At 41.1% G+C, this 117,146-nt stretch overlaps 5 protein-coding genes and 1 long non-coding RNA gene across 6 annotated transcripts; 2 read left to right on the top strand and 4 right to left on the bottom strand.

The window, feature by feature from the left end:
- The first annotated feature begins 4,693 nt into the window (after positions 1 to 4,693).
- Positions 4,694 to 8,103, top strand: LOC124645111. Its single transcript, XM_047184857.1, has 2 exons — positions 4,694 to 5,789; positions 8,000 to 8,103. The coding sequence occupies exons 1-2, from the start codon at positions 4,694 to 4,696 to the stop codon at positions 8,101 to 8,103; spliced, it is 1,200 nt and encodes a 399-aa protein (XP_047040813.1).
- A 9,135-nt stretch (positions 8,104 to 17,238) lies between these two features.
- On the bottom strand, positions 17,239 to 34,822 carry LOC124645356 (sodium-dependent nutrient amino acid transporter 1-like). The gene is made up of 10 exons (XM_047185162.1): positions 34,627 to 34,822; positions 32,947 to 33,187; positions 32,245 to 32,387; positions 30,711 to 30,751; positions 26,157 to 26,249; positions 25,277 to 25,537; positions 24,845 to 25,049; positions 23,301 to 23,517; positions 21,999 to 22,255; positions 17,239 to 17,770 (listed from the first exon to the last, which is right to left on the bottom strand). The coding sequence occupies exons 1-10, from the start codon at positions 34,648 to 34,650 to the stop codon at positions 17,330 to 17,332; spliced, it is 1,923 nt and encodes a 640-aa protein (XP_047041118.1). The 5' UTR covers positions 34,651 to 34,822; the 3' UTR covers positions 17,239 to 17,329.
- Positions 34,823 to 37,915: 3,093 nt separating this feature from the next.
- LOC124645113 (E3 ubiquitin-protein ligase MYCBP2) lies at positions 37,916 to 84,382 on the bottom strand. The gene is given in 38 exon segments (XM_047184860.1): positions 37,916 to 40,401; positions 45,414 to 45,572; positions 45,643 to 45,837; positions 46,546 to 46,653; positions 48,208 to 48,396; positions 48,467 to 48,727; positions 48,796 to 48,973; positions 49,051 to 49,223; positions 49,959 to 50,166; positions 52,261 to 52,463; positions 52,540 to 52,824; positions 53,286 to 53,473; positions 53,549 to 53,663; positions 53,737 to 53,964; positions 54,114 to 54,201; positions 54,757 to 54,965; positions 55,398 to 55,532; positions 56,259 to 56,494; positions 57,632 to 57,634; positions 59,335 to 59,452; positions 59,818 to 60,056; positions 60,195 to 60,398; positions 60,475 to 60,663; positions 60,936 to 61,039; positions 61,556 to 61,664; positions 62,401 to 62,541; positions 62,846 to 62,992; positions 64,713 to 64,872; positions 65,031 to 65,127; positions 66,852 to 66,943; positions 67,749 to 67,795; positions 68,520 to 68,589; positions 69,474 to 69,584; positions 71,497 to 71,667; positions 72,131 to 72,556; positions 73,709 to 73,843; positions 81,405 to 81,633; positions 84,363 to 84,382. Coding segments are annotated over 38 exon segments (6,201 nt in total). The 3' UTR covers positions 37,916 to 40,170.
- Positions 46,982 to 48,161, bottom strand: LOC124645061 (trypsin-3-like). Its single transcript, XM_047184802.1, has one exon. The coding sequence runs from the start codon at positions 47,906 to 47,908 to the stop codon at positions 46,991 to 46,993; it is 918 nt and encodes a 305-aa protein (XP_047040758.1). The 5' UTR covers positions 47,909 to 48,161; the 3' UTR covers positions 46,982 to 46,990.
- LOC124645063 lies at positions 64,808 to 68,600 on the bottom strand. The gene is made up of 5 exons (XR_006986147.1): positions 68,520 to 68,600; positions 67,749 to 67,795; positions 66,852 to 66,943; positions 66,620 to 66,716; positions 64,808 to 64,872 (listed from the first exon to the last, which is right to left on the bottom strand). It is a non-coding gene; the product is annotated as an uncharacterized LOC124645063 (long non-coding RNA).
- Positions 84,383 to 85,055: 673 nt separating the features above from the next.
- Positions 85,056 to 114,039, top strand: LOC124645059. The gene is made up of 5 exons (XM_047184798.1): positions 85,056 to 85,250; positions 99,349 to 99,601; positions 110,209 to 110,381; positions 110,517 to 110,809; positions 110,941 to 114,039. The coding sequence occupies exons 1-5, from the start codon at positions 85,095 to 85,097 to the stop codon at positions 112,538 to 112,540; spliced, it is 2,475 nt and encodes an 824-aa protein (XP_047040754.1). The 5' UTR covers positions 85,056 to 85,094; the 3' UTR covers positions 112,541 to 114,039.
- The last annotated feature ends 3,107 nt before the right edge of the window (positions 114,040 to 117,146 follow it).

Raw genomic sequence — 117,146 nt, forward strand, 5'->3', positions numbered from 1 at the left:
AGCTCTTCTTTTTGTGTTCTTGATGTGATAGCATTTAAATGCGTTGAGAGTCATTGAATTTTTGTGACACCAGTCTCGAATTATCGGATATAGAATTTACTTCTCGATATATCTTTAGATCATCTGCGTATAGGGACAAAGACCCTCTTATTATAAAAACTGCCGCAAGTAGTGGTTTAAACCCGACTGAAGACGTCTTGGTTTGTTACGGTACTTACGATAGTCTTCACATCCTTATTACAAAACGTAGACTAAGAGAAGACTGTTTAGTACTTCGATTTGTCTATGGTTCAAATAATATCCACAGATTATAAGCAACAAATATTTAAATCATTCGTTCAATCGTTCCGAATTCTATGCGCAGTTCCTTTTTACATTATTTTGTTAAGTCTATTTTGATGAAAAATAAATAACTATGATAATAAAAAAAATATCTCTGCAGTTGAAAATATTACTTTTTATTATTTAAAGGTAATTTTATATTTCTAGTATCTTTTAACGATATACATATGATCCAATTATTCTCTTTTAAACAACTATCGAGTTTGCGCGTATAACGGAACGTCAGCGCGCGTTTCCGAGTTATGTTTTGTTTTTAGGTTAGAAATAATTTGGATTATTTTCATCCCGATTTAAATGATTAAATAAGACGTTGTGCATCTAATTAGAACCTCTTCAAAATTAAGTGCACAATAACTTACACACAGAATATCGTGTGCATTAAATTACCAAAAGAAAATGAAACATTTGAAACAACATAAAAGTAGAAAATTATATTTTATTCCGATGTCTATTTATACAGTCAAATGCACTGATACATGTTGGACACTGTTCTTCATCACACAATCTTGTTCCCTTTCTCATCTAGGCATTTTTCTACATTTTAGCAAGCTTCCAGTCTTTTACAAACATTGCATATTACTGGCAGAGATACGGCGTGCAAAACGCCAAAATAGTCTTGAATCTGTAAATAAACAATAGACTGTATGATAATCTGATATATTTTCGGAGTTTCATCAAAATCTATGTGGTAGTTTATGCGTGGAACATAAACAAACATCCATAATAAAAACTTTGACTCTTATACAATTAATTAGGATGTTTTGGCAACCTACTTGCACTGTAAAGGCTACTTACTTTATGGCGAGCCCAGTTGAGCATCATAGGATCATCCTGGATTATCATCATGCATTCAATTGACTATTATTTCGAAAAACGTAAATCGATATTTATATCGAAAATTGTCGTCAGGTAATTTGAAGAGATTTTGACGATGACGCATTCTGTTGGGTCCCCGGACACTCTCAATAGTATTCTAACACATCCAAGTATTCCAAATCACACATATTTATATCCACTTTCGTTTTTTTCATCACAAAACAAATAACCTCAAAAGTAAATAATGTCGGAATTTGACGTTTGTCGACTAAGTACTGCAGTTAAACTAGGGGGCTCGATGGTTTATCTTTTGTACTACAGATAGTAATAGGACTTGCGATAAACTGCGTTTTGTAATAACGTTTTTTCAAGGTCGTACTTAAAGGTGGATTAAAGGTAGTACAAAAGCCGATACTTATTTGATACCGCGTTTTATAATAAGAGGGAGAGTGTTTAATTTGATTTGTGATATCATTGATAAAGACAATGAATAAAGTGGGTCCGAGATGAGAGTCCTGCGGCATACATAATCATTGGTCATTGTATACAATACCCAAATTGACTTGACAATGTGATAAATTAATCATTTTATCTGGATACTATTCATAATAGATGGTCAAAGTAATAAATATGGTACAACCAACTTACCACTGACTAATTCTTAAAAACGGTTGTTATTGTCGACTTTTTTATGATAAATCATTAAATGATTCATTCCTCCCGCTGTGGGTTAGCAGCGTGAAGGAGTGTCAGACTCTTAGTGACCTAAACCCAATCCCTCTTATTGTAAAAATTGCCGCAAGTAGTGGTTTAAACCAGACTGAAGACGTCTTGGTTTGTTACGGTACTTACGATAGTCTTTACATCCTTATTACAAAACGTAGACTAAGAGAAGACTGTTTGGTACTTCGTTTGTCTGTGGTTCAAATAATATCCACAGATTATAAGCAACAAACATTTAAATCATTCGTTCAATCGTTCCGAATTCTGTGCGCCGTTCCTTTTTACATTATTTTGTTAAGTCTATTTTGATGAAAAATTAATACCTATGTTTGAGCTTGCATGCATTCCTTATTCCTTTCATTTCCCTCTCCTAGTTCCAAAAACTGCCACTCACCAAGCGAGACGTGGCGCCACCGTCAATGCAAAAAACTTTCGCGCGAGTGCCAAAAAATACGACGCCGGCCGCCATAACGCGCCGCAAATTAAAATCAAAAACTGTGTCTAAACTTCTATAAACTTCTTAAACTAATCAAAAGCCCCTGCAGGGAGTTACTGGGCGCCCATCAAACCATAAATTACATGTGTACAAGTGATCTGTGCAGTAGCGTGAGTGGATCAAGTTGCAGCAACCGGCGGAACTTTGTAAGTACCTACTGATTCCTATTTCCCATCGGTCCTGTGTGCAGCTTTCCATAAACCTCTCACAGAAAATCTCGTCCAGCCTTACAACCTGGATAGATCTGTAAAAAACCCTAATGGTCTAGGGCTTACGGTCAACGAAGCGCCGTTCAAGTCACACCATTTTTAGTGGTCCTTCTAAGCCGCATAATATACCTAATTGTTGAGTGTGCTTGGTTCAAATCGTGTAACCTACGACTCAATTATTACGTAAAAGTACCATTTAGTTGTCCATTTTAAGTCATTGAATTCTAAACAATACAAAATGGATAGCAAAGAAACTAAACTCAAACTTCTCGTCACTCAACGTGAGTACGTATTTCGTGAGATTCAAATTTTATTCGATTTATCTCGTCAACTAACATCCGTTAAGTCCAAGTTAGGCTCATTTAAGAGTAGGTATAGACGTATTGACGACTTGCGTCATGAATACATAAATTTCACGAACGAAATAAACTCGTTAAAACTAGCTTTGAATCCTCAAGACAGTATAAACATGAAAACGGTTGATGCCTTTGACGACATGTACTACGCAGTCCACGAAGTCGCAGAAATCTACCTACAGTGTGATAAAAGTGAAGCCGCATTGCCGACATTGCCGTTCCGCGACGCCATCTCATCGGAGGCAAACGGAAACCGGAAACCATTTGCGCAACCACGTTTACCTAAAATCGAACTTATTAAATTTGACGGAAATATAGAATATTGGCAAACATTCTATGACACATTTGCATCTCTCGTGCACAATAACGAAAACATTTCTAATATCGAAAAGTTTCATTATTTACTTTCTTGCCTCACGGGTTCCGCTTTATCAATCGCCAAGGGCATTCCGGTCACATCAGACAATTATAAAATTGTTTACGATGCGCTAATAGATCGGTATCAAAATAAGCGAATCTTAGCAGTAAATTATTTGGAAAAAATCTTTAGTCATCCTACATTAAAATCTAGTAATCTTAACGATTTACGTAAAATCACTAGTTTATTACAGGAATCCGTAAACGCTTTAAAATCCATTAAAATCGAAAACCTTGGTGAATTTATTTTGTTTTATTTATCTTCTCGCATATTAGACTCTGATACACGAAAGCGATTCGAAAGTCAAAACAAAAGTCAGATACCTACTTTTATCGAATTATTAACATTCCTACAAAGTTATCTAAAAATATTAGAAGCTAGTGAGCCTTATAAATGTAATTCGAGCAATAGTTTGCCACCGATGGCACGTAGAAATAACAATAATTTTACGAAGTCAAAGTTATCATCATTTCCCGCGCATTTTAACGATAACGCGGCATCGATGTCGTTCGATGAGTGCACAGGGCCGTACTCAGATGCAGGGCCGCACTCAGGCGCGAGTTCTAACTTTAATAATACATCAAATGTGAATCTTGAGTCAATTTTAAATCAATGTAATTTGAATACAGGGTCGCATTTTATTGACAACAATTTAATGCAAAATAATAATTTAAATAATCCTGATGTTCATGCATACTCAGTGTCAGATAAAAAATTCGGGTGTGTATGCTGTGGATATTTTCATCACACTATTTATAAGTGTCCGGTGTTTAATTCAAAAAATGTAAATGAACGTGAATCTTTAGCCAAATCAAAGCGCTTATGTTTCAATTGCTTAAAGCCCAATCATGCGGCTGATATGTGTCTGTCCAAAGCTTGCTGTACCAAATGCAACGCGCGTCATCACACGCTACTTCATCGCGACCAGGGCCCCACGTCAGCGTGTCCTGTGACTTCTTGTGCTACTCCAGCGGTTCCAGCTTCTTCTGCTGACCCAGTAGTTACTCTTAATTCTATGAATACAAGTTGCAACTTGCAGCAACATCGCTCATTAGTGTTATTAGGAACATGTGTGGTTAGGGCGTATGGTCCTTGTGGTGTTACACATCTTCGAGCACTTATTGATAGCGGTGCACAGAGTTGTTTCTTAACAACTGCCTGCGCACTTCGATTAGGTTTACCCTTACGTAGTTGTGATTATTCTGTTGTTGGAATAGGACAGAATCCAGTGCTTGAAGTCAAAGGTGAAACATCATTTACGATTCAACCATTACACTCAGATCAACCAACTTTTACGGTACGAGCTATTGTCATGGAAGCTCTCACCCATAAAATGCCTTCAGTAGAAATACCTTCTTTTGTCAAAGCTAACCTCAAGCACTTGGTTCTAGCTGACAGTGACTTTGATAAACCCGGTGACATTGATCTTTTGTTAGGCGCAGATATTTTCCATAGCATTTATAATGGTCAACGACTTGAAGTAGGCCCGGGTCTACCGGTAGCCCTACATAGTGTATTCGGCTGGGTTATCACGGGCAGGCTCGACGCTGAGTGTTCGCCTCCAGCTGAAACGTCTACACTTTTGGCTTCCACAGCTGCCTTAGACAATGTGGTCAAGCGATTCTGGGAGGTAGAAGAGCCGCCTAAGCAAACGATTGTCAACCCGGAAAATGAAAAATGTGAACAGATTTACACAGACCTTGTTCGACGCAACGAAGATGGAAGATATGTAGTACCTATGCTACTAAAGGAAGAACATGAGCAGTTAGGAGACTCTCATCGCACGGCCTTATCCAGACTTCATAATTTGGAGAAACGGTTCCTTCATCACGAAGACCTGAAACACGATTATGGAGAATTCATGCAAGAGTATCAAGACTTACATCACATGCATCAAATTGAACCTTCTGACACAGATTTTAGATATTTGATTCCGCATCACTGCGTCATCAGACCTGCTAGCACGTCAACGAGACTGCGTGTAGTTTTTGACGCGAGCGCGAAGACATCTAGCGGCATATCTCTTAACGATATTGTCTACACAGGTCCAAAACTTCAAAACGATATCGTTGATATTATTACAAAATTTCGTTTACACAAAGTAGTCTTCACAGCCGACGTTTCCAAAATGTATAGAAATATCGAACTTCGTCCAGAGGACCGCAAGTATCAACATATCCTGTGGCGTAGCTCCACTTGTGATGAAGTCCGTGAATATGAACTTAAAACTGTGACCTACGGCGTGAGCAGTTCACCATTTTTAGCCATCCGTACGCTACACCAGCTAGCAAACGATCACGGTGCATCATGGCCTGAAGCTGCTTCCATTCTGCGTCATGACACGTTCATGGATGACGTCACCGCTGGCGCTCCTTCAGTTGAAGCTGCCTTAAATCTGAAAGACGGAATTATTAATTTGCTGAATTGTGGTAAATTCGAACTACGTAAATGGAGTAGTAACTCACCTGAGTTCCTTGCACAACTTCCTTCTGAACATTGTCAAGTTCCAAAATCATTTTGTGACGATCAAAACATACAAACTTTAAAAATATTAGGTCTGCAATGGGACCCGAATCTAGATCTTTTTACTTATTCTCAATCTGAATTCACTCCAAAGTTTACAAAGCGTTCCATTCTTTCTAATGTTGCTCGCATTTATGACCCATTGGGTTGGTTAACTCCCATGGTGCTTAAAGCTAAATTGATTCTTCAAGCCTTGTGGAAACTTCAATTAAATTGGGACGATCCTGTGCCAGACAGTATTGCTCATCAATGGACTGAGTTTGTCTCTGAGCTCAGTTACCTCAAACAAGTACACATTCCTCGTCATATTCTGCCCTCAGACGTAGTAGAATGCCAGCTCGTTGGTTTTTGTGATGGTTCATCCAAAGGTTACGGTTGTTGTATTTATTTAAGATCTGTCTGTAGAGGTAAAATTTCAGTTAAATTATTAATCGCGAAGTCGAGAGTAGCTCCCATAAAACCAGTTACGATTAATCGCCTCGAACTTCTTGGTGCAGTACTTCTAGCTCGGGTCTTGAAACATATGGCTGACTTGTTAAATCCACATCTGAAGCTCTCTCGAGTGATCGCCTTCACTGACAGTAGTACAGTTTTATCTTGGCTTAATACTGAACCTTATAAATTGAAAACCTTTGTTTCGCATCGTGTAGTTAGAATTACCGATCTCGTACAGATTCAAAATTGGTATCACGTATCGACCTCCGATAATCCAGCGGATCATAGCAGTCGTGGGTTGTCATGTTCACAGCTGATCGCTTCTGATACCTGGTGGTCAGGTCCATCTTGGCTTTCTCTAGAGACTTCAGTATGGCCAGTTTCACAGGACGTATACGTGCCACCTGGAGGTGTGCCTGAGGTGAAGAGCTTGCCTGTGATAACTCATTCCGTGGACTTAGTGCCTTTATATGAGGATCCGATTAAAAAATTATTAAGTCATTATTCTTCATTTTCACGTGTCCAAAGAGCATTAGCTTGGTTGTTGCGATTTAGTAAAGTCTTGAGAAAACTTACTTTCAATCGTAAAACCTTGACTGTGGAGGAATTAGAAAATTCATTATCCCTGCTTGTTCAACATGAGCAGACGGAACACTTTGCTATTGAGATAGAGTCAGTAAAATGTGAAAGGACTTGTTCACGTCCTATTCAAAAACTTAATCCCTTTCTCGATCACCGAGGACTCTTGCGAGTGGGGGGGCGTTTAGTAAATTCAAAACTTCCTCTCTCTGAAATTTACCCTTTGTTGTTACCAAAGAATTCACGACTGTCTGCACTTATAGTTGACTATTTTCATAAACTTCACCTTCATTGTGGACCTAGAATGTTGCAGTCTATTATAAGTCGTAGATTCTGGATTTTGGGTATTCGCAATTTAATACGATCGCGACTTTCCAAGTGTGTAACGTGCTTCAAAGTAAATCCCACATCAGTTTCACCTATAATGGGAAATCTACCGGCACCCCGAGTACAACCTTCACGATGTTTTTCAAAGATAGGGATAGATTTCGCAGGACCCTTCATCGTGAAAGAGAGTAAAAGGCGTAAGGCGCCTGTTTACAAGGTGTACGTCTGTGTGATGGTATGTCTCGCAGTAAAAGCGATCCATCTTGAGCTAGTTACAGACTTGTCGACAAGTGCGTTTATCGCAGCTTTGGACAGATTCGTATCACGCCGTGGTCTTTGTCAACTTATTATCTCTGATTGTGGTACAAATTTTGTCGGGGCCAAGCGCTACTTAAGCGAGGTCCACCAGTTTCTTTCCACTCAGGAGTCAGAACTTAATACTGAGTGTACAAAGCGTAATATCGTGTGGCAACATAATCCACCAACTGCTAGCCACTTTGGCGGTATTTTTGAAAGTGGTGTTAAGTCGATGAAGTACCACCTTAAACGAGTTGTTGGCTTACAAGTGCTGACGTTCGAAGAGATGTTGACTGTGCTGAATAAAGTAGAAGCCGTCCTCAACTCTCGACCGTTATGCGCTTTGTCTAGCGATCCCACTGAGGGAGATGTCTTGACACCGGGTCATTTCATCACTGGTGGTCCTTTGGTATCATTACCGGAGATCCCGCTTACGGATACGTATTTACCGCCTAAAGAGCGATGGCAATTGTTGCAGAAAATGACACAGAGTTTTTGGAAAATTTGGCAAAGAGATTACCTTCATACACTGCAGCAGAGATGCAAATGGTTCAAAGACCAAGTCAATGTGCAAGTGGGTGATATAGTTACAATTGTGGAACAAAATCTTCCCCCGTTGGAGTGGCGTTTCGGTCGTGTTGTCGAGCTTCATCCAGGCTCTGATGGTGTAGTGCGTGTCGTCACGCTACGTACGGCCAAAGGACTACTTCGACGGCCTGTAGTCAAGATTTGCCCTTTGCCTACTTCTAACTAAACTTTAACCTTTCCATTGTATTTTTTTTTAACCATAATTATTGTTAATGTAGCTTAAAATCAACCTACTTTTAACTTAAAATTATAAACTTAGAATCGTAATCACGTAACTTACTAGGTAATTCAGCACGATTTGAACTCAAGCACACATAACACACATCTTTTAGTCTTTTCGACTCTTATTTTGTGAAATCCCTGGACTGATTTCAAGTGGGGGGGAATGTTTGAGCTTGCATGCATTCCTTATTCCTTTCATTTCCCTCTCCTAGTTCCAAAAACTGCCACTCACCAAGCGAGACGTGGCGCCACCGTCAATGCAAAAAACTTTCGCGCGAGTGCCAAAAAATACGACGCCGGCCGCCATAACGCGCCGCAAATTAAAATCAAAAACTGTGTCTAAACTTCTATAAACTTCTTAAACTAATCAAAAGCCCCTGCAGGGAGTTACTGGGCGCCCATCAAACCATAAATTACATGTGTACAAGTGATCTGTGCAGTAGCGTGAGTGGATCAAGTTGCAGCAACCGGCGGAACTTTGTAAGTACCTACTGATTCCTATTTCCCATCGGTCCTGTGTGCAGCTTTCCATAAACCTCTCACAGAAAATCTCGTCCAGCCTTACAACCTGGATAGATCTGTAAAAAACCCTAATGGTCTAGGGCTTACGGTCAACGAAGCGCCGTTCAAGTCACACCAACCTATGATAAAAAAAAAAATATCTCTGCAGTTGAAAATATTACTTTTTATTATTTAAAGGTAATTTTATATTTCTAGTATCTTTTAACGATATACGTGATCCAATTATTCTCTTTTAAACAACTATCGAGTTTGCGCGTATAACGGAACGTCAGCGCGCGTATCCGCGTTATGTTTTGTTTTTAGGTTAGAAATAACTTGGATTATTTTTATCCCGATTTAAATGATTAAATAAGATGTTGTGCATCTAATTAGAACCTCTTCAAAATGAAGTGCACAATAACTTACACACAGAATATTGTGTGCATTAAATCAGCGGTTCCCGAATTCTTTTGGCTTCGGAACCCTTTTCGTCTCACCATTTTTCGGCGGAACTTTAGCTTAAGTAAGAAGTAAAGTAAAGACGTAAATACACTTAGGTACGGCTCGTGGCGCGTGGTAGCGCACCAAATGGTTATATGGTTAGAGACATATTCAGTATACTCAGGCGTAGCATGGCTATCTGCCACACGGGCCAGAAAACAATTTAGCCGCTCTTGACTTTGTGTATTATGTGAATAGTTTTCAGTTTGAAGACTTACAAAGTAAACGCAAAAAGAAATAGATTGGGATTGTACAGGTGCGAGGCGAGCGATCGCGATTTTTGTAACCAAAAGAAGAAGTTCCAAACACCCGCTAGCATTGAAAGACAGTCTGTGGTAGCCGGTACCGCGAGCGAAGCGAGCGCGAATTTTTTTTAGTTTAAGTACCTACACAAAATAAACAAAACCACTGTAAATTAATAAGGTCTCAAAAAGCAAATCCACACAAAAAAGCAAATGCAAATGAATAAGCAGCTAGCGAAGAAAGCGCTATTGCTTTTTCTGAACCAGAGGAATAAAATATAAACATCAAAGGAAAGCTTGACGGAAGAGCGCGAATTTTTTTCCGTGTTGGATACTTGAGCAATTAAACGAACATAAAAACATCATACGTAACATGGAGTCGCGAGCGAAGCGAGCGCAAAATTTTCGGATTCGCGGAGGTGCAAAAATTGGAAATAATGTCACACTTTGATTCATGGTAAAAATAGCCACTGAAAATACTCGTATGCCGTGTCATTTCACGTCCTGTCAAATGTATGAAAACGTATAATCCTGGCTGGATGAAATAAGCCCAAAAATGCGGTGATTTTTGGCCAACTCGCTACCTACTTTTGCCGATTGCCGAAGACCTGGAGGTATTAAGTTAATCTACAATTTGTAAAAGACGGAATTAAATTATCTGCTGCCGTGGCCTTCCCCCGCCACTCGTCGCGAAAGTACGAGACTTACACTCCCGAGTGGTGCCTAAATGGAATTTTGGAATGCAATATTTAAAACAATTTAATTGAAAATGAATAATAATTTAATATTGTCAAAAGTGAAACGATTTACCATATAGAAATCTTGAATTTTCCACGGAACCCCTGAGGGCCTGTCACGGAACCTCAGGGTTCCGCGGAACCCCATTTGGGAACAGCTGCATTAAATTACCAAAAAAAATGAAACAATATAAAAGTAGAAAATTATATTTTATTCCGATGTCTATTCATACAGTCAAACGCACTGATACATGTTGGACACTGTTGTTCATCACACAATCTTGTTCCCTTGCTCATCTTGGCATTTTTGTAAATTTTAGCAAGCTTCCAGTCTTACAAACATTGCATATTACTGGCAAAGATACGGCGTGCAAAACGCCAAAATAGTCTTGAATCTGTAAATAAACAGTAGACTGTATGATAATCTGATATATTTTCGGAGTTTCATCAAAATCCATGTGGTAGTTTATGCGTGGAACATAAACAAACATCCATAATAAAAACTTCGACTCTTATACAATTACATAATTAGGATGTTTTGGCAACCTACTTGCACTGTAAAGGCTGCTTACTTTATGGCGAGCCCAGTTGAGCATCATAGGATCATCCTGGATCGTCATGGATTATCATCATGCATTCAATTGACTATTATTTCGAAAAACGTAAATCGATATTGATATCGAAAATTGTTGTCAGGTAATTTGAAGAGATTTACTCGATGACGCACTCTGTTGGGTCCCCGGACACTCTCAATAGTATTCTAACACATCCAAGTATTCCAAATCACACATATTTATATCCACTTTCGTTTTTTTCATTACAAAACAAATAACCTCAAAAGTAAATAATGTCGGAATTTGACGTTTGTCGATTAAGTACTGCAGTTAAACTAGGGGGCTCGATGGTTTATCTTTTGTACTACAGATAGTAATAGGACTTGCGATAAACTGCGTTTTGTAATAACGTTTTTTCAAGGTCGTACTTAAAGCTGGATTAAAGGTAGTACAAAAGCCGATACTTATTTGATACCGCGTTTTATAACAAGAGGGAATGGGGTTTGCTGAATGTTTTCATGGAGCGCGTGGAAGAACGCCGAACGGCCGCCGAGACGGGCCCATGTCTTCTAAGAGACGAAAGGACGATGAGCCACCCAAAAGTCCACAGACCCACGCCTACGGTGGCCGGGAGACGTCACTCGACACCCGGGGCGCCCTGGTGTCTTCCACGTCCATGGCAGCAGCTGGGATGAGAGGTGTTAACTTCTCTAGCGTATGCATGAGACGACGGCATCCCATTACCTCTCACCCCATCGGACCATGGCTTGAACCAGGGCCGGGCACGGGAGGTCGCCGCTGCTTATTGCCTCGACGAGGACACGGCGGGGTGCCCTTCCCAGGCAGGGCACACCTGGACTGTGTGGTTCACCGTGTCCTCCGGGCCGTCCTTATAGTGGCCCGAGCCACACCTCAAAGAGGGGAGTTTTTGCTACTATTATGGCGTGCACCTGCACTGGGCTAACTAGCCCTTTAAACCGACTTCCCTAAAAGCGGAGGTTCTCAATTCGACCGTATTTTGTTTTTTTTTTTTTTTGTATGTTACGCAATTACTCAGCCAATTATTGATCGATTTTGATGATTCTTTTTTCGTTTGATAGTGTATACCTTCAAGGTGGTCCCATTATCATCAGGTCAGAAACTGATGATGGTAACCCTGACAAATCGAGGGCAACTTTCAAAAGTTGTAGGTATACGGTAAAAACATGACACTCAAGTGTTTGCTTGATAGCACTATTCAACAGTGAAGGTTTTGAGCTGACCTGATGATGGCGACCAGAGAAGGCCGAGGGAACTCGACAACTGAATGTGTAAACTACCCCGTGTTTGGGTTTATATTATTTGTATTGACGAGACCTTTGCAATAGTGAAGGTTTGGAGCTAAAGTTATTCGAGGTCAAATGTCCAAATTTTAGGTTTTTTGCTTTTTTTTTCGAAAATGGTAAGTTTTATCAAAAAAGACATCAGATCAAAGTTGTAGATCTTTAAATTTTCTACAAAAATGGCATTAACAGTTTTCTCCTAAATCTTACCATTCCTGAGATATCACGATTCAAAGAGTCACACTACACATGATATGCACATATAAGCCACGTATATACGACGGCTGCCTTTAAGTTGTATCGTTTGAAATAAGTATAGACAATCTAATAGGTTAATACTCCGCGATATTTAATGCACTTTTGCATGCATTAAACCCAGTTCTTGAAATATTTATTCCATTCTAAAGTGGGGGTAGTCAAATTGGCCGAATTGTATGAGTCAACAGCTTTTTCAGGTGTGCTGAAAGGTTTACCACGAAGACTACTTAATTTTGGGGAATGTAAAACAATCGTAATGCCCACGGATCCATGTCACGGTATGTTACATGTTGGTCTGCGAAGAAAGTTTTCTTTTTCTTCGCATCAAAAGTGGATCTTATCGATGAAATGTGGATCCGAAGGAAAAAAAAAAAATTAAATATCTTCATTGGAACTCACTCTACTTTTCTTACGGGAGTTGTGTTCCCTGAATCTTCAGAAATCCTTGTTGCGGGCTTCCGAAGCCTCTTCAGAGAGGTTTCCAATTGGTACGACCGCATTAATTTCAAGTAATGATATCAGTTCCATGAAGTAGCAGTTTGTACCAATTATACAAGGACACGTACCTTTCAGCAGTTTTGTATGCGTAATCTTTGAATATCAAAGTTATCACTTGCTTAAAATAGCAGCAACCAGTTCCGCATCGAGTCCTGTTATATCGGCAGTTTTCACTGGATCTTCAAAGAATTTTCTCGCTGTGTTACCGTCATTGGTCGTACCATGGCCTTGCTTCACTACATCAATTATTTTTATTGCGCTAGCTATAGACGCCAAGCTGGACTAAACTAAAACTTTTGATAATTAAAAAAAAGAAAAAAAGAGAGAGAGAGAAAGAAGAGAGTTTAAGAGTCGAGAAGTTGGAGCCGAGACACAATACAAATTTCAAATCGTTTGTGGTACGTGTGCCGACTCAGCATCTCGACATGTTCCAAGAACAGTTTTGGCCGAAAGGTGTCGTTTTCCGGCGATTCCGCGGGAGGCTACGCGACACCACGCAGTGCAACACGACACCGTCTATTCGTGTCAACAAATAGACTTGACGATTGTTTTTATTTTTGTATGTATTAGTTTATAATTATTTTAATGTTAATTGTTATTTGTGTATTATATTTTCTATGGGCCCTAGTTGCCTGAATTAAAGGAATAAATAAATAAAAAAAAAAAAAAAAAAAGTTTAATAATTAAAAAAAAAATGTTTCGCTCCTCTGGCCTTATAATGCAATATATCAAAAAAAAATCAAATAATTCAACGATTGACTCCCTGAAAAATAATTAGGGCCAATTGTGCGAGACCGGAGATATGTCTTTTTATTCTGTCAGCTTCATACAAATTTTTGAGTAAACATTTCTCAATGAGCCGTTTATGAGTCTATACTATAATTTTAAAGTATGTATGTGGTCTTCCGACAGATATTTAGGCATAAAAGTGTTTCGAGGTTACTAATCGGATGTCTATGAAACCCGAAATCCATCCCACAGTGCGCCGTGCGAAGCCGGAGCGGGTCGCTAGTTTCTAATAATTCGACAACCCAGGGCCGACTATCCTGGTGCCGCAGAACGAGGAAATGCTATCTCCAATAATGGAAATAGTATACGGTGGTAGAAGTAAAATTTTTTATGTTTTGTTTTGCTATTAAAACAATTATGCCTATTTAAGACCGATTTTTATAAACAATGAATTTTTCTACTATAGATTTTATTTTAACAAAAAAATGTTTGCAAAAAGTATAACTCTTTTGTGTCCGACTGTACTTAGTTCCGGTCGATTCTTGACATGAACTGTTTTATTTCAGTAACTGTAGGGTATAAGCAATAATATAATACTTATACATTAGAACTTTATTGCTTATCAGGCCATGATCCTTTTATCAATGTACGTTGATAAATAATACAGATATTTTTGTTGGAAGATCATTTTAGAGGTAAGTTTACAATTTTTTTGTATCGAGAAAACTTTTCGAAAACGAGTTTTGAAAAACAGGGTTCTCAGAAATACGTTCAAGATTAATATATTTCTTTTTCGCCGTCAAAAACTGTATAGATTTGGCCAAAAAATTGTTTGGGACAAGCCAATTTCGGCATTCAGCCCCTTAAATCCTATCACAATATATTTAATGATATTCTATGGTGAATTATAAAAAAAATAAACCTAATCTATTCAGTGGTTTAGCCACAAGAGTCATTTTTCGTTTTCATATTTTACAACATCATGAGTAAAGCTTTGGTTTCTTAGGAAAGCGGTGCCGTCATATATCGGCCGTAATATTACGGATGCAAATAGACGGCCGTCTTAAAGCTTTGGTTTCCTAGGAAAGCGGTGCCGTCATATATCGGCCGTAATAATACGGATGCAAATAGACGGCCGTCTTTACGGTGACGACATGTGGTAAGTTCCACGGCCGTTTTAACACACCGTCATTTACTTTTTCTATAATTTTTACTTTTTATATTGTTGTCAACTGAAATGCACTGCAGACTTTGCAGAGCCCAAAATAGAGCCCAGAGCGATTTTGACACCTGCGTCAGATGGATGTCTATAAAACGACAATTGTAAAATAGAAAATACATATCAAGGTATAAACTTACACATATTAACTATTCGACAGTCAAGTTAGTAAAATTACACGCTGTTCATGCTATTGCAACGCTTGTATGTAGGTACTTTTCATTTATAATTCAATTTGACAAATATACATTAATTTGTTTCCCGCCATCTTAAAATTATAGATTAAGAAAATCGTGCAGAAACAGATGTGCCATAAAACTGGTAGTAGGTAAAATATCAATGAAAACAGACTTCACTTTGTCATGGTATGTTCTTACTTTCAAGAAAAAATAATATGACGTCGTGTATTTCGCAGGTCCTCACCGGACACGGTTGTTTCGGGAGGTACCTGCATCGAATCGGTCGTGAGGAGGCGCCCGGGTGTCACCACTGTGCGGACAGCCCCGAGGACACGGTGGACCACACAGTCCAGGTGTGCCCCGCATGGGAAGGGCACCGCCGGGTCCTCGTCGAGGCTTTGGGCGGCGGCGACCTCTCGCGTCCGGCCCTGGTTCAGGCCATGGTCCGGGGCGAGAGGGAATGGGATGCCGTCGCCTCCTTCTGCGAAGCGGTCATGCTCGAGAAGGAGGAGGAGGAACGCCAGAGAGTTCGCATCTCTCATCCCGGCCGCCGCTCTGGACCAGGTAGACACCATGGGCGCCGGGTGTCGCGAGATGACTCCCGACCACTGTAGGCGTGGGTCTGTAGGCGGTGAGTTCGGGTGGCTCATCGTCTCTGTCTGCTTAGACGACAGACCCGTGTCGACGACGCGCGTTGTTCCACGCGCTCCTCAAAGAGATGTCAGCAAAACCAGCGGGGCCCAGTAGGGCTAAGGCCTGCCGGGGCTGCGGGTTGTTCGAAAGAGATACCGCGGCCCTGGTACATAAAAGGCCTATGACGGAACACGTCGGTTTTTAGTCAGTAAGAGTCTGACACTCCCTCACCGCTGCTAACCCACAGCGGGAGGGAGTGTCAGACAAAAGAAAAGGCTATATTTTATCCCGGTGCGGGCTTCCCCACATTCTTAAAAACTCTACATTATGTTGTTCTGACATATAAGCCATACCTCTCATAAACATCGATATCCACTCATTTCATCCAACAACAAACATGCATCACTCTGGAAGTGTATTTCATGTCTAAGATTTATTATTTTTAAGAAAAAAAAAAACATCGTAATTAATATTAAAAAATCCTTAAAAATAAGTTCCTGGTTTTGATATATTACATGATTTTGAATTTACTTAGATATAAACTTTTTGAGTAATGAAGAATGTAGGCAAAATACTAGCAAAAATAATAAGCCACTTCTACAATTAACGTCAATGGGGATGACTACATGTCACAATACTTCAACGAGACGTCAACAGACGACTTTTGCGGGTTTATTTGTATATGCTTGCCACTAACCAAGAATAGAATATAATAGACTGACTCTTATATGGTGCTCTAATTCTCGCACTTTAATTTTTTTACAATTCGCCATAGAATGTCATAAAGTATATGTGATAGGATTTAATGTGATTAGGTACGACACACCCGATGCATTATATTATGTGTATAACAACATTTATTGATGTGCTAGTAGTGAGTGCCCTCGGATGGCGCCTGGAGCGCTCCGAAGTAGGGTTGTAACGGATCTTCGCCTATGCTTCCGCCTCCGCACAATTTTTGCAGAGTTGTAACGGAGTTTTATTTTCGTAATCATACAGAATACCAAACAATACAAAGAAAACTAGACTCAAATTAAACGATGATCCATTATTGTGGTAGAGAAATAACAATAAATATAAAGCTTTTTCTACCATCGTTCGCACGTACTTATCGGCGCCGACAAGTCCAGTGCCATGCGAACAATTATTTAGTTCAGGTGGATTATGAACCCGATAGAAATCGTTTGGAAGGTGATAAAGCCCCAAAGGCCAAAACTATTGTTTGTCAAATTTAATTTACCTCTCCTTAATGTTGATTACAAAAAGTTACCTTTTGAATCTTAAAACTATTTTATTTCTCTATATCTTTCACCTTCGCCTCCGCCTCCGTTAACCTCTGCATCCGCGGAGGTGAAACTCATCGCCTTCGCATCCGCCTCCGCCTCCGTTACAACCCTACTCCGAAGCTATTTGCATGTTTTGTTATGGTTTTGAGAAAAGTATCAGTAGTAAGTTCTGGTAATCACAAACGAGGTATATGAAACACACATTTACATACCTACATATACCATAGAGTTTCTTTGAATGAAACTACTTTTAAAACGAATGTACATGATATTTATTTCTAAAAACATAAATAAATTGCTAACACATAACAGATTTCCAGCTAAAGTGAAAAACATTGACTACTTGAGTATCGTATTGCCTAGCCCTAGCGTAACGAGTGCGTCGCGATGCATCGACGGCAGCGGCTGCAGCGTGAGGCCGCCGTCCAGCGAGCGCGCGCGCGCGCGGGCCCCCGGCCCTCGGGCCCCCGACGCGCGGGTCCCCGGCACGCCGGGCACCTGCACGCGTGCCTGCTGCTTCCTGCACACTGTGTACAGGAGGTCGTCCGAGTTCGAGCGCACTTTCCCGACACTCACAGTTTCCTCTTCATTTTCTCGAGCAGAATTACTTAAGTTGAGGAAGCTGGGCCTGCCCGACAGCTGTCCCAGCTGGCGGCGCTGGTAGCGGGCGCGCGCGACGCCGCCGCGGTCGAGGTGGTCGCGCCGCGCCAGCCAGTAGTAGTGCGTGATGGGGTCCCGCGGCCCCCAGTGCCGCGACGGTTTGAATGATGACTTCAGTTTCTGTGGGACAACGAGTATTTCCTCTATGACAGGAACTACTGACAAATTTATTCTAAGAGCGTGGCGCTAGGCAAGGCCGCGACCTTACATTAAAGCAGGTTAAGCAGGCAGTAAAGTAGGTTTGGGCCGATCTCCAGAGGCAAGTTTTACCGTGTCGGGCCGGAGAAACCCATTTTTAAATCGAATATATTTTCATAATATTGTTAGTCATTATTTTACAATTTAAAACACATGGCAGAAGAAGTACATAATAACATAAAATAGCTCTTCATGTTTTTAAATAGTGTTGTATCTATACTAATATTATAAAGCTGAAGAGTTTGTTTGTTTGTTTGATTGATTGTTTGTTAGCTTGAAAATTTCATGTAGCGTTGGCCTAGTGGTGAAAGTGTTCTACTTTTGCCTATGAACTCTGTTCAACTGGTCGCGAGTTCGAACCCCAATCGCAACATTTACTTTTTTCACTTTTTAGGAATAAAATTGTAATTTTATAAAATGTCACCGACCGGCACAACAAGCATTGGCAATAGCAGCCGAAAAATAATATCGCTAGTAATCTATACTAATATTATAAAGCTGAAGAGTTTGTTTGTTTGTTTGAACGCGCACATATTCACTGACTGCGAAACCTCTGATGAGTCATACATAACTCCTAACAAATTATCAAGGAGTGTTGACAGAACTGTAAGTGATATGATAACTACTTCAGAGATGAAAGAGACAATCGACCAACTCACACTTAAACTGGAAAGTACGGAAAATGAATTAGAAAATGTATTGTTAGAAAACACGGATTTGAAAAAACATATCAACAAGTTATCCACGGAAATCAACACCTTAAAATCCTTGTGCCAATCTTCTTCCACTTTTAAAAACCCTGGTTCAAGTACAAAGAAAAAGAAGCAAACTACAGCAGCAACAACAACAACAACAACAGTCCTCCCCATTTACGTGCACATTGCAAGATCAGATCAGTGAATATGTACTTGGACTGGAACAAGAAATAGTTAAGCTTAGAAAGAACAGGAGATTGCATTACTAACAGAGCGCATTCGCTCCAGTACGGTTGTGGAACTGTATAACTGCGAAACTGCTGCACAAACGAGTTATTTTGTTCGTAAAAATATCGCAAGTGCAAAATACAAAAATAAACTTTATATTATCAGCAGCAGTTGCACAAGGGGGACTCCTGCCCTTAATCGAGGAAGTGTTCTCCCATCAGTTTGAATATTGCAATTATATAGTACCTAACATCACATCAAAAGATTTCTTAAGGACCATTCGATACAAATTAAAGGACTTCTCAATGAATGACTACTGCCTGATCTTCATTGGAGAAAAAGATCTACAAAATTGAACATTAATACATAATTATAAAGTGGAGTTTTTTCAATAACTTGCTTCTTACAGACAAAAAATAACGAATACCCATATTTCTTCGATTGTAATGCTACCCTATCGCATGAAATGTTTTCCTACAATTCCGGGAAAATAAATAAAAACGGATGGAGAAACATTTGAGCAGATCATGTCCAGGATAAAATTTGACTACAAAACATTCGGTTCTCAAGAACCAACCGCAAATATTGACACTTATTACAATTCTGTGTTAACAAATACTACTGAGTACATTCCAAATGAACAAGAGAGTATTAAAACAACGAGCGATCAGTTTTTTCTATTATATACCCATATAAATATTCTGCACCAAAACATCGCTGGACTTTTGAATAAATCTGATATGTTGACACTATACAGGAATGAATTTTAAGCAGTGCGCAAAAAAAAACTGGTGGTCCAGAATCGTTAACAGAACATATCTGCATCATCAGTAAAAAAAATTTTTTCATTCTTTTGTCCGCCCTAAAATCAGCAAAACATGGATACTAACTATTCTTATAGGTATTCTTTGTGAAGACCTGCTGCCTGTAGCTGTTCTGGTATCGCAAACACATTTTCATATTTTATTGTTATTGAAACGTCAATAGAAGATAACGATGCAATAGATGCTCGATTTCCCATCACTCGCTGGTAATATTGTAAATTCGAGACGTAGCTGTTCCATAGTATTCTATAATTACGTATAATAAAAAACAAGAATTTCGTTTTATAAGATGGTGATAGAAGGCCTATAAGATTATATTTTCGAGATATATTTTTATTATCGGAGTGTTTATCCAGGAAGACACGACATTGGACGTCTATATTTGATGCTAGAGCTTATTTTATATTATTTTAATCTCATTTTTTTTTCTCAAAATTCCAAGTGAACAATTTAATGCCAAAGTTTTAAAAAATAACATAGGTATAAAAAACCATCGTGCAAACAAAATTAAATAAAACCTATTTTCTTTACATATTTCTAAATTAGAAACAGTCAATCTTTATAAAAAAATATATTATTAGCTGCCAGTGGTAACATAGAGGCAGCAGAAATGAGCGACCATAGACAAACCACCATTCAGCCGTGTATCTCTGCTTGGAGGATTCTTTTTTCGAACGTGATTGTGACAAGACCATAGATGTAATATACTAAACAAGATTGCGCACTATCAAAATAATATTTGCGAAAATGAACTCTATTCGAACGCAATAAGGTACTAAATTGGTTGCATAATACACAGAGGCAAATCCGAGCTGAAAGGGATAGTTATAATGGAGGCCGCGAGTCTCGTTCTAACACCTTGCCAACATAAAAAAATGTTGTGATCAACAGTTCCGTACGTAGACGAATTATATTTTAACAATTTAAGTCAACAAATTAATAACAATCGCATTAATTTATTCGCATTTATTCTTAAACCATAAAGAACATAAATTTGTATTTTGCTTTTTTTTATTTTCTAGTGGTAACCCTGAACATTCTTGGCGCGTATTCAGAATTTAAAATTTTGTACATATTTTTTGTATTAAATCAATTTAAACTATTAAAATGGTGAAAAAGTGTACGTTTATACTTGTAAAAGTGAATCCTATGGTGGTTGCAATATATCGTTCCACAGGTTAGCTAATAATAATATTTTCGTAAATCAAACAACTAGGGTGCCCATGAATTATTCTTGTAATGAGTCAAAATATGGGTGATGAATTTGAAAACTGTTGTACTATTGTTATAGCTTCCCAAAAATGAAGAAAGGCGGCATAAATGGCTCAGCAGTCTATATGTGAAGCAAAAATACAGGAAAATCAGTCTTCATTTCGAATCTTCCTGCTTTTATACTGCTAATTACCCGCTGCCTCCGTACTAACTGTTTCACTCGGCTCGTTTTTTGGGTATAAGTGCGCAGTCCTGTTTACTATATTATATCAATGGACAAGACATGATACAGTTTGACAGAATATGATTTTGCCGCGTTTTTGACTTAGTTGATTTTCACTTATTCCTGAAAAACTTGACGACTTTATTTGTTTGCAGGGAACCTTGAGGGAAATGCCAGATAATTATGAAGCTCGTGTGGTATTCGGGAGATTATTTTTCCGTCCCAAATGTCGGCCACAACCTGTCAGTTTGACGTAGCAACGACCAGAGAAAATATTCAAAAAATTTTCAGTATAATACCATGTAGGTTGTACCACGTGACGTCGAATGGTGCAATTCTATTGGTCGATATTTGGGTCGGAAAAATAATCAGTATAATACCATGTAGGTTGTACCACGTGACGTCGAATGGTGCAATTCTATTGGTCGATATTTGGGTCGGAAAAATAATCATGTTAAAACGATTTCTTCCTATTTCCTCGCTAAACAAACCTGCTTCTGGTTCTTAAGAATATTTTATTTTCGTTATATTAATAATGCTTTTGCAACCATTTTAATTTATCAGCGTGACACGGCTATTTTATTGATTGCTCTTTGCTGAAAGCAAGCTCACAGTAGGTACAAGAACGTTCCTTATTAATGACTAGCAGTTGTCCTGCAGTCTCTCCCGCGTCCGGAAACCACTGCCCGTACTAAGATGGCCTATATTACTCTGGAGGAGAGTAGATGTCATTGCAGGTGTTTTGAAAAAAAAAAATCAAATCGGTTCAGTGATTTTGGAACCTATAGGATGAACAAACAAATAAACAAAAATATGTTTCCTCATTATTACATTAGAATAGTTAGATGAAAATGTTAATTTTCGCGATAAGAAGATAGTCGCAAGCAACAAAAAAATACAAATAAAAGATAGAGTCGCAGAGCAACGCAAGGCAAGCGTGTTCGTCAGCAAGTGATGGCAGGTCTTACCGCGCCGCAGTCGTACTGCACCTGGCGCGCCACGGCCACCGCCGCGCACGCCAGCAACACCAGCAGCGCCAGCGCCGCGGCGCCCAGCAGCGCCAGTGCGGGCCCGGGCCGCGCCGGCTCGCGCGCCAGTTCCACCGTCAGCCACCACGCGGTGAAGGGCGCGATGATGCCGGGCGCCGAGCACCAGCCCAGCACCCAGAACTTCGCTAATTCATTGCCCGTCAGGAACTCCACATCTTCAACGAGAACTTTCCAACCTGAGATAGAAAAATATCAATTTATGTGTGACATTCCTTACTGAAATATAGTCGTGGTGGCCCAGTGGCGGCCCAAAGGGTGGCAGGACCCTCCACGAAGGCTTAAATTGCTAGAATTGATATACTAAAATCAACTAAAGAACAATGTCAGACGTCCATAGTAACTTAGGCTCAATAAAAATATTTCATGTACAGTGAAAATTCTTACAGTTTTTTGTGTAGTTTAATGTCAGAAGCTTTTCTATGTTTTCCACTTTTGCATTGAACTTCTCAAAACCAAATTATTCCAAATTATTAAAACGAAAAACCTGAACTCGATAAACAAAATAATTACTTATTAAAATGATTTTTTTTTTTAAGTTCTAGATAGCAATTAAATATTTTATAAGAAGTTAGTATTTTATATTTAAATTGTTGTAGTAAAGAACTTTGTGTTCGTGAGAATTTAGTTTTAAAAGTTGATTGCGTGGGCCTAAACCTGACATTGTTCTTTGGTCGAGGTAAAGATAAATCATTCAACAATATTTTATCGATTACAGTTTATTGAGCAAGGAGCCGGGCGAAGAACTAGCGCTTCGTTCGTAGGCTAACGGCCAAGATACGTATGTCGACTACGTTTGGCTTGAGTCCCCTTTCATTTTCCATGTACACCTTCCAAATACAATATTTAATTAAAAATTTAATGGCGGCTGTTCTCATATCAGGAGATCAGCCAGCTGCGCAGGAGATATAATAGTGCACAAGCATTTACGCAGACACAAGTGCACTTACTATTCCTTCACTCTCATTAGCCCGATGGAACGGCAATCTGTCCGACACGACCGGAGAGACATCAGGCGCAGGACCGACATTAACATGCTCTCCGATGCATGGGTGAATCAATCATAATCTTCCATCGATGGGCTGCTTTGTGAAAGTTTTAGAAAACCCACAAAGCGATTTCGGCCCGACCCGGAAATCTAACCCGAGACCTCGGGCACACAGCCGCGCTTGAGACCGCTTGGCCAACGAGGCATTCACTTAAAAATTAAAAATGTATATTTACCATATATAAAAACGAAGGCGAGTATTTCAAGTAGCGTGGCTATGCTGACGAGCAGCGGCACGACGAAGTCAGCGAGCAGCGTGAGCGCGGGCAGCCGGCCCCACAGCACCGCCAGGCTGAGCAACGCGCCGGCCAGCGCGCCCGCGAACCCCAGCGCGCGCCACTTGGCGCCGCCCGCGCGCCGGCAGCGCTCGAACACCGGGTACAGCAGCGCCAGCTGCAACCCACTCCGATAAACTAATCCTAGTCCACCACTGCCACTACTATCCATTATTCAATTAATTTATGACGTGTAAAAATGAATAACGTGTAAAAGTGTTGAAATTTGGACTCCGTAAAATTTCCAGTGTAAGTTTACCGGCCTTTATTTCCTCGGTCCATGGCACTGAGAAATTGATCAGGAAAATATTACCCACCATCATCCTCCGAGCCTTTTCCCAATCATGTTGGGGTCGGCTTCCAGTCTAACCGGATTCAGCTGAGTACCAGTGCTTTACAAGAAGCGACTGTCTATCTGGCCTCCTCAACCCAGTTACCCGGGCAACCCGATAACCGTTGGTTAGACTGGTGTCAGACTTACTGGCTTCTGACTACCCGTAACGACTGCCAAGGATGTTCACTGACAGCCGGGACCTACAGCTTAACGTGCCATCCGAAACACAGTCAATGGTGTCTAAGATATACTTAGAAAGTACATACAAACTTAGAAAAGTTGCATTGGTACTTGCCTGACCTGGGATCGAACACGCGTCCTTTTTGGCCCGCCAGATGTTTGAAGGCGGGCCCTGTCACCGTAAGTGGCCATCAGCCAGCGGCCACAGTGAACTCAACTAGGAGAGGCGCGCGCAACACTACGCCACCGTCTCGAGGCCTGTTTCTGTTCGGACGACAGACGCCCCTAGTCTGTCGCCCGCAGGCCGCGCCCTATGGTGGCCGGAGATCGGCCACCCTGCGACGCCCACTACGTCTACTGCGGGCGGGGAGAGTGGTACTAGTTTCCCTCTCCCTTTCCGCCGTCTCCTTTGCGACCATCACATCCTCGCAAAAGGAGGCGACGGCGTTCCACCCTTCTTCGCTGCCGACCATGCAGGACACGACAGCCGGCTGCGAAAGACTTCCCCCAGCATCTACTGCTGCCGCTAGGTCGCGGCGCTGCGTTGCCCATGCTGGGCACTCCACCAACGTTGTTGAGCAAATGTTGTTTTGTGTTAAAACTATGTTTGTAAGCTTATTATGTTAAACATTTCTACAATAAAAGATATTATAGACCATTTTGATATATGTTTATGCGTGTCACAACCGCCCTTGGTATGTGGCCGGTTGTGACACTTTCCCATTTTTTTTTAAATTGATCTTATGAATTATACATTGTATTAAGGAACAATATAATAGTGTTTTTACGTACACAAATGTACAAATTGCGATACAAATTCCTTTTCTGCGAGCTAATTAGTCAAACAACAAAATTATTGGTGATCAAGCGAAAATTGGCACAACTGTACCCAGTTTACCCTATACAAAACATATTTATGATAATAAGTTACCATGGTAATAAATCCGGAGAGCAGCAGAGTGAGGAAGACGGTGAGCGGCCAGGCCAGGTCGGTGTCGACGTCGTCTCCGAGCTGGTAGGCTGCCACCAGCACGGCGAACACGCCGGCGTCGCGCTCGGCGCCGCTGAGCGCGTGCCAGAACACCACGCTGAGCCACGTGGACGCCACGTTGGCCGCCGTCACCGCCACGGCTGTCCTGTCGGATGCCGCACCTCACTTGCCAACGCTCCAAGTACGAACACAGGTACGCAATCTCGTCATTGCTAAAGTGGCCGTTATACATTAGACATTATCAATAGAACAGTCTGTTGTTATATTTATTGTTAGTATCAGGACTATCAGGTAAACGTGACCGGACGTTTTCACGACATAAGGTGTTCAATTAATGCTACGCTTAGTGCAGTAGAAAAATGACTTTGTTACCATTGTACATTGGTAGTGGAATAGACAGTGTCGCCTGCAGCTATAAGGAAGCCGCCGGCGATGTGCGTAGCCAGCAGCGCGTGCACGACGGCCGCGTGCCAGATGGCAGGCTCCAGGAAGCTGCGCCAGTGCTGCGGCGCCCCCATCGCGGCCAGGCTGGACGCGTCGCCCACGCACGCCAGCGTCACCACCATCAGCAGCAGCACCGCGGGTCCCAGCCCGTACAGTATCCGTTTCATGAGTTTTACTGGATTGTAAAAACTGAAATAAACTCAGTTCTAAAGTTGACCTAGTTAATAGATCCGTCAGGAGACATGAACAGATGTCATACACAGTACGTACAGCAGAGTAGCTCCACGCCTTCGTCGTGTGTGCGTAGCTACTTATAGATGCTGTGGCTGCCGGGCTGGTAGACAAACACGTTTACACTGAAGCATCAAGGGAGATGCTCTGGTTCTTTCGTTACACACTTACTATTTTCCAGTTTCCCGTAATGTTAAGTTTTAATGTGCTATCACATATATGTGATTGCTATCAACCAAAAAACTGATCAAATACGTGTTGGATTCGAGCACCGAGGGTTCCGCACATTGCGTACAAAATATTTCATTTACTGAACCTACTAACGGATAAATATTTGGCACACTTCGAAGGTAGGTATTGTATTTTGTAATTACATATAGATATTTGTGTAGGTTCACTAGCTTCCGCCCGCGGTTTCATCTCTCGGTATAACTGCTTCCCGTTGCCGGATGGTGACAAAATCCTATATCCTTATCTCCCCTCTAATTTACAACCTAATCGGTCCAGCTGTTCACGCATGATGGCGTGACCAAGGGATATAGGGATTCGTTTTTATATTTATAAATCGAATACTCACATAAAAGGAAAAACTATCCACAGCACAAGTATAATTAATGCTACAGCTAAATAATACTCGGGTCTTTCCTGAACAGGTCCCATGAATGTATCTCTGGAACAAAAGTAAATTACCTTATACCTATAACTCGTAACATACCTTAAGTAACTTTGTTCAATCTCTATTATTTAGGTACTGATAATGACAACATTGAGAAGAGACAACATTTTAAATGTTTTGTAATTAGGTACATGCTGTGACTGCCTCTTTGGTCTAGTGGTCGCAAGCGCGGCTGCTGTGATCGAGGTCTCGGGTCGGGCTAAAATCGCTTTGTGGGTTTTCTTAAAACTTTCACAAAGCAACCCGTAATCTGGAAGTTGGTGGTGATTGATTCACCCGTGCATCGGAGAGCACGTAATAAGCTGATCTTTTTCCGGTCGTGTCGGATTGCCGTCCCATCGGGTTATGAGAGTAAAGGAATAGGGAGTGCACCTGTGTCTGGAACAGCCACCGTGGCCGAAATCGGGCGTGGACGCATTAACATTAACATGCTGTGAAGGTATAATATGCTTGAGGCCTATGTTCAGCCGTGGACGTCCTATGGCTGAGATGATGATGATGTCTATATGCTATACCTACGTATATGTGGGAATGGGTTGTCTCCGAATATCTGATTGAGTGAAAGTGTTTTAGATGTGTATCTGAACGATGAGAGTGAGATGATGAACGAGAGAGCGAGAAAGAAAACGAATGGAAGGGGCATGAGGCTTTGATTACGACGACACGAAGGACGACGTTAAGATTTAAGGAAAATACTATACGATTGTGAATATTGTGATGTTTGTAAAAGCTACTTAAAATTAAAATTAAATCAAATCAAATAAATTAAATATTGTTTATTTCAGGTAACCCATACCATACACTAGATACTTAATTACTAAAAAGAAGATTTTCCGGGCCGTTTCGCTGTTTCCTACCCCTACAAGTTGTGGGTGCTCGTCCGGGATACAGCGAACGGCGGCGTGCCGGAGCACGTGCCCGACTTTGGGAAAAGAAGACCGGTTGCAGGATAGTGCGAGCGCGGCAGTGATGCTGTTTTCATGTAAGAACAACGATGTGCGCAGACACAGGCGTTCATTCACTATTCCTTCACTCTCAAAGCCCGATGGGGCGGTAATCCCACACGACCAGACATGATATTTCAAGTTTCTCCCATACAATTAAGTAAACTCTTTTTCTTTCGTCTTCAGCGCTCTCTCCCAAAAACCTTTGCCAGATAAACCATTGAAAGTTTTACATCTATATTCCTTACTAGCTTCTGCCAGCGACTTCGTCCGCGTTAGATTTGGACTTTGTGCAAAGAGAGGAAGAAATAATAATCACCAGCCTATCCAATTACCTAAATCTATGCGTACCTAGCCTATTGGGATGAGTGAGAGTGTTATAAACGTCAGAGTAGACAAATATAATCAGAAAGCTCTGAACTACTTAGCAATCGGAAGTTACACGTGTTATTGTGAGTCAACCATAAAAGATATACTGTCATGGGATGTTTTTTACATAATTTAAAGGAGAACATTTCCGTCATACGTGGTTTCTATATAGCTTTAACCATTAAGGCTGCACACGCACAGCTTAAAAAATGGAGTAACTTTTACCGTTTTCCCAACATTTCTCTACACTGCTCTGCTCCTATTAATCGTAGCGTGATGAAAAGTATCCTATAACCTGCCCAGGAGTATGAAGAATGTTTTTGCCAAGTTTCATTAGAATCCGTCGAGTAGTTTTTGTTTCTATAACGAACATACAGACAGACAGACAGAAAGACAGACAGACAGACAAAAATTTCATTTTCCTGACCGTGGACACGCCATATGCAGCATGATCTTTGTCGGACAAGCTTACCACAATATTGAAAGCAACTTTATTAAACATATTTCAAAAGATGAAACTTGTATGTACGAAGAGCCACAGTGAAGTCATATCGACATTTTTCGGATGGTGGACACTCCATACGCAGCATGATCTTTGTCGGACAAGTTCACTACAGTATTGCAAGTAACTTTATTAAACATATTTCAAAAAATGAAACTTGTATGTACGAAGAGCCATAGTGACGTCATATCGACAATTCCAGAAGTCAAGCATCCAAAAACGCAGCAGCGTCAAACATTGCGCATTAGAAAAGTTTGTCGGACTCATCATAAGGAAGCCACTCACAAAGTCTTAAATTTGAATGTATCAAAAAAAAAATTTGTTCGCCGGCCTGGGGACTAATATTTTGGAAATATATTTAATGTACAGAATGGGGGCTACCGTTTTTTGTTTCACCAGATGGCGCAACTGTACCGTGAGGTCCTAAACTATGGCAATCAAAGTTCGTATTATGAGCGCCAAAACTTTTATATACATTAGACCTTTAAACAATTTATTTACATAGTTTTATATACATAGATATTTACAACACAAAAAAAAACTGTCCTAGTAAAACAATAAAAAAATAGACTTTATCTAAAAAGCGTCGAAAAATTCATCCCCATCGCTGTCAAATGGGAGCGTACCCAAGAGGCTGGCAGCATTACCTCGTTGGATGGCCATGCTGGTCCTTTGTCCGAGGTAATAGCCAGCCTTTTGGTCACGAGAAGCGTCAACCAGCCGCCTAGACAGATCTTTAAATAGGGTGTGCGCATTCGGGCCCCACGACTCGAGGGTTTCAACCCCAAACGGTTCGAAAATATTGTTGCCGACAAGGCCACTATATTTCTGCCGCTTGAGCTTCTCCGCGGCCGCAGCGGCAGCAGCAGCACAGCACGCAGAACTTGGTAGATGGGATGGCGCAAGAGTATCGACGCAGGTTGCGTCCCATACTAAAGGCCTACCCATCTTCCAAGGGAATAAAGACATGCCGTCTGGACTCTTACCGTCGTCGCGCGTCAAGCCGTTTGGTTCCAGTACAGCTGGCACCCCGACGGCAACAAGAGCTCGACGTATAATGTCGTTGATATTTGCGTGCCACGCAATATGGCCCGCACTACGGCTGCACGACAGGCCGTGGTGTCCGAGGCTGGTGACAGCCTCACCACAGTGGCAGCGATGAGGGGAGTAGCACGGTGCTCCTAAACGTAAACAGGTAGCGAGGCGGAAAGTTGTGTGGTGTGTCGTCAAACATGGTGCCAATGTTTGACGACGGTAGTGCCTGCAGCCAAAGTCCCGACTTCGATGTACCCACAGCCAGTAGGCGCGCTCGCTCAGCAGGATTAATTGCCGTTTCTATTAAATTATTCCAGGTTACTCTGCAGAGCGGCTCATTCCACTGTCTCTGGGAAGACGGGTTGCTGGGTAGATTTTCATTCGGGCAAGTAATTTTCCATGCATCCATAGCCTCGGCTATGTGCGGCACCTCAAAATCAACCAGTGTTGAAGCAAGAATATTCCTGGCTAATTTCTCTGTGCCGTGAACCGAAGATATGAATGCCGGTAAACTAATACTGGTAATTTTGCGGACGCCGAGACCTCCCATCCGGATGGGTAATGTGGCTTGCTGCCAGGCTCGGTCGTCCAGGGCCACATTGAGAATGGAGCTGAGGGTATGGCGGATAATATTATCAATTGGGTCTAAAAGGTGGCTATGTTTAAAGAGTTGAGAAGAACGGAGGTAATATGTAAATTTAGGACCAAAACAGCAGTGTCGAATAATTGTGATGGCCGAATGCATTGTAATTTTCTGTAGGGGTTCCGAAATATCGTTGAAATTATCATTTTTTTTTCCGAAATAAATGTAGAAAAAGATTGGTTGGATTGGTCTAGGATGGGAGCCCCAAGGAGGCGGAGAGACTGTTTATCTATAATTTTAATCTGTGGTGCTAATGATTGAAATTTGGATATTGTCATTTGTCTGTCAGTCGTGTCAGTAATAAATAATTCACATTTTGATGCATTTTGTACAATTTAGTTCTAAACCAATGGAATGAAATTTATGTTTTAAATGAATGAAATCCTGAAATACGGTCTCTACATCGCCTCCCAGGGTCCCATCATCTAGATACCAAACGTTGAATTTGGAATTTAGCTCTCGAATGATCGGGTGAATGGCTAGACTGAAAATTAGATAGTAAATTAGATGATTATACAAAATCATATTTAATACAATAGAACTATAGTGTGAACATATTGGCGATGCCACAGTGTTGCGCAGTGCCGTTTTGCTCGAAAAACAAAGGCGGACATAAGTTTTCAAAAGATAAAAGTGTGCCAAAGCAGTGACATTTATAGATCCATAATCTGTATTTGCCATAATTAATCTAAAGTATTGTTAAATATTCGCAATATTAATTTAATCAGAAATATAAACCCGCGCGCGTAAAAAAACAGTGATATTTGACGTTTCGAAGACCTCACGCTACACAAGAGCCTCTAGCGGCGATTTTATATGCGGTAGCCCTCATTCACCTCTCTACAGATTTATTATAAGTATAGATGTAATTAAGTAAATTGCTTTCGACCCGGATATTATGAGTACCTAATTCCTTCGGGAAGTGGACGAAGCCGCGGGAAAAAACTTGTAAAAATACTTACTTGAGACATGTAGATGCATTTACTGCGTTGACATAATCTTCCTGAAAGAATGAATTGTTATTTATTTGAATAAATATCGTCAGATACCACGTACGGTAGGTACAAATGTCTGTTGTTACATCAGTTATTTTCACATTACTGGAACATTTGCCAGAAGATACGAGCGAATAAGGTCAGGCGGTAGGTGTTTGTACCGGTAACGAATTCACAAATATCGCTTGTATTTATACAAATTCAAATATGTGTACAAAAAAGTTTTTATTTATTTAACTTCGGTAATCCGACACGACCGGAGAGACATCAGGCAGGACTGCCATTTACATCCTCTCAGTAAAGTTGAACGGGTGTATCAATTACCAACTTCCAGACTAGGGGCTGCTTTGTGGAAGTTTTATAAAACCCACAAAGCGATTTCGGCCCGACCCGGGAATCGAACTCGAGACCTGGTGTTCAGACTAAGGAAGCAGTTTTTTCTTAGAAGAAGAAAGCAGATGATGGTCCTTCATAATTTGTTCAGTATAACCGAAGTAACTATAGAGCTCTGCCTCATTAAGCGCCAATGGCGACGTCGCCGTTGAGTGGCTACGGCGCGCGTCTCGACAGTAAGTTCGTTTACGTCGTCAGAAATGGATTTAGGAGGAATCGTTCAAACTGGCGGCTGACTGGCGACAACACTGGCGACTGAGTGAGCGAGGTGCACTTTACGGTGCACATTATAGTGGCAACCGTGTCAACGTCGCCAGACTGCCAGAGTATCCAGAAGCCACGTAGAGACCTGTAGCTCGTGGCCACGCTTCCAATTTGGCAACGTTGCCAAACCGTCGCCGAGTGAGTTAGGTCACCTAACTCACTAAAGTATGGCACCTAACTTAGGTGCCATATCTACTTTTCAATATTAAGGCGATTATCACACTGCCCCGCATGATGCAGCGTAGTGCGTGGATGCGTTTTTTTCCGTTGCTTGTAAATATCTCCGTTTGTATGGAAAACACGCATAGTCCAACACACTGAAAATGCATCCACGCGCGTTCATGCGGATCACGCACATACATGCGGAGAAACACGCACCCCCGCGCGTAGGTGCGGGGCGAGACGCAAGGTATGGCACACTGAATCCCGCATTGCCGCGCGTGATTTTGAATGGGCGTGACGTGTATATTTGAAAATGGAAGCCGCCGTGCGTGAATCTACTAAACGCACCTACGCGCGTGAGTGCGCGAAAAACCCGCACGATGATGCAGATCTGCTCTCCCGCAGGAACGCGCGTAGGTGCGTCGACACGCAAGATGCAGCGTGATGCGGGGCAGTGTGAAGATCACCTAACTGCTTGGATACGTAGCCGGCGACGCCGCCATTGGTCTTAATGGGGCAGAGCTCTTAATCTGTGGTATAACTTGGCAACTAACTCATCTACCTATGGAACAACAAATTAGCGAGCGAGCATACAATTACCGTATGACTCGACCGTGTCTCATGGCTTGGGTAGGTTTCATTACTGACAAAATAAGTGATGTTTGGCAGCCTGAGGACTTACCTGATCTAAGACCAGTTCGATGCATTCCCAGAATGGCAGTGAATTGCTTATTGTATAAAGGAAATAAGTAGTTGTCATAGCCAGGTAGATGATCGAGTAAACTGAGCACAGCAATGATATCAATAGCCTCAGGTATCCGACACCTGAAAATCAAATAGATGCTTATTATAATTTCAGAAGAATATAAGAAACTTGATGGTTTCGTATGGAGGTGGTTCTCTCGAGTCACTTGTAATTTCATACATAATCCCGACTTAGTAGACAGATAAATCTGGGTGCGGGTTGCGGAAACGCGGACGGAACCGCGGGTAACAACTGATGATTCTATAAAATTGGAAGCCGCGTTGCTAATTATGTGCAATACATATATCATTGTTAATGTCTTAAAATGATTCGTGATTATGGAAACATTATAAGCGTTCAAAATGACGAGAACTTTACACCGAGATGAGTTCTGAATGCTAATTCTGGGTATTATCAAACAAGTTGGTAGCAGTTGAGTTTATTATATACCTAATTATGTATTGACGAGAATATCACGCCGGGAGGAGCTATGAATGCTATTTAGCCTCAATAATGAAGGCAAAATACGAAGGAATCGCCTTAACGGTTGGTCACAACAAAAATCACACCACCATGGTTGCAACTTCGGGTATAAAGTGGGTAAGTGTAGCAGCAACAACTTGGACACAAAACTGTTACCTGTAAAGAAAGGAACTGCCCTCCAGACGCCGACGGCATCCTGCTGACTGAGCTGGCCGACTGCCAGTTGCAGCAACGCCAGCGGCAGCGCCACGGCGAGCAGGGCCAGCGTGACGGCCAGCGCGTACGGCGCGCCGCCCAGCGCGAAGGCGAAGCGCGGCCCGCGCCACGTCGCCGGGAACGCCAGCGCCAGCGCGCCCGAGCACACGTGCGCGCGCACCGCCGGCCACCGCACCCACTCCTGCGCACCCTCCTCCGTTATGTCCAATGTCCATCCGATATATATATCTTATTAGCTTACGACATATCTAAATCCATGATTTGAGCTATTGAGGCTGATGCAACGTCATGCTTTTGAAAGTGTGCCGTCAGTGAGGACTTTAGCCCACAGAATTTTAGCCTTCCTAACGGCCAGTTTCTTCATCAAAAGTTAAAGTAATGTCTAAAGTAAAAGTAACGGTCAAATTCGTTTTTTCAAGGCTAAAGTGACAGCAAAATTCATAGAAAAATTGAATTTAAACGTTACTTTTACTTTAGACATTACTTTGACTTTTACTTTAGCTTTAACTTTTGATGAAGAAACTGGCTGTTAATCTGCAATATTGTTGTGCTTAATATTACCTACCTACATCACTATCAATATTGCGAATGTCATTCCAGATTCCACCAATGTGCACCCAAAATGATTTTTCAACTTTTTTATGAAAATAAGAAATAGCTTGGAATCAGTGCACCACGTCTAGACCGAGACATAACAATCTCTGAGCAGGAATTGCGTGTTAGCAGTGGTCTCGTCTCGATATAGATACATAATACCCGCTGCATTATGTACATTATACAATGCAATAAAAGTGATGATACGAATTTGATTTTAATAAAGAATGCGTACTTATTATAAAGAGGAAAATAAAGTTTTTTGTTCACAAAGCAAAAAAAACGGCCAAGTGCGAATCGGACTCGCACACGAAGGGTTCCGTACTATTATTTATAAAACGTTCCATAGTTATTATACATTCCATATTTTGTGAATATTCAAGCATCTACCTGTTGCCGTTATCGATGTCGAGCAAAAAACCGACCAAGTGCGAGTCGGACTCACACACGAAAGGGTTCTGTACTATTTATAAAACGTTCCATAATTATAATACATTTATAATACATTCCATATTCTGTGAATATTTTAAGCATCTACCTGTTGCCGTTATCGATATCGACCAAAAATGAGCAAAAAAATCACGTTTATTGTCTGGGAGCCCCCCTCACGTTTATTTGTGCAACAGAAATACATCATCTGTGAACATTTTAACTGTCTAACCAACACGGTTCATGAGATACAGCCTGGTGACAGACGGACGGACGGACAGAGGAGCAAAAACAATAGGGTCCCCGTTTTACCCTTTGGGTACGGACCCCTAAAAATGGCTCTCAACTAGTAATCTGTGTCTCAACAGTCTAAATGTTAGGTACTGTAAAGCCGCGTTCATATGAAGGGTTTGTTTGTTAGATTTCGGTGTTAAAAACGTTAATATTAGCTAACATAAGGGTGATCAGATTTTTGACACATAAGAGTAGATAAGTAGTAGGTATTATTATATACCTGCAAAATCACTGAAACTGAGCCTGAAAACAGAGGTCGTTGCCAAATGACACTTCACAAAACAATAAACGAACAGGACCTACCTTCAACTTGTAAGATTGTAACATCACCGCGCGCTCTATGGACAACCGTCACTCACACACATTACTGGCAAATGTAACGAGAGCACGGCTGTTGACATAATAACCACGGCACCAGAACTCACGAAGATTTAGCAATGTAGATAAACTGGAGATAGCAGCGTATCTACTGACAATCGATCTGCGAAGGTGCCTTATCAGCCGCGCACTTGCTCTCAAGTGCTCGCAGTCCGCGCCGCGGCCCGGCGGCGCCCGTGACTCACACCACACTGTTTACTAACTAAATAATACATGTATTTATGTTTTCATTTGTCCACAATGCACGCCGGCTGTTGTTTACCAACACACGGCTGTGACCTTTTGTATGGATCACAACGAGTCGATGCTATACGTTAAAGTAAACACTCACCGCCACACACCATTATACATGTATTCATTAGTTACCTTTATTACCAACGTATATATCGTATCGTAATCTTTAATATTTTCAAAAGGGGATGTTTTTTTTTTATAGAGAAGCATATACAAAACAACCGTCCTGAGGAGTTCTCAATAGGAACGGGTGTTGGACCACTATGGAAGCTCTTATTAAATAATACTTCATATTGGCCCCGGAGACGGCTAGAGGTTACCACGACTGTGTTCATATTTCGCCCCAGTGTACTTTCGGTGGGTAGCTATAAGTTCGTTTATTTTTGCTTCATCAGCATAGGTCCATAGGCCTCCCTCTTCATTTATGTCAATAATGGCGGTGATAACCCACGGATATGCAGATACCCAAAGGAAATTCCTAATTCCTATGAAACAAGTAAGCCTAAACGCGCATCGAGTTTGGGCTCGTTGAATTTGTCTTGACGAGTTCTCTTCATGTTTCTAATTGACGAGAACCTGATGCTGGAAATGGGATGTGGCGGATGAAGCCCTGGAATGCCGGAATGAAACGGATAAACCAATTTATATTTTTGCTGAAAATCTAGAATTACAAAAGTAATCTTTATTGTTTCTCAATCTGTGCAATTCTCAAAGGCTAGTAATAAAAGCTCCGACAAAAAAAAATAAGAATTGCCCTCACTCAAAATACCAAAGCTACAGCAGAAAAGTAGTCGGAAAGTCAGTATTTTAGTCAGTAACTAAAATACTGACTTTCCGACTACTTTTCTGCGAATAAAAATTACTAAACGACCGAATGAGATACTAAAGTCTTCGAAAAATAAACATCACTGTTTGTTGCTATAATACTTTTCTACCAGTATAAATTACGTTCTACTGAAAACTGCTTTGTAATTTTTTATCTTTACTTGCCTACTATTAATTCATAAATTACCTTTCATATTTCATAGACTTGGTGCCAATTTTACTATAACATTATACTGAAAATATTATTCTCAGTGGTTAAACAAGGAAGGAAGGAAGTTCTCAATTCGGCTGGTATGTTTTTTTTTCTATGTATGTACCTACATCGATTACGCCAAGGTTTATAGACCGATTTACGTGATTCTTTTTTTGTTCGACGCGGAATAGCAGCTGAATAAATGGCTACCGATAAGACAACGTCGTGTGATGAGGGCATTAACTACTCTTTTCTCTATTCTACATTCTCCCTGTACGCCTTCTTATTTAACTCCTCACTTCCAATATATATGTTCTCAACATAGCAAAAATCTCCGCTCCTCTAATAATCGTCTTCTTCACTGTCCTGCTCACCGTTCAGATATCATTCACTCTTCCTTCTTTGTTAAATCTATTCTTCTCTGGAATGAGCTACCTCTGGAGGTCAGGATGGTTAACAGTCGTTATACATTCAAAAAGAAATTACGCGACCACATCCATAGGAAATTGGCAGAATCGCTACCGTAGATTGTTTTTTTTATCTATTTCTTTGTCTCTCCAGGTAGTTATAATTATGTATGTATGTATATTATGTATTATTATCTATATATTGTATACTTTTAAACTAACTATCCAAACAAAAACCTTGCACCTACCACTGCTATTTCTCCACCACCTAAAGGTAGACTGGGAGAAAACGCCTAAGGCGTTAAGTCCGCCATTGAACGAAATGTGCATAAAGTATAAATAGCTGCCAGTTGGTCCCATAGTCATCAGGTCAGGATCTGATGATGGAAACCCTGATAAATCAAGTGCAACTTTCGAAAGTTGTAGGCATTTGATCAACACCCAACTTTTATTTCGACGATTCTTCTTCACCGGTATTGATGAACCAGCTCCCTCCTCTTCCTTTAGTAAGTTAGTAATTTCCTTAGTACATTTATTAGTTATATTAGTGATAATACGAAAGCAGAAGCAAAAATTATTATTTTTTTTTGCTTAACATTACCAGACGTAAAGGTAGAATTCCATGGATGGCCTACGACAGTCGTCGGCCGCGCGCGACAATAGTCAACCTATGAAAATGTATGGCACCGCTGCCGAGGCCCGCGACAGTCGCGCGCGGCCGACGAATTTCGTAAGCTGCGCAGGTAGGCGCAGTGCAGGTAATTTGGTTACTGTTTGCTTATTATTTTACGAGTGAGTTCAGTAAGTTTATCAATTTACGAAAATGTGGACGTAAAATATTACAATTTATCACCCTAGTGCAGGAAAAGGCTCCCCATAATATTATTACATTTATTGTATCAGTCCGAACTGATTTTTTTGGAGTCAGTTTACTTAAACAGGATAGCAAGATGTAAAAACTTTGATTATCATTTTATATTAAAACGCTGGTATAATTTTGACGCATGATTTATTTTGGAGTCATTTCACTTAAATAGGATAGCAGTGTTAAAACTTTGGTTATTATTTTACATTAAAATGCGAGTTTCATTTTGGTGATCATTTACTATTTTTGTCTGCTATTTGTTACTATATCTGGTGATCAGTTAAACATAAGCCTTAGAAAACCCACAAAGGAATTTCGGCCCGACCTGGGAATCGAACCCGGAACCTCGGGAACAGCTGCCGCGCTTGCGACCACACTAGACCAACGAGGCATTTTGCTAATATTCCTTATGGAACTCATGGATACCATCACTTTTTATATCGAAATTCCAACGGAATCCATGTATCCTATGCATAATTGACGCGGACAAGGCACGGGCTAAAGCTGGTCATTACAGGAAAATGATTTGCCAGACAATTAAATGTGGGCAGACGATTAACACACATGTAAATGATATGGTGCATAAAATACCTTCAATACAGTTCATTAATATAGGAACGCTCCTGACAAAGTATTTAAAAGGAAGCCCACAGAGGAATCGGCTATATAGCAAAATAAAACACACACAAATTTGATTTTAAGCTTTATTGTAAAATAATACTCTTAACAACTATAGTCATGAACTACATCAGAAGTAGATTCTACTAAGGTGCATTTGTTGATAAACCATAATTAAGTTTGTTGTGTACTTACATATTGTCAATAGATTAGGTAGATCGTAAAACACCATGAACATGTTAATGACACAAACTGTAGGCTTCGCCAGGCGAGGCGACACTCGCCACGCCTGGCCTCACCAGCTCCTGCCACGATATATTTATTGGGTACAAGATGTACTTATTTAACATATAGAAGATTTGACCCTAAAAGTGTATTCGATTTCGAGTAAGTACCTATTCAACTTGTGGTTTTCATTTTTATGTTACTTTGGGCACCGCCTGCTGCAAGCTATTTTCAAGAATAAATTCTGCTATGTAGCTGTGTAGCTTACAGATAGTCTAGTTGACTACAATTGGGAATGGAGCTGTTATCAACCAGACTCCACTGAATGCTGTTGTTATTGATGTGTCGAACTATACCGACTTTATATCCACTCCACGTTCACTCAATTGTCTATCTACTTAATTTTTCGACTTGTATTCCTTGACTTAAAAATAAAGTTTAAATTCACAATAGTCAATCAGAATTGATAACTGAGGGTAATAAATTTAACACGATATAACATTGTAAAATCATCATCAAAAAGAGCTATCGATACAACTATCTAATAAACGGTTTCATTTAAATTATAAACTTACAATTAAGCCACCAAGTTTTAATTTCGACAGGAATGATGATCTTTCTCATCTGTTTCAGATGTTCATTATTTAAAATCTTAGTGGTTCATGTGTGGGGCGTGGCACAACACCCAGTCGCCGCCCCACCTCGCTCTCCTATGCATTTTTATTTTCTTATTAAGTACAATCAACAAAGATTTTCGTTCCAAATACAATTTTTATCAAGTCTTCAAATACAGTCCGTGTTTAACCTACTTTTATTACTTGTCCTGTCCTATATTTAAGGAATAGCTTACGAGTTACGTTTCAAAGTTGGACTTCCTACATGTATATACAGCAATGAAGTGAAGCTACTAATATTCAGGAATGTTCAGATGTGCCGAGTGGTGCACGACCTCACTACAGTACCCTCGTGTTGCTTCACACGGACTGCCCAGTGCCCATACTCCATACGTAACCAAAATAAATAAAATAATGTTTATTGTCAAAAAAGCAACTTTACATTGTGGTAGTTACCGTTGAGCCACAAACTTAGCACAGCTTGTATCTTGTAGCTCTGTGGATTTATTTTCGTGCATAGTTAATTCTCATATCAATTGTTACTGATGCACTGTTACCAGTGTATTTAAAAGTACGGATTATGGTGGTCAATAGAATTATTCAGGTACCTCTGTTCTCAGGAGCCGAATACTTTCTACTAGTTAGTGGCAAGTGTACCTACACTCAGCACCTTTTTACAATGATTATTTATCTTAAAACAACAAATAATAATAAAACTGCTATTCCTAAAACACCGATGTTTAACGAATTATAATAATAATTTATCAAAGTAATAGTTTCAATGACGGCGAGTGATTACTGAGAACAAGGAGAAGGCTCGCAGCAATCAGTTAGACTAGACGGAGCGCGGGCCGCACACGAGTCGTGCCTTCGCCCTATTATATATAGATATTTACAATTTATATCACAACATTCCACAAGTTCAGTGAAATACAATCACAAGCTTACTTCATGAATCCTGTAAGGGAAACTTTCATACAGCAAACATTCCTTATTCTGAAGTAGAAGTCATAGCATGAAACACTATGCAGTTGGACTTTGGACTTAACCATCAACTTAACCACAATAACAGCCAGAAAACTGACCACAATACTCAAATACATTGACTAGGTGTCCGCGATTACGTGGATAGAGGAAGGACTTTACATCGATACTATATATAAGTATATAAACACCTCAGACCATTTAATCGATGGAAAAGTAGCACGAGCATTATACACACTGCAGTCACTTGAACTCCCACACAACTCGATACAGGTCGACGACCGCTTCAGACGTTAAATGGGCCAAGTGTTTATCACGATATTTACGCAAATACAGATCAAAGTATAAGATCAGAGACAAAATGACACATATTCCTACTGTAGACAACACTGACGTTACTGTGGGTGAAACATTGATCTCGAATATACAATATCGATATAACATTGAAACGATAATATGATGAGACATTGTAGGTACTGGATATATTAGGGATGCGACGCGGGCTCAGAAGGCATGCGCGTGGCGGCACACGCCGCAGCCGAGCGCGAACTCCTCGCCGGTGGGCGGGTGCTGCACGTGCAGCGGGCATTCGTCCGCCGAGCCGGGCAGCTGCTCGCCCTTGGGCCCGGCGGGGCACTGCGGCAGCATGTGCTTGGGGATGCCGGTCACTCGCTGGAAGTCGTCGTGGCACGCGTTGCAGAAGTGCGACGTGCCGAAACAGAAGAACACCGCCACCTGCACATCGACACGGCACTCACTCAACATTCATTTCTTATTAATAGTCCAGTCAAATAAGACCAAAAAATTAGTGTGAAGTTACATTCATTCACAACGAGCTGAAAATTGGTGAGATCGTTTAAAATATAGTAAATAAAATTTCAAAGCTGTTGTTGTGTTTCCCCTGTATGGAAAAAAAATATTCAAGGTCAAAGGTAAAAAATATGATCTTTTTGCGTTTTTTTTTTTGTTATTTCCAGCTAAACGGTAAGTTTTATCACAATAATATATTCGGTAAAATTGTAGATTGTAAAATTATCTATGAACTAATATAATATGTATGTACTTTTTTCCTACGAGCAACTGTTTCGGAGATATAACGATTTAAAAATTAAAATGGACAATTTTCTATGAACCCTCGCTATCAGCTTTAAATTATAAAGAAGCTTCGGAATGAGCTGATCGCTTAGTCAGTCGCTATGTCTTTTCAAATGCCTGTGTATTGTTGCTTTTGACATTTGAATATTATTATTATCAGATAACATTTATCTTGTATGTCTCTACCAGACCTCGGGACTATAGAGTCCCGGATTTTTGGGAGGCGAACGTGGGGCCGAAGCCAACACGCTGAAGCCCTTTTGAGACAACTTTAATGAAATGGTGACACAAAACCGACGATTATCCCTGTATACACTATAGAAATGTACCCAAGGACAATCCCCGGTTCTGTGCTAAACTATTGCTAACTATGGATGAAAACTACTTGGGCTATTGTGATGGGATGCTAGTGGACTAGGAATGGGGAAACTACGGGAACTATGGCACCTGCCGATAACAATGTAGTAAATACACGTAAAAATGGCAGGTGGAGACTCGCCAACTCACTTACTGGGCCCCCGGGAATCAGTCGCTAAATCGCAACAAGGGGGCAACAGGTACATGAGCGGCTGAAGGGTGAGGATACCTCGGCGGACTTTAAACGCAGATCACGCGCTCCCTGTGGGTCCAGCATCACCGGCCCACTCGCCACTTACCACGAGGCACCTACCCTCCGAGTGGGCTGTTAACCCTGCTCTAGCGACTCCACTCTGACCGGCCGATGAAGGCAAGCCAAGAGGCGGGAGACCTATCCCCCGTCATGCTTCACTCCGGCAAGCCGGAGATGGGGGACAGTATACTCTCCCTGGAGCACTCGGATATATAGCCCCGCGGGGTCGCTACTCCCCGTCATCCGCCTCAGATGCCCTGCGGGGCTTATCAGATAACATTTTATTAATAACATCGTTTATTGACATTTATAAACCTATTATAATTTTATTGTATTTTGTATGTCTCTTCCAGACCTCGGGACTATAGAGTCCCGGATTTTTGGGTGGCGAACGTGGGGCCGAAGCCAACACGCTGAAGTCCTTTTGGGATAACTTTAGTGACATGATGTTTTAATTATCTAGATCAGGGATCAGTCAGATCAGTCAGTAGGAAATGCCGACCCCAGCGTTCTTAAAATGACGTGTAAAAGTGATGTAATATCCAACTTGCAAAATGAACGATTTCATTTCATTTCAGCGGCCAGCGATGATTCTGGTATTATCAGATGTTGCCTCGTTGGTCTAGTGGTCGCAAGCGCGGCTGCTACGCTCGAGGTCTCGGATTCGATTCCCGGGTCGGGCCGAAATCGCTTTGTGGGTTTTCTTAAACTTTCACAAAGCAGTCCGTAATCTGGACGTTGGTGATTGATTCACCCTTCGGAGAGCACGTAATAAGCTGATCTCTTTCCGGTGGTGTCGGATTGCCGTCCCATCGGGTTATGAGAGTGAAGGAATAGGGAGTGCACCTATGTCTGCGCAAATGCTCGTGCACTATAATATGTCCTGCGTAGCTGGCTGATCTCCTTAAAAAAAAAGAGAACAGCCTCCGTGGCCGAAATCGGCCGTGGACGCCATTATTATATTATTATCAGATGTAGCATGGTCCTGTAAGTACTGGTATGAAGTTCTAGCCCCGTGGTGTACTTCAAAACTGAAAAAAATGCATTTTGTATCAGAACTTTTGAACTTTTCTTTTACACAGTGTAACACAACCCAATTACCATGTACACCTAAATTGGCTTCTGACTACTCATAACAACTGCCCAAGACACACAAACCCAGCTGGCACCACATAAGTACAGTTTGAAGTGTCTAATTGAATGCTAGCACATACATTTCTGATGCCCAATATGTGATTTTTTTCCTATATGTCCCGCGGGATAACGCCCATAGTAAAAGTTATTCCTTATTAGTAGAGCTATCGTTTGATACCAATTTCATGATATAGTAATTTCCGAAACTGTGGCTCGTAGGAAAAAAGAATTATATTAGTTCATAGATAATTTTATAATCTACAATTTTACCGAAGAGATTATTATGATAAAACTTACCGTTTTGCTGGAAATCACAAAAAAAAAACATATTTTTTACCTTTGACCTTGAATATTTTTTTCCCATACAGAAGAAACGTGGGAAGCTTTGAAATTTTATTTAATATTATATTTTAAACGATCTTATGACTTCAAATGTCTAAATTGACTGGACTATTAACTAATAGGTATTATAAGTACGTAGATTTTTTGTTGCAACACACAGCGTCCGTACGTAGCTTGCTACATAAAAATGTAAAAGGCGTTGGCACAAAAACACGCAAGTGCTCTAGCTAGCTGCTCGATTGCTCAAAAACACGCAAGTGCTCTAGCTAGCTGCTCGATTGCTCAAAAACACGCAAGTGCTCTAGCTAGCTGCTCGATTGCTCAAAAACACGCAAGTGCTCTAGCTAGCTGCTCGATTGCTCAAAAACACGCAAGTGCTCTAGCTAGCTGCTCGATTGCTCAAAAACACGCAAGTGCTCTAGCTAGCTGCTCGATTGCTCAAAAACACGCAAGTGCTCTAGCTAGCTGCTCGATTGCTCAAATTCAAATAACTATACAAACGGCTATAAATATTTACGACACCGATTGGATATGCAGATGTGTGTTTCTGACTATTGACTTACTTTAACGATTTTGGTTTCAAATGAAAAAACTAAATATATTATAAACTTGTTTTTTGACAGAAAAGGAGCCATTATTTCTACGAAGAATTTATATGTATAAATGTTTAGTTTAGATCAGTGGTTCTTAACCTTTTAGTGATGAGGGACCATTTTACCAAAAGTTTGTCTTGCCGGAGACCACCCCATTGATTTACCTAAATTGAGCGTTCTTTGATAAAGACTACTAACACACTTTATGATTAGCACTAATTTCTTTACTATTAAGCAAAAAACTAAAAGTTACATAGGTACTTTAATTTAATGAGATTTTTGTGACTGCATTTATCTTTACTAACTTCTGAATTCTTGGTTCAGTACTACCCAAAGCTAAACGCATGTCGGCAGTGGCATCCAACGGATTTCTATGCTTGTTTTTAACAATCAGAAGCGTCGAAAACCCACGGACGTATTTATAGCTTCGACAAGGGGGGTCCAAAAAAAACAGAGTTTTAGCTCCAACGAAATTTTTCATATACAAACTTAACATTTGCGTTTACAAAACGCAAGTACTGTGTTATTTTGTAGGTAAAGCCCCCAGTACACATTGGCCTGTGTTGGGCCAAGCGTTGCAATGCACAAATGTAGGCCACGATCAAATGATGTTTACACATTGGCGCATGGCTCATCGCTGCCTGGCAAACCACTTGCGTTGGACGTCGAATTAATTAAGGCTGCGGCGATTTATTTGTATACTACACTACTATATATACATATTTATACTACACTCCTATGTACTACTATATTTATTTTTACACGCAAAACAAAAATGTACTATACGCGAAAGACCATCGATGGGTGCATTCAAGAGACGAGCAAAGGAATACTATTTATCAACATGAATGACGTTTATATTCGTATGTATATATATATATATATTTATGTACATATATATTTTTTTATATTATGTTTATGTATTGTGTAGTTTTACTACATATATATGTTTAGTATATTGTTATTGGATATTTTTGTTTAGTTATCAATGTTTGTTGTGCACTTTTTTTAATCTACCCTACCACTATGAAATCTCTTTATGGCTTTAAGGTTGGCTGTAAGAGAACCCAATTCTGGGTTAAGCTCGCCATTGTACATAAACTGTCTTTATTATTTTTATATGTATTGTTAAGTGCGCAATAAAGAATACCTAAGAATAAGTTCTATCCTCAGCGGCCGGTGACGAAATAAACATTGGCCGAATGTGTAAACACCACACGCCACTATGGGCCACAATTAATTTGATGTGTGCCCAAAAAATACGACAACTCGCCGAATGCGCGCCAACATTGACAAATGCCCGCCAACATACACCAATACCCCTTGTACACATTGGTGATGGCGTGTATTGGCCACGCTTGGGCCAATGGGTACTGGGGGCTTAAGCAAATGAAAGAAAGACAAACATAATGTCTATGCAGTTCCCAATTTTCTTCAGACTCAAACCAAACATTACGTAAAATGTAGCCCAATCATAAGTCGATCAAAATAAAGATAGATAACGTATAGCAACGTCTCGGACCACTTGGAATGCATCCAGGGGCCACCAGTGGTCCGCGGACCACCGGTTAAGAACCGCTGATTTAGATAAATGATTGTAATTGTTGATTGATTAAGGCTGTGTTGTAATACAATAAACTGCGTAAAGTTCGCTCAGTCAGTTTGGTACAGCAACACAACCTTATGGTAATCTCCGGGATGACCGTGGCATCTCATGGAAAGGTCAAAATGGAATTTTCATCAGAGGTTCAGTACAAAACTGGGGCTAGATATAAACATGTGTGAAGTTGCTGGATGCTGCAGAGGTGGTATTTTTGGAACTGTTGTTATTATTTTGAATTTTTGAGCGTGCTCACTCTAAGATTAACCAATTTATAACCTTACGTAGTTCAATTGGCAATTTTGTATATTTGGATATGTTAATTTGAGCTGTATATAATAAATAAATATAATAAATATAATAGAGTACTAACGGAGCAGCAGTAGCGGCACTTGTACTCGAGGAAGTCGGCGCCGTGCTTGGGACAGGTGCGCGCGCCGGCCACGTCGCTGCACGCGCCGCACACCAGCTCGGCGGGCTCCCACCAGCCGCTCCAGTCCGCCTCGCAGCGCGCCAGCCCGCCGAAGTAGGCCTGCAACACGCGCTCGTCACAAGCCGCAGTTGGCAGCAGGACAGCCGTCGCAGCAGCTGTTGCTTCGTACCTTGCCGCACTTGTGGCAGACGTAGTAGGCGTAGCGCTCCATGGCGTAGGCGGCGGGGTCGGGCAGCTGCTTGCCGCGCGCCGGCAGCGCGCCGCCCTCGTACTCCAGCCGCATGAGCGCCTTGCGCCGCACCTCCTCGAACAGCTGCCGGATGGGCGCCAGCAGCTCCTCCAGCGTCCAGTGGCTCATGTCCTCCTGCGCCAAGCACGCAACAATACTACACCTACACAAGTTCATTTACCTACAACTCATGGAAACCCTGAACGAGTCAAACAGTTGACTTACACTTTCAGAAATACCTTCATTATAGAAATAAGCTTTTATAGGTAAGCATTATAGGTTTGAGCATGATTTATGTTTTAATTTCCCCATGCCTACTGAAGGCGATTAATGTTAAGTGTCTTTTTTTGTTTTTACCACCTTTTGTGTTAACCATATCTCGGCGAATAAATATTTTCATTTCATTTCTTGTAACGCTTCCATTGAAAATATTTTCCATAGATTTTATTGGAAGTGCTTACTCCTCGATTATGTAAGTGAAGTGCGAGTCACCGGTAAAATGCGAGTTGGATTAGCACATAAAGGGTTATGTAGAGGCTAGCATAGGTCAGAGACAATGTATTGAGACTGAGTTTAGATATGCTACATATCTATGCTAACATAAAGAGGAAACTTCATTATTTACTTGTACCATAAAGTTTCCGAAATTACTGAATCTATATAAATTACGGAATTCTGTTGAAAATCTCCACTGTACTCGAATAACAACAAACTGAGCTTGTTGTTATTGTAGTCATAATATATTACAACAAAAACGTATGTGTGTCAATGAAGCTCATGAAGGGAACGCTGATGCACTCGTTCCAGCTAAATTGATTCAAAGTGTGATGAAGTAAGACTTACCTTGCAAATAGGGCATTGTGAGAACGAGAACGTTATTCGTGGTCCGATCCATTTGTTGGCGAGCACTTTCTTGCAGCAGTGTAGATGGAACACGTGACCACATTTCAGCTAGAATTCAAATTTCAAATATATTTTTACAAATAGAAAACTTTTTTAAGTTACTTAAACAAAAAGAAATCCTTGTACATTCTTTCAGAAGGCATACAAACCAACTTAATACGCACAATGTAAAGTCAACCGGCCCGAACCGGCTATCGAGCATATAAAATTAATAACTAGTTGCGTTCTGTAACGGGATGTAAGTGGACCTGGGGAGGGAGAGCTACGAGCCGTGCCCCCGGGAGCCAGTCCCTAAGCGCAATAAGGCTGCACCGGGGACATAACTCACTGAAGAGTATCTCGCCGTAAGAAAAGTCAAAGTTTAATGTAGTAGGTATATTTGTAGTCAATGAACATAGAGAATAAAACTAGAAATCCAAGTGAGGTATGGGCTGAGCGGCACGAAGGTCCCGCGCGCGCTGGCGCCGCAGCGGCCCGTGATGGCGACGACTCCCGGCGCGGCCAGCAGCGGCGCGCCCGCGTCGCCCGCGCACGCGGCGGCCCGCCCGCCGCACGGCGTCGCCGCGCACAGCGCCGGGTACATCTCGTTGCCGGAGGAGCACTCCACGATGATCACCTCCGAGCTGTGCAGCCGGGCCGGCGTGACCGCGTGCTCTCTGCCAGAGCTCTTCGGGTAACCGAATGTTCTCGCTTGTACTCCGATCATGGAAGTGAAATCTGCACTGGAGATCTTGGCATACTCCTTTAACGCGATTGGGTCGGTGCGCAGCATGCCCACGTCGTTTCTGAGGTCGAGAGTGCCGCCGACGCTGAAGTCCCGGTAGCCGGGGTGCTTGTAGCCCTCCTGTATGTTGACGATGTCGGACGCGGAGGGCGGCGCGTCGGGCGGCGGGTCGGCGCGCCGCAGCCGCACCACGGGCGAGCGCTGGGCGCTGGCGGGCTGCTCGTGGTTCATGCTGTAGATGCGCGCCACGCAGTGCGCCGCCGTGATGGTCCACGTCGACGACACCACTATGGCTGAACAGATATGTATTGCGTTTGTGGCGCTTTTCGGCGACGCGTCTAATATACCTTCGATTTTGACTATGTATGGGTATTGATTCCCTTCAACTGCTTTGCCTTTTTCCGTTCGCAGCGCAGATTCTGTTCTGTATTTTGGTAAGAAAAGGAGTAAAAATATCGATATCGAGATAAACTTCTTCATGAGCGTAACTGGTTGAAGTAAGTGGTTGCAGTGAGGCGAGCCCTGTGTGTCCACTACAATTCGCTTGTGCATCTTCTTGTAACATTGTCCTAATAGCATGGAACGGTTTTTGTTTCGCAATCTCGAATAAACTGAGGGGACTAAAGAACAAGGCACTTAATTTTTAATATCACCAATCGTAAATGTATCGTAACATAAATTGTTTACGATTTATATATGTTTACGAACGCGATAAGACTGGCCCAGTATTTCATGTAGTGCCATTTGAAGACAAACATTATTGGAGGGATATTGATGCATTATTATTTTTTTACAATTAACACAGGCATAATATTCTAGGTATAACATAGAATGAATGATACGGTAATGAACGTGAGCTGGCAACAGAGTGTATGTACCTGTATGGCGGGCGCGGCCTGCAGTGGGTCGGTGAAGCAGATCATGCACATGTCGTCGGCGTCCTGGCGCAGCGGCGCCTCCGCCCCCGCGCAGCCGTGCAGGCACGCCAGGCACGCGCGCTCGCCGCGCACGCCGCCGCACGCGTGCCCGCACGCCAGCAGCCGCGAGCACGCCGCCGCGCCGTGCTCCTGCGCACCACACACCACGAGCGATGTACAACTACTATACAGCAGCGGACCGGCGGCGTATGCTACGCACCTGGCACTGCTGGTCGGCGCAGACGTTACCGATGGCAAGCAGGCCGGTGTTGCCGCGCGCGCCGCAGAAGCGGCACGTGCCGGCCAGGCCGGGCGGCGCCGCGCTGCCGGCCGCGTCGCACACGCCGCCTTCCATGCCGCGGAACTCCGCCAGCCCCTTCAGCGTACGCCGGTCCACCAGCAGCAGCAGCCAGAACAGCTTGGCGCGCCCGCACCCCTCGTGGATGTCGATGCGGATGGCGCTCTCCTCCTCTTTGCATATCTGTGACACAGGACTAGTTAGCGGCGAGTGAGGAGCGCGGCGACGCGGGTCTGCGGCGGCGGGCGCACCTGGCGGCGGTGCGCGCGGGCGGCGCGGCGCAGGTGCAGGAAACGGTCGCAGTCGGCGCACAGCGGGCCGCACGCACCGCACTGGATGACGGCGGCGGTGCTGCCGTCCTCGTGATTGGCGCAGAGCGGGCGCGCCTCGGCGCGGCCGGTGTCGCGCGTCTCGCACGACTGGTTGATCCTGCGCAAGGGAGGGCGGTGAGTGCGGGCTGCGCGCGAGGGCGGGGCGAGGGCGGGGCTGGGCAGACGGAGGCTCACAGGTCCACGTGCGCCTGGTCGCAGACGCAGAGCGCGGCGAGCGCCAGCCACAGCGCGGGCGCGGCCACGCAGCGCGCGGCGCGGCGCTCCGCCTCGCTCGCCTGCGCCACGCCCGCCACGTAGCCGGCCAGCGCCGCGCGCGTCTCCACTCCCCACTCCACTGACACCTTATCCTGCGAGTATCGCATACCGTCAACACGTTGACCACACTGTCATTATCAGCACTAACAGTAGCCACATAAAATCCTTAATTTAAAAAAAGGTCAAACGAAAAAAGCTAGGTGGCTTTAGAAATATGAAAGGTTCATTTACACCATCAAATTGAGGGGCTAGGGGGAAACTCACCTCTGAGCCACGGCCAAGATTGCACAAAGTATTAACAGTTAGGAAAACTCAGCCGAATGTGCGGATAAAGCGACCCATTGGCTCATGTAGATATCCCACCAAAAACATTAAATGTAAAATAAAGCCAATCCTCTACGCAATTCCTCCACCGTAAAAAGTTTAGAGATCGCTTAGAAGCCAAGTCCTGTTCAACTTGATTGATTTATTATTGTAATAATAAATCAATCGCTTTGCTCGAGTCTTGGCTGGGGCACTGCCGTGCCCTCAGATATTGTATCAGCGCTGAGGCTTTTGTCCCGTATAGGGTCTCAGCATTATGCTGAGCGAGGGCCGTTTCACGCGGGTGTGACACATATTTCCCGTTATGTACCTTCTTCTCATGTCGTGTCTCTTATTGCAATTCGTATTTTTTTTTGCATTTTCATTTGTTTTTGTCCATGTGTCACTCGCGTGAATAAAATGTTTTTCTTTCTTTCTTTGGAATTTAATTTTATGAAATCTAATAGAAACTAGTAATTTTTGAAGGGGGTTACAATGAGGGGGGAAAGTAGCTGGAGAGGTACCTCGGCCATGTCGGAGAGCAGCTTGGCGACGAGGTGCGCGTGTTTCTTGGTGGTGTGTCCGCGCATGAACCAGGCGGCGGGGGGCGCGCCGGCCACGCTGCCGCCCATGCTCACGGCAGCCGGGCTGGCGCCGCTCGTGCCCTTCACCTTCACTTGCACCGTGATGGCCTTGCCCAGATAGCACACCAGGTGCTCCAAGAGCGTCACTCTACACAATATACTTATCGCTTAGCTTTATGAATTTACACAAATCAGTCCATAATTTTAAGGAATTACTAATACTGAAGAAGTTAAGATGTAGGAGGGATATGTGACACGCGCGCGATTGAGTTTTGGTAAGAAGTAAAACTGCGAGATTTTATTTATTTGATTACACTTACATAAATCTAAGTAAATTTCTTACAAGGGAAACTTAAAAATAAAGAAAATTGAAAAAAATAAATAGAAACAACATAAAGCTTTACAATAACTAAGTAACAATTGGTTAATACTATTTAAATCAGAGTAGGTAAGTACATGCCTTGCAAAGAAAACTTCAAATTAGAAATATAATAAACATTAAATAAAACTTTAGAATAACCAAGTAACAATTAAATGGTATAACTTTCGCAAAATTTTAGACACGAAGACATTATATGGGTAAATTTGTCCTCAAAAAGAACGCAGTCCGGGTCGGCTTCCACAAGCTTATTTATTGTGCTCAACACACGCGGTACGGGAGACGCAGCACGGGCTGCGGTCCGTCATGAAGGCACGTCCAGCAGACGATGCTTTCTGCAGCGGAGGTAATTAATCGGTGTGTATAGTCGAACCAGCTCATTATATATAGTAGTAGTATAGTAAGTTCAACTCAGTCTTGCGCGCGGCCTTATGTGTGGGTAACCCTTGTACATACACAGTGACTTTGTGTGCGTGACAAGAGGTACAGTCGGGTACAAATACAGTTATTTAGGGGTTACGGCTGTTTAAAGAAAAACAGTTATTACGTAATTTAATGTTTATTTATTTATAATGATTCTGAATCGCTACTTGAAAAATCAAATGATGAATTTTCGGATTCGCTACTCTCACCGAGGTAAATTATAAATTTTGACTCCATGTCAAAATGTCTATAGTATTTTTCTTTTTTCTTTTGTACATGTCGACAAGTATTACCCAACATCCCTTCATCAATATGACTTAAACGTTCATTTATGAGTTTCATTATTTCCGTCTTATTTTGGTCGACATTATGCGAAGCAATATTATTTTTTTAAATTCCCCACACATTTTGTTTACATTATTATACTAGATTATACGTCTTTTTACATTCTTACTCCACACTTTTATTTATTGTCCGCGTACCCCGAGATCTAGAAAATATGTAAGGAGTATTTAATTCATCTTAGATATTTCACCTCATTTATTCTGTCAACGTCAATTTGAAAAAACTTATGAGAAAATAATGAAAAACTGTAAAATGTAATAATAAAAAGCTTTGAATGTTGTTTCATTTTTTGAAACGCTACCTAACTCCTTAAACATTTTCTCCGTGAAGAACTAGACATTTTCGTAAACGACTGTACCCATAACAAAAAGCGATAAGAACACGTCATGCTCGGACGACGTCACTGTCACACGAATGAAAGTTGTATATTTACAAGCCGACGCACACATAGGGCCGCGCGCAAATCTGAGTTGAACTATCTATAGTATAGTAGATAAAGACTTTAGTTGTTAGTATAAATAATGTATGCGAGAAGCCGGAAATCGATCTCAGTGGCGTGCACTTGGAGAGGCCTATGTCCAGCAGTGGACTGCGATAGGCTGATGATGATGATGATAAATAATTTATATGTAATTAAGGCGCATTTATCGCACTGGAATGGCCTTTTGAGGAAAGAGCCACATCATGCTGGTTGATCTTGTTATGTTATTGCCATTTATTGTGTATTCAAAGTAAATTGGATGTCTCATTCGAGCAAAAGTCATTACACAGCATTTAGATAAATTAAAATCCATTTCGTACTGAAATGCCCATTCATTTATGGCATTTACGTCACTTTGCATAGCTTCACAGTTCGCCAGGGAGTCAATAGCGCAGTAAAGCTTGAGGTCATCTGGGTAGAAAAGACACTCCGCGAATTTCGTAACTGCTGGTAAGTGGTTGACCATAATCAGGAAAAGTAGAGGCCCGAGTATTGACCCTTGACTGACCCCAGAACGTGTATGGTATGGACGTGAATCATAAACACCTAACCTTACAAATTGTCAAATTGTGACGGTCACGGAGATGTTTAAGAATGAACGATAGTGCATGTACCTGGTATTAAGTTCAGAGCCGTAATTAACGGCCGCCAACATTTTCTGCGGAGGTATCTCGGCGATGATGCGGCGCAGCAGCGAGATGACCTGGCGCTGCACGCGCTCGCTGCCCGCGTGCAGCAGCGCCAGCAGGTCGCGCAGCAGCTCCGTGCGCTGCGCCAGGTGCGCGCGCCCCACCGCACTGCCGCTCAGCGCCAGCAGCTGCAACACGCGCGAGTGAGGCGAGTGAGGCGGGTGAGGCGCGCTGCCGCCCGCCCGGGGGGAGCCGCGCACTCACCAGCGACAGCATCTCGAAGCAGTAGTTATCCTGGGGCTGGGCGACGCGCTCGGGCGCGGCGGCGCACAGCAGCGCCGTCTCCCAGTCGTCGCGCACGCGCGCCGCCTCGCAGCCGATGGCGGCCACGATGTGCGACATGACCTGACGCTGCAGCGTGGTGAGCTTGTGCCCCGCGAACAGGATGCCCACCACGTGCTCGCGCAGGTCGCTGTCGTCGGCCGGCTCCTCCGCCTCCGCGCCCGACTCGCTGCCACTACTCTCCCACTCCAGCAGCTTGCCGAACACCTGCGCACGCAACATGCTACAACGAACACAATCGGTACTAACTCCTAAACCTCATACTTGTTTCAGCCCCTTAATACTCCATGGAAGATTTACAGCTATATAAACACTTAACAATAGAATGAAGTCATAAACGACAGAGAGGCAATTACAAGTCCTCGCTTTTAATGATTGCCTAGAAATTGTTCTGCTTCGGGTCCCGTGTCTCAAGACCCACGTGTTCATAAGAATGAGGCTGAAAACCAATATTGGGAATAAGAATTAAGAAGAATTAAGAATAGATAGGTTATGAAACAGTGACATAGTGCAACAGCCATCTATTTCGTACATTCCTCTGCATAAGTCGACAAAGTGTTCCTTTACTATGACTTGCTTTCTATCAACTATAGTAAGTATCAATTACAGTAGTAAGTATTAGTATTGTGCAGATGTAAGAGTGTCGGAGGGAGCTACTGGTGTTGTACCTGCGAGGTGAGCAGGCGGAAGACGCGCAGCGTGTCGGCCTCGGCGAGCTGGTGCAGCAGGTGCGCGGGCGAGGCGGCGGCGGCGGGCTGCGGCGCCGGCGCGCCCAGCACGCGCACCTGGCGCACGCGCACTGCCGCCTCGGGCCCGCGCAGCTCGCAGCGCACGCGCACGGCCGCCCGCGCCGTGCCTGCCGGCCAGTGCTGAGCTTACACCACGCTCACATTATACACGCATCTCATCTACAATGGAAGAAGGCTCTCACGCGGCATAGTGTAGCACAGCCAGGTGGCGGTCTTGGGGTCGACCTCGACGTCCTGCATGTGGAACATCTCGCTGGAGCCGCCGCTGTACAGGAACGACACGAGCAGCGTCTTGTTCTGCGACAGTGCACGGGTTAGAGTGGCGGGACGGCGGAGAGATGCCGTAGTGTCGGTGGTGGGCAGTAGTTACCGCGGTGTCGCGCGTGTTGTCCAGGTGCACGGCCAGCACGTGCGGGCGGTCGGGCGCGGCGCCGCCGGGGTACGCCACCTGGATCCACTTGGCCTTGTTGCGGTCCTCGTCGCCCGACTCCCAGAAGGTCTCGGTGCTGCCGTCGGTGAGCGCGCCCGCCATGCCTGCACGCGACGACACGCTCACGTCGCACCACCCCGTCACGTCGGGGCACGCCCACACGTAGCTCTCCTGACACACAATTCAACACACTTGATCGTCTTTCTTCTAAGTTCTTCTTTAGCTTGTAAATTGAATGTGCGTGGACAGCTAGTCCACGTAAGGCCCGAGTTAGATTAGGCTCCAGGTTAAGGTTGAGGGGTTGGTGTAAGGCGCACCTTGTTGAGGAAGCTGTGGTAGCTCTCCTGGATGGCGCCCAGCAGGCCCTCCTCGTAGGCACCGTCCTCCGAGTGCGACAATATCTTGCTAATCACACTGAACACTTGTGATCTGATCCCGGCAGCGTGAACAGTTCGCAATCTCTTTCAGTGGCTATTTATTATAACACACAACATTTGACATTCAAAAAGTACCAATATGTTTATATAAAAAAATGTAATCGATTCCGTTCCATTAATATTGTAATGGAGGCAATGCAGAGTTGTTAAGAGACTGACAGCATCCAAAACAAAATACGTACGAAAGAGAAGCCTGATGACGGAACGTTCGTAACATAATATAAATAGTATTAAAATGAGTTGAGTAGTCAAAAATAAAAAAAACAACTAAGTTCTGTATTTACATATGGGAAAGTTAATGTTATACATTGTATCTGTTAATGTTATGTACATTGAAAAGTACCTAATACATATTTTTTTGTTGGAAGATCATGTTAAGAGGTAAATTTACAATTTTTTTGTATCGAGAAAACTTTCCGAGAAGATTAATGTATATTTTTTTCGCAGTCAAAAACTGTATAGATTTTCCGTCAAAAATAGTTTGAGACAAGCCGATTTGGGTGTTGCGAGCGCATTTAGAGACCTGTGCAGGAAGGCACGATCGTGCGGCGAGTAGTGCAGCGCCCAGCAGCGCACGGCCTGCAGCGCGGCGGCGCTGGCGGGCGCCAGCGAGGGCGCCAGCGCGCTCACCGACCCCAGGAACGCGTGGAAGGCCGCGCGAGCGCCGCGCGCTGCCCGCGCTCCCGGGCAGATGGCCCAGCCGCTCGCTGTCGGCACCGCGCCGCGGCTGTTCTCCTGACCCGCGTTTTGCTGCGCCACACCGAACAGGGTTAGCTGATGTTCTCCTAGCCGATCATCGGCTACGACGGCTGTTCTCAAGTAAGGAGATTAACCAACTGCGCACGACATTATTATAGTGCACAAGCATTTGCACAGACACAGGTGCACTCACCATTCCTTTACTCTCATAGCCCGATGGGACGACAATCCGATACGGCCGGAGAGAGATCATACGCAAGACCGACATTTACGTGCTCTCCGATGCACGGGTGTATCAATCACCAACTTCCAGGTTCCGGGCTGCTTTGTGAAAGTCCTCTAAAATCCACAAAGCGATTTCGGGCCGACTCGGGAATCGAACCCGAGAGCTCGTGGTCAGCAGCCGCACTCGTGACGGCTAGAGCAATAAGGCAGTAGTACAGTAGTGGGGTAAGGCGGTGGCACCTCCTTGTTGTCGTCGAGCGCGGCCGCGGCGGGCGGCACGATGCGCGCGAAGCGGTCGAGCGCGTTGCAGAACCACCACATGACGTCGTGCACGCACGTGGGCTGCGTCGCCGACCGCAGCAGCCAGTTCAGCGCCTGCGCACACCACGCACACGTCTACACTAGCCACCCACTACAACCTGCCTCGATCAATCTTTCATTTTGCACTATTTTGCAGGGGTTTTTTACCGTTTTACCCACGGAGGAGAAATTTGTACCCCATAGTTTGTAAAATGTAGTTTCACAAAATTTGTTCTTAACTTATGCCCACAAAAGAATGAGGTAATTACAAAAAACAATGATTAGCATTCTTCCAGCAAGCACACAATATCCCACTCTGTACAGTACTTAGAAAAATCTAAAAAAATCTGTGAAATTCAAGAAAAATATAGAAAAATTCTATGAAAATGTTTACTTTTCCTGTAATAATGGGTTATTTATCAATTATTTTTATCGACTTAAAAAATAGCGTCTCAACAATTTAGAAGCTCTGTGGTTAAAAATCAATTTCTGTAATATGGTTTAGTAGTAAAGATAAATAAAACAGCCAAACGTCATTAATCAATCACTATGTTGACAGGTGAGAGGCATACCATAAGGACGGTTCACCCGCCGCAAGACACAATATAATACTAATAGAATATAATTTAGAAACCCCGCCAAACAAAGCCAGTTCAAACTGTTTAATTGTCATTCACCATTTTTTGTATGGTGTACCAGACTAGTTGTAGTATGGTGTAAGACCAGGCCTGGGTCCATAAATTTTGAAACAAGTCCCTTACCAGACATCGACAAAGAATGGTAATGTTATTATTTGTTGACCTCAAAGGCGTACTGTCTGACAGTATTGATCCTGACGGCGGCGTCCATCTTCTGTCGATGCGCGTGCAGGTCGCGCTTGGCGAGGATGAAGGCCATGACGGGGCTGGCCAGCAGCGCGTCGGCGTCCACGCAGGGCGCCTCGAAGGCCGACAGCTCAGCGCCCGCCGGCGCCTCGCCGCCGCCGATGAGCCGCCGCAGCGCCGCGCTCGGCTGCGCCAGCAGCGACGAGCCCGCGCCTGCACACCTCACCACGTTAACACTACACTCACATCTAACCCAAACTAGACATTTTTGTGCTCTATATTTCAGGTTAGGTAAGGCTAGTTTATACCTACAAAGTGTTTCGTAATCACATTAAATTAAATACGTTAATTTACTGGTTAATATACACACATCAAAAAAAGTTTGCCCGTCTTAGTCGCGATGAGTTCTAAACCGCTCATCGCCAACGAAGTTTTGGCATTCATTAATCATGCCATCGATTATATGGATGAGGTCAGCATCGTGCAGATCTGCAGATCAGCCTACAACGAGGAGGAGGTTTGCTGTGCAAAGCTGCTGCTATTCAAGTCGCTCGGACAACTCGAGCAGATGCCATCCTGCCGAAGGGACGGTGGCGACAAGAGCCTGCAGGACATCATCTCCCTGCTGAAAAGGACGGATCCTGACGACGTGCCTGAATTCGTGGCGAAGGACTTACATAAGCTGCCTCCCGTCACGTTCGATCACGTCGACGTCACCAGGCTGTTGAAAGACATAACGTGTCTTAAGGCAAGCCTGGAGGATATGAAGTCCAAGATGGAAGCGTCACAGGTTACTATCAATGACGTGCGTGGTGAAGTAGCGTTGTTGCGCAACGCTGTTTCTATAAGTGGGTCATTGGATGTATTGAATGTGAATACTCGTCGCGGGGCACAAAATGCGTCCGTCATCAGTTTCGAGTCGGCGAATTCGAGTGCGTCACCGGTCGTCGATGTCGCTGACGATGCACCCCGCCCCGCCGCCGCTGTGTCAACACCTGCGGCCGAACCTCGCGTAGGAACCAATGTTCCTAAACGCGCCTACGCAGCAGTAGCAGCCACCAACAAGCTCGCTGTGACGCAAACAAAGCGGGCCAAAGCAAAAGGGGGTAAACAAACCCGTGGCACATCACAGCCACAGACTGGTCCTAAGAAGGACACGTGCGACAAGGATGGCTTCATAAAGGTAGAAAGGAGAAAAAAGAGGCCACCTTGTAGGAATCAGTGCGGTACCGCACAAACTGGACCCAACATCCTGCTGCGTCCTGCAGTACCAACGACGCAGCTGTACGTGTCCCGTCTACATCACACCACGACGGTGGAGCAGATCGTGGAGTATGTTCGATCAAAGACCAACTGGACCTTGAGGGTGGCGAAGTTGGAGTCGCGCCACAATACGAACTTCAATTCGTTCATGGTGCGAGTTCCAACTCATCACGTCGAGACATTCCTCAAGGAAGAGTTTTGGCCGAAGGGTGTCGTCTATCGGAGGTTCCGAGGATGGCTACGCGACACCTCGCAGCGTAGCACGACGCCGACACTTCGTGTGCATTAGATTTAAGTAGTTTATATAAAATATGTATTAGTATATGATTTAATGTTATAATATTTATGTACAGTGTTTTCTATGGCAAGGCCCATAGAAAACACTGTGCCTGATTTAAATAAATAAATAAAAATAAAAAAATAAATAAATTCCCCATTCCGTGATACCTCTGCAACGTAGCCACGACACAGGATTGGGATATAGCAAGTCTGCGTGCTATTACTCTCGTGGTGTATCCTTCTTCCCTCAAAGTTACTATTCTAGCTCGTAATCTCTGATAATCCTCTTGGCATGTTTTCAATCACAACTTTCCGCGAACAATATCTTGAATCGCTTATGTTTGATCAGATTTCTAAATGAGCGTAAGCTAGGACTGAAAGCGTCATTGTTTTATGTTCGAATTTTAAAATAAATAATGTAAAAAGAAGAAAAAATCATAATATAATGTACAGTAACAAAAAAGATTTCAGTTTTTCGAAGTGATAGTCTTTAATGCGATGAAGTACGACAAACCCGATAATTATTGTTAAAAAGTCGCGATTGGCCCGTTCGTGCAAGTAAAATTAGTGCGAATTGACTAGTGGCCCATTAAATTAACTTATGTAGATGAACAATAAATTAAAGACAATTATTTAATTCCAAATAAAAATAAAATAATAGTGAGGTATAAAAAAGGTCGTGGTGGCCTAGTGGGTTAAGAACCAACCTCTCAAGTACGAGGGCGCGGGTTCGATTCCAGGTCAGGTAAGTACCAATGCAACTTTTCTAAGTTTGTATGTATTTTCTAAATATATCTTAGACGTCAATGACTGTGTTTTGGATGGCACGTTAAACTGTAGGTTCCGGCTGTCATTTAAGTGGTAACGAGTGGTATAATTCACTAGTGAAGCCACATTTGTTATACTTGATTGAAATATGGGGCAGTGCACCAAAAACAAAACTCTCACAACTACAAATCACACAAAATAAACTAATAAAAATGCTTTTCAACTATCCATACCTAACAGAAACGACAAAGATATACAAAGACACAAAATTAATGAATATAAAACAATTATACACTTACAACATATGCATTTTCATCAGAAAAGTTCTTAACAAAACCATACACTCAAATATTACTCTTACACAACACAAACAAGTCACTCAACGAAGTACCCGGCGAGCAAGTCTATTAGTTTTACCAAAAATAAGAACAAATTATGGCAAAAAAATGCTCACATTTGAAGGAGCACAGCTATACAATAAAATACCTTCACGCATAAGAAACCTGCACTCATTCAACGCATTCAAAACTCAACTTTACAAATATTTACTAAATCTAAATCAAATACCCGAAAAATGAATGTGTTGAATGGGACTTGTTTATTGTCGTGTTTTGTCCAGATGTTGTCGAACCTAACCTTACCTACCTATGTTGTTATGTTCTCAAGTAAGTGACATGTATGTTATTATTGAGAATAAAGATTCTTTAAACCTAACGTGTAGTGTGTATGAGTGTGTGAGAGACCTGTGAGCGTGTCCTGGTGCGTGGGCGCATGCGCGGGCTCGGGCGGGCTGGCGGCGTGCTTGAGGTCGCGCGCGCCCGCCTGCCCCATGGACACGGAGCGGTGCACGCGCCAGCCGCCCTCCGCGCCGCCCGCGCCGCGTCCGCCGCCCGCGCACGTCTGCACAACACATACAAACTCTAAGGTCAACACATTTATTTCATTTAGGCCTTTACAAGCACTTATGAACGTCAAAAATAGGTTTGATTCCAGCTGCCCATTCCATACTGACGGTGCCGCAAGCAACAAAGAATTTTTCACCGATTGTTGTTTTCTCGTGGCGTTTCGCTCACTTAGGATGCACCTTTATCTTTATTATTTTTAACCTATAATGTCCCACTGCTGGGCGAAGTCCTCAACATTTTGCTTCCACACGTCTCGATCTTTCGACCGAGTCCCCCAGTCTCGACGCATAAAAAATATTTTAAAAAAATATATGTATGTGCATTTTACAAAGGACTAGTTGAAGAGATAAAAAAAAAGCTTGTATTTACAATGGGCGCGAGCGCGGGTGGCACGGGGCGGCCGAGCGAGTGGTAGCGCGCGGCGTCGGCGGCGCCGGCGTCGGGCGGCGCGGCGCCCAGCGCGGACAGGCACTGGAAGGGCGGCGCAGGCTGCCACACGCTGCCGGGCGGCGTGGGCGGCCCGCGTGCCCCGCTCTCCCACGCGCTCGAGCTCGGTGGCTCTGCCAACAAAACCTCATTATGTTGTGCATCCATCATGACGTCACGGCAGATACCTCATTTATCCTCTGAGCAGTTTTATGTAGATCACAAAAAAAAACAAAATGGGCTACCTATCCAGAGTTGGGCGTGAGACATACCCGGATTAGTGAGAGGCGCCAGGTCGAGCAGAAAGACGGCGTTGTCCTTGATGATATTGTGGTCGATGTCTGGCGGAGGGTCGGCGCGCGCGCACACCACCATCTCGGCGCGGCTCTTGGCGCGGCCCTGGCGCAGCGACGGCGCCGCCTTCATCGTCTTGTCGAAGCACTTCTCGCAGAACATGTACCACAGCTGCCGGTACGCTGCACACAAGCGACACGTGAGGATGGGAGGACGCGGGCAGGGGGTGGTGGGGGTGAGGGTGCGGGCGGCACTCACCCTGCGCCATCTGGCCGCAGTAGGGCTGGGGCGGCGGCGGGTGGTGGTGCGGCGGCGGCGAGGGCGCGCGGTAGGCGCCGGCGCGGTCGAAGCCGCGCGTGGTGTGCGCCGCGCAGCCGGGGTGCGCCGCGCGCATGTGCGCCGCCAGCGGGGGCGCCACGTGCGCGCCGCCGCACAGCTCGCACGGCACTGCGCTCAGACACAAGCTCACTGAGACCAACACGGTGCAACGTGGATACCAATCACATCATAAGCCTTTCATCTTTACAAACCGTTGTTAAATGTTGCCAAATTACGGCCCAAGATCACGTTAAGGTTGTCTACAAGGCGATTCAAATTTCGTGAAATTTCTCGCTTACTGATTAATTAAACAAGTGCATGTTTGTGATAAACAGTGTTTATCGTACTGTCGGTGAACTTGGGTCAAAAAAAAAATTAAACAATGATATTTCACTACTTACCAGAATATGGTGTTTTGCCGCTTCTGGTATTCCAATCTCTCTTCTTACGAATACCGCTGTGAGATCTTGGCTCTTCATTTTCATTCTTCTCCTCTTTTTTCAATCTAATAATTAATGAGATTGAATTAATGACAAATCGTTAGGATCATAGAGTGCGGCCCGGCTTTCATTTCAATATGTTTATCAGTCGATTCGGGTAGTCGGATACCAGAAAGTCAGACGACGAATTTTATCAAGAAGTATTAGAGAACCAGGTTCCATGTGGCATACTGATTACCTACTCAACTACATCCGGTTAAGATTGGAAACCGACCCCAATAGTTTAGGAAAAGGCTAGGCAGGTGAATTATCGCGAATCACTAATTACATTTTGTACCTATAAAACTTGCACTTTACGTCGTAATTCTATAACTCGAGAACGGGCTCACGTATCCAAACCAAATGTTTAGGCTTCATTCGCACTAAGTAGTAGATGTTTCATCTATGTGAAGTTTACACAAAATCGGTGGAACGGTTCTTCATTGATCACATATTATTATTGATGGTGTAGTTATATGGTAGTGAAGCAGGTAAAGACGACCACAAGTGGATTGGTCAGTGTGTGTGTGAGTGCGGCTCACCTGTCGGTGGCGGCGCCGAGCTGCGGCGCGTCGCACAGCGCGTCCCAGAGCGCCACGAGCGCGCGCATCGCCGGCGGCAGCACGCTCACCACGCACCGCGCCGCGCCCGCTGCACACATACACATACACACTACATCTTACTAGCCAACTAACAACTACTACTTCCCGGGATTAATGCTATTTTCTAGGTTATCAGGTTTAGGAATAGCCAGAGTGAGTATAAAATGTATCTCTTTATAGTAAAAACTCAGTTGTTATGAATCATTCTTGTAAGTAAAAGACATTTCAAATCCATCTGCCATATTAATGTTGTAGCTGCAAGCCCCACTGAAGTCTCGCGCGCCGAGCTAGCATATTTATACGGCGCGTTTCGAGCGTTCTCATTGACCGGCGCGGATTGTGATAAACTCGCGCCATACACTACGAAATCACTGTTTTAGCATTCAAGTAGGCAGGCATTTTAGTAAAATATATTCATTCTTACCTCGACTGTGGAGTTTAATTTATCTACACCTATTTGCGCTACAATGTCATCCATAAAACTAGTTTTATTTAAACCATCTGCCATAATTTATTTAACTTCAATAACAGTGGATTCTTCATACAAAGTAGGTACCATTCCCGGTTTAAAACCCAAATTCTAAAAATATACCTCCGCTCCATCAGTCTCTAACTTGAAAAACACAAGACTTACGTAAAAACTAGCAATCGTTTTACACGCTTAGGGGCATGGTAACTACCTAAACCGCAAAAGGAATATATCTACAATTTCAGTTTTGTAGTCGTTATAGTTGGCGAGATTTGTTTGCATAAGCGTATTCAGTTAGTGAGGAGTAGGTACGCACGGGGCTCGGTGCTGGGCCCGGGCAGGTCCTCCTCGCGGATGGGCGCGTCGCAGTCGAGCCTGCGCAGCCGGCTGGCGCTCGCCTCGGCGCCCGAGCGCGCCAGCGACTCCAGCGTCGTCGGGTGGATGCGTAGGTACAGCCCTGCTCCCGGCACCACCGCCAATGCAATCAAAAACATACACAACTACATTCTGCACAATACTAAAACAGAGCACAGAATGCATAACGATATATTATATTTTTTTCAATAAAGCATCAGTATTGTTTCATAAATGGAGCAGCCATTAAGATTTTATGTTTATATGATGAAAAGTGAGTTCGGTGGTGATGGTCGGTTTTGCTATTATAAGCGTGTTAAAAAGACAGTAGCACAATGTAGTGTGTTTTTAAGACGCTTATATGCGCGAGTCCTCGCATGATTTGTGAGGATATTCGGTGCACTGACCCGCGTTGGAGACCTCGACGGAGTGTCGCTGGTGGCGCGGCGGCGCGGCGGGCGGCGCGGGCCGCGTCACCACGCGCGCGCCCTGCTTCGGCAGCGCCGGGTGGAACTTCAGGAAGGCGGCGCACGCGATCGCGTCGTGCACGATCCCTGCGCCAACAACATCCGCTCACCGACCATTACTTACAACTAACTTATTGTTATCTGCCGTCTTATTCAATTCATTGACTTTTCGATTGAAAGTTCAAAGTGAACTGACTGCGCCAGAAGAGAGATTTATTTTTGCCGAGTTTATGAATGTATTGTTTTTTATCTGACTAGTTAAATCTAAGGGTCGGTTCACATAGACCGGCTCGGAGAGCATCGGCGCGCATTTTTTTCACACAAACAATAAACCTTACTACAAAATACTGAGTATTTGATTTTCAACTTGTTAAGAATTTGCTGTCCTCTCCGAGTCGGTCTGTGTGGACGGACCCTAAATGTGTCTTCATTCTTCTTCGTTGTAAGAGTTCTACTGAGTAACATCAAAGTTATAAAAAATATAAAGAAAATAATTTTGTAATAGGTTGTGTTAGGGAAGTAGCAGAATCAAATAATTTAGTATTACGACACCGCCTTACACTATATTGAACCTTCAAGATATAATGTTATTTTGTCACTTAGGAAAAGAAATAAAAATGTAAAAAAGTCTCTTCAATAAACTCATAAGAGCAAGATCATCTTTAATTTCAAGCAAGTTCCTTTAGGAAACAGGTTGTAACAGTTTATGAAAGATAGATGTTTATTAGAAAGGTATCAGTGTAGATGGGTGAACAGTATACCCTCGTGCCAGAGCAGCGCGGCGAACACGGCGCGCAGGCACTCGGCCTGGCCGGGGCTGAGCGCGTGCGTGCGCGGCGGCGGCGGCGCGGGCGCGGCGCGGCTCGGCAGCAGCGGCGGCGGCGAGCCCGCCCGCCGGTACGCGCGCGCGCGGCTCGCCAGCAGCGACCGCGCCACGCTCTTGGGGCTGCGACGCCCGCTCTCCTGCATAAACCAATACACCTATGTACTTTTCAATGTTTGTGACTGTGTTTTCCGCATCCTGGGTTAGCTTCTTTCTATATCCAGATCCTATGTTACTCGGGGATAGTATACAGGGTTACTGGTAAGTAGACCGCATCCTTTCAGGAGGTGATAGTACTGGTCAATACGGACAAATTTGACCCTGGGATATACTGGGCAAAAGTTAACCCGTTTCAAGATAATCGAATTTTAAGATCGATTCTTTACAAGTCGTCTAGGTACACGTATACATTTTTATTACTAGTTAAAAGTCTCGTTTTTGCGAGTTTTTGTGTATTTTGTGGCTTTTTGGATAGCTAGACAAATGTAGATGTTTTTTAAGTATTCTGCACAAAAAAATGAAGAGTAATATTTTTGAGAAAATATCTACTAAAAAAGTAATTGCTGTTCGCTATAATTTCCTCTGTGATTTGTACAGTTTTATGGTTTGTTATTATGAAATGATTCATCTTCTATCCAAAAACACACAAAAGTCCACAAAAACGAGACTTTTGACTAATAATGAAAATTTATACGTGTACCTAGACGACCGATCTTGAAATTCGATTATCTTGAAACGGGTTAACTTTTGCCCAGTGTATCCCAGGGTCAAATTTGTCCGTATTGACCTATACTATCACCTCCTGAAAGGATGCGGTCTACTTACCAGTAACCCTGTATATGTAGGACAGGTAGTATACCTAGCTTCTAATTTCGAAATTTTATGATACAAACAAACAAAAAATGTTTCCTCTTCATTATAACAAATGAATTGTTCTATGTTGGTGATATAAAATTGAGAGTGTGAGCTGTCATTAGCATAGACATAACGTAGTGTAGTGGTTGCGGGTGGGCATGTGTCGGAGCGAGGCACGCACCACGAGGCTGAGCGCGGCGGCCGCGGGGCGCGCGTCGCGCTCGGGCGAGGTCTGCGTGCCGGTCTGCGCCACGCGCCCGCCCTCCGCGCGCTCCGCCTCTATCTCCGTCTAAAACACACAACTCGCTCGCATTACTTACATCGACATACTTTTACGAACACTATCATGTTACTCGTATTTGACACTCCATACAGCTTTTAGATTGTGACATTCCAAAGTCATCGTGTGACACGGAGTCAAAAGCACAAATGTTCGGGTTGTCTCACCTGCAAACTGAGACAATCGTGGGCAACAACTTCTTTGCTCGCGAAAGTGAACTCCATGCGCGCACAGATGTGCTTTTTAGGTGGAATAAAAATTGATCTACAATTCAAGAATTCACGTAGGTACTTAAGAGGACGAATTGGAAATTTTGGCGCCAAGGATCTCAATTTTTCTCAGTAAATACAAAACGGATCAAAATACAACTTGGTTACCTGAAAGTTATAAACCTTATTTTGTTAGACTTCAAAACATGATTAGGTAACTTTTATAACAGAGAAAAATATATCAAACATACCTCTTTTTAAAAAGAGACTCACATATTATGGGCAAACGGGACCGATTTAAGCGTCTTAACTTTTTTAGTAGTTGAGTATATACATACTCTTTAAAATTGTGGAAGGAATTTTTATCAAATTATCATTTCTAAATAATAAAATAACAAAACCGTTTTGTCGCTTACAACTTTTAGTTATAAGCTAGCGCGCGTATTGTAATCCTCGCCCCGCTCAGACGCTCCGTCCCCTCTTAGCGCCTTAGATGCGCGTGCCGGTTATGGAATTATTGTTTACCAATTCGTCGCCTTAAACATTTCTTTTACTTTAAGTTTATTCAGTTTTTTAGGGAGAGAGCTGGTTACCAATTTGTACGTACATATATCAATCACGTCGACAAAAAGGTAACACGAAAAGATATAAAGTAATTTATCCAACCTACACTGAAAAAATGTTTTATTACATACTAGCTTCTGCCAGCGACTTCGGCCGCGTTAGATTCGGACTTTGTGCAAAGAGAGGAAGAAATAATAATCACCAGCCTATCCAATTATCAAAATCTTTGCGTGTACCTAGCCAATTAGTACTTAGCTTTAACAATTAAAGCTACCTACACACGCAACGGAAGCTTAAAAACTGGAGTAATTTCTCCCGTTTTTCCCACATTTCCCATCACTGCTCTGCTCCTATTGGTCGTGGCGTGATGAAATGTATCCTATAACCTGCCCAGGAGTATGAAGAATGTTTGTGCCAAGTTTCATTAAAATCCGTCGTGTAGTTTTTGTTTCCATAACGAACATACAGACAGACAGACAGACAAAAAATTTACTGATTGCATTTTTGGCATCAGTATCGTAGAGGATGCTTAGTGATGCACCCTCTGATAGATATTTTGGAAATATATTTAATGTACAGCATTGACCTCTCTACAGATTAATTATAAGTATAGATACTCCGTCGACCGATAAAAATTAAAGTGATATTCAAAATTATTTTACAATAAAACTGGTATTTGTTTTAATTATTAGTATTAAATAAAAAGTAGTTTTATTTTCAAATTATAATTTTTGCCAATTTGTAATAGAATAATAATTTTGTAATTTGATCTTGAAGTTTTGCTTGACTTACCTAATAGCGTTAAAAGGTACTCGATAGATATAATCGTGACTAAACGCCGACTCATACCGTTAATAAACAACGTCAATTATCGAACATTTGAGTATAATTATAAAACCACGAGAATTACGAATGTTCGGTTGAATATTACATGTGGCAATTTATCTGGAGAAAACTTGAGTAGCGCAGTGATATGGTCAGACCTCTAGAATGATGTTGGCGTCGCCGTTGTCGCCGAGCCGCTGCCGGCCGGGGGACCACCAGTCGTCGCTGTTGCCGTTGCTGCGCCGTGAGCTGCGTCTGCGCACCGGCCATTGTAACAGGACATGGTCATCGTCAAAGTCAGATGTTTATGAAAGCATTGCAGTGACGGATGTGTATGAAGCAATTGGAAGAGTATGTTTGAGGGCAAGCGCGGCAGGTGAGCGTGGTTACCTGGGCTCCGCGGCCGTGCAGCTGACGTCGGCGCGCAGCAGCCGGCTGCGCTTGCTGGGCTCGGCCGCGCCCGCCGACACGCACTCCTCCCTCTGCGAACACATTCATACTGCTTCAAACATCACTGCCTGCCACCATCTAGCATTTTATGTTTTCAACTCAAACATTTTGTGTTTTTGTGATGATCACATTTTATTCGCAGCTATTATTGTATGAATCAATACATACAAATATCAAACCCTGGAGTTTCTTGTCTGTCGTCTTTTGTCTATATTCACCACAGGAAGCTACGTTTTGGAATGGGCAACTATGTAGAATCAATGTTATTTTTTATTTATATTCCTGACATTCATAAGACATGTGCATAGTTCAACCATTATTGAACGATTATAAAATAAGGAAGTTAATAGAAATAGCAAATAAATGAAATATTATTGTAGAGACAGAGCCGGTTAACCTTTGTTATGATTAACCGGCCGGTAGAAGTAGGTACCAGGAGCCCATATCTAGCGAGTAAGTGTTAGTAAACTGAACGTTCAAAAGTAACTCGTTGTTACCGATCTGTTGCACTTTTATTATTTCTATCTGTAACATTTGTTTCTTTCTGATTAGTAAGGAACTGTATGAAACAGTTAAAAAAGGTGGTATGGAAGTTCGTCGAGTTACTTTACACATTCTTTCAGATGTGGTATCGTGGTACTTCTGTCATCCTCACCATATGTAACTGAGGAACGGCTGATAATTCATTTAAAAGACGGTTTAAAGTCCACCAGATCAGTTTCTTCATGAACAGTGCATCTACTCACTAGACAAGGCAAGTTGTACTTCTGTCCATTTATTATTATAACTAGTAAATAAAGGTACAAATAGATATCATTTGAGATATTTTAAGCTTACCTGTATTTGCTCATACGGGAAGTTTCTGTCTTCTACGCAGGATATTTCTGTGGTAAAATTAAACATTTTAAAGGAAATGAGGAATTATCTTTTTTTAGTATTTTCCTAGATGATACCTAGATGGCGCTGATCTTTGTACATTACTGCAAGGAATGGAGCGAGATATCTTATCAAAGTCATATCATTTTGAAGTTGTGTAACGAAACGTATTTGTCATCAACAATTATTAAATAGAAAATAGGGAATAAAAATAAAATAAAAGGAGACAAGAATTCAGTTAGATTATTGAATGTCCCGAGAGATTTTGAAAACAATTTGTAAAAAATAAGACTTTCTTGAACCAAATCACATAGAGGACTCGGTGCAATGTTATTTTAACCTTGGTGCAATTATCATTTAACTAATTTATATCATTTAATTAATAATTCATTTCATGTGTCATCTTTTTGAGAACATTTTTTTAACTAACAAAAAGAAAGCCTCTCAGATTATTAACATTATTGAAACAATTCAGTGCATTTGCTATGCCTACGCTTAAGATAAATTATGGAATCAGGCGTTACTTTGCTGTAATATATGGCATTAAATGTTAGAACACTAAATATATTTCCTGACATTTATACATGTAGTATATGCCTACATTTTACAATGGGAAAATCAGCTTCTAAAACATTTACAATAGGGCCCTTTCAAACCTTAGCTATAAGTTGATATTTATGAGCTAAAAGTGGAGTATAGTACATGGAATGCGTGAGAAGCAAGGCTCGTTACCTTCGTCGAGCAGCGTCGGCCAGGCGTCGGCGTCACGCGCGCCCCACGCGCCGTCCGACCGCGCGCGCTGCTGCACACACACACACATATCATATCGTTTATTGCCTACACACATCTAAAACAGTTTGCGATCAATAGCATAAGCTCCTATAATTCTTTAAATTTAACTTTCAGAATAATAAACTTCTTTATTCAGATAACTGAGATCCATACATTAGGTACACAATACAATTAATATATAATAGTAAACAGGGACTTAGTCCGCTGCACTAATTTCCACATAAGTGGGCAGTCGTGTCTATTGGCTATAGCACTCAAGATGCTGTGGCGACTTCCACGCAACCGACTGATGAAGGAAGCGGTCTTCTTACGCCATATTGCTGCAAAGCCATCTGTGGGTGTATCAGCAAACATGGCTGATGCGCTACAGAAACGTGGAAGCCGCAACAGCGCCCTGAACGCGTTATTAAATTGGACCAGCAGAGCATTGTATGTTCTCTGAGTATAGTTAGCCCACAGAGCTCCCGTGTACAGTGATGTACAATTTAATACGCTTTAAATAATGTAATTTTAACTGCGTCTGTACAACTTTATCAACAAAAAGACTACGTTGTATGCTTTCTTTAAATAGGAATATTATACCCTGTTTGAAATTAAAATATAAAACATTTTTTTATTATTTATATTAAAAAATTTGAACCATTATAGTTCGGCCATTCAGAGAATGCGTTCCTGACACGTCGCGATTGAACTGACGACGTAATAACATTCATTGATTATTGATATAATAATGTTGTTTTAATGCTCCTCAATTGTTAAAACGGTAAACAACCAGCAAAAATATTTTTATCGTAACTGCAACGCCATTGCAAAGTTACGTCGTCAGTTCAATCGCGACGTGTCAGGAACGCATTCTCTGAATGGCCGAACTATAATAATAATGTAATTGTGAACACACGCGAAGATCCTCCTGGGCATGCTGAGGATCAAGTCATCCAGCATTTCTTGTGGTAACCTATCCCATTCTTCAATAGCGGCTTCCCTGAGCTCTGGGGACTGAACTGTCTGGGGACGTGGCTCACGGTTCCATACTGCTCTTTAAGAGCATCCCACGCGTGCTCTACTGGGTTTAAGTCGAGCGAGCCGGCAGGCCAGTCTAATCGTGTGATATCGTATTCTTGAAGAGCAGCATTGACTCGTTGAGCTCGATGTGCGGGCGCATTATCATCGACCACTACAAATTAGTGGCCATGGTTTACTCGGAATGGTCTGACGATATCATCAATAGCAACTGCTTTGTACATGTCTGCTGTCATGAAAGCACTAAGTGAAATTTTAATTAATTTAGTGTGTGAAAGATGTCCCAGGACATAGAGTTTTTTTCTGGCGTCAATGACGTTTCTTTTGAAGATTTCCTTTTCCATTTTCGCATCATTGCTGCGATAAATAAATGGAAGAAGAACAATCTAGCACTGCTACTAGTGTAAAGGAAGAAACGCAGCCGAACAAAGATGTGGAGATGGAACAGCATGATGAGGAGCAGCATGCGGAGCAGCCTGTGGAAGTGCTGGCGATTGGATCGGAAGTAGAATATAAGTCTGGTGAGACCGGTCCATTTATTAATGTTCTGATTGCTCAACAGGAGTTCAGGGCGTTAGTGGACACAGGAGCTTCGATTTCTTGTGTATCTGAGGAGTTTGCAACAAAACTCAACATTCAAAGCATCAAAGAGAGCACGAAGCATTCTGCTACTACAGTTTCTGGTGCTGATTTAACAATTTTAGGAGAAGCATCGTTAAATTTATTAATAGATTCTTGTTTCTTCAGCCATAAGTTTCTAATTATTAAAAATATTAATCAAAATTTAATTTTAGGTAGAGATTTTCTTTCTAAAAATAATTGTTTTATAGATTTTTCTGATTATTTTTCCGACCCAAATATCGACCAATAGAATTGCACCATTCGACGTCACGTGGTACAACCTACATGGTATTATACTGAAAATTTTTTGAATATTTTCTCTGGTCGTTGCTACGTCAAACTGACAGGTTGTGGCCGACATTTGGGACGGAAAAATAATCTCCCGAATACCACACGAGCTTCATAATTATCTGGCATTTTTCGTCAAGTTTTCCAGGAAAAATCACTCGCGCTTCGCGCTCGTTATTTTTTAACCTGAAAAACTTGACTCCTTCATTTGTTTGCAACGAACCTATCGGAAAATACCCGATAATTTTGAAGCTCTTGTGGTATTATAAGTGAAAATTATTTAGTTTTGAAAAGGAGGTTTATTGCGAAATTTATTGATATTGAGACTTTAAGAAAAAAGGTGTCTATGTCAAATGTACTGACAGACAATCACCATACACGCACATACAATGGTATGGGGTAAAATCGTACATGTACGATTTTGACCCGGATGTACTTAAGTGTATTAACCTTTTATTTTTCAAGACAGATGCCACGATGCCTCGTGATTATAAAAGGACGACTAATAGACAATCGTGGGACACGGAAAACATGAAAAAAGCTGTTCAAACCGTGTTTGATGGCACTATGGGGCACTTCAAAGCTGCTCAAATATATCAGGTGCCGAAATCCATACGGTATACGGTTTTGTCCATGCCCTGGGGCAAAACCGTAAAACGTAGAAGAATTATTTTTGCTATTTTTTTCAAGTTACGCTTTAATTATCTAAGTTAAAATATTGTGATTGCGTACCTTATGAGACTGGTTAAAAATAATTGTTGATTTAGTACATCTGTGTTTTAAAATTATTGATCAGCATCCACAAACCCTTAGCTATACGGCTTTGCCCCGGTCTCCCCTAAGTGTCAATCCAATCAGGCCTTAAGAAAAATACAAAATACGCACAAAAATTGATTAGCTATTCGTTTTTATGTTAGGCTCAGAACCGATTGAGATAATTGGCGATTGGGTGAATCGGCGTTGTAGTGTATTATATTGGTAAGTAAGCAGTGTATTGTACGGCAGGCGGCGCGCAGTCGGCGTCGGGCAGCGGCACGAGCAGCGCGCGGTCCAGCTGCCGGTGGTGCTGCAGACACCACGCCACCTCCGCCAGCCCCGGCGTGTAGGCGCGCACCGACGCCGCGCTCAGCCGCACCCACGTGCCGTCCTTGTTCACGATCTGCAACACGCGTCGTACACTACATTTCACCTACTTCAAACACCGCATCTAATAAAACTTACTCAAGACTTTTTTTTATGTAATCACTGGTTTCGAGACATTAAGATTGAAATAGTATTACTTATCTACTATAGAGCACATCATCGACCTTTTATATAAATATCATATTATTTATTGTATAGAACACGATGCTTGATAATGTTCAAATGAAACTTGTATAGACAGGTGTAGTACAAATGTTTTTCTCATATGGCTAACATTATACAACTGTACGGGTTAAGCTCTACTTAGGGCAGCAGGCCATCAATCTAACATATCATAAAGATTTCCTTCATATTTCAAAAACATGTTTATCCGTTATTGCAATACAGTTCGTATTACATAAAGATGCTGGCCACCTGTTACAAAAGTCAACAATTACAAAACATGCTTTGAAACAGACAGAGAGAGCAGGTCGAGTTACCTCTTCCAGGAAGTCGATGTTGCTGCCGCAGGGCACGCGGCCGATCTCCTCGGCCTGCAAGCTGGGGCTGGCGCGCACGCGCAGGCCGGCGCTGTGGCGCGCCAGGAAGCGGCGCATGCGCGGCGGCGCGGGCGGGGACGCGCCTGCCTGCACGCCGCGCTCCGCCGCCGCCGCCGCCGCGCTCTCCACCACCTCCAGCGTCACCTCGTGCGAGGCGGGCTGCCCGTCCAGCGTGCAGCGGCAGATGTAGGCGCCGGCCGTGCGCGGCGTCCACGACGCCAGGTACGAGCCGTCCGCGATCTCGCGCACGGGCACGCGCTCTGCCGGGATGCAGCCGCCGTGCACGAACGTGCCGCCCACCGCGCCACCGTCGCTCCACGACTCGCTCGCCAGCCGGAGCTCCTCGAACGAATAGTCTTGATAAGCCTGTAACACAAAATCATTGCCTTGTAAGCCATGACGTTGATGTATATATCGTTGTAAGAGAATTATTTAAAGAAATTAAAATACTTACACTACCTTCTCTTTATATTCTAGAAAATATAATGTTCGTACGCAAAAACTTAAATCAGTTTATTGTTAAAAGTGATATACATTCCATTATAGTTCGGCCATTCAGAGAATGCGTTCCTGACACGTCGCGATTGAACTGACGACGTAACTTTGCAATGGCGTTGCAGTTACGATAAAAATATTTTTGCTGGTTGTTTACCGTTTTAACAATTGAGGAGCATTAAAACAACATTATTATATCAATAATCAATGAATGTAGTTACGTCGTCAGTTCAATCGCGACGTGTCAGGAACGCATTCTCTGAATGGCCGAACTATAATACAAGAAACAAGCACAAGCTAGTAGTTCCGAGATTCAGATTAACTAAATCGAATAAATCGTTTTTAGGGAACTGTGTCCGTTTTTACAACAAGCTGCCTAAGTGTGTAACCGATCTCACGGATATAAAATTTAAGAACACTGTAAAATCCACCCTAATTAAAAAAGTTTATTATAAAATTCAAGACTTCGTTGACGATAAAGATATTATGGCGATAACTCATCTCTCCATGTGTGGCTTCCCTGGCTATTAAACGTCTTTTTCTTTTCTCTTTGGATTGTATTGATTCACTGTTTATCTTTCAGTTGCATTGTATAATTTTATCAGCTTACTATTGTTATGTTTATTGTTGTGTGAATATTTGTGAAAATTTTACTTTCAAAAGAGTGTCTATGGAGTTTCTTGCCGGCTCTTCTCCATGAGACCAACTTTTTGAAACCGTGCAATTAATTTGACGTTTCATAAGAGCCTGCAAAGGCCTATTTGAAATAAAAACAATTTGATTTGATTTGATTTGACTACCTACTCATCTCAGTTACGAGTAAAAGTACCTGTGAATCCTCGAAGTATGTCAGAGGGAGAAGAGAAGCCCCCTAGACGATCAATTAAATTGCTTTATCTCTAAAATAAAATCGATGCCTACGGTAAATAAAGCACAATCTGTAATATTGCGCAATTTATCAATAAATCGTCTAAGCTGTCCCTAAGAGCAGTAATATTGGACGATATGCGCAGAATGAGTTACCTTCATCATGGTAATAGCGTGGAAGCACATAGTTTCCCTGACGGTGGGCTGGTAGGGCACGTCGGGCACGCGCGCGCGCTGGCTGTCGGCGTGCAGCGCGCGGCCCGCGCCCGCGCTCAGCCGCTGCACCACCACCTGCGGACAGCCGACAATCTCACATCAATATCACCAAGTGGAAATTAAAAACCGCCCAAGACCGTGTCGGGTCACGCTCACTTTAGGGTTCCGTAGTTTCCCGAGTACTTGAATTGAAAGAAGATATGATAAGGATCATAAAATATGTATTAGTTCAAAAAATAAGAATACGGTTAAATTACAAATTAAGTTCAGAAATATTTACATTAATTTTAAAAAGTTAAAATAAACTTATATATATATATATTACGGCATTGTGATTAACTGGCCATTATTAATAATGCCCAGGCAATATCGCTTTGACCGGCCATTATTAATAATGCCCGAAGGCCCATGGTCCATGCAGTAAGTCAATATTTGAGGTAGTTAAAAGTTCATTTCAATCTACGATGTTCCAAAAGTTAATATTACTCTTCAAGAATGTGCTCGAAGAGTAAGGGTGCGCGAAATATATCCAGTATCCGAACGCCGTGTCCGAAGAATCCGAATCCGAAGTCGTGGTGGCCTAGTGGGCAAAGAACCAACCTCTCGAGTATGAGGCCGTGGGTTCGATTCCAGGTCAGGCAAGTACCAATGCAACTTTTCTAAGTTTTATATGTACTTTCTAAGTATATCTTAGACACTAATGACTGTGTTTCGGATGGCACGTTAAACTGTAGGTCCCGGCTGCCATTGAACATCCTTGGCAGTCGTTACGGGTAGTCAGAAGCCAGTAAGTCTGACACCAGTCTAACCAAGGTATAGGGTTGCCCGGGTAACTGGGTTGAGGAGGTCAGATAGGCAGTCGCTTCTTGTAAAGCACTGGTACTCAGCTGAATCTGGTTAGACTGGAAGGCCGACCCCAACATAGTTTGGGAAAAAGGCTCGGAGGATGAGATCCGAACGCCGTGTCTCACTCAACCCTCTGATCTACCAACCAGACGAGGCAGAACTCAATTAGGGATTTAACCCAACCACGAATCTCTAGATAATTTATCTAGACACACGGCAGTGTGTCCGCCAAGTTCGAGCAAAAAAAAGCGATACACCGGCCGTGGGTTATATTACACGAACCATTTCGGGCCATTTTCTAGTATCTGTTGAGACCCTCTCACTTATCTAAAATACAAAATTTCATTAATATACCTATTGTAGGTCTTGAGATATTGACGTCAGAAAATCGCTATTTTTACTATACACTCACTGACTGACTCACTCACTCATCAAAAACCTAGACCACTCCCAATGGTCGTATTGACTTGAAATTTGGCATGGAGGTAGGTCTTTATGTCAAGGTAAAGGGAAAAATCTGATGATGGCCAAGTGTGAGTTAGTTTCAAAATAATGAAGGTGTAAATTTATACCCGGTGTAAAGGACAATGCCAGGGTCTGGGCTCTAAGTTTGCCCAGCAGTGGGAGTAGTTCCAGCTAGTTCCATAGTGCACTCTGAACACGAAATCCAAATATTTTGGAAATCGGTCCCAGAGGTCCCGAGAAAAACCGATTTAAATGTTCTCCATAGATAGTCACTTAACAAAGCCTGAACCATTTGCCCAGCAGTGAAAGTGGTCGAAATAGGTTCTTTACTGCACTGTTGACACGAAATCCAAATATTTTGGAAATCGGTCCTAGAGGTCCCGAGAAAAACCGGTTCAAATGTTAAACTTAAACAGTCACTTTATAAAGCTCAAGCCATTTTCCCAGTAGTGGGAATGGCTAGAATAGGTTCTTTACTTCACTGTTATCACGAAATCCAAATATTTTGAAAATCGGTCCCAGAGGTCCCGAGAAAACCGGTTCAAATGTTAAACTTGAACAGTCACTTTATAAAGCCCAAGCCATTTGCCCGGTAGTGAAAATGGTTAGAATAGGTTCTTTACTTCACTGTTAATACGAAATCCAAATATTTTGGAAATCGGTCCCAGAGGTCCCGAGAAAAACCGGTTCTAATGTTCAACTTGAACAGTCACTTTACAAAGCCCAAGCCATTTGCCCAGTAGTGGGAATGGTTAAAATAGGTTCTTTACTTCACTCTTAAGACGGAATCCAAATATTTTTGTAATCGGTCCCAGAGGTCACGAGAAAAACGGGTTCTAATGTTAGCCAGCCATTGTTAGCAAGCCATTTTAAGTAGCCACAAACCTAACAACCTCTTTTCTTGAAATAACATTCAGATAGTTAGTGGTTTCAATGTTAACAGGATAAAAAAAAAAAAAACAGAAATAGACGTTTAAAGGTAACTGTTGTTTCTCTTGCTTTTCAGTCTCTGTCTACCACAATCAGTCCTAAGTTCGTGTAGCGCCATGCAACTAATATCCGTAATGGCAATGGAAAAATGTTATCAAGACGAATAAAATAAGCTCGAACACGAGGTAGTAAATAGATGCCGTTGAGGAGTTCCCTCGTCTCGCTGTCGTCTCCATCGTCAGGTCTGGTCTTAACCTCCACTGTTTTGTGGTGTCGGAGACATATACCCGAATGACAAGTTTTTATTCGATATGCGCTAACAATTTTTCCGAGAGTTCCCTATTGTTTTAAGGTTTCTATCACCAGACCCTGAACCGAATAACAAAGAAACCATTTGGAAAGTAAATCCTTTCAAACAATAAAATGATTGTTTAAATCGGTTAGTAAACGACGGAGTTATGCACGTACTTACGTAAAAAGAAAACAAACGAACTGAAAAACTCCTCCATTTTTTGAAGTCGGTAAAAAAAAATCTCGTTCAATACCTCGTATTTGTCGATTAATATTATAATGCATTTATAATATTAATCAATTAAGGTAATAAAAGTGGAAAAGTTAAGAGTTCGTAAGCATATTTTTCGTAATATTGAATAAGAGTCAAACCAGTTTTTCTCAGGACTCCTGGGATAGATTTCGAAATATTTCGGTCTGGGACCTATTATAAGCCTATGGAACAAAATACACTATTAGAAAATACATTATTACTAGTATTGCAGTTACTGTGGGCAACTCTTGAGCCCAACTTCCATACAAAGAATAGCATTGTCCTTTATACCCCCAAGGATTTAAAACGAACTTTTATCTATATTTATATAATATATCTTCGAATGATCGTACCTACCGATCTGAAATTCGTTACAAAGGTTTGTATTTAGTCAAAGTAAAGTAAAAATCTGAAAACGGCCAAGTGTGATTCACTTTCGAAAATAACGAATGTGTAACTTTGATCCACGAACATAATATGTATATGATAACATGTCATGTCAGTCAGTTGGTAAATCTAGTCCATTTAGTTAATCTAGTTCATTTATTTGTAAGAAGCATAGTGCATATTAAAAACTCTGAAAGATAGTATAAATGAGACATTTCCGTAAGTCGATAAGTCGTCGAAAAGTCGATAAGAAGGGGACTTAGGGTGAAAAAGAATACTAATAGCAAGGTGAATATGCGAGCGTTCCGGCGACGTCGTAGGAAGCCACTTGAGCTTAACACGAAATTCTGACACATGATCATTTTTGCGTAAACCTAATATAAATATTATACAAACATTCTGAAGACGCTCTAGTTCATTCAGCTGGTCCTCTCTGAGATCATGATAGCTGGCATCCGCATAGTCAAGACTAGGAAGAAAATGGGCTCTTTTCTCTATGTAATAATGCTCGGACCGATGCGCGAAATCGTCTTCATTTGGATTCTGTGAAGTCGGAGCTGCAAGTTAAAGTAATTTTTTCTCACATATGCAAAGATTTTTACATTTTTGTCTTTAAGTATAAGTAATGTGTTGTAGTCAGCCTTATGTTCGACAATCATTGATGCTCCTTCTTACGCACATAAAAAGTCCTGGCGAGTTTTTTTTAATAATTTCAGAAAAATAAGATGATAACATTGACTGATTCACAATTGACAATATTGCAAAATACAACAATGGCCCATAAGAAATAATATTCTTGTTGACAAGATAACATTGAACTTTATCAACGAATGATTACAGAGTTATTTCCTCTAACTCAAGTCTATTCTGTAACATAGCTTTAAAAGATAATTTGTGCTTACGATACGTTGAAAGAAACAATTTCAAAAGGACAATGAGCGTTTTGGTCTACCTCTCCTCATTAGATAAATCAATAGAAAGCTTATTTCATGTAGGTAGAGTATTTTTTTGTATGGCGGCTACTGTCATTTGTTAGTCTTAATGGAATTATAACGTGTTTAATGAAATAATAACTACGTCTAAAATCTGCTCTAAGTTATAAAGTATTGACAATCGGTGGGTGTTATACTGGGTGTCCTATAAGTCCTATGAAATTTAAATTTCGAACAAAATTCAAATGGCACGCGGGAATGGCGCTTGGGGTGCGGGGGTAGCACCAACGGTCTTTCGGAATTCATTCGCCATGGAAAGTTTTACCGAAGCATACCGTGGTTTTTATCACAACAATGATTCGGCCACCATTGCGCGGCGTATCTTTTGATTCCTGTATTACATGAATTTTGTATGGATGGTAATTTCTTATCTTTCTTTAAAATGCGCTGTAACGTCGATCTGTGTGTACTTAATGCATTGGAACGCTTACGAATGGATTGAGTAGGATTTTCACGAATTGAATCTTGCACTATGTCGATGTTTTCCTCTGATGATATATGGCTCATAACTAGAGGTAGTATATTCTTCCTTAGCATAGTATAAAGTATAAACTATCGACAATTCGCTTTTGTTGGACTATATCTTCTAAAATACTAAGAATTGGTAAGTGATAAGTTAACAAAGAACGTAGGGCTTATAAAGTCCTTATGATTGATATGTGGTTCATAACTAGAGGTGGAATATTATTCTTTAACACAATACAAAGAATCGCCAATACGCCTTAGTTTCGTTATATCTTCTAAAATGCTAACAATTGGTAAATAATATGTTTAGATGGAACTAGCCGTTTTCCCGCGGTTTCACCCGCGTCCCGTGGGAGCTACTGCCCGCACCGGGATAAAATATAGCCTATACTACTCGCAGATAATATAGCTTTCTAATGGTGAAATAATATTTAAAATCGGTCCAGTAGTTTTTGAGTTTATCTATTACAACTTTTCCACTTTATAATATTAGTATAGATATAGCTCTTAATAAGACATCTTAGAATAGTTAATAAATATAATGAATGGAAATTGAAAACAAAAATCGGAATACGCACAAATCAGAATTATTATTTTTAGATTTGCTTCAATATTTTATTCTGCATTTTCTCAAATTAGGTCGTTCTTGTGCCGGTGTAGCTACTTCGACCTTTGCATTTCCTGTGTAACATCTTATTTCCTTTCGGTCTACTTTGACTTTATTCCATAGCGTCTTAAATTAAATGTAGCGACTGATGTTCGAGTGCTGACACTTTGCTATACATGTAGAAGCTGGTAAATGTTATACATGAGTAGTCGGAACCTACCTTAATTATATGACAAATAGCAGAATAGTAAACTTGTTCGAAGTCAGATCACTATGTTGTATGTGCTTCCCTTGGTTAGAGATTAGTTGCTACGTGATAGTCGACAAACTCAAACCCACAGCACTTGGCAGAGGACTGATATTTTATTCTACCTTTGACTACCTTAAGGGTAGGGTAGTCAGAAATCAGCAAGTCTGACACCAGTCTTACCAAGGGGTATTTATTAAGTTGCCCGAGTAACTGGGTTGAGGAGGTCAAAAACACACATTACATTTCACAACTAAAGCTAACAAGACTGTAATACAATTAAAGACTACTTAATAACGAAAAATACAATTTTTAACTAGTCAGTTGATATTTTTCTTGACTTTTTCAGACTCAAGCGGGTATTTTTGGGCAGCGTAGGTGACACTGTTTTCTTGCAACCATGTGTAAAGTAATTCTTAGATACTTAACTTTAACCGAGTTTTAAAACCAACAGATGGTTGAGACGGTGTCAATCTAAGTATGTGATTAAAAAAACTAATTAGCAGTAATTCACAAGCTTCGGCTTAAAATGTATAGCTATTGAGTCATTAGTATTACTGAATTCAGCCTAAGTACTATAAGAATAACAGAAAAAATAAACCAATTTTGGTAATTGAGGTTTAAAGTAATCATTTAGAAAAGTCATACTAATTACGTATGGCTCATTAGGGTAATTGGACCTTTGATAAGTGGATTGTAGGATGACAGCTCGCCGGAATGCAGACTGCAATCACGGCTGTGTCACGGCATCACGGCACTACGTCAACACTGGCTGACCAGCACCCGGAGCACTCATAACTAGACTAACCCTTTCCATTTTACACTATTCGATTTTAATGAATATGCCTCATACTGTTTGCAAGGGTCCCGAGAAGCTTGTATAATTGCAAAACAGAGCACATTTCTACTATTTTAACAGGCAAATTATTATTTAAAAAACTTTTTACAAAAAAATAAAACCGACTTCCAAAAACACTAAAAAGCCAAAAAATGGAAATCTAATGGATGTCCCTAAGTTAATTTTGCCATCGACTTCTAGGCCGATGTACTTACCTAAAATTTGTTTTTTTTTGGCTTTTTAGTGTTTTTGGAAGTCGGTTTAATTTTTTGTAAAAAGTCTTCAGTGATACTAACTGGAATCTCATCACTACGAATAATATAAGCCCAAACACGAGGTAGTTAACATATTCGGTTATCGAGTTCCCTCGACCTCCTCTGGTCTCCATCATCAGGTCAGCTCCAAACCTTCACTGTTGCAAAGATCTCGTCAATACGAATAATATAAGTCCAAACACGAGGGAGTTTTCATATTCAGTTGTCGAGTTCCCTCGACCTTCTCTGGTCTCCATCATCAGGTCAGCTCAAAATCTTCACTGTTGAATAGTGCTACCTGAGTGTCAAGTTTTTACCCTATGTATTCCTACAACTTTCGAAAGTTGCCCTCGATTTCTCAGGATTCCCATTATCAGATCCTCACCCGATGACAATGGGACTACCTCGGAAGTATACGCTATCAAACAAAAAAGGAATCATCATAATTAATTAATAAATGGCTGAGTAATCGCGTAACAAACATACAAAAAAAAGAAAAAAAAAACGGTCGAATTGAGAACCTCCGCTTTTCGGGAAGTCGGTAAAAAAATTGCCACATGCGAATCGAGAACCTCGTCGAATTTTTAAAATGTTGGTTTCAAAATGTTTGCCACAACCAAACAACGTTCGCCTGGAAGAACGAATTCAAGGAGGAAGGAAAGATGAGTAGAGGTGCCATAAGGCAGGTAGGTCAGGTGCCTTCTTCTAGATAAATGATTGAATCAGGTGTTACTTTGCGGAAATTCATGACCGATGACGAAAAATATTTTTATATTTCTTAAAAAACTTGGGCAGATTCCAAAGAAGGCGTATAAGGACGTGGCCAGTAATCTTCCTCGTCCCCCGTGTACCCGTATTTTGACGACATTACTCTCTTAGGAGATTTTCGACTATGACATTTATTTCCAAGTACTTATTACCCAACGACTCTATGATGATGATAATTCTTTGAGTAATTAATGAATAAAAAAAAAGTGTGCGAATGTGTTGCTTAGATTGAAATATCTAGTTATGAGTCCGACAGTAAGTTGAAGCTTAATAAATGTGTGTTAGAGCGTTACCTCAACTTTAAGAGCCGGCGAGCAGACGACCTCGCCATACTGATCGCGCACGATGACGGGCAGCGTGATCCTGGAGAGCGGGCGCACGGGCTGCGTCGGCCCCTTCAGCTCGCAGTTGGCGGGCTCGACGCGCGACGTGGGCGCCAGCCAGCGCGCCAGCCGCCCGCCCGCCGTGCTCTCCGCGCCCGCCACGAAGTCGCTCAGGAACTGACGCTCTGTAGAAACGCACCTGCCCACAAATCATTACTTTCACACAACGCTGCACTGCTGCACATACCTGCTATTCTATGTACTACAGTGTACCATGCTACATAATTAAATACCTAATTTCAGAAGAAAAAATATTGATGAGTTCCTAAATTGATTGGTTAACTGGGTAACAACAAGGGTTGAGGTCGTCAAACAGGAACTCACTCTACGTAAAACACTGGTAGTCATAGTGAACTGCATCTATGTAGTTAGATAGGATATCAAGCCTAATATAGTTGACAGCTCTGGGGCCCGTTTCTGCTAAATTAATAATGTCAAAATTGAATCGGGCATTCTGCTACGGTGGAATACGATTGGTCTGCTATTTTGGTGATTTTGGTCTATACGGTAGTTTGCTCTACAATCATATTGCAATCGTAAATCATTTGCAGACAATATGATTCATAGTTGAATCGCAAACGGAATCAAAACGTTTATTTAAAAGAAAAAATAGCGGAATGCCACATACGCTTCAATCGTAATTGAGTCGTGATTGGATCTCAGTCGAATGTGAATCGTACCTATATCGCTTAAGTAAAATTAGGAGAATCGGGCTCTGTTTGTTGTAACATTGGACCAAACAAGCTCGCTGAAGCAGGAGTACAAAGCCTTTTATTTCAGGTTACGTTCAAATAATTTTGATACCTAAATAACATGTAGAGTTTTTGTAAAGACAATGTATGGCAGCGTGAGTTGCAGGAAGTATTTAATTAAATACTCATTCTTTTTAATTGGTCATCCTTTCAATCTGGTTGTGTGATCGGTATTGTTGTCCACGTCCCTGGCGAGGTTATCAGTGTGGTTTTGAAGCCTTTCCTTTTATTTTATTACGTAGAAATTAATCAATCATAAACCCTGATGGTTGGCATGATGAAAAGTTTAAATATGTATTTCCACAATTCTCGTAATCCATAGCGCATTTGTTGCTGCCAGGAGGTAATTCTGGAATCTTTGTAGGATTTTAAGGTTGGAGTTGCTGGCTGTTCCCCAGTGTCGAATTCCATATGACCAACAGCTGATGATTAGACAGCGTACCTTTTTCAATTTCTGTCTAATTTAATACCTAGCATATTAAATATAAGCTGATGATTACATGCTGATATCTCATGGCTAAGTGACAGCGTCCAATAATCACAAGGATAAGAAACTAAAATATTTAAAGAACCAGAATAACTATTTACTCAAAAATATACCATAGTGAAGCCATCAAATGGTTAACCAGTATAAGCCCTAACTAGTGGTGGAAAAGGGAATACAGGTAGGAGCTAATTTCAACTTGTGGCCATCCAACCTTTGTCGTGAGCAATGCTTGTGTTGCAATGTAATGTCTTGGAGTCGTTGGGGAAAGGCTCCTTCTGAGACGATCAAGGAAACCCGTGGTGGAGAAGCAAACAGTCATTTTATTGAGGTACCTAGATATATGTATATCTGATTTACTGAAAAACTGTAACTGCAGGAGCAACTGCAATAGCATGATATGTTTTAAGCAATTCTATAATCGTTACATTATGCAGAGCGAAATCTATACTAATATTATAAAGCTGAAGAGTTTGTTTGTTTGAACGCGCTAATCTTAGGAACTACTGGTCCGATTTGAAAAATTCTTTCAGTGTTAGATAGCCCATTTATCGAGGAAGGCTATAGGCTACTTTTCATCCGGGTTCGTGCAGAGGTTTCCACGGGATGCGGGTGAAACCGCTGGCAGAAGCTAGTTATACATAAAATGTAAATTCTTTATTCTCACGCCCCAAAATGTGTACTCTGAATTCTGGTGAATACTTCTTAATGCACACCAAAGCAAGAAAAAAACGATGTAGATACTCTTACTTCGAGTAGAAGCATTAGCGCAGTTTACTTAGCACGTAGGTAAATCAAAGAGGTCAGTGCAGTTTAGGAGATGTTCATTTGTATAGAGGAGAACATTCATCAAGCAATTACGCAGTGGGCACAGAGCGGCCGAGCGAGTGCCGCGAGCGCGTCTGCACCGGCACTGTCCGCTGCCTCTGAGTATCTCCACGCGTAGGGATGCACACAACTAAATTCATCGATAATAATGTCTCATGGCTATTATTTCCCATCGCGTTACTTTTCCAGATCTGATACGTAAAAATAAAAATAAAATAATAATTTATTTGCCTTAAGTGTTGTACAAAAGGAGATCTTATAGGTAACTAGTCGTGTTTCAAACACTTAGTCAAAAAAAATAGACATGCAAATATCTGGTAGGTAGTCATTATAGATTATAAATGATATAGGTATACAGTTGAATTTGATTAACTGGAGACAAAATTCATTAATCGATGTGAAATTTTAAAATGTCAAATAATTATAAAATGGAATAAAATTAGTTACTTATTTACGATTGATTGATTGATTCACTAACAGAGTAGAAAGATTGGTTAATAAGCCATTTTTTAAATTGACTGTTAAATAAACGATTTGGTAATTTTTTTATGTCATTGGGTACTTTGTTATATATTTGGCCACACATGTAATAACAATTTTTTTTATATAAGGTTGTTCTTAAAATTCTAGATGACACTATTCTATCTGGATTTCTAGTATTACGTGGAAAAACATCTCTAGCTTTCTGAAATAGGCTAGGATTCTGACGAACAAATTTGGCACATTCAAAAATATACATACTAGGCAAAGTTAGAAGCTTTAATTTTTTGAGTAGGGGTTTACACGATTCCCACGGAGGTATACCGACGATCGCCCTCACACATTTTTTATGCGTATTTTTTGTGAGTCACCATCATTGTTGTTAGTTTATAGTCCTTCTCCCTTCGCCAAATCTGTATATAGTCAGAAAGTCTGATGGCATGACTTGAACAGAAAAAGAAACGATTTTTGTGCAATAGTAGTAATAATAGATTTAAGTTTATATACTTACTAACAATTTTGTATAATATATTATGTATGTTAGTCTTTAAGGTATATATCTAGGGGCTAATGCACCCTGAAAATAAAGGTTCTGATTGATTGAAAGGACTTGATTGATTGAATAGTAGGTAGAGCCACTATCGATCAGACAGGAAATACAGATTCTAGAGGAAGATGACGTTAGTCTTTGTACGAGCAAAATAAAAGGCTCTGTGCTAAGATGACAACGATGATCTTACATGGAATGATTTTGCTATAATGTGCCTACAAAGAGAATGAAAGTAGCAAAAATTCTACAGCAAGTAATTAATACGATAGGAATAATGAAATCTCATTTTTCATAATTATCAAAACCATCACGTTTTAGCATTGAACGCTGTAATGGTGATAAGTAAATAATGTTTTGGAGTGTTAATAAGACAAATGAAATGGCATCATCGATATGTATTATAAGCGGCGCGTCCGTGCACATCACTAGCACGTGGCGGCCGAGTCGCTCGCCAGTCTGTGCACGACGCCCGGCGCGCGCGGTCCCTCGCGCCCCAGCGCGGCTCCATGTCGCCTCTCCCGGCGCTGCTCGCGCTCGCAGCGCTCTGTGCCGCCGTCGCTAGTGAACACCAGCCAGCTCTGTGTCAACTGGACTATTGCAAGTGCACCCCGGATACTCATCCGTCATGGAAAACCGTGAACTGCACTCTTCGCCGGGATCAGGTATGTCTTATTATTCCTACTATACTTATGTATTACTATATGAATGTGTCGTACAAACAAAAGTGAACGTGCTACGCCAGATGTGCAGTCAAAGCTACACGCTCTGACTTATTCAGACATAAACTTACTTCGAGAAATATATCTGTAGAGTCAAAACGATTTGGACTTAAGTATTGTTAATGAAACAGATTTCATACAAACACAAAGAGTCATAAAAAGGAAACGATAAACAACGGAAGGAGCTGTATTCTGATTCCTGGCACGTCGGAACATGTCCATAACGACAAAACAACCTTATGTTACAGTACTAATTTAATGTAAGTAGTGAAACAATTCAAAAATAGCCCAACAAGCCAAGCTAATACTGACATCTCTCAATTGGAAATTGTTTTGTTTTGAATCACCGAAAATGAGCCATCTGTGTGTTGTGGATACTCGTAGCTGCATTGACAATAACATCATAAGTACGTCCCTTGTTTCCTATTGCAATTATATAAAATCGAAGATCATTCCAAACTTTCCATCTAGGTCGCCTGAACTGGAATATCTTTTGAAATACCTTCCTATTCCTATGACAGCGGTATGATAGTCTAACTGATGGACGCACAAAGCCTGGCTAGCTGTTGCTCTACATCATGATAAATAAACAAACACTCGGATCGTTGGTAGCTGCAAAAAATTGTTTGGGACAAAAAATACAATAAGAAGGTCCTACCTGGTCCCCGAAGAACCGACGCTTTGCTGACAACAGTACTTCGATGTATTCAGTTAGTCAATACAAGTTTAAGAATGTTTTTATTTGTGCGTCATGTTGTACTTAATTGTGTATATAGAGCTGTAATGATATCATTACTCATACACACAACGACTGCTAAATTGACGGACAATCGTCGTCTTTGTTAATAACATCGAAGTCATTAGGTGCTCGGCTCCAGATTATCTTAACGGCTTAGTCAATACTTATTTAAGGACATGTTTCTAATGTGAATTTGTTTCATTGTGTGGAATATTTAGATTGATTCGTGTTTATAATAACAGCCAATAGACAATGTGGAGCAAAGGAATAAATGACAATGTGATCACGTGGTTCGAGTAACAGGTTCCTTTGTAAATACAGATGCGCAGCGGGCGCCGTGTCGGGCCCGTATCGGGCGACCCGGCTATTTGTAGTGCCGGCACACTCGCTAAATTCAAGTCTAGTTCATACATAAATACGCCCAATAGCCGTCCGCGTCGACTGCTCTCATATTCTAAATTAAAATATGCCTCGTGTGAAGGAAACCGGCATCTCGCATCGTAACAATGTCAAACATAAAGCGCTCTGCCAAATATTGTACGCCTTCAAAAGTTCCAATATGATTATGCCAATGACGGTTTCAGTATTGCCCCAACCACTTGGTAAATATTAAGCACAATTACTACCTTCTGAGTAGATAGTATAACAACGACTGTATTCGTAATGGGACTCACTGAAAATCCATTGTTTGATAAATTGATACGGGCGCACTTTTTCTTCCCAGCAAAAACACACAGGAAGTAGCGTTTAAAAAGTGCTGTTTTGCAGCAGAGTTGAAATACGTGGTAAATGAGTTTGTGGTTGATTTCCAGTAAAGCTAATTTTAAACGAATTTTGTAGTTTCCTGTAATTAAGTAATTACTTTCACAAACCTTCTCAGACGTGCCAGGGTACTAGCAATGCACTTTCAGAATGGTGTGCACGTTTATATTTCAAGCAATGAACAGTAGAGCTAAATATCACAACTGAACTCATCAAATCCGACTGCACAATTCTCAGAAAATGAAAATATTTTAAACTGTGATTAATTTTCAAACGCAGCGCACGAAAAAAGCAGTGTGAGGCCAGTAGGTAGGAAGTAGTCGTGGGTAACGGTACATTTGGATAAATTGATAGGTGTGCGTTAGCGAGCGCCAGCACGCAGCGGCGTCCAATAAAACAGGAAGTTAATTACTGTCGCAGTGTGCCCTCGCGCCATTGTCTACGAGCCGAGAGTCCGCATGTCCCACATCTGCATGCATGCGATGTAACACCGCCAGCCACCCGATACCAAGAATCGCTTTATATTGCCATTACTTATTGTATGTTTTAAACATCTCTATCATATCATATCATCTCTCAGTTTGAGACATACAAGTTTGCCACTTTTTTTACGCACTATTATGGTTTTGCTATTGCTTTAGCAGATTTCCTTTCATAAATAGCACAAAGATACTTGCATAAAATGTTGATGTCGGGTCATTGCCTTTTTACGATTGAATGGTAAAACCGTAAAACCATGTCCAACTTAAACACCAATAGTATCATGAAATTGTCACAACGTGTGTTTTTAACATAACTGTTTGTATATTATTAATGATCAGAAAAAGGGAGGAGACCAATACATGTCTTGGATGATGAAGCATGAATGAGATGGTGACTGCTTTTTCCTTCCCGTTCAGAAAAAACAGGAAAAACCCAGGAAGTCTGGCTTTCTGGTTTCCAAAACCAGTCTTACCAAGGGGTATCGGATTGCTCAGGTTAGGTCGAGGAGTTCAGATAGACTGTAGTTCTATTTAAAACACTGGTGCAAAATTCTGGCTGCATTATTTAATTCATTCATGGTTATATTGTAAGCCGTCCCCGAAATATTTAAGATGAGGCTAGGCATATGAATGATGTTTGTTATTGTCAGTAAGTACAGGATTGCTTTGCAATAGGTACGAATAAAGATGGCGGGGTATAAGTAGAATAGTGAAGGACAAGCGCTAAGCGGACGAGTAGTAGCGGTGCAACACATCGAGAGGCGCGTCATAAAAAGCTTCTAGCTCCTTACACCTGCTGCTCGTCGAGGCGGGCATCGCGCGCCCTATCTACACAAACATCCTAAATAATAATCGACCTAACTCCTAAGCGATTTGTACAATATATAGTTTACAGAGGGCAATACCTGCATAAACATCAAAACATATTGAAATAACCACGTATTCATAAATATTCCGATTTGCCTACTAAGGATAAATAAAAATAATGATCGCGAGGCGGTGCCCGCATGCATAGCAAGCGCAGCAGCTCAGCGCGCGGGAGCATCGGACAAACCATAAAAAAACGTAATGAGAGATCGCTTCCTGCGGCGAGCGCGCCGCGAGGCCTCGCCGTCGTATTCTGATACCAACATCCATCGGCGCTGTTGCTGGTGTGCCACAACAACTAATGTAATCCAGTGCAGAGTTTTTCGCGTTCACTCTACAAGTGCGTTGTGTCTTACATAGGTAGTTGTTTCGATTAAAATAAATAATTCATTTCATTGCAATACGTTTTTCGTATAAAAAGCACAAGCAGTGTGCGGGTATAACTGCTACCTTGGTTAGTTAGTACAATATAACGATCGAGCAGAAATGCCTCATGATACTGCGGTACAAGAGAGTTTGTTTACAACTTATACTTGTAGCCATTAACTTGCATAATGTTATAGGTAGAGCAACAGCACAATACACACCTCATGGTACATGACTTGTAACTAGTTTTATTTTAAATCCATGATGTGCGCAGATCGCGTTCTAGTGGTATTTGGCAGTAAGTACATGCATCTCTAACATTTATGTTAAAAGTAGGTAAATGTTTACATTACGCTCATACATAACCTATGTTCGTGTAAACATATTCTTAATTTAAACGGAACGGCGATAAGAGAGAATATTTGTTACCAAGCATCGATCATTGCCTGCGGGTAACTATTATGGCACCAACATTAAATGTAAAAAAAGCCAAGCCTCTACGCAATTCTTCCACCGTAAAAAGTTTTGAAATCGCATAAAAGCCAAGTCCTGTTCAACTTTATTTGTAATAATAAATCAATCTTTTGTGACTATATCAACAGTTTTGTTCACATTACAATAATATTGACTTGGCCGTGAGCACAATAAACTACAAATATAATTCAGCTTATCTGGAAGAGGTGAAAGTCAACCATAAAGTTTAATATCACAGAATTAAATACTTTTAGTTTATTAAATTGTCAATAAATGACCGACAGTCAGTATCATCTGTATCTGTATCTAAATCTATGCATACCTAGATACTACTCGTCGTAAGTCGTGGTGGCCTAGTGGGTAAAGGACCAACCTCTCAAGTATAATTATGGCCCGGGTTCGATCCGAGGTCAGGCAAGTACCAATGCAACTTTTCTAAGTTTGTATGTACTTTCTAAGTATATCTTAGATATCATTGACTGTGTTTCGGATGGCACGTTAAACTGTAGGTCCCGGCTGTCATAGAACCTCCTTGGGAGTCGTTACGGGTAGTCAGAAGCCAGTAAGTCTGACACCAGTCTAATAACCAAGGGGTATCGGGTTGCCCGGGTAACTGGGTTGAGGAGGTCAGATAGGCAGTCGCTTCTTGTAAAGCACTGGTACTCAGCTGAATCTGGTTAGACTGGAAGCCGACCCCAACATGATTGGGAAAAGGCTCGGAGGATGATGATGACCTAGATACTACTAATTCACCTAGAAAGAAATAAAATGTAAACTATTAATAATTTATAATTTGAACCAATATTTAAACAATACCAAAATAACTAATACTTACATATTTTATAAAATAATGACAAAAAAATATAAAAATAATATTTAAAATCAATATTGTCAATAAGGTCGAACACTCTGAACGTCTGTTCGCATCAACAGCCGAATGTATGACGATCGCGCAGTCGCCGCGTCGCGAGCCGCGTAGAGCGCGACGATGTTACACAAAAATAATCCTTATAGCATGATTCAGTATTCACGCGCAATGGCTTATTATGGTATTTCATGTATAACTTTGGTATTTCTTTACCGATTTATATGATTCTTTTTTATTGAATAGGTAATAATGTTAACATTTTTAAATTAGGGATGAGTGAGAGTGTTATGAACGCAAAAGTAGACAAATATAATCAGAAAGCTCCGAATTGCTAAGCTATCGAGACTTACATGTGTTATTGTGAGTCAACCATAAAAGATAGACATATGCTGTCGTAAGATATTTTTTACATAATTTTAAGGAGAACATTTCCGTCATACATGGTTTCTATGTAGCTTTAACCATTAGGGCTACACATGCGACGGAAGCTTAAAAAATAGAGAAACTTCTCCCGTTTTCCCAACATTTTCCTTCACTGCTCTGCTCCTATTGATAGTAGCGTGATGAAAAGTACCTATCCTATAACCTGCCCAGGAGTATGAAGAATATTGTACTAAGTTTCGTTAAAATCCGTCGGGTAGTTTTTGTTTCTATAACGAACATACAGACAGACAGACAGACAGACTAAAATTTTACTGATTGCATTATTGACACCAGTATCGATCACTAATCACCCCCTGATAGTTATTTTGGAAATATATTCAATGTACAGAATTGACCTCTCTACAGATTTATTATAAGTATAGATATTGCCTAATGTTTGTATCTGTTTTACCATTTTTTCCATTAAGCCACTTCCTCGTTAATCATAACTAAAAGCCGTTCGAAAAGCATATCGTTTTATTACGACATCAGCAGTAACACACTATATGAAAATACCGATAGCGTGGTGCATGTTACACGAAGAATATCATAATCAAATTATAGTCGAGTGTGCCTTTGTGATCATTTTAATTTGAATAGTTAAATTGAAAAGTGCATAGAAAAGGCGATACTTACAAAGTTATATACTAGAAAAGCCTTGATATTGAGGATACGAGACAAGGATCGATCCTGCAAGGCTTCGTATTAGCGTAGGTATCACTCCCCGACAGAGGGCTTACTTGAATGAAAGATGCGATTGACTATAGTCTGTTTTTTAATCTCGTAGACTAAACTGACATTACGAGTGTGGTCAGTTCATTGCAATTTTTAAATAGTGATGTGGTACAACCGAAACTTACCGTTAATAAAATCAAGTATCGTTTTTTACAATACGTTATCCTGAAATAATGTGTAGGGACTTATTTTAAACCTAATAATACAACATTAATAATGTAAAACATATATTTTTAATAACATAATTTAATTACTGGCATTCGCGTTAATCTGATTCAGATAATGAATCCATTTCTGAGGAATATTCTTAATCATCAGTTCGTATGGTGTCAAGTTCCATAGTTGCCGTATTTTTTAAGTTTTGCCGCTTCGTAAGAGAAAAGGGTTAAGATTGCCGTTTTAACACTGATGGTGTCTATTTTTTAAAGGCATTGAAACATGGTCGGATTACGCATGGCGTTGCGTGGTCAGATTTCCCTGGCAGTTTGCACGTCGTGCAGCCGTGTGTACGAACGTGGATTTTAAATATAGAACTTTGAATGAAAAATAAATTCGTCTATTATCGATAAAAAGTTACGATTCAACAAATCGGTATCGTAGGTACAACACTGCCGAAAAGAGCTGGCAACATTATTTGTAAGTTTGACATTTTTTGCAAGTGTCAATTTAGTCTACGAGATTAAAAAACAGACTATAGTTCATTGCACACATGGATATGTCGAAGAGTCTCTTGTCAAGAGCTATGGTGGGAGCGTGGGACCCACAAAATGACAACAGCGTGTTGATGACCAAGTTCACACGTTTTTACACGGAACAACTTGATATCGGGAAGGTAAAACACGAAATAGTGGTTTTTTTTCGCTTCTTGTTGTAAACCCAAGAAGCGAAAAGGGTCAACACATTTTGAGTCAAGTTACCCATTTTATGTATGATGCTGGTTTTTAGGATGGATACTCATAATCCTCCGAGCCTTTTTCCCAAACTATGTTGGGCTTCCAGTCTAACCGGATTCAGCTGAGTACCAGTGCTTTATAAGAAGCGACTGCCTATCTGACCTCCTCAACCCAGTTACCCGGGCAACCCGATACCCCTTGGTTAGACTGGTGTCAGACTTACTGGCTTCTGACTACCCGTAACAACTGCCAAGGATGTTCAATGACAGCCGGGACCTACAGTTTAACGTGCTATCCGAAACACAGTCATTGGTGTCTAAGATATACTTAGAAAGTACACACAGGATGGATACTATTGCTAGTGAATTCAGTACCAAATGCAGCTGTCCGCAACATGTAGTTCACTGACAACAATTTTGCGTTATTTACAACTTTCCCCGAATCTATTGTTCTACCGAACAAAGAATTGAAACGTCCGGAGTATTAAACGAGCTCTTACTCAGTATTTTTTAAGACCCAGAACTTTAAAATGGTTTACTTTATAAAAAAAAAGCCCTTCTTCTTTCTCCTGCCCTATTCCCAATTTTACTTGGGGTCGGCGCAGTATGTCACTCTTCCATTTTCCCCTGTCACTATTCATTCTGACACTCACTCCCTTCCTATTCATGTCATCTTTCAGGCAATCCATCCATCTCTTCTTAGGTCTTCCTCTTCCTCTCCATCCATCTACATTCATACTTAGCACACACTTTATTGCATGCGTATCATCCCTAAAATAAAAAGCCCTAATCTAGAGCTATTTTGCTCTAGATTTTTTGGCGTCATTAAACAGGGAACCAGTGAGTTCTAGAATTTCATATTCTTATTCTTATTCTTTCTGCCTTGCCGGCTTTGACATAATTGTAATGACATATCGGCCACGCAACGAGCCCTATTCGAGTCGTAGCCAAGAACTGGCCACGACATTGGCTAGATCTGGTCTAGACTCGAGACTAGAGCCTAGACTAAAAAAGTGGTTTTGAAATTACGAGGTACCTAATAACGAAATTTACGAGATAGTAGATACGCGAAAAGGTATATAATTCCTAAGGAGTCATTTAAGAGGCCACCAAAACGAAATGATGTGGTACCTGATTACAAATTGAAATATTACTACGGATATGAAAGCAGTGGAATATAATGTTCAGTATCAGTTTTGTGTGTACGGCGGCGGTCAGAGTAGTGTGCTTCCTGAGCAGCGACACACACACACACAATGTCTGCTGACGAGCGCGCTCGACGAAGAGCACAGGCTCGAGACCTCGTTCGCTATCATCTACTAGTTATTATGTCTGAGTACTTATTATGTGCTCTTGTTCATAGTTGAAATCCGAAAAAGAGATTTAAATATTAACTTCAAGGAGTCATAGAACATTAGATATTGCATACTAACTTTAAACCTACTTATGGAATGATTTATAAAGGATTTCAATCGAACAACTTTAACAACAGCAAACTAATTTTGCACCCACTTTTTACTCCCTTAGAGATTACAGATTTATTAAAATTCTGCCCAGCCTTTTCCTAACTATGTTGACGTTGGCTCCCCGTCTCACCTGATGTAACTGAGCCCAAAAATTCTACTTACTGCTCGAAATAAAAATTTTAGAAACATTGACAGAAGATAAAGACATTTATTCGGATTTTCATCTCTATTTCCTACTCCGATACATTAAACCGATTTATCCTTTTGGGAGCCATGATGCCAGAGTCAGATATTCCCTTTCTTCTTCAGGGGTCAAAAATGATATACTCGAAAATTGTAATAGCGAAACAGTGGCCATTATAAGGTAAGGCGCGCGCTGGTATTGTAAGTAGTCGATTGCAGGAGTATCGAGCTCACACCCATCTATTGTTTCAATTGACTTATGCCCCCATCAGTCGGCTAAAAGTCTCCTCCGGCCATTGTGTTGGCTGCCTCCCGTCGATCCTACTTACTTCTTCAAAGTCTATCGCTGGTTTCTGAATCATGACTTAATCTAACAACTACAAATGTAGTTGCGACCTGCATTTTATTAAACAAGTCATGCTGTGTTCTGACCGCTGCCGTATGCTGTATGCACCCAACTAACAGGTTTCGCTCGCAACTCTCGGCTACAGACTTATCTTGTTGACGATTACATGTGTACGTACAGCATGGCTATTCCGGCGTTGTTATTGCATCCAGGCATTTTGACATACCCGATCATCACCGTTCCATATCCTCTTAAAGGTTCCGTTTGTTTACGTACCTCTGAACAAGGACTTACTCAAAATTCGTGTTTTGACTAATTTATTCATACCTACATATTAACAACATTACAGCAGTTGATGATCTGTGATTTGCCAGTACGACGTCCAATGCAATTGTCAAGGAAATCATTTGTAGTATTTTTGAAAGCACCTTCGGCAATGTCACAAACAGGGCACGAATGCATATGGCAGTGAATAAATACATGTAGTAACCTTTAAACCAGTATCTGAAGTGGTTAAAGTAGTGAGTGACCGCAGAAGGTACCGCCGTAAATGGCGAACACAACAGTGCACAGACGGGGTGTGACTCAGGGCTACTGAGTACGCAACACCGGGCCACATGTCATTTTTATCGCCGCCCTGTCTATCCAATTTATCAATTTTTAAAGGACTTCCCAAAAAGGAGAAGGATCTCAATTCTGATCATTCATACACACATTTATAATCCTTCGTCCTGACTGACTGGCGGATGAACGCACAGCCTTCATCACTGGACGCAGACACTTGAAATTTGGAAGAAGAAAGGATTTTTGGAAACTAATCTCTAAGAGGGGCAAAATAAGATGTAATGTATGGAAACTATATAAAGATTTGCTGCGCCGCCATCGTATGTGTCATGTTGATAATAAATCAATGAGGATATGGCTTCATGTCTTCATGTATATCACTGACAGATAAACTACAGCAATCAACCTCCTTGAAGTATGATCGAGGTAACAAAAGAGAACAAATGTTCTACCTCAATCCTCTAAAACAATAAAGTAAGTAGATAAGTTGTATTATTTTTAATAAGTAGATATAAGCAACTTCGTTTTGATTCGAAATCCATTGTTTTTGTTTAGTACATAAAAAAAATTGGGAAATTATAAGTGTAGCCGCAAAATTATTTATTGGACACATGATTAAAACTTCTAATTTTATAACTAAGCAACGGGGAAATGGCCTCTAATAAACTAATTCGTATTTTTTTAGAACGCCAACTTAATATTCTATAGAAAGCTTCAAGTAAAGATCATCAATTATTGTGACTTGTCCTTATTTATACATTGTCATCTAATTTACTAATTCGGCCTCGTTTTTAGTATATTGCCATTTATAACCTTCAATTAAAAAACATTGTATTAAAAATTGAAGTTAGTGACGAAAACGAATCGCTGCAAAACCGACTCCACGTAGTCTTGTCTGCCCTACCCCTAGAGTGCAATTCAAAACCGCGTAGGCGACTGAGGCGCAGGTAGTTTTAACGCTCGCCGACGCGGCTGAGGCTGAAGCTGCGGTGGTGAGCGTGAAAACCATCTGCGACGATAAGCTCGCATGGGACCGCCGGAGCCACGCAGCGCCGGAGCCGTGACAGAAGCGATGCTTGGTGCATGTTGCTTGCTTACATTTTTAGAGTTAAAAAATTAGAAGCTAATTAAATATATTTTATGATGTCATTTAATAGTACTTTCGAAGTTTACTGTTAGAATGCATGCTACAAATTTAGATGCTACAAAATAACCATCATGCTGAGTTGTATTTAGAGTGGTTTACTTAGAAGATAACTAGTGGCTAAGACAGTATTATTTAGATGCTCGTTAATTGTGGCTGACTTAGTAATTTAGAAGGCAACATACATTTTTGGGGGCGAATAATGATATTAAAAAGAAGCCTGTTTAATAAGCACCCAAAAAATTATGTTTGTCAATTACGTAATATCTGTTTGCAATCTACACACATCAAAAGTGTCTAGGGATCAACATATATTTTTGCAATAACTTTTCTCCTGATTGATATTAATTAAAATTTTCTTTAAGGATTCATCAAATAAAGTGTTTTCGTTTGTCACAGTAACGATAAACCAAGTCACCTTTGCACTAATAAAGAAATTTGCCATTTTCCTAATAAAGGGATTTTTGACATTTGAAACACTAACACAAAAGTTCGAAAAAAAAGACTGAAATAACAGTTTTCTTTAAAAGTTTATTGGGTAACTTAAACAATTAATAATCCGTGTTTCTACCGCGAACACTAACAACACAAGAACATCGGTTTGGCATACTCAAAATGAGTTCATCCAAATCACGATGTGGAATGGCCGCCCATGTTCGTTGCAACAACAAAAAAAGGTCTTCTTGCGACTGGATACCCTCCATATTCGGCAGAGCTCTTCTCTGTAGCATATCCCATGCATGCTCAATCGGGTTCAAGTCTGGCGACTGAGCAGGCCAGGGCAGGACATTGATGTTAGCTGCCGCGAGAGTCTGTCTTACAACTCTTGCGGTGTGCGGTCGTGCATTATCATGCATTAACTGAAATAAGGGACCGATTTGCACTTGTAGAGGAACGATGACGTCTGATACAATCGTCTCAGCATAAATTTGAGCGTTGAGGTTGCTTCTGATCCAAATCAACTCAGTTCTTCCGCCGATCCAAATACCCGCCCATACCATGATGGTTCCACCACTATAAGGATGGACTTCCTGGCAGGATTTTAATCGCTGTTGGCGTCCAGGGGTTCTCCAGTGTCGTATACGTCTTGTATCCGGTCTCATACCAAAACGAGACTCATCAGAAAAGCACACGAAACGCCATTGTTCTTCTGCCCAATTTCTGTGTTCAAGAGCCCATTGATATCGAATCCTACGATTGTGCATTGCTATAGGTGGTACCCGTAGCGGTCTTCGGGAATGAAGGTTCACTTCATGCAAGCGGTTTCTGACTGTTTGGTCGCTAATTAAGTTCCCTGAAGAGTGATGAAGCCTCACGGCTAACATCATGGCGGTTATTGTTGGAGCTCTTCGAGTTAAGATTTGAATGTATCGGTCTTGTCTCCGTGTGGTGCAGCGATACCGTCCTCCATGGCGCTCAGCTACGGTACCAGTGCTTCGGTAACGTGTCCAAAGTCGACTGATAACACTCTGACTTGTATTCAGAGCTAAAGCCACAGTACGTTGCCGGGAACCAGCTTCTATCATTCCCACGGCTCTGAGCATTTCTTCCCTGCTTAAATGACGTCGCCGCTCCATAATAACGTTGGTTTTAATCAGTAGTAGGGAAACAGTAGCACTAATAATGTCTTCAATGCGTTGTATGTGTTTATAGGGAAAATATTGACAGCTGATTTTCATCTTTTACTCGAATTTGATTCACAGTTCCTGATTCAAATTATGAAATGCACCAAAAAGGATCCATATAAATTTATAAAATCATAAATTTATTACAAAGCCACATCTCAATCTCAAGAAATCCGCATAAAAATGCTTGATCCCTAGACACTTTTGATGTGTGTATTTTAGTGGTAGTTAGGTATATCCTATGAGTGTCTTTAGACAACTAACAAGAATTAGTAATGGCTTTGTGACTACAAAGCATTATCTTTGTTTTACTTATAAACTAGCTCACTGTTCGCATGTTGTAGGAAAAGTGTAAGTACTCCGACCCGTATAAAAATAAATTTATATAAAATATAAAAATAAATTTAATAAATTTGTGTACAAACTTTTTGAAACTACTTCAAGCACATGAATAAAAAGTAGCCCGTACGTTATTCTGATATAATATAATAAAAGAAACAAATTATTACCTACAGTTTTTCATCAAAACACATTGTCTAGTTTTTGCGAGTAATATTTCCCATTTAAAATATTATTTAGATGCAAATAGACATGTTACTCCAGGCGAAATTCTTGACGTGTTATAAAACACAAAGTAGGTATAAGAGCACAGAGTTCAAGAAGTCGGATAGAAAACAAATCGGATTGGTGTGGTCGCTTTGCATGTGTGCGTGTTTATTTTTATTCAGCTGCGCGCATGTGAGAGCGGACGTGTCATCTATTCGTTTCTTTGTGGCTGCATACTTTGTAGCTTTGAGTCCGAGCAAGCGGCAACTTATTCCACTTGTATTCCAAAATTTTACATTCACCACAATTAAGAAATTTAAAGGAACAAAAACACGACTGTTGTGTTTCGAAACGTCCATTGTTCTATTTATCTTGTGCGTTGAGTCATTTGTGTTATCTAGAGCAGAAGGCATGCTACGCCAACGACACGATAACAGATATTTCATGTTCAAGAAGCAGCCATGACAAATTCGAGTACGTCTCGTACAGAATGGGGAATGTTCCGATCACTTGATGGGACCACTCGTGATAACTGATGCACTGTGTAATTTGGTCAAGGCTAAGGCAAGGGGCGCACAGCGGCGCACATCGCATCGAGCCCGTGGAATAAACGATTCATGCAAATATGTAGTTTTTGAGAACGTGTTATCTCTTCATTTAAATTAAAAATTGATTTTAGCCGCTTATCTTCCCAAACCGAGGGAAAAAAGGGATTTTTAGTACCGGTGGCCGAAGATCTCACCCAACGGGCAGCCGGCGGGTATTTTTACTATCAGCTGTCATAAATTTCCTACATTTATATGTCGCTGGCATACCGCTCAGCATAGACCAGACGGCATGTGTGTAGTTAGCTTAAATCCTCTTGTTTAATTAACGGCGAATTTACTTTTTCATCGTAGCCCATAGAAAACTGAAAAAATACGATGAATTTACCATAGATTTTACGGCAGAAAAAAATGTGTGTGGGCCTTACTGATTTACAACAATCGGTTTTCATAAATCGTCCATTTTTCTGTTCGCTAGCTCCTATAGTACCGATCCAATGTGCGGCGCGGGCGCAGACATACTCCTCCCTAATATCATTTAACCAGCAGCCCGTATCCGTTGTACGTACATACCCCTCTAGTTGAAGGACCACCACAATCGTTATTAGCCACAAATTACATTTTGGTGCACTGAGCTTTGGGTATAGTAAGAGTATATGTATAATATCAATACGCACGTCCTGACCACTGATTCAAATTACTCAATACCTTCGTGCTTGTGCTTTCACCGCAGAAAAATATTCAAATTGACGTGGGTTATGAACATGTAAATTGTAGATATAGAAAAACATTGTTATCGCTAAAACAAAGCTTCTGTTATGAACCACTTAGTATTGTTTAACGTCTTATACTAATAGGTTCACGTTTAACATAAACATGACCTAGTTTATTATTAAGTTGAATACTAAATACAAATACCTACCTAAATGAATAAGTAAGGTCCCACTGAAGTAACGTAGCGACAAGTACTTAGTGCGTTGGATCAGTGAATGATTGAATAATTGTGGTTTGCAGAAACTGGACATTTTCGAGGGAGACCTGCCGGAGAGCACGACAGAGGTGGTCGTGGCCGGCGGCGGCGTGGTGATGTTCGCGAGCAACTCGCTTTCGCGGCTGCGCGACGCGCGGCGCGTGTACGTGCGCGGCGCGGAGATTGTGTTCGTGCGCGCGCACGCCGCCCACAGCCTGGACGTGCTGTCGTTGCACCTGCACGTGCAAGACTGCGGTGTCTTCCGCTTGGAAGAAAACGCTTTCCTTAACATCAAAGGTCAGTATGCTCCCTCTTCATAGTCTAATGCTACTGCGAAATGCCTGTGCCTGTGGCGATCGATTACGCTCCGCCCAACAATCATTTCTTTATGATAATATGAATGTAAACTATGCGCAGCGAGTTCATTGTGTAAGTACTTCTGTTGTATGCCATTGAATTGTTTGAGCGAAGTGTTGGCGAACTTAGAAATTGAGAACGCGAGATCTTCTCCTAATTAACCTACCTAGGTACCTACTCAAAGTTTGCAATTGTAATTCGGAAAAAATTTGACATTTGAGACGTCTCGTAACGATTACGTATATAGTCACTTGCTTGGCAACTCTCACCGCAAACTGCATTTGTACACTTAGTTCCAGTACAGACGCCAGCACGTCAACTTACCTGAAACTGTATAATTTTACCAAACGAACATTAACCTCCCACTGTTGTGGTTACTGTTACAGCCTATTTTTTTTCGTCCCACTGCTGGGCACAGGCCTCCTCTCACACGGAGAAGGATTGAGCATTAATCACCACGCTTGCTCAATGCGGGTTGCTGATTTCAGACTATATAGTCCAGGTTTGCTCAAGATGTTTTCCTTCACCTTTTTCTCAGCCATTGTTGTCTAAGATATACTTTAGAAAGTACATACAAACATAGAAAAGTTGCATTGGTACTTGCCTGAACTGGAATCGAACCCACACCCTCATACTCGAGAGATTGGTTCTTTACCCACTAGGCCACCACGACTTTTGTGTACTTGTGTGACTGTTGTGGTAAGGTTAAAAATCTATTGAAGAAATTAGAAAGATTGAGTAAGTGCTGTCATCTGGGTGTAAGTACTGAATCAGTAGATGGTACACTATCAGCGCCTTTTATATTTTTGAATGTTGAAAAGAGTTACTTAATAGTTGATACACGAGTATAGAGCGGCGTATGCGTCTGCGGCGTCACAGTAAAGATATGGACAATATGGAAACTAAGCCTATTTGCGGACATAACTACCTACGCTCCGTTGAAGCAATAGGGTTGTCACTTTTAATGATATTGGTGTTGTTCTTTTTTTTGTTCTGTAGTGATCAATCATCGAATTTAAATAACTACCTAACTCACTTATACAAATTTACTTAAATAGGTAATTTCATGGCTTCGGTTAATCTCAGAGCAAAAAACGATAGTTTGAACAAACAATTTAATATTCACACAACAACTTGTTATTCTATATATCTATATAACTTTTATAATTACGGTGGCGTAACCTTTGCAAGTTTTGGTGGGAGTGAGCGAGCCGAGGTTGGACGAAAATGTTTCGGGCGTTAGTCGGAGCGGGCGCGCGGTTGTCGCTCGCCGCACCGCCTCTCGCGCGATGGCGCGTGGACAAGGCTCAAGGACTTTTTATACATAATGATCAAACAAATAAACTACTGTGTCTTGTCAAAATCAACAACCTGAGGGGGTGAGGTACGAGCCCACTGCGGGGCGCCGCTTATGTTTTCGCCGATACGAAAATGCGCAGTCAAGCAATGACAGTTTAAATTCGGCTACCATGACAACTACGTTTGCAATAAACAACCTAACAATCTAATACAAATAAATATTTGGAAAATAAATAAATTTTGTGAATGGAATCACATATTTAGCTGAGTTTAACGGTCATTATCTTAATGTTCCTATTTTTTAAGACCGGTGGAAGGCGTCTAAAACTGTGATCTCACATCATACGCTTGAAAACATTTTGTTGCAAGAGTAAAGCATCCACAACACTCATGATCATCTTCCATGGAGCTAATTATATGTAGTACATTAAAATAAATGCACTTTCAGTAATTAAAAAAGAACTTATAGGATGTTATTACAAATATATTTTTTTATATTATTTTTGGGAATACGAAGGATAGACTGTCATCGGATGACAAAGCGACATGACCACTCGTCTCTACATGGTCTCTACGGCGCGGAACGCCGTCTGGCAGAAGGTAGAATTCATGAAATGATAATTGTCATTGAATTTTATAAGTTTTTTTTTATATTTCTCCTTATGTGCTTGATAAAGCCATATAATATGTGGTATTTGTACTTAGCTTTGGAAATTTTCTACCGTTTAGTGATAAAACATGTGTAGGTTATCATTGAATATTTTGAGAATTAGCTGTCGAAAATTTTTTTCGAGAGGCAATTTCAAGCCTTTTTTGTGTAATATATGTTAGACTATTTTTTTAATAAGTTTTTTTCATATTCTCTGGTCAATATCGTATCCTCGACTACTCACTGTTAAATTTTCTGATATATAGAATGTATCCAGGCCTCATACTACCCGACAACTGATGTTTTCGAAGTGCGGATTTCGTATTGATTAAGTAATTGTTGTTATTGTATTTACATTTATTTTTAGCTGTTCTTTATTTTGAACTGAGTTTTTAAATTAAAAGGCTTTAGTTAACTACCTACCTAAACAGCTGGAGTTAGTAATTAAATAATAATAATAAATCATTTATTTCGGAAATTACTTCCATATACAATGCAATCAATACCTTACATCAATTAAAACATAATAAAATGAGCCGTTTCGAACGTTTGTTCGTAGTTTCCGAACTGCTCTACATATACATACATTTAAACTGTGGCGGCGTGGTGCAGCAGCGCGTGCGTGCACAGGGAGACGCGCGGTGCGCATGCGATGATATCGTAGCTTGGATCGCGGCCGGTTTGGGTCGGCGGCCCGATAGCAGCGAGACGCCGGATGGGTCCGATTATCAGGTCGTCGGCCAATATTCAACTAGATGGACGACGTTCATTATTTTATTGTAGTGATTGTGCTTCCAGTGTACTGGAAGCTGAGATGCGGCCGCTAGATGCCTACTTCAATAGCGGGGCATCTTTATTGTACACTCTTTGATAATAAAGAACGCATAACAAACCTAGTTGCCAAGACATGCTACGTTAATACGATTATCTAAATATTTAACACTAGCTGTTTTCCCTCCGTTTCACCCACGACCCGGAGGAACATCTGCCTGTACCGGGATAAAATACAATACCCTATGTTACTCGAGTATTGTGTAGTTTTGCAACAGCGAAAGAGTTTTCAAATTGATTCAGTTCGGAGCCTTTACGGTATAAACAAACAAAAAACTTTCCTGTTTATTAAATACTAGCTTCTGCATGCAGTTTTTTTACCTCTACCGTATAAAATATTGCATATTTATGTTTCTCGGGGATAATTAAGCTTTCCAAGCATCGGTTCAGTGGTTTAGGAGCTTTTAAGTACATACAAAGAAACAACAAAAAAGTGTCGTATTTGTTATATGAGTATCGATTCTGATCGATATTCATTTATTATATTAATCCATGTAGAAACTAGCGTAGGGGCTGTAAGTGGACTGCTTCCAACAAAATACGTACCGTTAGCGTTTTTATGTTACAGGGTCATTTCAAGTAAGTTTTTGTCTACTCGCATATAAATAATTAATAAATAAATACAACAAAAATACAACATAGATTATATTATGATTTTTTCTTCTTTTTAGATTCGTTGAAAAATAAAGAATTAGAACATAAACAATGATCCCGTTGTTTTTTCATATAAAAAGGCTTTCAGTCCTAGCTTACGCTCATTCAGAAATCTGATTAAGTCAATTATAAGCGATTCAAGATATTTTTCGCGGAAAGTTGTGATTGAAAACATGCCAAGAGGATTGATTATCAGAGATTTACGAGCTAGAATAGTAACTTTGAGGGAAGAAGGATACACCACGAGAGTAATAGCACGCAGACTTGCTATATCCCAATCCTGTGTCGTGGCTACGTTGCAGAGGTATCACGGAATGGGGAATTTATTTAGCTGACCGACCCCGCAGCGGTCGTATACGGTACGCGCCCATGGCCAAGACAATATTATTGTACTTAATGTGAACAAAACTATTGATATACCTAGTCACAAAATATTGATTTATTATTACAAATAAAGTTGAACAGGACTTGGCTTCTATGCGATCTCAAAACTTTTTACGGTGGAAGAATTGCGTAGAGGCTTGGCTGTTTAGGGTTCCGTACCCAAAGGGTAAAACGGGACCCTATTGTTTTCGCTCCTCTGTCCGTCCGTTTGTCTGTCACCAGGCTGTATCTCATGAACCGTGATAGTTAGAGAGGTGACATTTTTATGGATGATGTATTTCTGTTGCCGCTATAACAACAAATACTGAAACCTAGATTAAAATAAATATCTCGGGGTCTCCCATACAACAAACGTGATTTTTTTGTTCGATATCCATAAATATATATAGAATATTAGTTTGCATGGTACGGAAACCCACATGCGCCCCGCCTAATTTTCGAATCGAATATCTTTTAGAATCATAGAGGTTTATTTCAGAGGTAAATTATTTGTTTTTTTTTTTTCAAAAGTACTACCAATACTGAGCTATGTAACGAAACCATAGTGCGATTTAGACCATTTTAACCTAGCTTTTTTATTCATAATGTATGATCTGAGGGCACGGCAGTGCCCCAGCCAAGACTCGAGCAAAGCGGGCACGGCCGTACCATCTTTTCTCGGAGCGTTTCGCGGCTATTTCAGCCCCCTGTATCTTCCATGTGAACAAAGCTAGGAGTTTAGGTTTTCGATGACCAAGAGTAAGTATTAGAACAAGCTCAGTCTCAAAATCACAAGACATTTGAATAAATAGTTTACGAGTTATGAGCGATCAAAGTTACACCATTTTGTCACTGACTCACTGACCGATCATCAAAAGTCTAAGGTACTTCTAGCAAACTTAGAACCTTCAAATTTGGCACCAAGATAGGTTATTAGCTACATATAAAGGGAAAATTATAAAAACCTTAAAACTTAATAAAAAAATAGGAAACAAATTTATATTTGCGGTTTTTCAAGAACATTGTGTATGAATTTTGACTGCATTGATAACTTTGTTATTTATTTATGTACAAAATGTTACTATTTGTTTTATTGTTACGTAGTGTGGTATATTGTTATTATGTATTAAATATACATACATATGAATAAAAAAGCTAGGTTAAAATGAAATGAATAATGATAAAATCTTTCATATTAATGCAGTGCGATAAATACTCCATGCTCGCTCGATAGATGGCGTTGTCCTGGTCCAAATCGCGCTATGGTTTCGTTACATAGCTTAGTATAAGTAGTACTTAAAAAAACTAATAATTTCATGTGATTGCGCCATCTACCTCTGAAATAAATCTCTTTTATTCTTAAAGATATTCGATTCAAAAATTCTTCAATTTCGAAATTTTTTACGGCTTATGTTTAACTGATCACCAGAAATAGTAACAAATAGCAGACAAAAATAGTAAATGATCACCAAAATGAAACTCGCATTTTAATGTAAAATGATAACCAAAGTTTTAACACTTTGCTATCCCATTTAAGTGAAATTACTCCAAAATAAATCATGCGCAAGCCAAAAATAGTAAATGATCACCAAAATTAAACCACCATTTTAAAGTAAAATGATAACCAAAGTTTTTACATTCTGCTATCCTATTTAAGCAAAATGAGTCCAAATAAATCATTGTTATCCCAAAAGTAGTAAATGATCACCAAAAGTAGTGAATGATCATCAAAATTATACCAGCGTTTTAATATAAAATGATAATCAAAGTTTTTACATCTTGCTATCCTGTTTAAGTAAACTGACTCCAAAAAAATAAGTTCGGCCTGATACAATAAATGTAATTACATTATGGGGACCCTTTTCCTGCACTAGGGTGGAAAATTGTCTATTGCATGCCTCTAAACAGTGCGATAAGAGTGTGTTTTCGAGGGAGTGTATTGAGAAACACATTCTTCTTCTTCTTTCTCCTGCCCTGTTCCCAATTTTACTTGGGGTCGGCGCAATATGTCATTTTCTTCCATTTTCCCCTGTCACTCGTCATACTGACACTCACGCATGCATTGCAAGCCGGACACATAACTTAATATGGCATCATAATACTTTATTTGATAATAAGCCTACATTTTATGGCAATCACAGTGACTTATTTAGGCAAAAATAATACATTAATTTGGTCGTCAAGAGTTGGTGATCATTTACTAAATTTGGTGGTCGAATACAATTTAAAGTGAAGTCGTGACTAAAATAGCTGGTACTATTACATTTTTAGACTTTATTTTTCTGGTGTTCAGTAGATTTTTCTGGTTGCAAAACTAAGGGTATCAAAGCATTTTATGGTGGTCATTATATTTGTTCCCATTTTTTACTTTATTTAAAAAAAATGTTGTTTAAGTGCTACTTTAGAGGTGTACATATTAAGTTTGTTATATATTTTGTTAGTTGCATGTAAGTTAATTTAATTTGTTATATACTTAGAGAAGAAAGATACCTACAAAAAATAAATTAGATCCCACCAAAAACATTAAATGTAAAAAAAGCCAATCCTCTACGCAATTCCTCCACCGTAAAAAGTTTTGAGATCGCATAGAAGCCAAGTCCTGTTCAACTTTATTTGTAATAATAAATCAATATTTTGTGACTATATCAGTAGTTTTGTTCACATTACAATAATATTGTCTTGGCCATGAGCACAAGTTAAAAGTCGCTCCTCGTAATAATGTGTAAATACCATTGGATTGATAAATTCTATATGGACATGATTTTACGATTGGACTGATTATGGACTGATTGGAATTTGAGATCACCATGGACTAAACATGCGCCATAGTACATGTGCAGTTCATTGATGTTGGATGATTACTGACTGTCGGTCATTTAGTAACAATTGAATAAATTAAAAGTATTTAATTCTGTGATATTAAACTTCATGTTTGACTTTCACCTCTCCAAGATATGCTGTATTATATTTGTAGTTTATTGTGCTCATGGCCAAGTCAATATTATTGTAAAGTGAACGAAACTATTGATAGAGTCACAAAATATTGATTTATTATTACAAATAAAGTTGAACAGGACTTGGCTTCTATGCGATCTCAAAACTTTTTACGGTGGAGGAATTGCGTAGAGGATTGGCTTTTTTTACATTTAATGTTTTTGGTGGGATATTTAATACATAATAATAATATACTACACTACGTAACAATAAAACAAATAGTAACATTTTGTACATAAATAAAGAACAAAGTTATCAATGCAGTCAAAATTCATAGGTACACAATGTTCTTGAAAAACCGCAAATATAAATATATTTGTTTCCTATTATTTACTAAAGTATTCAAGTTATTAAGGTTTTTATAATTGCCCCTTTATATGCAGCTAATGTTGGTGCCTTTGAAGGTTCTAAGTTTGTTAGAAGTACCTTAGATTTTTGATGATCGGTCAGTGAGTGAGTCAGTCAATCATTGTCAGGCGGCGAACGATCGAATCCTAGGGCGTCGCACACTTACCCGAGCCGAACGTGCGTAAATTCACGGTGCGCATATCAGCCAGCGTGGCTCGGTACCCAATTCTTCTCTGTTACATTTTATGTTAGACCTAAGCTTTTGATAAATTTTCGATTACTGATTATGACAGATGAATTCTCGCTTTGTTAAATTGCAATTAAAAACTTACGTAATGCCATGGCGAATTACGAATGCGTATTAACATTAGAATGTTGGTCAGTTTTTTGACATGATGTTTTCATGGGTTTACGGTTGAACTCCGCCGATTCTGGAGACGGTTCCTTATCCGCGAAGTTGGCCTTTTTCAGAACGGGGGTAAAACCGCGGGAAACAACAATCGGTTTATAGGGACCTTTTGATCTACCACCTTTTGATGAAATAGACTGGTGTCCAATTGTTTCGATAAATTAGAAGATGTTTTACGGAACCAGTGACTTATTGGAAATTATCCCATTTAAATAGCAAGAGCGGTTGTGGCTCCTGGATAACGAACACGTGATCGACGTGCCATTCTTCATCGAGTGGGTGCAAAGTTGGTGCAGTGTACGTGCTAGCGTGGTGACGCGACCTAATCATACGATCACCTCCTGTTCAACTTCTATAGGGAACTGGGACTGCAACAGTCTGTAATGATTTCGTTTTCGGCGTTCAAACATACTATGAATAACGAGGAATATTTGGTGTAATGCATAGCGAGCGTGTCATAAGGCGCGATGTTGCAACATGTCGCCATGTGGAGCAGAGCTGCGCACTGCACATACGCACATGACGCACGGCGCCTTCGCCGCATAGCTACAGCTGACAAATAATAAAAATATGCTGTGACCATTCACCCAAGCTACGATCAGACTAGGCCATTAGATCAACGACCGGCTGTTCAAAACTAGCTGAAATCGATAGCTTCTCACAAGTAAGAAGCAATGCTTGCTCTCTGTTACGGATTGAGGTGTCTAACAAACATCTTCATTTCAACAGTTGTTTCAGCAGATGCGATCAATTGTATTCCTGCGAATAACATCTTGTAATACTGCCAGTATTAGTTCAATTATGATCATCAAAAAAAATTCTTAAGTTGTTTTTGATATGCATGGCCAGACGCTGTAAACGTTCAATAAATGTTAGTGTTGTATTGACTTCAATTAGGTATATATCTGGAGGCAATTTATATCTGAAGTGAATAAGAATTTTTAAGCAAATAAATAATAATGCCTCATACACTCACTTTCTTCCAATATTGATTAAAAATAATAGTGTACATAACACCTTCATCAAGTAGTGAATTTCTAAAATAGCCACAAAAGTGGTTGTTTTAAGGTCTAAAATTGTTTGTATGTACATCATCATCCATCATCCATGCATAGAACAGCGAAACTCTAAAAATCTACTTTGAACGATAAAGTGTTGGGTTGAATAACATCACCTGTACCTACATGTTTGAGGTTTCTCAAAATAGACTGTATGTAGTATTAAAGCGAGGCAGGCATCGAGTGCGGACTAACTACAGTCACCGCCTGTGTCCGGGGAGAGTCCGCGCTCGTAGCCTCGCCTGCCCGCCAGAATGGTACAACCAGACATAACTCTCTAAATTGTCAAAAAAGGAAAACTAACTTATACTCATCACTAATTGCACACGTATAAATTGCAACACGGAATCATGGAGACTTATTACATGGCTTTTGTAATAAGCTAGTTATTAAGTAAATCTAAAAAGCTAGTTATTAAACCAATAACGCGCCTATATTTGGCCAGTTGTACAAAGTTCGAGCAACATTACACACGGCGTGGCCAGCGCGCGGCTGGATGACTAATTCTGGACTATTTCTGCGTCGTCGCCGTTCATAAACACCTACATTATGTATGTATGTGTATTTGAGTGGTTTTGCATCGCATTACTGTCCAATAATTCGTGGCTCAATTATGAGCTTAGCACGTGTACCTACGGTTTTGTTAAAACGTTTTTACAGAGATGAGCTGTCGACTAATCTCCTGCAACTATTCCGCCTCATAATTATTTTCTTAAAACGATACTTGTTATTTTCAACGGTTTCAACCGCGTCTCCAGATACTTATGTTAAATAACCGAATAAAATTAAGGATATCTCTAATACTACCTAAATTATTGAAATGTTTGCGAAGACAATTACAGTTGTCTTCATCATCATTTAGCGAATAATCTGCGAATGATTCATTCACTTTTCAATAAATCAAAAATCCGACTAGAAGTTCCTTCTCCGTAAGTGTTATGTCTTAAATTAAGGGACCTTATATTGTAGTAGGTACGTTACGCAGGTTACTGGAACCAGTTCCATTGGTTCTAATAAAATGTTTTCTCGATTGGTATCTGGACCGCTGAGCAAGGCCTCTTGAAATAAGCAAACCGCTTTATATCGCACTAACAGCACGTATCGAAGGATCTTGCCTGCTGGTTGCCTTACTCATTCAACTCAACTTCAACACCGTTATCAGAGTTTTATGCGCTTGTTAATGTATCGTATTTAGAAAGCTCACATTGTATATAATTACAATATTTTAGCCCACTCGGTTGTAAACTACAAAAGCTTGAGTAGGTATCTTCCAGCCGTGCTCCAGTAGTACGCACGCTACGTGGAATCCTTGATATCACGATATTAAGGCCATTTATAACATTATATACATGGGTAATACCCTCAGGACTTAATACATGAACTGTAAAAGAGCGCCATTTCGCCAGTACGAGGATTGCTTCTAAAAATACACTATTTCCCCGACTCGATATTAGTGTGCCACAGCATAATGACTCATAATGACAGCAAAGTTGACTGAACGGAGATTCTTTTTAATATAATTTAAAGAATAGGAAAACACGTGACAGCCATGAGCAGATTTTGATTCTGATTACTGGCAGCAGAATTAATTAAAGGATCGGAGGCAGAAAGTTTGTCAATCACTCATTCTGGGTGAATAACAGATTGTATGACACCAGGCCTTAACGATTATTTCATATTAGAAGCCGATTTCGGATATATTTAGTAAGGACAAGGTTAGGCTCTACTATGCTATGTACGGGGAGATGCTAATAAGCTTATAAGCTTACCTGAATGTCGACAATTATTAAATGCAATGTGAGCGCATTTGATCTCAAATATGCGAATCCATTAAGCTTCACATTTGATGGTTACTATTGTAACGAGTAATTTCCAGTAGTCGTTGGACAAATTGTTGTTTGGCCTTCAAAAATATTAACAAAACATTGTTGGTTGATTGCAGGTCCACTTTCGGTAACAATTGAAAATTGTGAAACTGTGTCAACGGAAGGACCGGCTTTCTCGTGGCTGCTTTACATGAACATAACAAACGTCGGCACGCTGCAGCTCGGAGCGGGTTCCTTCACTCTGGACCCCTCCGCCAGCAACGTTGGCGAGCACGGTCCTGGGATGTCGGTCAGTATTTCGCCATTTCAACAACTACCAGCAAAACAAGGCAAAGCGAAATATTTAACTGCACAAGCGAATGCCGCCACCTTGCAACAAAAGGAACCAAACCACCATTCTTACATAGCACCTTTTATATTGCAGATCAGGATGAAAAATATAACCGTGCCCGTCATACCCGCGCAGACCTTCGGATCGTCAGCCGCCGAAATTATACTGGACAACATCAAGATAAACGAGATCTTCGGAGGTGCCTTCTCCGCCAACACATACAATGTTGTGATGGCCCTCAACTCCTCAATCGAAAATATCGATGAAGATGCTTTTTCACAACGATCACTGATCAACAACTTATACTTCTTTGGATGTAAAATTCAAAAAATTGCTTCGAGAGCTGTTCAGTCGGCAGTTGGAAATCTGAATATTTCAAACACTTTGTAAGTATTATTTATGAATATGATACTTAAAATTATTCAATATCCAATGCTACTTGTAAAAAAAATTGTTTTATGACACGAGTCTTAAAGATTACTTTCTGCTTTTTTTAATTTCATTTTTAAACTTCCAGGATTGAAAACGTGGTCGCAGGAGCAATAAACATAACAGTAGCGTCGGTTGTTATCAAAGATACTGAGTTCAATCAGCTCGCGGAGCAAAGTATAGAACTTTCTTCTTGGAATAAGCTGCACATGGAGAGGAATTCATTTGATGTGCTCGTTCCTAACGCCATCATAGCTTTGGAAACAATGGCACACGAACAATCTGGACATCATTTAACTTTTATTGAAAACGAAGTGGAGACGGCTCACCCTAATAGTCTTAAATTCATTGGCCAAGCTCAGGCACACCAAGCTTCATCAGTGGTTTATAAAGACAACTACTACGGACAAACTTGTTATTGCAATATAAGCAACTGGCTGTCTGACGTGTTAGCTACTGAATCAGTTGAACCCTATAAGGCAGAAAGTTACTGTACTGTGGACGAGTTCTTGGCTCGTTGTTTTAACGAACCCGAACAAAATATACTGTTTGACAAGTTCTTGGACGGAGTTTGCCAAAAAGATTCGCCTACGTTCCACTGTGAATCTTACATCCGAAAAGCTGATGGAACTTCAACTGAAATAAAAAATCCTAGATTTCCTCATAAAAACAAACATGAACAAATGATTAGCGACCGTGACAAGAAAGTAATCGGGATTGTCATAGTAACCTGCTTAGGTTGTGTAGTCATTGTCATGATAATAAGCTTCATAAGATGGTTGCGCCGCAAGGGCTATTGTATTAACGTGAAAAACTTACTAATTTCATCTAACTCGTCATGTGGGGCATTTTGCGAGCGGATTTGTTCGTGTGGAGTCGTCAATACGCTGGACAATGCAAGATCTATTTCCCGACTGTCTGTCAATGAATATTCTGAACGACATTGCTTAAATGAACCAACAAGAGTTCAGGACATTATCCAGGAATCGATTTTGCAAGATGAACTGGTCCCGACAGAAGATAAAACTACTCAAACTTTACCTGAAGAACTCACTAAAGAACTGTTGGAAAATCTAAAAGAGAGATTGGAGAGTCCTGAAAATTACGTGGAAGCTCGTGAGACCATTGAACACTTATACGTGCTTACTAAGTTAGAAGAAAATTGCAACACCATTGTTCCAAAACTTATCAACGTGGAAGAGAATATATACGAATTGCCCTTTCAGAACACTACTCCTCGCATTGGAAAGAACAACAAACAGATGATTAGTATTGGCACTCGTACGCCGTCACTTGACAAGCTGCTGCCTTTATCACCGTATAATAGGCAAACTGCTTTAGTACATGAGTATTTTGAACCAAAAGATTTCGCTGTCCACCTATATGCCGAAATTGCTAATAATGAAAAAGAAAAGAGGACACTACTGGGCAATATGCCCGACGTTGTCGGAGAGCAAGCGGCGCCACGTGGACCCTACCTCCGAGCTGTACGTGAAAAAATGAATTCGTCTTCTGGATCCCAAGCTAACCCCCTGTGTAAATCACTGAATAGCTCAAACGGATCGCGGGGCATGTCCACCATTAAATCAACATCTTCTAACACGTCAGCGAAAATGCTGAACCGTCCTTTGCCAGAGAAGCCGAGTTCGATAGACCCGGGCGAGGGCACGTCCTTCAAGCTCGGTTGAGGGTTAGGCAATGCGCAGCCGGCGCCAGCGCATAGCGGCGGGAGCCGGCCCGGGCGTCCCCGCGGAGAGCCGCCTTGGGGTGAGGATTGCCACACGGACCCGGACCCCTGCGTAACGAGCTAACCGGGCGGATCACAACGACGCGACTATCGAGATGATGCTTAAACATTTCTTTGCTGTGATATTAATTTTGATTATTTTTATTTGTATAATTACTTTTGAGTGATGTGTCGTGCCAGACACTGCTGTATGTTTATTTGTAAATAATTTATGAGTTGTAATTAATTGTAAATGTTGAGCCGGGCGAAAACGTGATCTTTTGATATTGTACGAGCCTGATACGTTTCGATTCTGATTAACTATGCTTTGCCTAATCATTATGTACCTCTATATTAATGCTTTTTAATGAGAACGTATAGTCGCCATTTTTATAAATGTTATGATCACGGAGGAACGCAAGATAGCGGAGATGCCATAGGAAAGGTCAGTCAGGCGTCTATTTTTAGGTCAAACCAATGTACGGTAGGCGTGATCAGTTACTAAACGTGCGTGAGAATCGTCCAGGTTCCTTGCCAAATCAAAACCAATCTGCCAAATCTGTTTAAGATTGGTCTTGATTGATTGGTGATATCAATTTGGAAACATTGGGCGGGTTCCATAGAAACCCACATTTAAGTTCACAACTTTCTTTGGATATTTTGCACTATGACATGTCCGCTTGTCATTTTGTTCTTCATGGTTATGATACAAAGATTTTACTAACGACAGCTTCGCAAGAAAATACAGAAACTGATATTCTTAATGAAATGGTCTTAAATAATTCCAATAATGTTTTGGAAGACAATTTGTAGGCAAACATCCACACATAATCTGAAAAAAAAAATGTATATGTATATATATTAGCATAATAAAGTGTGCATTTACTGTCAGATCATCAGTTTTAGCATATTTAAAGTTGTCGTAAGATGGTTTGATGATAGTACGACTACTCGAGTAGAAGTCACCTTAGCTGTCGTCCCTAAGGTTAGTGAATCCTTTTAAAAGCATTCTTTTTATAAAATTATACTATATTAAAATGAAATCGTATTTCTTTAAACATTTACATGTTAAAGTATACACTATACCTATTTATGAATGGACTTTCCATAGAATGTACCCTTGTATACTGTGCTCAATGAATATCATCTAGGCCATTTAAAATGTTCACGAATATCCTATTTACTTTAGTCCTGAATCTGTCCTACGTACTTTATATCGAAATGTTAATATATATTAAATATAGAACATAGAATAAGTAAGAAATAGATTTAATATTGTAATCATTATTGACGTGACACTGATTATTAGACTTTGCCATAAAACGAAACAGTCATTATCTATATGTTGTTGTAATGAGAACGATAATATGTTATTCTGAGAGCAGATTATGAGGACTTCTTAAACAAAGAAGACATGTTATTCCATTTATGTTCCACATTAAATAAATGTTGATTGTCGAAGAGTTGCTTTATTTTAAGTGTGCCTTTTTAGTGTTAACATATTGATTAGGGTTTATAATGTCTTAAGCATCAACCACGTGCCTGTAGCCCCAGTACAACAACGGACTACTTATCGAAATAATTATAGATAATTCAGCTATCAGGTATCAGCGGTTTGAAATATCATTGTTTTTCCGTCACGCTTTTTTCAAAACGTGTAATATGAGCGGTAGTGCACTTATAAAGCTTTAAGGATCAATTTGAATGATTCCATCAGAGGTCCGAGCGAATATGCTAATGGACGCCTGTTAAATTTGTTCTATGTCTGGGCGTAAATCAAGTTCAAAATTTTTGCTCGACACCGACCTACAATTTTAAATAAAATTTCACATAAAGAAAGAATTTTCCAAATAGGTTCTGGTATCTTCGAGAAATCGCGTAACATAGACAAAGAAATATGGACGAAGTCAGAACCTCCTCCTTTTTGGAAGTCGGTTGAAATAAATATAACATTGTTTAATTCATTAGTGGCGCAGTCCTAAGGTGAACACTTGAACAGCATATATACCTACATATTTTGCAATGTTTAATATATTATTATCTTATCAGTGTTTACACAAATTGAGGTGTGTTTGATTAAGTACGGAGGTACTTGCTGAATTATATTGCGTTATCGAAGAATTTTTATTCGCATACGGAACAAGTAATGGGACACTAAAGATTCGGCTGTGTCTACTACCTACAGCCAATTTATCCGGATAGGCTTAGCGCTCTACTATCTATCTCCCATTTCAAATGTTCACAATGTGCAGCGCGTGGTAGCGGTAGCCCTAATTATAAAGGATTACAGATGTGACAAACACCATGCAGTGCCTAAGCATCATAAGTTACAAGGTACTGTCAAAAATATTTGAAACAACTGGCCAGAAGGCCAATGGCTGTTAAAAACACATATTATTGTAGCTATGAGGCACTTCCTCCCCATTAGGGCTCAACGTGGTACTTCACTCTTCAAATAGACTTATCCCAAGGAACACTATGTATTGTTTGGTTGTCATGCTCTGTAACTGACTACCCGTAACGACTACCAAAACGTTCACACGATAGCCGGTACTCATCACTTTAACGAGCCTTCTGAACACGGAGAAACTTCTCATGACAAGATAAACCATCCACAGACCGACCGCACCAAACGTTGCTTAACCTCATGATCGATCGGACCGTAAGACTTACTTTGCCACGAGCCCCTCTGTCATGTAAATTTCAATAAAAAACCTATAAATAGTAGGGTTTATAAAAAGTTTGAAGCGCTCGCAACAACATGCGGTCCGTGAATGGAAATCAAGTAAACAAACATGAATACGTATGGCTGTTAGGTAAACTGACTGGCAGCATTTAAACACTCGTATCGGAAGCCTGCACAGTGTCTCTTTATGTGTTCCCAAGCAGTACCACCGCCGGCCTGTTCCAGATATAACTAACGCGGTGTCCTGCGTGAGCGACGAACGCGACGCGACGCGACGCTGCGAACGCGACGAACGCGATCAACTCAAAGGAATTCCCTACATGCGGCCTATGTGACAGTCTGCGGCGAGACGCGACGTAACGCGTACTTGTTTTGAGGGCGACCAGACGCGACACCGCGAACTATTCAGAAGCGTTGATTGTTGTGGGACAAAAAAAACATAAATATTAAAGAAATCGTTTATTAGTACAAACAAGTTGGAAGATTGTTGCTGTCTGTACTTTAAATATGAACTTTCAAGCAAAATTGTAACACAACTTCTCCATGATTTGAGAAGTAATGACCAAAATCACGTAGGACATCTGTCGCGTATAGCATCGCGTCGCATTACGTCGCGTCGTGTTGCGTCGCGTCGCGTCGCGTTCGTCGCTCACGCAGGACACCGCGTAACTCTCTTACAAACGAATACAGGTGCAGTTGTGTATTCATAACATTGATCATAATCATAATCATTCAAAGCGTCACGTCACTGTCTTTTGTTTCCAAGTTAAATAGAAAATAGTTTCTGCGTACCTCATACTTTTCTGTTTTTTTCTTTATGACGTATGTTGGCCCATGACGTCGTTAGCGTGTTTTTATTATCATCCAACTATTGCAAATACTCGTTACATCATTCATACCCACTATACCAATATTTTAAAGAGGAACTCTTTTTAGGGTTCCGTACCCAAAGGGTAAAACGGGACCACCAGGCTGTATCTCATGAACCGTTATGGTTAGAGAGCTGAAATTTTCACAGATGATGTATTATTGTTGCCGCTATGACAACAAATACTGAAAACTAAAATTGAATAAATATTTTGGGGGGCTCCCATACAACAAACGTGATTTTTTTGTCCTTTTATAAATAATGGTACGGAACCCTTCGTGCGCGAGTCCGACTCTCACTTGGCCGGTTTTTTAGGGTTCCGTACCCAAAGGGTAAAACGGGACCCTATTGTTTTCGCTCCTTTGTCCGTCCGTCCGTTTGTCACCAGGCTGTATCTATCTCATGAACCGTGATAGTTAGAGAGCTGAAATTTTCACCGATGATGTATTTCTACTGCCGCTATAACAACAAATATTGAAAACTAGAATTGAATACATATTTTGGGGGGCTCTCACACAACAAACGTGATTTTTTTGTCCATCATATAAATAATGGTATGGAACCCTTCGTGTTGTTTTTTTTTTTAGTTATTGTTACGATTTGAATATTTCTTAACTTTTTTTAAAGGCCATCAAAGTATTCAGCTTTGGAATAGGGGAGCGGATAATGGCGATGCTGGGTTACGTTAGACAGGTCAGCGGCAGTGACCACAGTATCTACTGTGAGTTTTCTAGTCAACTTTCTTGATGCGTTATCATACAACTTAATTATGTTGCATTTATTTTAGAACTGTTTATTTAATAAAGCCGTCATGGGCTCTTGGTCCTATTATAAACGAAATAGCAAACGTTTATTATGATGGTGTAATATTCAAATCATGAGATGTAGCACTCTCAAATAAACACTCATATGTGTTTATTTGAGCAGAGTTATAATGTTGTACCGAGCGCGTTAACTTACAAAACTCGGAATGAATAGTCTGGCGGCAAATTGCACGTTTGATGTGCTCATCGT

Source organism: Helicoverpa zea, chromosome 31 (assembly GCF_022581195.2).
Source record: "Helicoverpa zea isolate HzStark_Cry1AcR chromosome 31, ilHelZeax1.1, whole genome shotgun sequence".
NCBI lineage: Eukaryota > Metazoa > Arthropoda > Insecta > Lepidoptera > Noctuidae > Helicoverpa > Helicoverpa zea.

Coding starts and splice junctions, on each gene's coding strand:
- LOC124645111 (XM_047184857.1), top strand. CDS start 4,694: ATGCCTTCAGTAGAAATACCTTCTTTTGTCAAAGCTAACCTCAAGCAC. Junction 5,790..7,999: donor TATTAATTTGCTGAATTGTG/GTAAATTCGAAC, acceptor CAATTGTTGCAG/AAAATGACACAGAGTTTTTG.
- LOC124645356 (XM_047185162.1), bottom strand. CDS start 34,650: ATGTTACAATCTTACAAGTTGAAG. Junction 33,188..34,626: donor TACAATCTTACAAGTTGAAG/GTAGGTCCTGTT, acceptor GAGGGTGCGCAG/GAGTGGGTGCGGTGGCCGGC. Junction 32,388..32,946: donor GGCAGTTCCTTTCTTTACAG/GTAACAGTTTTG, acceptor TTTGATTTTCAG/GTGTCGGATACCTGAGGCTA.
- LOC124645061 (XM_047184802.1), bottom strand. CDS start 47,908: ATGCTATTAGGACAATGTTACAAGAAGATGCACAAGCGAATTGTAGTG.
- LOC124645059 (XM_047184798.1), top strand. CDS start 85,095: ATGTCGCCTCTCCCGGCGCTGCTCGCGCTCGCAGCGCTCTGTGCCGCC. Junction 85,251..99,348: donor GCACTCTTCGCCGGGATCAG/GTATGTCTTATT, acceptor TGTGGTTTGCAG/AAACTGGACATTTTCGAGGG. Junction 110,810..110,940: donor CTGAATATTTCAAACACTTT/GTAAGTATTATT, acceptor TTAAACTTCCAG/GATTGAAAACGTGGTCGCAG.